At 43.3% G+C, this 144,179-nt stretch overlaps 1 protein-coding gene across 1 annotated transcript; it reads right to left on the reverse strand.

Annotated features, from left to right (window-relative positions):
- Positions 1–2,342: 2,342 nt before the first annotated feature.
- On the reverse strand, positions 2,343–84,368 carry LOC107185732 (zeta-sarcoglycan). Its single transcript, XM_015573488.1, has 6 exons — positions 84,309–84,368; positions 84,207–84,265; positions 26,141–26,417; positions 7,164–7,353; positions 4,927–5,119; positions 2,343–2,694 (listed from the first exon to the last, which is right to left on the reverse strand). The coding sequence occupies exons 1-6, from the start codon at positions 84,366–84,368 to the stop codon at positions 2,343–2,345; spliced, it is 1,131 nt and encodes a 376-aa protein (XP_015428974.1).
- Between the last annotated feature and the right edge of the window lie 59,811 nt (positions 84,369–144,179).

A 144,179-nucleotide genomic window follows, 5' to 3' on the forward strand; every position in this document is an offset into this window, starting at 1 on the left:
GAACTGTATGATGTTGGGAGGTGAAAGCCAGAAATCTCTGATTAAGGGGAAAGTATTCGACGACATGTCGGTTAGGTATATACAGAAGTGCTGAACGTCACAGTAAATGGAACATCTGATCCCCTTTTCCTTCAATTCCCAGAGTGATTAAAAAATTTCAGCCTACTATATATGTTCTCAGGTATTTACACTCCTGTCCATAAGAATTATAGCACTTACCAAATAAAAATTAAATAACAAAGGTATTACAAGATTAATGAAAAATCTGAAATCAACATAGTTTACAAGATATTCAAGTTCCATAAGCAACATTTATGCTAATATAAAATATCAGAAGTGACCCAAAGGGAATTTCAAATTTCTATGATACGTCATGTTTCTTCCATACAGTTGGTCACAAAAATATTTGGACACCTATATAATTTGACTCAAGTGCTTTGTATTCTAAGTCACAGTTCAATAAATAAAATCAATGTATTATGCTACATTATGATCTCTACAGAACAAATACACAAAAATGCTGTACTCATCGTATAAGGTTGTTTGAATAATACAAGAGAAAAGGACGAGTAGCTGATTCTTAAGTCACAAAAATATTCTGACACTTAGTAAACGTAACAGTTTCCCAATTCCCAGAAACACATAGCAAAACGTTAATTGGTATCACTGAATCATTAGTGTCTTAATATTTATGGACAGCAGTGTACACTTCAATGTATCAACTATTAGACAAAAACCGAGATCCATGATACGGTGATGACCTTGAGAAGCCAATAAGTTCCTTTCTGAGTGTAATCAGCCCAGAAGACGTTACGTGGACGCGTGCAGGCTATATCGTTCTCGTTCATCTCTCGATCGTCGCTCGGTAACACGCTTTTGCTTTTGTTCTTCGGGGCCAAAGGAACTGCATATCGTTGCCTATCGACTGGCCACGCGAACATTTACGTAAAGAAACCAGGAGGCGATAGGGGAGGGTTGGGTGCCTAACGGGGGCGAGGACAGACAGGAACGAGATGACAATTCAATGATCAGTCGTTGCCTACCAGTGATCGGTCACTTTTATTGATATACAAGATATACATCACGGAGTAGCGTCGCCGACAATGCTACGTACACACACGGCACGGAGCTCGAGAAATGGCTGCTGATTTTTAACCCTTTAGCTGAGATTCACGTGTCAGCCGTTAAGCAGCTTCGTCAAAATCAAAGACGTGATTTACGCGCTTCTGGTATTCAGTTATGAATAGAGTGCGGATTCTTATGCAAAATCACATTTTCCAAAGTACTTTACACAGACAAGAGCAAATATTTCTTCCATCTTTTAAGTAGCTTAACGGGTTCAGAGTAAAATTAAAAATTCGTTGAATCTGATGAAACTTTGATCTTTCATTGTATGTTACTGAGCCCTGTGCGATTTATGGCAATAAATGCACGAAATCCGCAGTCTAGTTATGAATGAGCTGATGGGAAATAGTATTTGATATTCACATTAAGTGTAATGCAAAAGTAATGGTCGTCATGTTTAAGCTGGGATTATTTTCTTATATATTATTGAACGATAACATTCAAATGTTTTTTCTTTTTCAATCAGTAGAAAGGATACCTACTACACAGACGCGTCAGCCAAGTCCTCTCCAAGTGCACGAGTATCCAATAGATTCTGAAAATCACTCTTCCAAACGAAAAGATTTCATTCTCCACTTTCGACTAATTCCTTCAGAACAGCTCACCTCCTTCTACCCTTTCAGCTGCACCTTGTAAGTACGCCGTTCATACATGTTAATGGACATGTAAGAGCATATACACATGCTTTTAGCAGCCAGAGGGTTAAACACCATAAACCGGGTAAGATAGACCAAGTGGACACGATCATCTTCCACCTAACTTCCCCCCAGACTCCATCACCCGAGCTCCGTATAGTACCATTGGACCCGCACGGATGCTGTATACCCCGTTTCGAGGCTCGAGTGTCCTCCACGGAGGAGCCTACCTATCGGGAACGTAACAATTCCCCCGTGTTCAGGTCCAGCGGTTCGAAAGAGCACAGAAGGGATAGCCACTGCGCCGTTCTAGAACGGAAACACCAGCGAAAAGCGAAAGGCCTCGGGCGATCTCGGGACACCGACTACCGTACACACACGCACACACTGCGTCACCTGCTCGGATCTCTACGACATTCCCGCGTCAGTCTTTGTCCTTGTTACGACAGACTCGTCCCATGTAGGTTCCATACGGGAAAAGGGTTCACGACCCCTGGTCACGCCGGGAGGACCGATATGGGGTCCGCGAGTGGAACCCGTTCAGTTCCGAATTTATTCGCGTCTGGGCCACGTCACGGCGTATTAGCAAATCGATTTGTCCGCCTGACAGGCTCCTTCGGACCTGGCCAGAAACAGTTTACCATTAGCACAGGCGCACAACTGGTATATCGTCGTGTCCCTTTGACTTTGATGGGAAGACGTCCTGGAGGAGTGTTGCTGTTGCTGTTGTTGCTCTCTCGACGAGTGACCTTGACTTGGACTTGCTGTTTTCAGGCCTTTCATGTAGACGGTCTTCGCGTCCAGCCTGATTGCACCGTGAACGCTCTGGAGCTTCAGGTCGGTCAGGCAGGAGGCTGAGATCTCGTTCGCCCAAGACTCGATCACCACACGCTGCGGAGCGCTGATCTTCAGGGACCTGGTCGCTGACTCGAGTCTGTTGACAGGCAGCAGGTTGTTATCGTTAGATTCGGTTCTGGTAGGAAGGTGTTGGGTGAATATTGGAGAAGCTTCAAAGTGTTAGTGGCTTTCTATCTGACAAGATGTTTCATTGATATCTCTGATGACGGAAGGAATCTTTAGGATGTAAGTATTGAGTATGTAGAGATTAATAAGTTTAGAATTGATAACATTAAATGATTTCGATATGTCAGTTCACTCTTATGTTATATTATTTAATATTAGGTGTCCAATGACATATCGCCAGCTACGAAATTACTAACGGAGTAGTACTTAATTGCCATGGAGTCTCAGAATAGCTCACGTTCTTCTCAACGCTGTCAATTATAATAGAAGAACAGAGACGGCAAAGAAATCGGTACGAAAGGGTAGCTGCGCCCGGGGAATGGCACGAATACTGAAAAACGCAACGCAATATCGCGCGACAAAATAATGCACCCACTCGACAGCAAACGACTGACTCGCAATAATCGATCCTCTTTTCCAAGAAGTGGCGAAGCGGCGTCTTCGACCGTGCTTCTCTTCCAATACTATCCCAGCCCCCAACCCTCCACCCGGCCTATTGCATCGAACTCCAGCCATCGTGCTCGGGAATCCCCGGTATTTCATATCTGGCATAAATCCAATCCTATGAATATAATTTTCCGCCCGAGCAAAGTTTTATTGTAATCGTAAATCCGTCTGTAAATTACCCGACACTATCAATAACCGCAGAACCAGCGCCCCGTGGTTACCGGTCGGACCATCTCGTTCTTACGAGCATTCGATTTCTACCGTCGTGATACATCGATTCCGCCGTTCCAAGAATCATGGTGACTGCTTGGTTTCGGTTGGTGGATCGAGGTGGTTGACATTTTCACGGTGGAACGAATCGGTGGATGAAGAAATTCGTTTTTAACCCATTTGCCTTACGATTACTTTTTTACTCCTGTAGTCTCTAGAATTACTTTATTGTTAATAGTTAGCAAGAAACAAATAGAATTCTATATTTAATGAAAGTGTATATTTACTGTAGAAGTTAAATATTTGTACTAGTAAAATGGTCTTACACTTGAAGGAAACGAATAATATTGATTTTTATTAAACCCAGTTTGAAATCGCGATTATAAATATAACTGGCTGCTGTGTGTAAGCTACTATAATTGCATATTACTGTATATATAATTTAATATAATTGTATTTAATCTGATATAATAACTGTATCTAATCTACTATAATTTAATTATGAATAATTGTTACAACATTACGTGAAATAAGTTATATATTTCTATTTTACTGAGGTGTGAATGTAAATATTTTTACAAAACTGTCTTGGAAATTAGGACTCTTTTTTTTAGCTTGACTACAGCGAAACATAAATTTGTGCCTCTGGCCTTAAGGTGTTAAGATATATATGTTAAAAATAATGGAAGTAAGGAACTTACAGAAACTGAAGCTGATCAATTTCGCTTCTTGGTGAATCAAACGTGGAAGATGATTCTACAAATTTGTGTTCGCTTGTACTTATGTAAACAATATTTCTAACGTAACCGTAACGTTTAATTTAAATTATCCTTTGAATATACAATACTACGATAGACGCGAACAAACTTCATTTACGAAAAGAACAAAAGCTACCCCGGAATCTTCAAAACCTCACATGTAAAATCCAAGTATTTTCTACTTTCATTATTCATCATTTTATCCATAATATTAACAGAAAAGTAATTCATTCCCCAAACAATCCTTCGCCAACACCGTCCATCGTGTTTCGATATCCGTAAAACTCACGTTCTAAAATCATCCCGAGCATCGAGCATTATCCCTGAATTCCCGGCCCGATTATTTATAGCAGCGAACAGAAGGTAGGCCGATGAACATCGGAACAGCCCCCGAATCGCCCAGTTATTTGTGCACGTTTGTATCCGTGTCTCTCTCTCCATCAAGAATGATTACCGAACAGATAGAGAAAGCGGGACCGAAAATGTACCGTGAGTTTCTTGAACTAGGTCGAGCCTACTTTTAGACGTTCCGGAAATAAATGCAGGACAAAGACATGCACCGTTCACGGGGAGATCACTGTGTTCACGGGCCATGAGCTGAGCACGCTTCGATATTGATGCACGGTAAAAAATTCAGCGAATCATTTCGGTTTTGTTTCGTGGTGGGGCAGAGAGGGGGAGGTCTGTGGAGGTAGAAAGGAAAAATTCTGCTTTTGTCTTACGATTACCTGAGACCACGGCCCGATTCCCCTCTGACCAGGGGCGTTTGTACGCTGCCCTGGAAAACGGCACCCCCGTCGCCTGTTACCCTCAACATCTCCGCACCCACCACCACTTGCTCCCTGTCCGCCGAGAAGAGAATTCCACCTCGAGGGTCAGTTATCCGGAAGCCTCTCGACACGCAGTCCACGCGATCTTCGCCTGCGAACGAACAAAAGACAAGCCTTTCATTACTTACACGCTATCCTACCAGCTTGACGCGGAAATATGAAATTCTTCCGGGTGGGAAGAAGTGGGATCACGCGTGTTTGAAATGTCCGAACAGCTGTAATGGGGGATGGAGCTTTTGTTGGGATAATAGGGGAATAGTTGATGCGAAAATAGAAGCGATTTGGTGGGATTAGGGATGACAATATCACTATCATTTATATCACTTATCGTAGATTGATATATCATATATGTCACTTATTATTATATCCCTTATTGTAGTTCATATACAGGTTGTCGTATAACTGGTGCTACAACCGGATAGGGAGTGATTCTGCTTGAAAAAAATATGAAATCAAAATTTTTCATCCGTGGCTTAGTTTTCGAGAAAATCGATTTTAAAGATTCATCTGTAACGCGTGTATTCCATTTGAGGGTAACTAGAAACGGACAATGAACAGACGGGCTAGACATGTCCTATTCAATTGCACGCGTATCCAGTAGATTTTCACAGTCGATATTGTCGGAAATGAAAATTTAAATGAAAAAAATTTAATTCTACATTTTGGATTAATTTTTGCATGTACAATCGCATGCTCTCGGGTTGTACCACCAGTTACAAGATCAGCAGCAGATGGCAGTAAGAATGGGAAGAAATAAAGTGTATGATTTAATTTTGGGTTAATAAAGTCAACCCTGACCAATACAGAAATCTCAAATAAATATTTCATCAAATCTTGTAGTCTGAAGTTAAAAGAATGCAGTAAATCCTCTATTAACCATCTTAAACCACGGTCTACATTACTTACATTTTTTCCAGTTCTGTATTTTACCGACTGACTTAATTCGAGCTGTAAAATATTTTAGGGAAAATATTTCCGACGAGGAATGCTTAAACGTCTCCTTTTGGTTGCACAGAGGGATCTCCACTAAGGACAAAACTCGTGTCGTATTTTTTTTTATGTATAAAAAGGACGAATTGAACGAATCCCATTGTTTTCGATGACCGTTTAAAATACCGATTCCCGTCGACGTTAAATACATTGTACCCGCAAGTCTTTAACTCGGAGAGATTGTTGCGGGATTCGATTTTATGGCTGAAAAACGCTCGTATCCATTAACGGGCGCATCTGCCTGTACAGTGTTGCATGTTATCGATATTCGAATTCGTCCTTTTGTTCTATGCGGTACAAGGACACGGAGAAAATAGAGGGTTCCATTTGGGAGGAAAAAAATCCTCGTTTACTGCGAGACGTTTTGTAAATGCTGGAGCCTTGACAAAAATCATTGTTCTCAGATATTTAGGCCTCGTTATCCTTGATGGGACTTTCTCTTTAACACAATCGAGCTTTCTTTGTTTATCTTTCTCAGCCTGTTACGATTAATACTGGAATATCAGCCGGTAATCTTCCACAAAGAAAAAGTACGAAGTATGAGAACATAGCTCAATTTAATAATTCTATACAGGGTGATTAGAATAAAGAGTCCAAGATTTTAGGGGCTTATACTACTTACAGAGAGGAGTAAAAAATATGCAATTAGCTTCAATACTTACGAGCTTACGATATCGTCAGCCCTTTCGCAACATTTTGAATGTAAACCGAATTGGTTTAGAAGTATATTAATACAAGATTGTATGAAAAAAGGCACTAGGAGATACGGAAAAAATACTTCGAAATGTACGTTGATCTACGATTCGCAGATGTGAATTCTGTATTCAAATGGGAGGCAGACATATGGAACATCTACAACAAAGGTAAAAAGAAGCCCATGAAATCTCAGACTCTTCTTTTAATCACCCTGCATAAAATTTCATTTGATGCGCTGTATGGTGGTATTGAACCTGTCAACTTCTCTAATTCAGATAAACCGAAAGGAACGTAATTAGGTCGTTAGTTAGAGACATAGTTCGCTCGACGAGATCAGAGAATCATACGTAGATTAACAAAGATGCAGAATTTAAAGGCTTAAACGAGAATCAAACTGCATAGTCGCTCTCAATTTAAACGTTCAGAAATAAACCAGAACAATTTCTCACCGACTGTCAATCGCGCGAGTAATCTGCCGTCGTGGGACCTGGCCGATGCGGTGAAGTTGCTCCACGACTCCAGGATCAGATTCTTTCCCCGTCTCGATCTCAAACTGGATGCGACAAGGGCGTCGAGAATGGCTGCCTGGCCTCTGAGCTCGATCCCTCCGGGCACCACCTTCAGGGAGCCGATTCCCTCCTGAAAGAAGAGGAAATGACTGTCAGGAAATAAACGGGGGTGAGAGGGGGTGGGATTGGAGGGGAGGGCGGGAGTATTCTGTCGATGCTTCCTGGGTCGGCCAGCCTGATCGTCGATGAGAATAGAACCTTAGGCCTCTCGGTATTAAAATTCGTTTCGCCCGCGTCCCTGACTCCCGCTTCCGTTTCCTGTCCGTCCATTTTCATCCCCTTAACCCCGCGTCCACACCCGTTATCCGTTCGTTCCCCCTGTTTTCACGTGGTCATACCGCGAGAAGAGATATACATTTTGATGTAGTTTCCGCGGTCATGATTCAACAGGACGAAATTAAAGACCGTCGGCCGACATTATTGCCGGTTCAGACGGTTGAATAATAAATGCGACGATGAGGTGCGCGATGCCGAACGGCGCCATCGTCCCGTTCCCCCGAGCCACCGTTGAAATATCTCCCGTATAATATTGGAACGATGGCGTAGGCAGAATTTTATTTCGAGCACCGTTCGTCCTAGCCGAGTCGACGACGGGGACCAGGCTGGTTCGAGTGTATCGAGCGGAACGATGGCGGGCGGTGTCGCGCGGAGACGAACATAGAAACGCACCCATAAAGTAGATACTAGCATAGTGATCTACTTGCTGGTCGTCTCGTAAACTTATACTCCCGGTGCGGTGGAGCTATTTTTGCCTATAGGAACGCAATTTCAGTTTTGTGTTAACATTAATTGCTATACGACGTTGAAAATCGCGTCCCTACCCTCTCTGTTCCCTTATTCTTTCGAGGGAAAATGCTGTTCCCCCGAAGGACCTACCCAGCGTGTTGATCGACCGTTTATTTTTTTTCCTTACGGATAAACGTCGATAACGCGTAGTAATTGCATTTCAAGTATCGACTGGGCTTATCGTCGCGGGGGGCAGGTGAACGTACGAGAAACGGAGGAGAAACGGTGCGGACGACCTTAAAACTCGGGGCTCGAAAAGCTACTTCCTTTCCCTTGGCATCGACGACCGTGCCGCTTCTCCCCACCTGCCCCGTCTACATTGGTTTCCGATGATTAGCCACTCGATTGGAAGCAATCGCCACGCATATACTGTCCCGTCCCGCCGTTTCCACTTATTATCGCGATTGTTCGGGACGAAATGTTGCAGTTGGGTAGACGCCAGTGGACCGCGATGGAATTCGGACTACTGGCTTACCGAAGTCGGCCCGAACAACTGCCTTTACGGTTTTCTGGGTTTAGTGGGAGTGGATGTACCGCACCAGGCATCGCGAGACGCTTACAAACGATCCGGTTAAGTGGTCGATTTCGTTCCTACGGCGTAATACTGGACTTCGGGGTCCGTGGTTTTGATAATGTGACATGTGTCCTGTGTCTGAGCTCGTTAGTTTATTTTTAGTGGATACCGATAATATAATTGTATGTAATTTACCAGAATTTCAGTCTGAACTATAGTAACGAATTCTGGCCTACACAACTATATTGTGCGTAGTGGGTTACATTTGTGTAGTTAAGGATTAAGTATGAACAATGGTTCCAGCTTTCTGTGAAGTGATTATTTCAGTATGGTATAAATATAAATATTTGGACAGATTTGTTACTTTCTGTATCTTAGTACTCTGTTCTTCTGAGATTTCAATTTTTAGCTTTGGACTTATTTTAAGTTTCTAGTAAATAGGATATATGTCTATATGACTTTCATTTTATTATTCTCAACTCTTGAATCCATCTCTGAAGTGGGTTCGACATATTATAAAACATCCCGTATACAAATATCATCGTTCCTATTTTCTTTAAATCATGGTACTGTTTAAAGAAACGGAAGTGAAATTGAGTCAAAAAAACCTTACACGACCAGAATATTTAGATCGTGAACAGTTTACTCTCCCTAAGATACGAGTTTTAAATGTCCCAATTTCTTCAAGCTTCTAGTTATTCGAACAAATGAATCGTCGATCGAAACAGTATCATTGGACTTCTTCTACAGACACTCGAGACCGGTGCGACGTATTCCAGTTCCTACTTCCGGTTCTTCCGGGTCGTCTTCCGACCGTACGACGATCCTAAAAAGCAGCCGTCGCTACGGCCCTCTCGATGCCATTGGGGTTTACGATTACGGTTAAGTACAGGGCAAAAGAGCTCGTATCGTTTTCCGAACGATTTGGCTAATCGAGTGGCGCCACGATGGAAAGCTAACCGCGCGGCCCGGTAGCTACGCGCATCCGGTCCAATGCCACGGGCGGTTCCGGCTGTCGGGAATTTAAACAAGGATCAGGGCGTCGCTGCCGTGGACGCCGGCTTTTTCTGATAATGGCCGCGATTGTTTCAATTTGCGGCACCGTAGAGGAAGCCCATTCGACGCGTTCGGAATTGTGAATCCAGAGACAGAGTTTCGTGCTACTGAGAAATTATCATTTCTCAGATGCTGATCTGAGCTCTTGAAGACACCACGATACCTTAGAGCCAGAGATGGGCAAACTAATTATCTAAATAAAAAGTTTCGAATAACGAATAAAAGATAAAAAAAATATTTCGTCATTTTTAATTATTTAAACGTGGAAATTTCAATTTTTATAATAAAATAATACTTTTTTATGAATGGATCTACATTTGTCGAACAATTATTTAATTTCATTGACTGTTTAAAGCTCAGAACGACACCCTTAGATACTACTGCTTTTCACGGTGTATTATTCGAATAAAATTCTACCCAATTCGGCTTAGAGTTCTCTTTGTAACTATTATTGTAATTATATTTAATTGGATAGTGTCGGAGAAAGTGGGTCTTCACAGGATCCAAACGGATACCCAGATCGCTTTGAAACACGAATGCCCGACATTTGGTATTCTTGTAACTGAAAGCGTCTTTTGGAATTTTCTGCAAATTTTTCCGAACTGTGTCGGCTTGACTAGAGTTTTTTGTTTGATCGAAGTTTGTTAGAGGCAATTCTTAAGGTCTTAAGAGACGATTTCAGAAAAGCTTCTTGTCGAATTTATATAAATTAATTACAAATATCTAGTAACGAATGCTGAGTTACCGTGTATATTTGTTAATTAGAGTATATTGATAAGGGAAATAAGGTCTATTCGTGCCGTTATTACAGAAATAATCGTCAAATTGGGGGTCAATACGGGTCCGTGAGGTGATAGCAGAACGACCGATTGAAATCCAGCAATCGGAGTCGCGAAAATTAACGACCGGATATCCGACAGGCGACCAATTCAGTCGAACTTTCGCTCATCGTCCGACAAAATTAGGTCGGGATCGAATCCAATCGGCGGGATGGCGAACGTCGTTTCGAAACGACGTTATTTTCGGGAAACTTTCCAACGTTATACCGTGTCCTCTGTTCTATGGATTTATTGTTTGTGTCCAGTTAAAGGGAACGTTTGAGAACTCGTACGTGGACGCAATCTTTTCACTCGAAGTCACAGAATATACACATGTGGTCGACAGATCACCTGAAAAAATATTATTCTTCCTTTTCGACTTATTTTTTCTCATAAAATCAGCTGCTGCTCAGTTGTACTACTCGACCTGCGACACCCCATGTAATTTTCCAACCCGTCGTGAAGATCTAATAATAATAATTCCAGGTCACTTTGTACCAAAATGTTCTTGCAACTACGAGTTCCAAGTGGACAGAAACGTGAATAATTTTACCAGCACGTTCAAGAATCGCTTAACGATTCACGAGCGCGAAACGTTTAAGATCGCGCGAGCGGACAACCGGTTCGCCTGATATTTTCCTCAGGGTGCGCTCTCGAGATTCTTCGGATCCCGTTGCCCCATTGGGCGAGAGGAGGTGTTCACGAGAAGCGGAGCTCCGCTCGGAACGTAATGAAATCCAAATAACACCCCTCGCACGCGTATATCATCGTAACGACGCCCTCGGACGACGCTGCTCGGCTGCTCGTCGCCCATAAATTAATACAAAGCGCGTTATTTACAGGGTTCGGAAGAGAAGAAGGGTAGTTTCGCTTTCACGACCTCGCTGCAACCAGGCCAATCGAGGTGGCATCGTTCATTTTCTTCGCATGGATCGATCCTTAATATTTAATGATTTATAGCCAGATCTCCATTGAATTCTTGTTTATATTCCCATACGTTTGTATCATGCACGAACGTGGGTTCTTCTTCTGTTTGTTTGTGTGCTGCAATGGTAAATCAAGGGTGTTTCTGAACTGGTGGTAGAAGTCGGGAGAATGTGATTCTTCATGGAAAAATATGCCGAAAATATAAAATAAAACTTTTTTTAAATCCACTGTCTTCCTACAAAATTGAACGTATATTTCCTCCTCTATCACGTTGTTAAAATGTGAGTTTCCTGAAAATATACAAATCGATAAATTCACGAACTTCTTTAAGGAAACTACTGCAACAAAAATTGCCAAGAATCTCACAAAATGTACTGTTATGACACTACAATAATTTCTGGTAGTTCTAGTATTACCGAATGCTCAGCAATCGGTATTCAATAACCACACTAATCCTAAGAACAACAAGAGACCACTTTTATTTTCTCTCACCCGTTACCCCACCATTTCCCCGACCTAACACCAACAGTAAACGAATCTTCAACAACCACCTTCAAAACATTCCAAACCAGCAGAAAATGACCATCCCTCACCTCTCCCTATTCCACGTTTCCCTCCAGCGTTCAAACGAGAGTCCGATCGGTTAAAATTCTCCTCCCCTCGATCTTTCCCCGTTCCCAATAAAATAACCTCTCCTCCCGAACGCGTTTCCGCATCTAAATTCCATGGTCGTATGCCCGGGCACATGGTAACATCGAGATTACTTCGTAGTCGTCGAAGCGAGGCGCAAACCGAACGCGTTCGACTACACGCCACGCTCGTGTTTCGCGATCGTTCCCCCACGTTCCTATCGGTGGGAGAAGATGCGTGTGATGTGGCGGCACGAGAGCGCTCGCGTACGCCAGAATAAACCGCGCATGGTAATCGTACATATGCAACTGGCACGTATGTATGTACATACGTGCCACGTTAATGCACCTCACGTAATTATCCCGAGCCGGACCAAGAGTCGCCTAACTTCTGCCGCGAATAATCCGGCCTGGTGGCCCTGTCACCGCCTACAGCCCCCACCCCCAAACCCTCTTCCCATCCCTTCGCGACCCGAAATCGACCCCACCCACCCCACCACGTGACATTGCAATTCCGTGTTATTTTATGTCGCGCATCGCGCAAGGATTAAATCGCGGAGCGTACTCACGAGCACCAGATCGTCCTGATATCCAACGAGGATTTAGTAACGTCCGGTACGATTTCCTGGATTTGAAACGGCGGCAATATGGCTCCCAGCCGCCGCAAGAGGGCAACGTCGACGTAGGGGATTAGTTCGTTTCGTCCGTTGGCGCGCGAGGAAAACAGAATAAAAAGGCCTCGAGTTGTCGGACTTTCGTGGAATGCTGTTTACTGGTGGTTCCTGGGGGGAAGGGGGAGTGAGACGATTCGAGCAGGAAGCGAGAATCACGTGATGTTTCGAGCGTGTTTCTCGTAGTTTGGGGAGGAATTGGATTTCGTGTACCGATGAAGCGAGTTTCTGGGGAAGATGTGCGTTAGGCGGGTTCAAATGGTTTTGGAGTAATACCGTTGTCGAAATGGTAAAGTTTCAAAACTGCCATTTTTGCGAATCTGTGCAAAATGAATGATTTGATCCTTTGAATATTTATTTAAATTTGATTCTCAATGTGCATTCAAAATGGGTACAAGGTAAACATGAATGGTATAGTTGGCAGATAAAATCTGTGCTCTATTATAATAGTGATTTTAGTTTAACTGATAAAGTTGTTTCTGCAGTTTTCCAACTTTATTAGGGATGAATGTCAACCCTAGATTAAAAACGTTTATGTAAATGTAGATATTAGATCCACGTGTCATTGTCGATGGGTTTATACCGAGTTCTCTAGTAAGCACTCTACAACATAAACAGTCATTCCAAAAAATTAAGTGCATCGGATAGTTTCAAAACTAATCCGATTAAACTTCTGTGTGGATATGCGTGTACTCATTTGACGCGAAATATTATTCTATTTTACAATGAAAATTCTGAATGTTATTTAATAAAATACGAGCAACTTTTAGATGTGATTTGAATCTCTTCATTGAATTAATGAGTTTGTACATCTCTGTAGTCTGAATCAGTTGTTTCTTATAAAATCTAGAAAATATTGGAGTTTTAAATTTATTTCTACAGTGTGCTATTTTGTAAAAGGACTATTGCTGTAGTAATAATACAAAAATGCAGACTGTGAACTTTATTGTCTTACTAAAAACGTAATTGTGAAGAACCCAATGTCACAGGAATATGTAACCACGAATAAAACAGTTTCTACCTTATGTTACGACGCAACAAACTTTTCCATACTTAATTCAAATTTTTTTCACATTCCGCTTATCTTGAGATGTAGTTTGAAATCCCAAACATGCATAGATATTCAGAACCTATACTAACAACTTTAGTATGCACTGAGCAATTGGATTCTCTCCTATAAACCGTGAATATTACAATTACACTGTTGATTTGATCTATTTATAGCCGCCATACAACTTAAATAAAACACATTAAAATAAAAACATTCGTAAACGGTATCACAGGCACTACCTTTCTTATTACCCAATGAAACCATTCACGGAAGTAGGAATTTCCTACTTGAAACCTATTTCCATAAATTACCCCATCATATTATCAATTTGCATAAATAACCCTAGTTGAATTACAAGTGACCTCAAACTTCTCGGCTACTGTGTACAAAACGTGAAAAGAAAAAGGAAAAATAGGAAACTTTACAGCGTCGATGAATTTCATTTTCATCGAGGAGAGAGGACTAAAAACACGAAACACCTTCGCCACGGCGTCAAAGGCATCGGTCGTTTAAACGGTTCGTCGCGGTTTACGATCGAATTAATTTTCCACGGTCGAACGAGTCGAATTGACGCGATTACCATTACCAGGCAGTGAGAGATGAATTATTAATCTATTAATAAACCAATCGCAGTAGTCGCCCCGCGGTATAAAGTGCGGCGTGTATCGATGCGGCCATTTCTCTCCTTTCATACCTGCGTTACAACGTTCCTAAGCTCACGTGTATGTGTGTGGGTGTGCCGCCGTATCGAAGAATGAAACCTGAAAGATAGCCCGGACAAAAGGGTCGAGCTTTATAATGAGCGGTCCTTGCAGATCATTTTCTTAAGATAACGAGGTGGACGGGTAACCGATACGAAGCTCCAACGGCTGTCTCTCTGTTTTTCGTCCTTATTTATAACGATACACGCAAACAATACAAACACACACCTGTGTATATACATACGTACGTAAATATATATAAAAATATACACAATCCTTTTTTTACACTAATGGGAACAATTCTTTATATAATTTACAAAGAAGATCCCAAGAGACGGGACGCCCTAAGGGCATCATTAATGGCAGTACAGTCTCGGTCCTGGGCGTCCTCCTTTATAATGCCCGAGCCTTTTCCAGGTGTCTCGTTTTCCCCTTCGTCCCTCCCTCCCTCTCACTCACACTCTCTCTCTCTCTCGGCCTTCTCTCCACGGTTTCCGTCACCGACCTTGCCACTTTCTTCTTTCCCTCGATATAATCATTTATTGTATTCTTCGCTCTCTAATTAATCTCTGCCTGGAAGGTACCCCCAGTTGGGATCCTCTTCTCTTCCCACGGCCCGGTTATACCTTGCGAGCACGATGTCCTTTTCCGGAGGATTAAAAACGAGCCCGTAAAAAAAACGAGGGCTCTCGACGTCGTGATCCAGCGGATTCAGAGGTCGGACGTGCAGCATTTCGGGTCGACTTTAAAGGGACTAGGCAGTCAAATTTGGTGAAAATGTAACTTTTGTTTGGGAATTAATTACAAGAAAATTAATAGAAATTATGACTAATATTTTTGGGTAATCTTTATTAATACCATAAAGTGAGAAAAATATTTTTGGGAGAATATATAGGCACACATATATGACGGCGTTACAGTCGTCTGATGTGGAAGTGTTTTTTTCTGTGGTTTTACAGAAATTACAACAAAAAAACGGAGGTTCAAATCGATTCCAAAAAAATTGAGTATATGGAAAACATATATTAAGTTAAGGATCGAACAAACTTACTGGACACAATTTGTATTTATTTCCTTGTAATTAATTCCTCCCAAAAAAGTTACTGTATTACGAAATTTGATTGGCTAGTCCCCTCGAACGAGCGTCAAACAAGACGCGATGAATAAGCTGAAGAGCGTGGAGAGGACACCACTATCGCGCGGTAACGATGGGACAGAGAACTTGGGAACTTTGTTTCGGTATATGCGTTGTCTATAATTTTTAATAACTCGACTTATTTAACCGCGGCATCCTTTGATCCCGTGTCGACCAACGAGGCACCGCTAGTTACTCTATTTCGGACGGGTTAATGAATTTCCCCCCGGTTTATTTGCCTCGTGACGCGAACGGTTTAATGCGTCGCGTAATGACGATATGTCCAACGGCCTTTGAGGGGAAATCATCATATTTTTCGAACAGAAATGCGTGAAACTCGTTAGAGCGTGCAACTGAATTATACATTTAGGACTGGGAATGTTATATAGTGGTTATCGGAAGAATTTTTGTCTAATTTTTAGGTATTCGGTGTAATCGACCTAGTGAACTTTTAAACTACAGTTTCATTTTATTTTTTTTATGACTATGATGGTAATTTGGTATGATATGTTAGTAAATTTTCTGTGAAAAACGGAAGCTACAATTCTATACAGTGTCTTATTACTCCTCGATATGAGTATATAGGTTGACTAAAAAAAGGGTCTAAGATTTCAGCGGCTTATGGTACTCATCGGGAAACGAAAGTTTGTTTTCACATTTCTTACAAATCATCAATACGCTGGTACAAATGTATTCCAAGCAATAGGGACTACTTTGAAAGTGACTAATTAATAGTTTGTGCTTTATCTGACTTGTCCTGTAACATTTTGAACAAGGTAGTGTTTTTTGGATGAAAACCTTCGTGTGTCGAGCCTTCTATTAATCACTTAACAAACCGAAGTTTCGAAACCTCAATTTCCGGGACATCCCAGTGTATCGCTACATATCCTTCACCCCAATATCTTCCAAACAAAAGTCGGATTACCGCCAAAAACCATCAACGTAAAATGATATACAAACTCGGGCGGGATTCGTCCGAAAATCTCCGTAATCGATAAACTCGTGTGCTCGTTGTTTGACCCGGTTCAAACCGGGCAACAACTATGGCACACACCGGTGTGCATGCTCAAAATTCATGGCGGGGTGCCCGGTATATTGCACTTGCACTTGCTAGCCGACCGCTATAATAGATATCCTTTAATACTAACACACACCCGCCCGTTACGGACACGTTACCTATACAGGGGTGGCCCCGCAGCCATTTCTCACGCATTTATTGGCCGGCCAGGCAACTTTTCCCATAAATCAAAATCGACCCAGGCTGGTCCATTGACCTTAGGTCCGAATCGTTCGACGAATTACCCTGCCCGTTCATCGGTTTGTACATTGTTCCCACGACTTCGGTCCGTTTCCGCGATGTCTGGCAACCGGCGCGAGACACCCGAGATTTTCGTGAATATTTCTACCCTTTTTTTGCCATTCTAACTAGCTGTTGCTTGATCGATTAAATCGATAGGTGCACGTAGTGGTAAGTCCATGGACAAATTGTTTCAAAGTGTTTCAAACATGTTAAACCGCCGATCTAAATATCTGACGAGGAATTTAACCCTTCTGTTACTTAAGGTGACTATAGTCACCGAACGTCGATCGCTTTTTGTGTCCTAAAGTTAATTATAGTCAGACGCAAAAATTTCGCATTATTTAGGAATGTACATACATTCAATAAATTTAACGAACTACGTGCATTAATTAAGCAGATGTTTCTCACTATTTGCGACAAACTGTAGTGTCGCGACTCAACCGTCCCGTACAGCGATCACGGCGATGCGTTCAAATTGAAAGTCGCTAGCAAACAATCTGATGACGTTTCAAACTCTAAATTCTCCAACGGCCGTAAACTTTTCAGACAGTTCCATGAAACGTTCCGAACTTGAAGACGCCCAAAAGTCTCCAAGTGATTTTAGTTAATGGAGTATCGTAGGCTGCACAGTCAATTGTTCATCGATACTCTGCATTTATGGCAAAGTTTAACATGCAAAATGAAGTAATTTATTTTTAATATGTACATATTATTTTCAACATTATAAGTACAGGAAATAAATATTTACCTCATGTTCGCACTTATTAATTAATGTATAGATTTGTTAACTTTCCATGAACATCCACAGTCTAGTCATCAGACTATTTGAAAGCGACTTTTAGTTTGAACGTCTCGTCATCATCAAACTTGGCTTGAACTGTTTCGACTCCTTCGACAGATGTTTAAACACGTTTGAACGGTTTGATCACCCCCAGGTGTACGAGATAGTGTAAAAAGGAATTCGGTTTTATCGCACGGTGAACGCCGGATAAAAACTTTTTCCCGGCACTCTCGACGTGCAGATGCCATATTTCTTCGACCATGTAAATTTTAATCATCTGTTTAATCCTCCCGCACGGTGTTCAAATTTTTATGGTCACTCTTTTTCTATTAGCCGGCTTTATTGATTCGACGTGTCGCGGCGGGTTACGAATGATTCCATATTTCCCAGTGAAAAAAATTGTGTAACACTAGCTGGGATAGGTTAATGGTTTTGCGTTATAGATGAATAATGCGTTGCTTTGTACCAGTGGAATATTTCTGGTTTCGAATTTCATTGACAAATCATTCCGTTGGTTTTTTGTGAATTTCGAAACTATTCTGTGCGATTCCACGAGTTGATACAATAGATTGCATGAAACAATTCATTTGGTTTATAAGTTCTATAGATCTTTTACACGATTTAGCATTGTATGACTCGGTGAGGTCTGTTTTAGAAATATTTTTCGCCGAAAAATATTTTCATTGTGTGATTGATGTACCATCAGTTTTCCATGACACCCTGTCTATACCATTTTCAAAACAATGTTTAACCCGTTTCATTTCGTCACATTTGAGTGGATTATAGCCTGTAATATTACAGTATTGCGATCTTCTATAAAAAAAAAAAAGAAATCCGTCTCGAAAGGGTTAACAAACCACTAAAAAATAAACTTCCTCGCGTCCATTACACGTAATAAAGCGCGGAGAAACAGCCTGGTTACAAAAACGAGAAATATTCCGGGGGATGATGTCACTTGGGCTTCACCTTGACATATACGGGGAGTATGTAACAGCGCGCGTGTACTATACGTCCCGGATAACGTACCTATATACAGAGAGGGGGGATGTATACAGGTGAATTTTCCATGGATAGGAGGGTTATAGGGGTCGGTTGTGTGAGCGATATTAGGTAGGTGGGGCATCTGTTCCGTACAGCTGTATACGGTAAGCCGTTAGTGCCAATATAGTACCTGTATACTGTGTGCCGTCCGACATAACGTTTCAGGTTATATTATATATTGTTCGTAATCGAAGATCTCGTAAGACCTTTCGATCCGAGCGAGATATTGGAAATGCTGCTAGTTATGAATTTCGTTCTACCGGAGACCGGTGGGAGGGGGACAAATTTTACGACGGAGTTCGCGCAGTAAATTCTGTTTCGAGCGACGCGAAGATCCGCGATGTAAGGGAGGCGAAATTTTACGACTAAATCGGGGGGCGGAGACGGGGGGAGGGAGGGTGTGGATGCAGAGGGTTGGGACACGGCGTACAGAAAACCGCTGGGTCGGTAAAGTTTAACTATCGAATTATTTGATTACTCTGTTATGGACGGGAAACCGAGTGCTCTAGAAAAAAAAAAATGTTTCATGGGCTTCGATGTCGGGACGTAAATTCTCGTCGTATTTGTGGATTAAGGGATCTCTTGTTATGGGATTGAATCTTAAACACTCGTGAACGAATAATCTATATGGTGAATGGAGAAGATGGATTGAAAACTACTGGCTGCGTGTATTTAACTATTTGATTATTTGTTTATTCTACTAGTAGAACAAAAACGCTGCCAGTTTTAAAAAATGTTTCGTATATTCTATTATCGACTCACGAATCTTCAATACATTCGTTAGTTACTAGATTCCACATCTAATAGTGCTAGGTTCGACTATAGTCATGAACTTTCACTTTACATCTATCTATCAAATCTTATTGCCTGTCAGTCCCTTTCGTACCAACGAACCGGTACAAAATCTCCCGCTTAATAAAATTAAATCGTCGAATTAATAGATCGCACACTAGAAACCGCGTTAAATAAAAAAACTTATCCCAGTTTCTACTACCTATAAATTTTCAATTGGATCCATGAATGAAAAACTCCCTGGGTACTCGTTATTAAGCACGTAATGATTCCGCCAAGTGAAGAGTGGAGGAAGAGGGTCGATCTCACCGTCATGGTCGTTAATAACAAATACACGGCCGTCAATTAATATTACTCACGATAAAAATTCTACCCCGCTGCTGGATCACGGTTAGATGTGCGCGCGTGGCAGTTTCTTAACCGGGGAAAACGATTTAATTTCACGAAGATCTTGCTCGCGGTGGGATCGATCGAAAGAGATGTCGGGATTCATGATACCATGGCGAAGAGAGTTCCGCGAGAGGAGAGGTCGAGACTCTCTCATCAAATATGAATAGGTGGAAAAGAATGGTGGATAAAGGTGTAGGGGGTTGAAGGAGGGGGATGGATGACGTGGAGGGCATAAAATATTTCCCGGCACTCGCGAGTGCAACGCGCTTTTCCTTGGATGAGACGGGAACGGCGAGGGGGACTTCTGAATGGATATCAACCGTACGTCTCGGGATGCTCCGGATAGCGCGTCTACACGCTCGGTTCCTTGGTTCCCACTGTCATTTGTAACGACGCTATCTTTATAAGCTATACCGTTTACCGCACTACCCCCCCTCCCCCCAAGCTCTTTATTTCGGGCCACTGACGTCGATTTGAGAGCTGCTATGGTACAGGCTGTTACAAAATTGTATGCTTGGTCTGTACGAAGTAAAACACCTTTTCTACTGTTTATATGGTAACACGTACTAGTTTGGTGTAGTAACTTGGGATACCAACTTGGGATAGAACTAGTTTCGGATAGAAATTGGTGGGTTAACAGTGGGAAAACAGTGATTCTTCCTGGAACCGTTAAAATCCTCCAGTTTCATACTGCAGAAGATCTCAGACCTCGCGGGGTAACTACGAAACGTTTACAACATACTCTAACGAGTATCCATCCGTGGCCCGAATGGCGGAATCGCTTAGACCAGTCTGTTCCCGCGTACCGTTGGATTTTTCCCTCGAAGATACGCTGATCTCGATCGTTCGTTTTATTTACGACTCGCGGACAGGTGAGCGACAGACATTACTCACGTCCCTTCTGCGGGAATCTTACGAGGAACGGTGTCACAGGGGGGATGGGGGACACGTCCGAGAAACAAGAAGAAGAGGTTGAAGAGGAACACACGAACGACGAGGAAATCGGCACGGGCGAAGGTAGACGATAAGAAGAACGACACCAGGCAGCGAGAAAGAAGTCGTGGAAGGGGAGGGGGACTTGCATTTCCCACGGGGTATCCTTCCCACAGTTCGCAGAGACTCTTTACTCACGGATTGATACTCAATTTCCAGCGAGTTTAGCCCCTATCGGGAGGGATCGTTGCGCCCGATCGCGGGGGCTCCTTTCGATTTCAAATAAATTCGATAATGGTGGATATAGAGCGGGTTCAGTACTCCCGGGGAGGGATATAGAAAGGGATTTCTCTATCGTCTTTACCTTAATCGACAGGGTTAAGGCGGAAGCGCGCGCCCGCGACCGGTGACTGGCTTCTCGATGGATTCCAAGTGCGACTCTGGGTATCGACGGTTTACGGGGAGTGTTGGGCAAAGTTGTCGCGTGGATTTTTTTCTCATTATTTTTCACTCTCTCCTAAATCCTTTGGTGAGTTCTACAATTCTACAGTATTACCTTGGGGAGACTTGGGCTCAGCCAGGGTATGATACTGTTTGGTACAGTATTGTTCTCTACGTTATTTTCGTTAGCTGTTTGCCGAGTGAATCGGAATGCGAGGAAATGTTGTGTAAGTATGACGCTGTTTGGTACAAGAGAGACACTACTGATCTACACGAACAGCTGAAGTGTGTTATTCTACACATAATTTTTGTTAGTTCCTTGATGAATATATTTACATATTGAAAAATGGTTAAGTATGATACTGTTTACTAATTACCACTAACATTTCAAGTGTGTACTATCCTATTCGTATATCGTCTTCGTTGGTTCTTTGGTGGCTGGAACGAAATGTGAGGAAATGTTGCGGAGAGGAAGAAGATAAAAAATGTGAGCATTTCTTCCTGGGCCTGCTAGAGGACTCGTCAGCAAGGATATTTAGCAAACCCTGCTTTTGATACGGAAATGTTTAACACGTTCGCTGCATCATCATGTTCCACTAATTGGATTCTTAATGATATATGCATACACAGACGCCGGCTTCCTGTTCAATTGAGTTACTGAACTTCCATTATTTTAATTATATTTAATGTTCAACTCTGGTGTCGCCCGACCCTTTATGTCGGAGGGAATCGACACGATGAAATCACCCATCGACATACTCTCGACAATGGACAGCGAACGTGTTAAGGATTTTGTACCCCTTTAATGCAACGAGTGTGGGCTACCTATACGGCTTGGTGCATCTACCAGCAACTATGATACACTAATAGTATTATCTGCCTGAAATCAGAAATCAGACCAGACAGTACATGAGTATAAGGAGTGGAAACTTTGAAGAAAACACCCTGAAAACAAGCGCATGAAATTTTCAGAGGGCTTTGTAAATTAGGGCACGCATCTAGATTTTTGAGATTAGCAGTGCAGAACAAACTTTCAAGTATCTATAAGAGTGATGCAAGAAATGAAGTCAGACATCGGACTCGGATATGTTTGGGGATATATTTGTGCAGGTATTGGAAGATAGATAGGATACCGTCAAGGAGGAGTATCTTCTCTGGAGTCCTTTGGTTGTGTATACAAGAGATATTGCCAGAGCTCTATTCGTTTCTACGAAATCTTTGTTATACGGGACGAGTCAGGATGAATTGTCCAACGGATTGAAGGTGATTCTATATGCAAACATAAGTCGAAAATGTAGAATAAAATTGTTTGGGAAGATGCTTCGTTTCCGAGATAATTGAATTCGAAAATCTATTACGTCTAACACGTCTGTTCATCACATTCCGTTTCTACTTATAGTCATTACACGTGCTAGATGAATCTTCAAAATTAACTACCTGGAAAACAAACCATCATACAAACAAATTTTTTTTTACAATTGTGTCTTACCTTTGCATATTCAGTCAAACACAAAGTTCACGGATGGCTGTCACAATTTATTCAATTGAATTACCTTCCAAACTACGAATCTCGTTTCAAAACTACAAAAAATTGATCAGGAAAGCACGAATAAAACTAAAAATCATGTGGATCCATAAATAGAAATTGCATAAAATTCTGTAGAATTAACTATAATTTCGAAAGTATACGAACGAATGCCTGAGTCACCGTAGAATAATCTCAATTCCAATTCCACCATTGGTCCAAGCCTATTCTGAATTTCTTTGCGAACTAGAAGTCTGGTCAGCGAGGATCAAAAGCACGTCGAATCCCCCACGGAGGAATCGGACGCAGGACTTTTCCAGCGACAGCAGCGTCCGCCTCGAAAATCGTTCGATCGCCTGAATAAATTGCACGGTCGCGTTAATTACACTCGCGTCGAATTACGCTCCGCGGCATTCGCGCGCGGCCGCGATAAATCCGCGGGGCGAAGGTGGGTGGGTAACCAGGGCCAAAAAGGTTGCGGGGCCGCGTCCCGTGCGATATTACTCAACCCCGTTAAATATCGCGTTACCCCGCGGCCGGATTTTGGCAATAACGATAATGAAACAACGAGCACCGGGTGGGGCCGGCTTTTTCTAACGACCGTTCGCTCGTTTCGACGCTTGTTATCAACCGCCGCGCGCCGCCATAACGAGCCCTCGCGGCGGCGGCGACGCGCCTCGAAAACGGTTAATTATAACCGAACCACGGAATTAAGCCTGCTGCCCCCGTCCCTTTTCCTATGGAAGAAGCACGAACTGCGAACGACGATTTTCTACCGGGTCGGGGGATGGTTGGGGGCGTACACCACTGGCCGATGTAACGGTTCCGGCAATTACGGCGAATTATATTAACCACTTTGCCACCCGTCGCCTTCACGCGCTATCGTTACCCTCTTTTCTCATTCTCGTCGTACTCCCTTCTGCACGACAACAACCACCTTGAATCTTATCTCACCCCTTTGGTATCTCGCGATCCCGAAACGTCCCGTAGCCTGGGTTTGTTGTTCCACCGTCGCGCGGGGGAACTCGCGCGAAACTAACTCTGAGCCACGGGCGAATTTTAATGACAGTAGTTACACGTGAAGTGGAGGATGGAGAGGGGGAAGACTCGAGTTTACGGCCGCCGATCGGGAACGTTTCGAGTAATATCGACGGAACTTCTGTTAATAAATTCGATTAGGGGATGCGCGTCGCTGGAGGAATAGACGACGTCGGTGCGGTTCAGGCGCAGGGGAATGTTCGAACGGTAGAGTCGGTTTTGGCTTGTGGGACTAGTAGATTCAGACATGACTAGTCGGACATGGTTATCGTTGTTGATTGGTGAGATTGGTAAGTTTTGGTTGGTTTTCTACCAAATGTTGATCGTTTTCCAGTGTAATTGTAGGATAGAAAGGAACATGTGAGGCACTTTTACAGGGTGGATTGTACGTGCGGAACTAAGACGACAATCAAGAATGACTTTCGCAGAACTGTATCCTTGCATTTTTAACAGGTTCCACTACGTATTATCCGAATAACATTGTTCTCGTCTCTAGCACGGCGTTCTCAAGAATGTGACTCTAAATCACTAGGAATTATACAAACCACCTAACTACGAAATCTCGCATGAGTAATCCCAATAAGGCACACGTCTAAACAAAACAAGCATGTACAACGTACCCCGTCCCCACGCTGTCATCGATAACCAACATGGAATCACCGAGCGAACAAGACGATCCCAGCCACGAATGTCGGGGATCGAGCTTCATTACCGAACAAAAGCTCTGCCATGGATTTTCAGTTACGACGGTTGCTTGGCGGTTTGCATATCCAAAGCTTGCCCTGTCCCGTTGTACTCAGTGCTCGCAGTGTGTATACGTGTGCTTATGCGTGTAGACATGGGTATATACATCGCCGTTTCTGCTTACGGATATCAAAGTCAGCGATCGTGGCAGCATCCCAGGGTCGGTTGTTGCGAGCATCGTGCAGGAAATAACGCGGATGGACACGCAGCGCGCGCGGCGATGCACTTGAAAAGCTGGGCCGACCGGGAAAGGGAATACCGAGAACCGGGAAAGCGAGGGAAAATGACCATGGCTGGATTTTACAAAGAACCGGTGCGCTCGCAATTCCCGGAAATAATTTCAGACCGGAGAAGGGGCCCAAGCTTCGTTGACAGAAGGATGTTGTGGGTATTAATTTTTTGGCCGGGACGTGGGAACCAGTGAATTTTAATTTCTGTCCCGCAGACTAGCTTTATAGACTCGCGATGCGGGTAGAAGTTTTTTGTTAAAGCATGCGTGGCTAATGGATTTGTAATTAGAAGTTAATGCTGTTTGACGGTAGTTAAGACGTTTAAAGGATTGTCGATGAAGAACACTATCGCGTGCAGAGAGAAATTTGGGGAATAAATTTGTTCGGAGAATACGGAGACCATTTGAGCTTATCTTTGTATGTTGACAATTTTACTGTACGTGTATTTTACTATAAGTAATTATGCACGGTGATTTAAAAGATAGAGAGGTGATGTTTTATGGAAAAATTCATCGATATTGAGGAGTATAAATTGTTCGTACAAAGTACCGTTTCGAGAAGTTTAAACAGACACGTTCGATTTGTTATTTCAATTTCCTCCAATTTTCAAAGAATTTTCCTTTTTAATTTGAAAGAATCTCCATCTGATCGGTGGTACCAGCTATAATGGACTATTCTGTACTTGCGTTACAACATCTACTGCGTATATTAGTATGATATTAGTATACCGAAAAGGAAAATGCAAACGAAGTAACAAACGAATTTTACCAACAAATTTTCACACAAACACGAGGTAATATTATTTTGCATACATAGATATAAGGTTCTTAGATTCTATCCGAATGAACTATATACCCACCGGCGAAAAATTCAGATGCACCGTATTTGAGAGATGCGAATCGACGTATTTGCTTTTCGAAACGCTATAGACCTGAAATGTCGATTCACTCCTATTATACGTCCCTTTATGGCGTTCTAGTTAGACTATAATTCTATTAATTCCAATAACTTTAACAAAATAATAGGTATTTTACTCTGTCCCACAAAAGATTTTGTTGATATCATCAGGCAGCTTATGGACATCATATACAGTAATATCTCGATGAGTGCGATATACTAGGGTCTGCTCCGGAGCATTCATGGCAAGGCGGAAATGTTTTTAGCCGCTTATAAATTTGTTTTTCGCACGAAGCCGAGTCTCTGTTTATCTTGTTTTGGTTTCACAAGGAGAGCCCCTTAGTGGTGGGAATAACGCAGTTATTCGTGTCGCAATCATCGAGGGATCACCGTATTCCGCAATTTTTTAAAATAGTACATACTGGTCGTAAGGAGCAATGATCGATAATAAACTTACGGAACTGAATCCCATGACCTTCAGCAGCCACACGGTGAGAGCCAGGTTCAAAATCACGATGATCATTAAAGTCAGCACCAGGGAGTATAAACACCTTTTCCTCCAGCCGTAGATGCCTAACCTGAATCCACCTTTGCAGGACGTGGTACCGGATGTCCGATCCTCGAGAATTGGGGGTGTCGTCCTCGAGGATGGCCCGGCCGACTGTCGTGCGACGCTTCGACCACTGGCCGAGGTGCACGGCTCGTCGGACCAGACTCCTTGGCTCCTGGACATCCTGAAACAGTAAATAGGGTAGGTGAAGCACGCTTTCTCCTGCATGGAATTTTAATACGTCGACCGTGTAAAATGTCCTGTGAATATATTTTAACTCAAGGAAACCTCGAAAATGTCTGTCTACTTTTCTAGTTTCTCATTCTGATTTTTATCATTTTTTAAATATATTTCCCCCCGCTTATTTTTTTGGGCGTGTACATACTATTATTACTCATCTACTACCTGCAAAAGATGAGATTTTAATGGATGGAACTTCAATGAAATCCTCTTATTTCGAAGACCCTGATGAAATTCTTTGTGCTGATAAAATTTTCATCGTCTCATGCCTGATGTACATTTTTCGCAAGACGAAAGTAAACGTGACTGTATATTATGAAATGATTTAGAATTCCCTGTATAATTAAATTCATTTTGATATGAATTACATATACTTCTATAATATCTAAGAGTCGGAAAGTGTAGATAGCAATGTGCAAACTTCGCGGTGTTATTTATGGAAATGTAGATTAATTGTTTAAGAATCTATTGTTACTGCTCTCTGTCACATTTCACGGAATATTATTTCGCACAGTCCATATTATCTAAGACTCCACTTTTATTTCGTAACATCGTGTACAGCTTATTCCTATGCGATTCAAAAGTACATGTGGAAAAAAACCTTTTAACCAGATTGTTATTATAAAGGAACTGTCGTTTCCAAAGGATTACCTTTGTAAGTAGTTATAAGTTGTTGGTAGTAAGTAAATGTAAAGTTGTATGTCCTCTCCAATAATGTTCTTCACAAATACAATAGAAGACAAACAATACTTGAATATTAAACTAAATATTATATCCTTAAATATAATTACCAAAACCTGGACGACCCACTATCACGAGCACAATTCCTCCTTGAATAATCCCGCGGACATTAAGGGATAATATACGCACGGAAAATACTGCGAAGTAAAAAGCTACCAGCATTTAATAATCCCGTAATTACGGTAATCGAGTCTGATAATTTCTCAACGATATATACCTAATTCTTGCCCACCGGCTGCACAGAATGGTCCACGTAAGAAAAATACGCCAGGTAAGAGACCGATCTCCACTACTTCTTCTTTTTCTCGCCAGAAGCAACAGCTTCGAGACGGCACTCGCCTGATACGTGCCCAGCGTTCAAAAATCCACTTTCCGAAGTCTATCCCAACCTCCTCTGATTGCTCTCTCTTTTCTTCTCCTCATCCAAACAAAGACGGATTCGTTCTTCCTCCTCGAACGTGAAAAGACAAGCTCGCAGGCAGGATCACGAGAAAAGAAGACTAAGCGAGGAAGGAAACGCGTTCCGGAATTAGCGAGGCAAATAGAGGACGATAAAATGTCCGCGCCTGGAGAATGTTGAAAAAGAGGGGTGGCGAGCCAGAGGATTATCAAATGGCGGATAATTAGCGAGCGTGCGGGGTCGCCGCACACATGAAAAATGAACGAATAAAGGGGGTAGGGGGTGGACGGTGGCGCTAGACGATTAAAGGAAGCGGCTCACAGGGAAAAACGGGCGGGAAGAAATGAGGGAACTTATGTAAATCTGTCCGCTAGATACCAGACGTAACTTTCCGCCCTAATCTCTCTCTCGCTGGTTACTGGGGCCCACGGATCGTCTTCCGCTTGCGTTTCCCCTCGGTCTTTGGCCCTGGCTTCCTTTTTTTTCTTTCTTTCGCCTGGAATGTACAGTCGGGGCGTTTTTATTTTTCTCTCACGGAGACCGGCCCGGGAACGAGGTAAGGAAAACAGAGGGATAGGAGAGACACACAGGCGGGATGGAAGAGTCGAGGGGTTGAGAAAGGGGTGGAACGACGGCTAAAATATTCAATGGCGCCCCTCTGCCTTCTTGCGGATAATTATACCTCTCGCGGATATAAAGAGCTCGGTGGACCGAAATTAAAAGCTCCGAAGATAAGACACCGCGAGGACGGGATCGGCAGAGAGGGAGGGAAGAAGGATGTTGGGTGGTTACGCCGCAGCTGCACGCCTCATCGAAGATTGCGTTTAAGGAAGGTCTGCAGGGCTTTTTCGGATTCCGGTACGATTTTCGATATTAATTTCTGCCGTCTGTTCGACCACCAGGCTGTGGAAACGAAGCGTTACTTGGAATAGGTTCGAGCGGGTATTGTAGCTGCCGAGGTTTCTGGCTTATTGAAGAAATGTTGAGTTTTGTCAAGAGTTGAGTCGCGACAACGTTCACTGGGGAGACAAAGTTTCTTTCGATTCCAGTGTCTGCGAGTCCGACCGCACTAAATCGGCATTTTCCAGAGATAGGTATGTCCACAGTCGAGGTATTAAAAACAGAACAATTTTTCTTCATCGAATTACGGACCCATTAGATAAGCTAAGCGTTGTGCGTTCCATTCTGTGTATTCGTCGAGCGAAACGCCCGCGGACGTTTAGGATTAGATTGAACGCGGCGCTGAATGCGTGGGGCCTTTGCGCGTGATGGACAGGCAAAAGCGGGGGCGGAAACGGAACGGGGAATGCCACGAATTTGGCTTCAAGAGGCAATTACAACGCGGAAATATTTCCCTGGGTCATAAATACTGTCAGACGTATGTTAAACGGTCGCCGGGAACTTTTGACGTAACGCGAAGTTAGCACGGCCACCATAATTTCACAGTTTCAAGCCCAAAGAGCATTACAAGTTGCGAAATTATCACTGTACTAACGTACGACCGCGTTACATGCTTTTTTCTCGTCTCGTCCGCGCGCCGCGACGCAACTTCCGTAATAAATAGTCTTTTGTCCGAAACGAATTAAACGGGCACCGGTGTTTACGCGCGAATTATTATGGAATTGTAGATTTCGAATGCGGGACAGGGCAGGAAAGAATTTTCAACGGAAAGGGACAGTTGTGATATCATCCTGTGGATTGAACAAAAAGGAAATGTACTCTGTGCTTAAAGATATGGACTATATTGAATACTTTTTGTTAGTTTAACCGGGGAACGTATTGGAACTCGAATAGTCCCTTTATTTACATTTTTGATGATTTGACATCATTTGAATATCCCCAATTGAAAGAGGGTGTTTTTATTTCCGTTAAGATCTGCTAAGGTGAAGAAGATAAAGGTAAACTGATACAGAGAAAGTGCCATTTTGTATTTCTAGTCAAATTCGAATTAAATTCTGCTAAACTGAATCTCGGCTTTACACTATTCATTGTATTCGAGTTCTGTATATATATATATATATATATATTTTTTAATCATTTTGAGTATTGTAAGCTACGGAATAAATATCCTGATTTTTTAAATTCCCAATTCATGCAATACTTCGAACTATTGCATCAGTAGAAGATCGATAAATTGGAAAAATTTCCAAATATTACATCGAATATTATAATTTTCCACTATCGATGAATCCGATCTCGATTCCAATATCGCGAGAGGCTCTCCACCCAGAAATTCAGAGTCTTACCGCGAAGTATCTACGTATGTACATATCAAAGAACACCGGCGAAAGATTACCTTCTTCTGAAGCACCATTCATCGAAGGTACACACCACAGAGGGAGGCATCTTAAAAGTTTTCCGGGATTAACATGCGCCCTCGAGAAATCTGAATACGGGCGGAGGGTGGCTGCGGAATAATTTCTGCTCGTCGATGGGCGAAAATTCGAAAGTCTACTTAACTCGATCCGAAAGGTCAATCTACGTCGAGGGAACTCGACGGAACAATGGAAGGCGAGCCTCTATTCGGCCGATTACGATCGACAAGATGCCTCCGGACGGCTGCTGGAGTGGTTCGAATAGAACCGGCGACGAATTCACCGAGAGAGTTTCGGCCCGCGCGAAGTCTGGAAACTAGTTGCCAGGTGATTGTCGCGAGCCACGCGGAAGAAACTCCGCGAAATACGTGGAGTCATTTGAAAAGTTCTCGGAGTGGAGTGGAAAGACAACTTATATCGTTTCTAAAATATGTTCCACTTTTCAATGTGAACCCATTTACTACTTGGACCAATGATATTCCAATTTTATAGACCAATGTTATAAACTCTCTTCAGGCACTTAAATTCGAATACGTTTGTGATGGTTTGTTAGGTAACGCGATACACGGCATAAAAGCACTTTTGTTTAAACAACTTTATACATAATACTATGTAGTATACTGACTTAACAAATTGACTGCCACGTGACACAATTATTTAAATACAGTTATAAAATTTTGCGGAAAATAAATATCACAGAATAAGCGTGCTAAAACTGAATACGAATGTAGGTCTTACTAATGGTGCGTGCACGCTGTTTCGATAGAACGTGCATTCGTAAAAATGAGCAGAAAGTATCGGATTGCCACCCGTGGAGTCTCAGACCGCGGGAATACACTTAACGAGTCTGGATCCTTCGACGATGATCGACCGATTGTGAGTTAAATCGGACTTTGTGCTGGACAATCGCTTTCAAACGAGGTTCACTAGGGGGAGAATCAATTAATCGACTCGCTTGCCCGTTTGACCCGCATACACGCAATTATTTTTCCGCCGCGCTTGATTACATTACTATGGATCGCTTCTCGCTTGAGAACTGTTTAAATGTAACGGCGAGAGATAATACGCTTGTACCTAATAGACTTTCTGGGAAACTTTTGCCGGATTTCTGTGTGAACAAATTCAAAAACAACAGTTGTCGATTCTGTAACTGTGACATTGAACATTGTACATGAATAAGCATAGATGCAACACTTCTCAACCAAAAGCATCAACAGTAAGAACTAAATTGCGGATTTTATGAACTTATCGCATACCTAATTGTCTAAAATTCAGTATATTAAGAAGTTCAATAAACTTTACTACGGTTTCCATTTTATATGGAATCTGATAGAACCTTACAGCACAGAAATTTCTGTTCATTTCTAATTTGTGTAACGAAATCATTAATGATTGATAGTTGTATAGAGATCTATATGATGTCGAACTGTAAATGCCTAAAAACTCTAACACCATATATTTTAGAGTAAAGTCGTGACGAAATTAATAACTACGATGTTAGTTAGAATAACAATAAACAATAGAAAACACCTGGGATTGTACTAAAGTCCAACGTACCTATACCACGTTCAAATTAAATCTTCCACTGCACTTTACTATCCAGTAAATCACAATGTACAAAAAAACGATGCTCCTATTCACGGAAGGAAGACGAATCACTTGTACGAGGTGTAACAATAAAGTTTCGAGAATAATTTTGTTTGCGTCAAAGTGTATAGAACTTCAAACTACTTTAAAAACGATGGCCTCACGTTGTTTAATTGTCAGAATAGTAATTTTAAATAACTGATTCTTGAAATATGACTGTCACCTTATGAACTACGTTTCATTTTTCCACGTAACACGAAACTCAAACGCGTCTTTACGCGAACCGACATGCACAATGACTAAAACGATGGCCCACGTTTACCTGCCGCATACAAATAGAGGGGACGTCATATTGCACAGCGGGAGGTATGTAATTGTTTATATTGTTACCACTTCAACGGAAATAAAATTATTCCTGAAACATTATTGTCATACCTCGTAAACTGCGTTCCATTTTTCAGATAACAGGGAACTCAAACGCATCTGCACGTAAACCAGCTTGCACAATAACTGAAACGATTGACATTCACCTTTCTGCCTACAGGTAGAGGAGGGATGAAGCTACACAGTCGCGGACGGTAACTGTTTACACTGTTGCCACTTTGACGAAAACAAACTTATTTTCGAAATTTCACAGTCGACTCCTTTTTATCCGGTCCCGCTTTAATAGGCTACATATCCGTTGAAAAACTTAAGGGAATCCAACATTCGTCGGATTTAACTTTGAAATACATACTTTACTATTATTCGTTTAACGAGACGAGTCACTAAACATAAACAAAACATTCGCGTGTTAAGCTATATTTAATGGCAACTATGTTCCTGCTCCATCTAAATGATCATCACCACCCCCTGTTCAACTAAACGTACTAAATGTACTTCGTAACATATTGGACATTTTTTAAAGATTATTAATTTCATATTTCATTATATTATAATATAAATGATATTTGACATATACTTTCGGATTAACAAACCAATCGTTTATGCAACCAGAGGAGGCTGGACACACGGACTGTTAAAAAGGCAGTCTACTCTATTGTCACACCACGAAACTCTTGGTCACTAAAAAACTCTCTCTTCGTATGAACACTGCCAGGCGACAAGTTAATCCATGACAGGCCCCTTCTAGAAGGACACACAGAATTTTACAGACTTTCCCGCGTCGCTCGACACGTTACCCCGATACGGTGTCGCTAGAGGGAAAGGACAACAAATTAGGTTGGGCCGCGAGCATACAGGTTAATTATTTTCCAGCCGTTGTTGTTGGAAAGCTTACGGCTTATCGGGTGGTTAGTCGAAGACCACAGCTCTGCGGCGCCCCGGCAAGGACGGAAAGGGCGGCAAAGAGGAGGGGGACGATTTCGAAGGTCGCTTAGAGACGGTCGTGGCAAAGTCGATGAAGGTCCAACTCGTTGGTGCGGTCGTGTCGAGCTTGCTTCTGGCCGGGCGCGGCAATTGCCCCAAACCAAACATAGTTTAACTCGAATTCCCGCTAATAGACTCGTTCGTCATCGCATTGAGAAGCACTCGACGGTGGTACGAGCCCCTTTCCCCACCCGCCTACGCCTTTCCTTTTCCTCTACTTTCCTCGCCCAGGCTATTCTTCCCCCGGCAGGACAGCGCGGAAATTGCTCGGCAATTTCCATGAAAAATGCCAGAGGTTTACAGTACGACCGCCTCGAAGCGCGCGGCCCCCGTCCTCTGGTCTAGTTTGCCGCGGAAATTACGCTCCCACCCCCAACGCGCCCTTTTCAATTTTACCGCATCGGGGCCACTTCATTCAAATAAAATTGCGCCGGTTGATATTCGTCCGTGTCCCGGTCCCGACAGTGGATTATCATCGCCGTGGTAATCGGGATGATCGTGCCTCCACGATGTATACATATGTGTCCTTGAATGTCCCTTCGGCTAATTTTCCGAACATCTGCGCGTTGTTTTGTGTAGGACATTGTTGCGAGGAGAATTGAGAGGATAAATATCTCTATGAAAGGTCTATTGAAGGTTACATTTCTTATGCTTCGAACAGCGTAATCAGCACAATGTCCATCTGCTATTATTACACGTAACACTACTTATAATAACTTTCTTGTATTTTTTATACTTCGGTGAAAATTTAAACTGCTTCTTCATACTAACACAGTCAAGGTTTACATGGCAATTTTACTTCCTAATTATCTATTTTAGTACACTGTAATGCAGTTAAATGAAACTGATTACAGAAAACATAATGAGACTGGCACCGATCTGTTAAATAGAATAAGATCCTACAGGCAGAAAATATGCAACTCATGTTATAAGGGTAGGTTTTCACGATCATGTTAGCAATTTGATATCCTTTTAGGACCCTGCTCACGAACCACGGGAAGAACATCCCCGAATCAAGACATCGCTGGTCCGATATTTCTCGAGGGTCTCGCAAAACCCCTCAAGGGCGGTCAGTTATTGGTCGTGCGATTCAATCATGACATCAAACATCGACCGTTTTCGCGTCCTCTACAAGAGAATCAGGGGACCGTGATAACCCCTCGATCCCGAGATTATTCGGAAAATATGTTTTGTCAGGTTGTACGAGGGCTGCGGACAAATTACATTTCCTTCTGGAAATCGTTTTCTTGCCCGTGCGAGGTGGAAACACGGCTCTTTTTCCTTCATTGTTTTCATAGCCACCATTATCATTGTCATTCATAAGTTCATAAAATGTAAAAGTAGAATATTTACATGCTAAACTCCGATCATCATAAAATCTCTAGCGAAATTACGAACTTAATCGTAAATCACTCGAAACATTGGCACGCAATAATCTTGAGGTCATCCCTGTCCAACAAATTTTCTATTCATCCTCACTAGGCTGCGGAAGTTTATACAAATTCAAAATTAGTATTTTTCGTTAATATCTCGATAACAAAGCCTAGGATAACATTCTTGCTTAGGAAAAACTTGTTCCAAATTACCTCACGATTGTCCTATTTCAGGGACTTGCCACATTTGTGTTAGACCCTGTATATGCCTTTCGCAGTCAAAAGGTCAACCATGGACGTCCGTCCTCGCGAAAAACCCCCAAAAAAACCCGTTCCGTCGATTCCCAACGAACCGTACCACGTGATGGATTGTCCTCTCGCGACGAGGATCCGCGTGAAATACGCGTGCTCGCGCGCGCGTGCGAGCTTTCCAGTCGGGTCGTCGGTTCAGCCCCCAAAACGATTTCGTAAAACGGTCGATCCGTTGGTGATTTACGCTTATCCATTAAGGCTCGCGTCGGGATCGACCGCGAAAATAAACACTTCATCGCGATCCATGGTCCCCGTTGTTTCTCGCGTGGCCCGTTGTATCGTGCTCGATGCGGGCTTTTAGGTTACGTTCAACCCGAGGGAGGTCATAGATAAGCGTTCGCGCCAGGCCTGATCGTTCGGACGCGTCGTCGACCAGGATGGTGAAACGGCGGGCACGAAGTGAATTAAAAAACAAAAAGGCAGGTGCGTCGATTATTAACGCCCGCATGTACACGACCGTGGAGGCCCGTTCCTCTCTTCCCGGCCTGAAGAGCGTGGTGAGCCCGCGTCATTAATATCAATCATCGTCGCCTGCATTCCGCTGTTGGCCTCCCCCTGCAAACCCTCGCGATAGTCTCCGATGATCGATCGCGGGCTGATACTGTGTCTTCGATCAGCTCCGAATGAACGTCGATTACCGAGCCGGTTGAAACGTTCTATTTGAAAACTACCCTTCCCCGACATACACCGAATAATCCTCGACACAGGTTTATTAAACCACCGCCGCCTCCCAGCTTGATGTTGGTTCTTTTTGCCATGGGACGGAAGAAAATGGAAATTATAATATCGGCCAGGGGAATGGATCGTTGAATGAAATCGGCGGAACTCGAGTGCGATTGAATGAAATTATTTGTTGACGCTTTGTGTGCCTCGTCGATATTAATAATCGAGGATTTACTGGATTTAATGGCACTCCGATGACGTGTTCGCGGAGTTATGAATTCTATAACAATATCGTTTTTTAGGACGAGAGGAGGAATCGGTTTGCAGAAGAGGATTCTAGATTGGTGTTTGCTTGCCGGATGTATTGTGCGCTGATTCAGTTGTCCACGATTTTATGAATACTTTTGTAAATTTAATATTGTCGTTGGCTGATTGTTATGGATTTAGCAGTAGACTCTTTAGGTTTCATTCGAGCGTAGTCAAGTAGGCGGAGGGATGACGTAGCGTAAAGTTAATTCTCTACGGTACCGAACGATAAAAATTTGTCGCGGTTCTTTTTGTCTGCTTTTATTTTGTTTTCGTGTTTCAGGAAGAAAATGCGGAAATTAGATTGAGCGAACTGAAATTTTAATGAATTGCGTGACAGCTCGGGTAACGTGTAAGATACGAGGGTTGATTGAAAAGTGGCGCACACTCGCGTATAACTCGAGAACAAAATAACATACAGAGCAGCATGGGTCATCAGATTACAGTTAATCCACTAGAAATGTAAACAGCGTCGTTTTGCTTTTTTTACGCGGTAGCCAAGTCCTATTCAATTGCACGAGTATCCAGTCGATATTCAACCATGATTTTCTCGAAAACAAAGTCACAAATGCAAAAATTTTCATCTATATTTTCGACATATTCTTATTATGATTTTCTCGAAAACAAAGTCACAAATGCAAAAATTTTCATCTATATTTTCGACATATTCTTCCCCGTAGAATCACTTCTTATCCTGTTGTACCATCAGTTATATGACACCCTGTATAATAAAATAGAACGTAACCTAATGGTTCCAAATTTATGCACGGTAGTACGAATATTTGTTCTTACCACATTCAAAACTAAATTTGGACTAATTGTAAGAAGAAGCATTACTTCACGGTTATTAATTCTCGGTGAGTGATTCACACCGGTACCGTACAGGAAAAACGTCATCTGTCTACGGTCTCTATTACGACTTCACTTTGGCTGCCTACCAGAATCTCGGTTCCGAGCGTTTTCTCGAGTTATTGCGGTTCGTCAGATTTAACGACCATGGAACAGCTCTCTTTTTTTTTTCCATCGTCGAAGGATCCTGGCAAGCACGAACAAAAGCACGGCCGGAAGTTGCGGCGTGAGAGCAATTTCGCTCGTCGAGTAGATCAAAGGACAGCGAAGTTTTCAAATTTAGAACCGACCGACCGCACGTAAAATAAAGAGGATATCAGCGGAGCCACGTGTTGAACGTTGAAGACCTTATACTTATTTTGAGGGACGATTGTTCGGATAACTATGACATTTAGCGACTGGTGCATGGGCGTAGCCATATTATCAGTCGGGGAGAGGGGGGGGGGGCAATGTAATTTGTTTCCTCCTGGAGAGGGGGGTGGGGCAAAATCGAAATTGTTTTTTCTAGAGTAGTGCAAAAGCTACATTTTTCTGTCCAGGGGAGGAGGTACGATCAAGCCTCCACCCTCCTGGCTACGCCTATGGACTGGTGTTTGATATACATATTCCTACTCTTCACTGCTTCGTCTTCACAAATGAAGACTAAAAAAGATGAATAACCATTATTTTCCTATTATGGTACATGATTCGTATGGTACTTTGTAATATAATTATGGAAATATAAATTTCTCGAAATTATATACGCATCAGTTATATTTTCCTATAACCCCGTTCATGCTATACGTGGAATCTACGCTCTCGATAATCACGCGAGAACCGTGAATGCATGGGAACTTCTAGCGCCTCTTTGCTTTTCTTAATCTTTTCTACCCCTCTGACTGTTGTTGAACGTCGAACTGGTTTTATTGAGCGGCAGATTCCCAAGGAAACTCTTCGAGCGAGCTCAGAAACATTCTACGGTGACATTTAAATCAGGTTACCCGAAGCGAAAATAAACAAAGTGACGGTCTGGCGTCAACTTAAAGTGATGTTTAAAATATGAACAGCGTTTTCACCAGCGAATCTTTTTGACATTTTTAACTTACTGTGTCTAGCTGCTATCTCTTTTCCCTTTATTTATACGTATTTGTGGAAGGTTGTTTGTGGTAAATCGTTCTGACGAACTGCTTAAAATAAATGAGTACCGTCGGCAGGTTAGGAGACAGGTGAGAGATTTGTGGAAGACGTATTACCATTTAACCGTGATCGATCGCAACCAAAATATTCCTAGAATGTCAATACTTTCTAATTCTATTGGATTATCGGTCTCAATAAATTTAGGTTGATAAGGAATGGAGATATATAATGATTATTACGGAGTTATTAATTTACAATGAATTTCATTACGAAGACTTTAAGAGAAAAGGTAAATAGGCCAATCAATCGGGTACCATAAATTCCGACAAAAGCATCATAATTGTTGCAGTAATTGTAAAACAAAAAATTTGAAACCCTCCGTTTTGTTGGGTTTGGGTGTCCTAGTGTTAATTACTAATTATAAGCTACCATGATCGTCGGTAACTCCTCTTCTCTCAATTCATATAATGTAATGTACTTTTCCAGCGATTGCGTGAAACAGTTACATTCTGATCCGATTATATGTAATTACCAGCTCCCTTTTACAAATACCAATCTACAATTCCTTCAATTACGCCACTCAACAGCTCAGCACCTCGTTTCACGCAATAAGCCCAGAAAGTAATGAACAGATCACGAACGATTGAGGAACATTGTATCACGAGCGAATGTCATCGCAAAAATTGGTCTGACAGGCTTAATTAACAATCGGATGGCCGATATGTAAAGTAACGATTACGTATCAATTTCAACGTGTTCAACAATAACAGCGTTCCATTTATAATAATAATAAAACTGCAATGTAATATAGCTTACTCGACAGGATTTCGATTACAAGACAATTATCGATAAACGCAACGAAACGAGATAGACCCCACTCCCTATCTACCCCCATTTAGATTTATAGAAACGTTCGTCGCCGCGGTTGAAATTTAAAACATTGTTATCTTTATTCTCTTACGTATATCACGGCCGTGGAGATAGTAAAGTAATTGATATCAAGCCGTGGGGTGTTAGTTGATCCAAAGAGGAAAAAGGAAAGACTGTTGCAGGGCCGAGGGGGTTGAAAAGAGCTCGCGGAGAAAGGTAGTTTCGAGGTCGAGAGAAGGAAAATCCATCGACCCACGTGGCCGACGGAGGGGTTTTCTACGAATCCAAGGAAATCGGTTTAGAGACCGGAAGGGAGCCGCTTTGATCGCGTTACCGGCTCGATCTCGCGGATTAGGGACGATCCTTTTCCTCTCTTCTTTACTCTTTCTCCTCGCTCGGCCCCTATTTTGTTCTTATCCCACCCGACCGCCTTTTTCTCACCAAACTCGATATTTCGACTTTGACCGTAACCTACCCCAACGAGATCCTCGTTTCCCGCTCGCAACGACCGCCCACGGAATACGGGAAGTAAAAAATATACTTCACCGGCTTGTTCAATTGGTCCCCTGCATTAGCCGCGTTACACGAAGCGATTCTTAATGAGCTCTCCATCGGGAGATTGTTTGGGGGCTGACAATTAGGGGATCAAAGTGATTTTTAATTCACTGAAACTCCGAACGTGAGAACGAGTTTACACGTATTTCGAAGCGTTACCCAACATAGCCCCATTCAGATTAACCCTCAGACGCCACATTAATGCGAATTTGCATCAGCGAAACATTGTTTCGTCTATTTTGAAATTTATCATTTCTTCATAAAAGTTGAATTTTATCCGTTTCCTGTAAAGAGAAATATATACATCTTCTTATGTGTGGTCTATAATGTACGTTACAGTAAATTCTCTAATTATAAAACATTGTAAATAGATTCGTTAAGTTGTATAAATTCTAAAAAAAGGAAAATAGACCTTATCTCATTTTTCCTAATTCTACGTTATCTGTACTACTAACTTGTTTATCTTCACATGATCTATCATCAAATACATTTCGAAATTATGTTTACGTTCTGTAGAATATAATGAAAACGAAATGTTTAACAGAAGTCTATTCAACAAAATTATAATTAGTAATAGATGATGTATTTCACGATACTGAAAACGAGAACCTATGGAATTGAACTACTGATAATATGGTAACACTGAAAATAATTTCAGTTTCATAACTGTCTCTTAGATACACCAACGAATAATACAGTACATTTTTAATAACTCTAGAATATCCTAAAATATAAACTATTTTCGACCGTTCCCCAGCAAGATTGCGTTGATATAAATGAAACACGTAAAATCATTTACCGCTTTTCACACGAGGAATCGTCCACACCGAAAATATTCGTTCTCTCGAAAATTGTACGGTGATATATACGCTCAGAGGGTGCTTCGTACGAGACCAAATACCCGTAAGCCCGTTTTAATTTATACATCATCCACCGCGGGAACGTTTCAGGGAAAACCAACGGCGAAGGGCAATTTCAATCTTCGTCGCCGAGCCAGATGTACCATGAATAATAAAGTACAAAAACCCTACCAAGGGTGCCGTGCCGCCCCCGGACGTATCCGTCAGACGAAGTAATAATTTTTGAGTCACCGCCGAGACAGACCCTCCCGTCCGTTTCTCGTGAAAACACCCATCGCGTGCCCCTCACGTTCCCTAGTATTCGAGAAACGAAAGTCGACGTTCCACGCTGCGAAAGACGACCCGGCTACTCGTTGACTTTTGCCTTCGGCCCCGTTGACATTTCTCATTGGGTAGGCGGAGCCCTGCATTTTCCATCCAAGACCGCAAAACTCGCGCGTACTTCACACAGCCATGACTACCTGTAATATTCACCCGTTGCGAAAAGTGACCTGTTATCTCACCGACATTTCGTTCCGAATACTCGAACGAACGTCACATTTAGATTCCTTGTTCACCCGTCAACGCCCAGTGTTGCAACGGTGCAACACTCACTTTAAAAGTGCATCAAATTCTGTCGCCCTTTAATATCTGACTTTTGTCAGAAAAAATTCTTCACACATAGAAAAGTCGAAGAACAAGAATAACATTTTTTCATTTAATGCTTCGTTTTCGAGACAACCAAATTTGAAAATTTACCGCATACGTGTGAAATTGAATAGAATTTGGCTGGCACGTCCGTTCATTGCATTCTGTTTCTACTTACTACCATGCCGAATACAAGCGTTTCAGATTCATTTTCAAATTGGATTTTCTCGAAAATGAAGCCTCAAACGAAAAAATTTTATTGTTTTCCTTCGACTTATTTTCTCTTATAGATTCACCACCAGGCTGGCTTTACCACGATTTTGGGGATACCTTGTATAGACCTCTGGATGATGGCAGATCTCATTAGTCTAGAATAATCCTACTCTTAGGATTAATTAATAAATATTTTTGTCACTGAACTATCCCAGAGATCTAGTATTAGCAACGATCTCCGTCAACAATAAATCTGTTCTTATTTACAGTTCCCGCAATTCCTCAAAAAAAAAAAAAATAAGCTTTATTGCGAGTTACATTAACCCGGCCGGACAGATAAAATAGAATTTACCAGGAATAACAGTCTGCGATTGCTGTCATCGTTATTCCGTATCGTAAACGTTATCTGAAACGGCCCGAACGCATGTTACCCGCAGTACGTGTTCACACATAAGGCTAAATACGTGTACGGAATTTATACAGACCGATCCGAAAGTAGTTTCAAGGGATTTACAACGCTCCGCGCCTGAACTGCGGAAAATGTCTCGACAAACATATGCGTCGTAAACCTTTACCCCTCTGTGTAAATGAAAATTTTAAATACGAAATAGAAAAAAAAATCAATTTCTATACGTTACTCGATAAAGAAAGGCGGTAATATTTCAGTGTGGCACATTGGGGTCAGCGATCGCGAGGAGAAAAATCACAAGGGTCACGAAGAGCACCAACCCATAATGGGCGTAAAAACAATTCCCCGAATCAAGAACAGCGTTGAACGGCGAAAGCGTGAAATTTTCATAGACACGGACTCCGAGCTATTTTTACTGTGCGCACGGAGAGAAGAAATGCGATAGCCGGGAAACAGATGAGTACGTTTATACGGACGACTCGGCGCATTTCGTAGGGTGGAAATTTCTGCAGCCTTCAGACTCCCCTTGTCGAGTCACCGGTCGAAAAAGTGCCGTTTTATTCACGACGTACAGAATGCACGCCGCTTGCTCAAGTCACCGAATTCACGGCGGCGTGATCGATGACAGGTGTGCCACGTGATCGATGGAACCGTCATTTTCACTTGGAAAAAACTTTGCGATAATTTGATTCGCTGGGGATATAAGGGATGGTTGTTATATAGTTTTGTAGATACCATATAGTGAACTCGTAAAATTAGATCCCTGGGAAATAGCACCTTTCATGAGATGAGACCCAATGAGGTCGTATATTGGACCAGGACAGCGCTGACGTTCGTAGATTACAGTTTAAGGTTTAGCGTAATGAGAAGAGAAATATATGTATATTGTAGAATGGGTGTAATGAAGACTATGTTAGAATTATGATGCTTCCTACGGTCTTGAGCGGGCTTTAAGACCTATTCGTTTCAAATTTCCATGATGAGTCATCCTGAAGTGTGAAAATAGTCCTTCTGTGAGCTTTTGCTCAATAATTTACCGACTAATAGTATTAATCAAATTGCAAGTTGAAGTTCTAATTTGTGGACTTCTGTTGCACAAACAGTTCTTACAATTTCACAAGTTATAAATCACATCACCAATATTATTAGCAAATTTTGCAAGTATTCATAGGATAATAATGCGATTTTACAAATTGTAGAAAATTTGTGAAATCTTTACAAGCCTTAAAAGTCTGACAGTTTTATTTACAGGTTAAGGTTTCTAACTATTGATTAGTGAATTTTTATTGACTATGTTAATTTTACAAATTTTATTCATGCTTGATAATTTCCTTGTTTTTATTCTTTATTCACATTAATGAGCAATTCCCTTCTATCGAGGTGTAAAGAACTTCAAAACGTGAGATAGGATAATCAGCTGACTTGTAATTTGTATAATGTACTTCCAGAACTCTACTTACTCATTAAGAAACTTGTTACTATTTTGCAACACAATTCATTAGTTCACAGGTAACTCGTAGCTTGTGCCTTGTAATAGTTCAGTAACAATATTAATTCAATTGTGGAAGGAAGACCTGATCTCCACAGAAAGTTTTACGAGTTCGCTGTACCTTGTGCACAAACTGTATACAGTACAATGTTCCCTCTCTATAAGCACGTCTTATCGACCTTCTTATAATAGCATTGTTAACCCTACCATATCATAGGGCTACTTTGTCTACAGTGAGAGAGTGTTATAGTAAAAGAAAGTAAGAAACAGTCGCTAGATCGTGTCCTTTGTTCTCTACAATTGCGTTACCAGCCCTGAGTGATTTGACTATGGTGTATATTTGCACATAGAGAAATCACTACATCGTCTACCAACCATAGCCGTTCCTATCTTCACATTAGACCACTGTGTACTGCGAAAGAAGATTTGTATTTTGATGGATCAATAAAAATCACCTGAGTACAAATTCCAAAATGTCATCTATAAATTCCAGTTTCTCTGTCCGGCAACATTAATGAAGACGCTATCATAATCGCCCGATAAATGAAACTGTACGGTCGAAAGACGTTACGTATCAGAAACACGGAGCTTGCTGAAAATAAAACAGGGAACATGGACTGTCAGCGAAAGTATTCTTGACAGCAACGCCAGGCGTACCGCGTCATTTGCACGTTAATTGAAATTTTAAGGGCGGCGTACCGGTGACACGTAGCTTACCTACAAACTCGCTTTAACTAGCTATCACACTTACAGTTTACGGCTCGCCATGCGGTTGCCTCTCTCGTGATACCAGACTGATGCCTTCCTACGATTCGAGTTACATTACGTGGCGAACTTAGGGAAGCATTAAAGTATAGATCGTCGCTGTTACGTTCACTTTGTGTTTGTACTCGGTAGTTTAAGCGTGCCGCTTGAAATTTTCCAAGCGAGTTTCGCGTGTCGAGAATAAGGAAGCAATAAGGACTCGCTGATTAAATGATTAGTTCGCTCTTAATCAGTTTTATTAGGCGTATAAAAAATAATGGCCGCCATGCTCAAGTTGTTATTGTGATTTTATCTTGTTTTGCGGAGAAAGAATTCGAAATGATTGAAACTAAGGGCAATTATTTCAAATAAAAGATGCTGCAACAATTGTTCTGTAATAATGGCTTTAAGGCAAAAACGACTATGACTGTTGTCTACATTTGATAGTTACTCGACAAATTACACTACATTTTACAATTATACAGTGTTCCATTTAAATCGACCTACTCGAATATCTTGGAACATTGAAATATCTCCCATACTAATTTTTTTCTGTCATAAGTGGTTTACGAGAATGGCAAACTGTATCGATTGATGTAATATTAATGGATAAATGTTGCATAACAAAAATACTCACTTTTGCGTCTAATCAACATCTTCTGACGATCCTAAAATAGTACTCGCTAACTAGTTCGTGTGATCAAGCTAGCACTAAATCCCCTATACAAGACAAATTGTTCTATTCCTTCTGCCTCTAAATACCCGAATTATTCATTCTGATTCGCCAACCATAGCTAATACTCATCTCTAACAGAAAACACCGACAAAAACGACACACGTGTACAAAAACTTCTTCCATTATTCGTATCAGTTCAATTCACCCGCGAAACTACACGCGTTCCGATGCACCACGTGTCTTACAATAAAAACGACAGCAACCTCTTGCTCAAACACATCACCGAACACGCATTTTTCCCCAGTACCACGGCTAATTCCTCATTAAATACCGTCGGTCCAGCGGTAATTACAGACTTTCCCGTCAAAAGCGCATTTCTCCGCTTTCCTACCCCCCACCCAATGGTACTGACCAGCCGAGGGACCACGTTGCTCTTTACAGCCCCGATAACGGTCCGGTGCCCGATCATACACGCGGATCCACAGGGTCGAGGACGCGTCGTGGTCCTTGTCGGTGCCAGGACCCGTGCACCAGTACGATGCTCGTGTCCGACGAGGGTTGAATTTATAACGAGCCGCGGCGAATTTATGAGACGGTCTTTCGAAACCCCCGTGAAACCCGGTGGTGCGATGGGGACAGGTGTGTACGTGTGTATACGTGTGCGCGGGCGCGTGTGTTCGTATCGGTTTGTTCGAGAAAGGTGGAGGTGAGGGCGACGGAAAAGGGCCGCGCCCGGTGGGGGCCAGAGTAGGTGCAAATGTAGACTCTAATCCGAGCGGTGGTGAGCCATCGACAGGAAGATTTATCTCGACGAGGCCAGCACCAGCCCCTCCTTCCTCCCACGAAACCCTCCTCCCCCAGGGCGATCCCACTGCTCCTCTTCGACGTTCTCTCCCCCGAGTTCAGCCCGGGGAATTAAATTCGGTCGCGAGGCGGTTAGCAATATTTTATGTTCCGATTCACCTGCCCACACCACCCCACCCCGTCCATCCGCCCACCCATCCCTTTTTCCCATACCACGGACGGCCCACGTCCTCCGTTGCCCTTCGGCCTGGCCCCTGTGTCACCGCGTCGCGGCGAAGTTTACGCGTTAAATCCCGGCCGATTGAACGAGCGCGATCCTTCGGGGAGTTAAATGACCGGGGAGAATCCGTGTCGAGGGGAAAATCACGGGCCGATTGAATGACATCGTTCGTTCGATCTTCTCGGTTTGGCCCCTGGTGACTAACGAGGATTCTAGTGCGTTTGCTGAGGTTCTGGGTAGAGGTGAGTGGTATTGAATACTTTTTGGCCACGTTGTATGTTACGTCGTTAACTGGATTCGGTGGATTTTTTTATCTTGAAATATTTATGAACGTAAAGCTTTCAGAATTTTCAAAATGTCACAATTTTAATCTTCCCTAAAATTTATTCTAAATGGTCGCATACCAGAGGCTTGTTTTCCGTATCGTTCTTTAGAAACATATAGTTTGATGTCTTAACAATTTAAGAAAACGTATGTGCATCTGGTTATCGTCACACAAGAACCTATGATTGTCATTTCTGACGTGGATTCTCACTCGTACATTTCGCGAAACCTAGATCATAGCAAATACAATTACTCACAGTAAAATTCACTAAGTACTCTAATATCGTATGTAAATTGTTTATTTGTCTTCACGATCCTCCGATATTATATTATAGCGAAACAGTAGATCAGAAAGATATTCTGAATTCAAACTCCATTTTCGCTATATCAAAACCATAGCAAAGCAACTAACAAAATTTGATCGTAACACTATCACTCATTCAGCGATAACACATTACAATTACTTTAAAAACACAACAACCACGCAGTCCAGCCTCATCCGCTAAAGTTAACAACAGAATCGAGTGCAAACCTCCGAAAGCCATCTCCTCAAATTGAGCCCCGCAGGTTATTAATTGTATTCCAAGGCTTCGAAAATGGTGTTGCCTTCTCGGTTTCCGCGTGTATACGTGCCAGCGGGTCCCACATGGACACAAACAAACACACACACATAGGCCGACACACACGGAAAATCCCAACGTCGTGCCTTTCCTCGCCGGCGAAACTAATCGAATGAATAAAACAGCGGGTGTTAACGAACAGGTCGGTCCCTCTAGGCGGTGGTTCCTGGTTCCCTCGAAACTTTGCTAATGGAATCGTGTCCGCTCGTAAAGGAAATATTAAATGCTCGTCCTGCGTGGGTCCCGCCTTCGATCCTTTAGTAGTTCGCCGCAGGAGCCAGCAACCGTGAGAGAGAGCGTCCCTTTCCGTCGTCGCACGGCTCGAACGTGAGACCGGAAGTCCGACGTACCGACGAGTAAATATGTATTTTCGTTTCGCGGCCAACGTTTCACGGATCGTGTAAGGCCGCCCAGTTGTCCGAGTTTCGCGCGGCGATCGGACACGGATTGCCTTCTGGATTGGCTAACTCGATAACAAGAATGTTTCCGAGTTCGGACGTATACCTATACTCGGTCTGTTGTCATGCGGTGCGAACACATCCACGACGTCTTCGATCGTGTTATAAAATGGAACTCGAACCGAAAAGATTGGTTTTTGAAGGAATTTGGATTTATTGGTTTATTGGGTCAGTGCAATAGCTTTAATGGTTCTGGTTTTAAAAGAGTAGACTGATAGTAAGATTAATTGTAACTTAACGATAATGTAATGAAATGCATTATAATGTATATGTATTTTCAATGGAGATTTTTAGTCTAATAAAGAAATTTTTACTTTCACTAAGTCTTAGAGATATTATATATTAACATGATTGTTACATAACAAAACTTTTACGCTGACCCAATATTCGTGGTCTCATTTTTATCTACACTGCAGGGCATTAGATTGAGATTTTTTCATCCATCAGAAGCGATTTCATACTCTTGTCTGCGAATATTAGAGCGTTTTTCACACAATAATACACTTGCTTCGATCAAAGAAAGTGTCCCCAACCAACTGAACAAGAAAAAGCTACGAATGGATATTAGACTGCCTATACGTGACATTATGGAAACCTAAACACCGTTTAATTCAACAAGACCCACGAAAACCTCAATAAACATGTCTCTGAACACCGTTCAATTAACCCCAAGAAGACCAGAAAGAGCAACAGCCGGAAAAAGCCAAGTTAAAGCTCTCTGGTTCCTAGGCAGAAGATTTAGAGCCATCCGCCGAAGGAAGAAATCAGGCCGTCGCGTTTCCCACCGATGCGATTATAATTACAAATTTCGAGGGACGCTTGTTCCCAGTGGAGGGAAGGGGTGGAAGAAATTAACTGCCAGACGATTGTAATTATAATTCGAACGAAAGAAAAGACTTTGAAAGTAGTCGAGCTCGATGGGAGAAAGTTCAACACGGCAGAAGTTTCGCGGAAGCGGAAAGGCGTGCAGTCTTGAAGGAGAATGCAACACATCTAGCCAGGGGGTAGGCGTTTGATTAATTTGCCGGTGAGTTTACGTTTGCATCCGACGGAATTAGACTAACCGGATTGTCGTCCGGTTGGCGAGGCGTCGGTGGCGGCGGCTGATGCACAATGCGAGTACAATTCCGGAGCGTTAATGCGTTGCTGGTCGACGGGTAACGTGATTCCGGTTGCTGTGAGTTCGGGGTCAGCTGTTCGCTAACTCGAGGCGTCTCGCTCGACTAGCCCACTTCTGGGCTCTTGCATTACGCGCGACACGGTACAGCCAAGTCGAATTTGGAACTGCTATGCCCACCTTTTTAGACAGCGACCGACTGTCCCGGTCGCCGCATCGCCTTGGACTAATGGTAAGTCAATACACTCAGCAAAAATAGCCGAGGAAATTTTAATCCTACTAATTATCGGCTCCGAGCAATCTGATCGCCGTCGCTGCTAAGCGATCCGATCGATCCACTTAGTTCCAATCCTCGACTCGATTCGAGGGAGGACTGATCCGGCTAAAAAATCTCGAATGGACATCTCAGCGTTGAGAATGTGTTCATGCAGCACGATGTGGGCACAAAATGTGACTTGGAACGACGCTGCGATCTATTAGATGTCCGGGAAAATTGAGCTGTCTTCGATGCAAAAATTTAAAGCCATTAGAATCTTTGGCTAGAATAATAGGTTAGGTCGTTTAAGAAGTTTCTTTAACAAATATACCGAACCCTCGTCTTTCTATAATCATGTCATTGGTGGTGATTCATTATTTTACACAATGAACGAACTGTTTATGCGGTTTGTTTATGAGATCTTCAATGTCTATGAGAAGTTCAATTTTCTGGTTCTTTATATTCTAATGAGACGTCTTCACACGTGTCGCATATTTGTAGGTGCCTGAGGAACATCTGACGGAATTCGATCCGTTATTATTTGAATGTGACCTACTCCACACCTCAAGTTACGATCATCTCTAAACTTCAACCGCCATCGAACGAATGGCAAGAAGTTTCGCTCAATTATCGGAAAACTCATTCATTCAAATAGTGTATTAATGCGAGTCTAGGAGTAACCGGAGGACTCTTGCTCAATGACCAAGTAGAATTCTCGCCAATTTCGTCCCCAGTAGAGTAGGAATCGAGGTTACCCCGCGGAATCTCTCCTTCTATTATATTCCGAATTCTCTCGGTTATTCAATAGAACCTAGTATTCCTACACCGCCATCTAGAATAGGTAGACACCGGCTGTGTGCCTGGAAGATCCTCTTTTCTTGCATCCGCAGCTCCATCAGCCGGCTCCTCGGAGTGTCGTCCAAAAGACACGTTCGGGTTCGAGATGATCAACGAGGAGAGAATTCAATCCTGGTTCATCCAATCAAATAAAAGGGCACCACTTTGGAAACCAAGACTTTCTTTCTCAGTATTTGACGCCAATCAGCGAGGTCGGGGGAAACTGGCGGAGTCTCTTGCAAGTATGAAAGATAACGCTCTTCTCCTTTCTATATCTTCAATATAGACAAAATTACAATTTACCAATCGGTTTGTACAATATCGCTAATCCTCTTTTTCCTCATTACCAATACATAACAATTAACAATAACATATACATTCAATTTTAACTCTTCCTAATTCTATCAGTCGCTACTAGGAACACTTGAAACAGAAAACCTTGGGTACAACTACCACCTTTATTCGACGACAGTGTCCGATACTAATAAATCAGCTAAGAAAATAGAGTCAGACAGCAAGGACTCTACCCTCGGAGCAACTGTCCAAGTCCGATTCATCCCTGAAAGAAACGATCGAGGACTGTCAGGACTAAACTTTCCCGAGCAAGATCAGCAGTCAAGACGGTCAGACGGCTACAGTGAAACGAGCAGCGCGAGCTAGCCAGATGAAACAGAGAAGCGTAGTGGGACAGAAAGACACCGCGACAGAGGACCGAGCAAAGCGGTAGTCGAGACGGAACTCAAACATTGGTGTAGCCTCTCCGACTCCTACCCTCCTCTTCTCGGTTTACCCGTCGCCCGGCTGCCGCGTGTATACACATACTTGGGCACACATTTGCGCGGGCCACCAAAGTCAAACTGCGCCGCCTGTCTCTGTGTCCCGGTAGCTTATATTATCCAGTTACCCATGAGGCTTACAAGCCAAACAAACGAACAGATAGCAGTTGGATTTTATGATTACGAGGGTATCCTCCTTTTTCTTCCGGCTCTACGGCTTCCTACATTTGCGGATCCGCCTCTTTCGGATGATCTTTGATCTGTCACTGTTAGTGGAAATTATTTCACTTTAACACGGAGGTTGTGGTCGAAATGTTTTGGACTTTTATACAATAAATATTATGTACGTATTCTACGAGGCATCAAGTCACCCAGAAAATCCTTTGGGTGATCAAAAAACGGTCTAAGACTTTAGGGGCTTATAGTACTCACCGAGAGGAGTGCAAAATGTCTTAGTCACCATAAGTCCAGAGTTATTCCTTTTGGTGTAACATTAAGTTTGAGTCTCTTTGTAACATATTGAATGTAAACAGAAAAATGGGTTACACAATATATGACAACAGGTAATATGAGGTACGGGAAGAATATTTCAAAATGTACGTCCATCTATGGTCGACAGATGTGAATTTTGTATTGAAACGGAAGGAAGACAAATGGAACATCTGCGATAAATGTGCAAAACAAACTTTTCTGTTTTTCTTTGAAAGGATTGATTTTAGGACGTACGTTGATTATACATCTTTTAGACCCTTTTCTAGAAGAATGTTGAGCTTCAACGAAGTTAGAATATTTTAAGGTATATTTATATCCTTTTAGTTCTACACTTTGTTCACAGAAATGAAATATTATGATCCTTCATTTTATAAAACAGGGTGTAAAACGAACCCTTTCAACTAAGAAAATAATTTTATTAAATATCCTGAAAATGGTAACTTGACGTCCTTTCAGTCTCAGGTTCCAATTTCCATGATATTCCTTCTATAAAGTGTACCAGTCAGTAATCCACTGTGTTTTTAATTCTGAAACGATATATCTGAAATTGAGAATGTCTCTCCGCCGAGCAAAAATCTCAATATAGGATGCTGGAAAATCATTAGGAATACAAGTAAAATGTTATAGATCCTTGACTCCCATAGCAGCGAATACAGTTTTCGTGAAGAAATAATGGATTACTTATTGGTACACCTAATATTAAAAAAAAAACAACGCGTTTGTCCGTTCATAGGATAATTTTCCAACGCTATTTCGAAATTGCAGGTTTTTGGATGGCGTACATTTACTATTCCGGTGTACGACGAAAACTTTCTTTGTTAAAAATTAAGAGGATCCTCCGAGGGTGGACCGTCTCCATGCGAAATGCACGACACCGAGAATTCGTCGTGACTTTGAGGAAAACTATTCGCGCTCGGTTCTAACTCGGCTCGCCTTACCTCAGGCGTCATTATCTCTCTACCGCAACCGCCCAGTCCCGAGGGTGTCCGGGACCGCGCGCCGTCCGTTGCCATCTTCATGCATTGAACCTTCAAACGGGAGATTAGTTTGGAGTCCGGAGCCTAACTCCGTCGCCCGGCTCGTCACCGTGTACACCGACCCTCCAACCGGCTTATCTTAATTCAAGATCGACTTGCAAACCTGGTCTCTCTCGCCGAGCAAAAATCATTCTGAATGGAACAGCTTCCTTCGGACTGGAATTTCCAACAAGGCGTTAAACTTTTGGGAATAAATCTGATAAAATGACTTACACTTCTGAGAATCTCGTTATACATTCATTATTACATATATCACTTTCTATACATGTGGATTAAAACTATCTTAGTTTTTCTCACAAGAGAAGGCACGGAAATGTCCCCCTCCGATTTTCATGAAACTTCGTATGTCCGTTAAGCGGTCAAAAATAAGGAATACGTATTTCTTTTTATCGCCTGAGACGCGACTTTAAGGGACGAAACCACCCCTTGAAGTTTTGGTTCCGAAATTTGTTTCTTATAAACAAATTATATTCATGTGTCTCCTGTGGTTTTCGAGATAGTACTTTCGAGTCGAAACTTCGAAAGGTAGTTTCACCCCTTAAGGTCGCGTATCAACCGATAAAAAAAAATACGTATCCCTTATTTTTGACTGCTTAACAGACACACGAAGTTTCATAAAAATCGGAGGGGGACACTTCCGTGCCTTCCCCTGTCAGACGTATAGTTTATCTCAGACCGTTCAAAGTCACGTGATTCATTACATTCCTTGAATCTCTGCGTAAGTTAATTTATTGTTGTTAAGCACATTGTATTATTAATATACAATTGGTATGTTGGTTTATCAACTGGGTATCCAATAGACCTTCCTTTATAAATGGTGTTCGCTCCTTTTCTTGTCTTTATTTTTATGTTAGGAATTCAAATCGTCCATCAGGTCTGCCTCCTCGTCACACGGCCCAGGCAATCCTACCGTAAATACCAATCTCGACGAGCTTCTGAAGCGTTCAATCCTCCTCGGCGCCTGTCGCCGGTCGAAGAATCTTCCAATCCTGGTCTCGAAGTCCTCGATGGCTGGCGTGGCTCGAATTACGATCGTCGCCGGTAAGGCAGTTAAAGCAGATGGGTAAGTGGCGCGCGACGATCCCGGATATCGTGGTAGCTCGTCAGGAATCTCGGGATTCGGCTCGCGTACGCGCGTATCCCCGTTTCGGATGGCCGTGGACGGTTCCAAGGACGCCGAATAACCTCACACCGGTTGGGGACGGCTATCCAGGCTTATAGGTCGGGACGGGCTCTCGCGGAACTTCCGTAATGCGTTAATCCGACAGACACGTATCTACGCTTGGAGATAAGGTCGTCGTCGTGCCGACTCGCTCGTAACCGAGACGATCTCTCTGGACGGACTTCGTCCTGGATGGACTTCTGTCTCCGCGGCGGCGACGACGGCGGTAGCTTCTGTCCCTTCTACGTGACGTCGAGTTTGCTCGATTTACCTTTAATCGAGTCTTTCGGCCTGTCCCGCCAACGGATTATACGGGTCGGGTATACGCGCCTAGACCCGCCGCCTAACAAGCCTCCAGGGCTGCGGATCCTTCTTATCTAGATGGGCAGTCTTTTGCGCGGGAGTGAACATCATTAACGGCGTTGCTTGGATCCATATGGACACCCAGTTTCTAAAAGCTTCATCTAACTCATCAATCTATGAATCGTATTTAAGCTAGAAGTTGTTAATGTTCAGTCATATAAAAAAAAACAGAACATCCCAAGTGATTGCGTTCGAAAGTAATGTTTAAAACATAGAAAGTATTATGGGTCCAGACGGACCTAACCACTGTACGAACATTACAAACTTCAGCCTTCCGAGGGTTAACAGCCGACCGCCATCCAGAATGCGAATTATTGGACAGGAAAGTTAACTTGTCGGGGATAGAATTAATTAGGCGCGGAAATTTTCGCCGGGAACCTTTCGCGACCGATAGGTGACGAGTTTTTGAGTTGTGCTGCTCGCTGGAGTTATACAGTTTTTTAGACGGAGAGTTATGTTTCTATGCGATTTATGCCTTTATAGGCTAGAGGACTCTGTAAAATACAATAAAGAACAAAACTTTCATCCTATGTAATGAAATCTATTTTATTCTTAACCTAATAAGATACTTAGGGGAAGGACGAAATTCCTATTGCTGTTGTCTTCACGAATCATTTTATAAAATGTTATTTTGCGCAAAAATCCGCATTATGGTGATAAAAGTTTTCGATGTACAATTAGACGATGGTGATGTTATTGATTATAAGCAACTTTTTGAATTTTAATTCAGACATCACCACAAATAATAACGAGTGAACACAAACTGATGCATTTCGCTCTGCAATAAATGCGAATAAGTGTTAATTAGATGTGGCTTATACAAGTAATTCGATATTATTGAATGAGACATTCAATAAGTAAATTAAAATAATAATGAAAAATTATTAGAAGGTCAGTCGGGCAAAAATTATAAGTTAACCTGTCTTTCTTGGCTAATAGGTTAATGGTCAATGTATGGTATATGATATTTAAATATTACTGTTTGAAAGTTCGAAATACTCTAACTGTTCAGACTGAAGTCAACTTCAAGAGATCAATCTCTTCGTTGATCTATTTGAACATTATTGATCCATCTTACAGAATAGTCATGGTTATCGAGCCCGGTGAACTAACATATTAAAACAGACATTTTCGATATCCTTGAAGCAGGTTGATTTCAAAACGCTTCTCTCTAGAACCTTTGAAACAATACATTATTCAGCCGCGACAACGCAACGACCGCCAAGAATTGTTCCGTATCCTTCTTTCCCCGGTATTTCATGTTTATTTCTTTTTTGCAAGCGGACATACGTCTTCGGGGACGGACATATAACAGTGTAAAACTAATTGAGCAAAATTAAAGGGAACCGGTAGGAGATTCAATGGATCTGCGGTCGCAATTTCGCGAAAAGAGTGTCACCAGTGTTGTTAAATTGCAGAGGTCCGTCCCTGAATCTTCTTTTTAACGCCGGAAAACTTTCCACGACTTTCAAGGATCCTGTGACGCGGAAGCTAACCCACTAAATACTTATACACAATTCTCGTAACCGTGGATCCAAAGTATCTTTCGAAATGGGCAGCCATTACGCTCAGTACTCTTGCTAGTTAAAAAATTTATCCTTATACTCTTTCGTTCTTTTTACGAATAAGGGTTTTTGCTGCTCAAGGGAATTTTCCTTTCGAAATCGTGTCCATTGTTCTCTATAATCGCGTTGACAGTCCCAAACAATTTGACCCTGGTCGTATTCTTAATATCACCCATCGTCATATATATAGAGAAATCACCTTTCCATTTAACTAATACATTTTAATATTACCTTCTCAAGCATCCTGACGAATAAGCAACCTTTCTCCAACGTATGGCCCCTATATTCCCCTACAAACTCTGTCAGGTTAAACTTGACAATACACTCTCAGACAATCCGTATCCTTGCGAACACCTCAGAAGAAATTCATAAAACGTCCATGGAGCGCGTGGCTTTGAAGTTTACCGAACAAATTAAGAAGGCCCGACGTGTGTTTAACGACCAATATTCTCCTCTCTTTAGTCAAGCGAGCACAGTCTTCCGCCTCCCGTATTATGGGGCCCAACGGGAAGAAGCAATAAGTTTCGCGAAGCATACGTAACTCGTGCGCGCGCTGTTCTCTCGTAAATTAACGGTGATGGTGGAACGCTTCAGGGGGGCGGGGAGGGAGGAAAACGATTTCGGGCGGCGGTGATAGGAAAAAAACGGAAGGGTGGATGAAGATACACGGAAAAAGGAGACCGTTTAACCGGCGAGGCGGGTTAACTCGGCGAGATGAGCGTCTCGGTTCGGTTTCAGCCGGGATTTCGAGCTAAACTTTGTTTGTCACCGACGACGCGCCGTCCCGTTGCCTCTTTACTTTATCTTCCCTCCTCTATCTGCCCCGTTTCGTCGTTCGCCTCTTTGCTGTTCGCCCCCTCTGTCAACCGGGCCGCCGTTCATTCTTTACCCTGGTAGACCTCCATCGTCGACCGCCCGCGCGCACACGGTGATTCTATTATCGCGGAGACAACGTCCCGGCAAGGCCCCGTGGAATACACCCTTTTCGACGAGAGTTCCGAGACAACTGACGGGCTTACGTATATCACGGTGAATCTTTGTTACTTAAAGGACTCCCTTTGCGGGCGTAAGTGGCCCTAAACGGGGCCTCCGCGATACGATCGTGTTTATTCCGCTCGTACGCGCAGTCAAATCGCGCTGAGCTCTTTATATCTTTCGCAGCCTGACCCCTTATTGCCAGAGTATGGTATCGGAATATTTGCGATTTTTTTTAAGGGAAATAGTTTTTATTAGCAGAAGCTTCTACAGGGTGTTAATGATGTGGCACATTGTAACAGGGTTATTTGAAAGACTAGAAAGGATTTCGAACATATTATACATGTAAAACTAGATGTACCACATTTTTATTAACATCCTGTATAAAGACGCGAAGACGGACAAGTATCGATTATTTGATTCGGCATTTTTTACTCCTCTGGGCGAATACTCTAAGCCCCTAAAGTCTTAGGTCTTCTTTTAAATCATCGTCTATTTATAAGAAAGAGCTTGGGTGTGTCAATACTATTTCATATACATTGTTCACGATTCTAACTTTTATTAATTATTGCAAAACTCTAGTAGAACTCATAACTGAATAATAACTTCTTGAATACTGTGTAGTAATTAATCCCAAGAGAGATACAGTATTTACATTCATTTATGTTGGAACAATAACTTGACTGTACATCTGCATTCGAAAAAAGCGATAGTACAGTCTGATCGAACGCGAATGACTCTACTGCCCATAAAGAGGAAAGAAGCAGGAGAATAGGAAGCCCATGGACTGTCACATTTCGATTTACAGGCCCCTCTTTCTCTACACAAAGCACCGTTAAAATGGTGGTAGAAGCGGGAAGGTGAATCGTTACGAAAAAGTAAGTCGAAAATGTTGAATACAATTTTGAATACAAGAAAAATCCAAACGCGTACTATTTTCAGGTTCCTTGGAAGTCAACATTGCACAATAATATAATAACTTGTGGACAGAGAAACTTCCATGAACGTACTATTGTCCTAAAATCGGACCCACAGCGTTACAGTGATAACAATCTTTGCCACCTACGTCACTATCCCAAAGTTAATTAAACTTTACTCACCACCATTAATCGAATTATATCAACTGGTCATTATATCCTTCCTGACCCTCGATACGCGAGGACTCTCTTTCAGACTTTTCTCCCGTAATTTTCGGAATCTCCCAAAGACTTTTATCGTTTGCCCGCCTCGCAGGTTGTCGACCGAGGAACCTGCAGATCTGCCGATACCGAGCGCGAGAAGGGCCGGCTGATAGCTGGAGAAAAGAAGAGTGGCGGTTCGTGATAGGGCTAAAACTACTCCCGGCAACAAAATACTCGTCCTTTTTCCACCCGCTCCGCCGTCAGGATGGAAAGAAACCACGGTGGTCGGTGTAGAGGGACGGGTGAGGCGAGAGAGGATACAAAGCGTGGCTCCTTTCACTCCCGTGGATCCCTCTAACGGACGCGAGAAGGAAAGCCCAGAAGAGCCGCTATACGACGTTTCAATTTTCGCTCCTCGTCCAGCGCGCACAGTTCGATCCTCGCCCGTCTTCCCGGCTTCGGCTTCTCTCACACGACGAACTAATATTCCCGCCTTTGGAAACTTTCTAAAGCCTCCCCCACCCTTCCCTCTTAGCCTGTTCCTCGATGACACCGAGCCAGGATGAAGGGTGACGACTAAACGCCGTGTGTACACCGCCTGGCCGCTGTCAGATCGAGGAAATCGAGCCCATTAAATCTGTTATCGTCCGCGCGCGGCGTTTACAAGACGGGTTAAACTTTCCAAGAGGAAGTATCGGATTGGCGGCGAGCCTCGAAGCGTCGGGGGACCACTTTTAGGGGTTCCGGTGTGCCGTGGACAGTAAAAATAATCCTGTTTTCTCGGACACTTCTTCAGAGACGTTGAGAGCATCGAGCAACGGTTTCACTCTGGACTTAGAAACGTTGGGTGGACCAGTGAATGGAAAAAAGTGATTGTGTTTGGAGGGATTATTACCAGACTATGGATGTTTATGTATTTATGCGTGAAATGATGAAACGAAAATTATGCGTCGATATGTTATGCATTTGAAGAACAGAGTTTAATAAAGTTACATACTATTTAAATGTTATAGGACGTAAAGTTCAGTATAATTTCAATTTTGAAGTATTGGGGTTTAACCCTCAGACACCACATCCCACCACAGTATACATGAAAACACCATATTAGTGCGAGTTGGGGTTTTGAATGGGGGTGGGCGCAAAAATTTTAACACATCGACTGCTACAGTGAAAAAGGCTGTAGGTAGCCAGACACATTTTATTTTGTTTTTAAAGTCATAAATCGTTGAAACACTTACCATAGTGTACACTATCGTGTTCACTTCAATGTAAACAAAACTATTCTCGAAACTCTATTCTCACACCTTCTAGAAAACAAACTTACCCCCCAACCCGTTCGAAACACCAAAGGATCGGACACTCCTTCGATCTCATTATCCCGAACGTCCGTAATCCGTTCTCGCTACCCGTTTCAGCTACCTGGTTAATTACCATCCACGGCAACGTTCACGGTCCCCGTCCATTCCGGCGTGTTATCCGCGCCGGCATATCCGGCGGAGAAGCCTCGTGGGTACCGACGTCTCGTGACTTCCCGTGATGGTTCGTCCCCATCAAGACCGGGTATAGAAAAAAAAAGAAGGGCCGCGTTGGGGGATGGAAAAAGGGTGAACGGTCGTGGTACGTTCGGAACCCGCAGGAAGGCTCCTATTTAGCCTGGGTCCCTTGGCAGGTTGCTCCGGGCGGAGGACAGTTTCCGGTCGACCAATTCGTTAGAAAGTACCACCCACTCGGACAGTCTGCCCCCCCCCTTTACTCCTGCTCTCTTCTTCGCCACTGGCGGCACACAATGAAAATCTCGACAATGGCCGAGTACAGCATCCAGGCCAGGGACGAACGCGGACGACGGGTCGGATGGGGCAGGATAGCAGCTGTGAAGGGAGAAGTTCGTTGTCTCGTATCGACGACGCCAGAAACGGGTTTCGGTGGCTCCGAGGAAAGTCAGGGAGAGCCCGGCCGCGAATAGTGGGGAAATGGGGTAGGGAATAGTCGGTCCCTGGGGGAACTTCATTTCGCAATAAATGCAATATAACTTTCGTTGGTACGACCGGCGATGGGGGTGAAGGAGCAGGGTGGCTCTTTTCTGTTCCACGGTCTCGCCGAAAATATCTCGTGGTAAATGAAACGGACAAATTCCAGCGTCGTCCAGCGAGCCGCGGCGCCTTTTCATGACCGGGAAACGCGAACTCTCTCTTTCCACGACTCTAAAGCTGGGGGGCCAAGTCGTTGTTCGTCCGCGGATAAAAGCGGAGTCACAAGCGTTTCGGCCAGGAAGAACGTTCGAGATACTAGTTTTTCACCATGGACGCGATCTTTTCCGTCTTCGGTTAACTTCTTTCGCCTTTTATCGGGCCAATGGAACCTACGCCGCGATTAAATGATTGCCGGTTTCTTTCAGGTCCGGCAGATTCTCGTCTTTGAATACGATGTGTAGGAGAGAGTTCGCGGTTTTTGGTGAACTTTGTCGTACAGGGATGTATACAGGGTGATTCGTTTAAGGAGGTACAGGATTATTGAAGCTTAAAAGGTCGGTTTTTTTATTATCGATTCTGAAAGCCTCATCAAGTTATAGCGGCGAACGTAACCGAATGCACAGTTGGGCGACGGCCTCGCGGAACGGTGGAAGCCGAAACAATATTTTTTAGACACTGTATTACGTCATAACTATTAAACGACTGAATATTTATACCTGAAATTTTAATTGGTAGTGTAGATTTCCTTCCTTTATAACGTGAAACTTTCGCAGCAACACTGGATGGCTGTAAAATTTTTTCAAAAATATTTAAGACGATGTCTTCCCGTGAAGATGTGAAAAAAAGATTGATTCGTATATAACTTCCAGAATTTTTGTTCCCATTCGCCAGGACAGTTCTACGCTATAAACCATCGATTTTGCCTGTCTAATAATCCTGTACCGGTTCAAATCAACTCCGTCGAATAGATTCGCAAGGGTTGATGATAACGAAAAATGTTTTAGATAAAAGCTGAAATGTTTCGGAGGGGGGGGGTGATAACTTGATTTGAGTAGTTATTTTTGTAGCTGGAGGGGTAAAGTATCATATGACCGAAACAGAAATAACGAAAGAATAACAATTCATGTCGATACATGGAACATCCCCCAATATTTAATAAAAAGATTTACAATAAAGCACGTGTCAGCCGCAAAATGCGAAACAATGCCCTCGGAATTTTATTACGCGATCGTCTCATTGATACAATTTTCGATACTATGTAATGAGTCTAAACGAAAAATAATAAAGGGATCATGTTCCACACGGTAAATTCGAATCGGTTTGCCAATCATGGACAGGATCGGGGAATGGGGTCATTTTCTCTCGTGATTACAGTTACGTTACGGGTCGATTTACATGCCGGGGCAAATATTTCAGCGATATTTCAATAAGCATACAGTCGATACGCATTATTACGAAGGGCGGAATGACCGTCGAGTGCTGTTGATACATCGCAAAATGGATTTATGATGTTTGCAGGGAAGATGGACGCTAATACTAACGCATAGCGAAAGCGCGCAGCTGTTCCACGGCGAGGTGATGTGTGCATTAGATATTTAGAGATTGTTTATAAGCTGTCCCCGTGGCCCAAATTTACAATATGAAACTTAATTAAAACTTCATTATAAAAGGCAGCTATTAAACCAGTAAAGCATGTCTCTCCACTTTCTACTTTAAAAGAAAATAATCATTCGATCCGCTGAATGACTCAATTGATTGGGTAACAGTTCCAGAAATAACATATCAGGACTTACACTACTGTAGACGTTTTATAGAAATCAACATTGATCTGCTGTTACATAAGATCAATAAACACGCTTCTGTTCGAATGTTCGTAATTAATTTCCAAAGTTTGTCAGAATGGTTAATCTTCCATGATTTATTTCACAGTTAATACGTATCGGCTGCAATCAATAATGGAAATTAATTATTATTCAGCTTCCCGATACATGTCAGAATAAATTGCTTCGAGTAAAATACACTCAGGGTATACATATACGTGCATGTCTTTCCTCTTAAGATCTTGAAAACCGGGAGCTAATTTATGTGACCAACACCTGCAGATCCATATAAACCATTTCTAAATCAATGTTATTGCTCACACATTTATGGATATATATTACTAAAAGTTGCACCAAAATCTCATGTTTCATAAAATTAACATGATTTTGAAACAGACACTCTATCTCTGTCAATTGACAGAATCGAGTTGTCCCAAAATTGCCCAAGTGTATACACAAAAGTTTGGAAGCTGCCAAGACATGGACAATCGGCACGTGAGTCTGTTGCGTTTCATTGACTCGTGGGCTGTTTACGATCACAGACGTCACACGCCGACCTTCGACCGAGTTTTCACGGGTGCCGGGGATCGAGACTGTCACCGTGAAAGGGAAACAACAAGGGCAGAGTTAATACGTCCCGCGTATCGAGGCGCGCGTGGTACGCCGCGGGCGGCGTTGTATCGTTGATCGTGGCCGTTGTTTTTCCCCTCCCACCCCTTCCCTTATTTCGACAACGCGCGATTGGATGGTTTGCCGGGGCTGATACCTCAAAGCGGAACAGCTCATCGCGTTTTCTCTTTGCGACGACGTCGAGCGAAAGAGCACTTTTCTATTAGCGTACCTCCGACGTGGACGGCTCAGGTATTTATTTAATAAAACGCGTCCAGGAAAGGCTGAACGCGGCCGAGGGGTTACGGGTGGTCGGTAGCGGAGGGGTAGATTTTCCAGATAAAGGGAAGCGAAAAGGCGATGCCGGACAGCCCGTGGAACCAACACCAAAGAAGTTCTCTCTGTGCCTTGTAAATTCTCTGCCTAACTTCCTCCTCCCAAACCCTCCTTCGATCTCTTGGTCGACCTGCTTCGTATTTTTCGACGCGAGGGAAACTTCGGAACGCGTGCCATTAAGGGGACAACCTTTTACGCCCGAAATTGCTGGCCTTTTTTGCCGTGCATTTTTTTTCCGTCGCTCGTTATCAGAGAAGAGATTAATGTTTATCCCTCGATGTAACACGTTGCAGGATAGTTAATAACCTTGAGAGATTTGTTTTAAGGATTTACGTGAGTAGCGAATGGGAATCTAATTAGTTTCCAAATTACGTGCCCTTTTTGTACCAGATACTCTGGCTGGGAGATACTTATTTTCAGACATACACAAAGATCTAGTATATAGTTCAGTTTTTCTGTATGTTAACCCTCTAATGGTAAGCTGCGGGCCATGTCCAACTCAAGTTATAGTTCTTCTTGTACTGTCCTCATTTTATTTTTTATTGTTTGATTATTAGTCTCGTTTATAAATATTTTTCATTACTTGGAAAATGTATAATACTAAGGTATATTATTACATGGTATATAAATTAATTGTTATTCCTTATTATATAAATAACCAAGAATACAAGGGTCAAGGTAATAACTTTTTTTTAACCCGTCTGAAAATAGTAAAAAAGAGTTTGCGTTGGTTCCGGCTCCACTTTACCAAGTACGACATTAAAACCCTCCTTCACATTCCAGGGTTGATACGATCCGTGCCGCGTAGGCCACCGCTGACTCACTGGAACTTTCGTTCAGGATATTTGATATTCTGTTTTTAATAAAAGCCAAAATCAATAATAACATTTGTAACTTTGCGACCTTTGGGGAACACAATTTATTTAAAAAATATAGTGAACATACTTGCTTGGCACGGAATGCGTTTAGAAATGTTTAAAAATTCTCTTGGAATTAAAAGTGTGCTACTGAACTACGGTTTGAAGGTATTCTTACTTTTGAAGCGAATCGAATTCCGTAAACCCTAAAACAAATGTATTCATTTACCATGCGATTGTATATATTCGATTTTGTATTCACATCACCCACAGCTGTCGCCAATATGAATCTCTCAGAAGCCAAACTGACCAACCAAATAAAAGAAGGGAAAATCAATAACGCTATAGACATTACTGGTTTGAACTCAGCTGGAATTATACTAACGACCACATTTTGTATGGTAAATTATATAACATACAAATTCGAATTCAGGGGATATAAAATGTGTATAAAAGAATATATGAAACATTATTGAAATGCAGTAATTTGTAGAGAATCGAGTTTACAGACTTGACTTTTGAATGGTTCAAGAGTCAATGTAATAGTAGTCAATCTGTTAATACACGATAAATAATTCTGCAGTAGAAATAAAATTCACTGAAATACTCCATGATAATGCGACGTCAAGAAGGAGAGAAAATTCTCGGAATAGAATCATACTTGCGAAAACTCGGAGTCGTGTGTCTTAAAGACTTATAATTAGGAGACTGCAACTCCCAGAGAACGGTCCTACAGAAGTATGGAACGACTCCGGGGTCTATTGGTAACCGTTGTGTGTCCCTGACGCACTCAATCTTGTTCCCTGGTCTCTAAATAATTCGGGAGGGAAATGAAACGGAACCACGGAAGGTGGTTCTTTGGCGGCGCCGCGTGGACCAGTAACCTTTTAATGAGTTAACGAATTTATATACGCCACCTAATTACTGGTCTGTGCTGCGCTAGGGAGGAAAATAAAACGTGGCTTCCGGTAATTGAAAGGTCGACAGGGGAACGCAAAAAAAGCACTGGAAACGTTCTCTAATCTGGATTACGAGGCACGACCGAATACTTTTTCCTGTCCCGTTTATATCAGCATGCGCTCCCTTTTAACCACGACCGCCGACTGAAAATAATATTCACCGCTGAATATTAGCGTTCGAAGGAGGAGGATTAACTTTCATGTCTTTTTCGACCGCGTCTGATCAAGCTGCAAGTGTAATCGGGCAATAAAAATTGATCATCCAAAATTATTTTATTCCTGATTGTTGGAAGACATATGTAAAAATTTTGTTCCACCTCCTACCATGTCAAAGATATAGCTTCGCCCAGTTGTGCGAAACACCCTGTAAACCGCGTTAATATGTATATAAATAATTAGTGTAGTAATAATGTTCCTTCGTCCGTTAGAATACTGTCTACCGCTGCTACCATTCCTCGAAAATCCAATCACAGTTCACCGAGTTACACTCCACTGTCGTCCACCGAGCAACCACCGGCAATCTTTCAGAATCATTTCCCGGCGGATCGCCCGATCAATCATATACCCCCGTCGAGCTTTCAGCGTCCCAGACAATGCACAGGGCGTCGTTAAGTCCAACGTTGTCGACGCGTATAAACATCGTCCCGAAGTTGCGCAGCACGCGGCCAGGGGGCCTGAAGTATCGCGAAAGAAAAAGAAGAAGTCACGCGACCACCGTACGGGACAAAGGGCCGTACAATGGGGCGCCTCTAATTTCCGGCCGTGCGGCAAGAAACAAGAAAAACTGAAATCTCGGGGGACCGTGTCCGGCAGTCTGATCGGGCGCTGCATTATTAAAGGGTCGCCGGTGCGACGACGGGCCACGGGGTTTCGAAGCTGTTGTTTATTTAGTTGAAAAGTTCACCACGAGGCGGATCGAGCTGGGAGCAGAAGAGGAGTAAGAGAGGGTGGAAGGGGATGAGGAGGAGGATGAGGCATGGGATGAGATGAAGGTGGAGGAGGAGGAGGAAACGAGGAGACAGAGGAGGGAAGAACAAGAAAGAAGATGAAACGGTGAATTGAGGGGCGGGAGGACGCGGAACAGCGTGAGGGCACGTGCACGTGCTGTGCGAACGTCTGGCGTATCAGCATACCGCGAACTTTATCTTTCCCTCCCGGTTGAATCTGCCAGGCATCGACATCGGCGCCAAACATGACGCCGCGTCGTGTCTTCTTTCGTAACCACATTATGGAGTTGGGAGGAAAACGGAAGAGGCAGGGACGAAAACAGGGGATGTTTGGCCTCGTCCAAGATGAGACGGAGGAAGATACTCCCTATAGGGAATACGGGGTTCGTAGATTATCCTCGAAGCCCTCCTACTAGAGATTCTAAAAGATTTATATCTGGATGTTAGTCTGTTCCAGCTTTACATGGACATGGTGCCTACGTACGTGGGCTATGTAATGAACATAATCCTAATAACACGACGATTCAAACAGAAGACCTGTATAAAAACTCTTTTCAGCCTAGGCGTTACAATTTAGGGAACGGTGGAATCAATATCTCAGATCATGTGCCAGACATGAGATTCACCTATTTCTCACGTTCCTCTCATTTCCGTCGTGAAATCTCGCTCGTCAGAGAACGTCAGAAATCTCGATCGAATTCTAGCGTTTGTGGTTTACGTGATCTTATAAAAATGTTAATGACAGAGCGAGTACGTGTCGTAAATTTGGCGAGATCGTACGTATCGTAGCAACGAAGACCGGGAATACCTTTGCTGTCGATCATTAGACGATCCCCAGGTTCCTTTGAGTCTTTCGCAGGCTCGGCTCTTTGACTCCTGGATCAGTTTCATATATCTTCCTCGCCGGAATTTCCTCGGTAACGTCGTCGCTTCTCCCCATCACCGGAAGCGATAAACTCTTAAATGCCATTTGTCTCGAGTTTATGGGGCCACCGTAAGACCGCCGATATCAACACCGCTGTTTGATATGGGTCTCGTACAACTTACTTATTTATTACCCTCGCGGAGAACCCTGTTCGCGGTTCCTGCGGGTACTCGGGGAATCAGGTTCGTAGGACATAACTCGAAACGTAATTGGAACACGTGGGGAAAACGGCTCGTCTACGTGTACGCTTCGACTTGACGGCTCACTGGTCTATCAACTGCATACGGGTCATGGTAGTGCTTTGATTCAGAAACACGTGAAGTACTCTGAGAACCAAGGAAGGAACAGTTTTGAAACAGGTTCTGGAACTATTGTTAGAATCGGTCTCTAAGATACAGGTTACGAAACTATTAGTAGAGTCGAGGAGAAACTGAATCTGAATTCGCGTTGTTTGAATCCTTGGTCCGGTCAATAACGGAGAGTACGGGGGGACAAGGAGAAATAGTAATTAAAGGTTCATAAGTTCTTGACTTTCTTAGAAATAAGTACTTAATGTTAAAAAGGGTTACCAACTAGTAGGTACACAAAGGTAATATAGAAGATAAATTTGTCGTTGAAGCGTATTCAAAATATTTTTAAAAAGTTATTACCGAAAACTGAAGATCAGGAGATATAGTTTTGGACTGAATTTGTTTTTTGTTTTTTTGAACCAACGATATTTTTAGGGGTTTATATATCGAGCAAGATGAAATAATAAAATCTGCACTTCGAAAACATACTTCGAAGCAGCAACTCGACTCCTCGATGTCCCAGTTCGACCGGAGGTAATCAAGGGTGGTCCTACAGTTACGAGATTGCTTCCAAGTACATCGTCGTAGAAACGGGACGAGGGCAACAGTCAGCCGACGATTCCGAAGATGGCACCCGTTCGAATAATTGCACCCGTTCGAATGTTCCTACCCGCCGTGGTGCGTTCGAGAAGTTTCGTCGGAACGTTAATGGCGCAGCGAAGAAATGGAAACGAAATCGAAGCGTAAGGCAATGATACACGCCGCCTCCCGCTACTGTCGGCCGTGTGTGTGTACGTTTACCAGGGAATTCCCAGCTGTGTGTAATCCTGCTTATTTCGCCGACTGCCCGAGTACTTTGCAAGCATAATGAGCAGCATTAGCCCGGAACGCGTTTCAGCCGGGACGGCAACAAAGTTCCGTCTTGTCACGATTCGTCTAGGCGGACCCCCCAATCCGTTAAACGTTCTGGAAACGTTCGCGAGTTCTGCCGAGCGATTGTTATATCCGAAATGACGTTTAATGCCCAACAGGAAAATTCATAAGATCTTTCGCCCTGAACGATAAGCGTCTATTCTCGTTATAGCTTGTAATGAAAGGTACAGACCTCTCTCGATTATCGTCCCAAACTCGGGACCGCGCTGGGACAATAATCATATAGGGAGAAATCCTTCAGACCCTCGTAAATTCATTTTTTTCCCGAAGCTTCGGCAACAAAAGCAGAGGGGCAATAAAGTATGCGCTTGACAAGTTTCACGGCCTCGCCCTCCAGTATTGGAGATAACATCTGGACAATAATCGAAAATAGCCAAAAATTTTCAATTTTCATTGTATTGGGTATAATATTTTCTAATACGAAGATACACCATCCAGAAAAATGTCATAAGATGATGTCCAATACTTCAAGCACTAGTGTCACTTTAACCCTCGAAAGACGGACGTTCTTAATGTTCGTCCAGACAGTGGTGCCTGGGTCAGTTTCGACCCGTACACTTTGTACTCTTTAACCATATTTTTGAACGTGGTCATTGAAGAAGACTTTAGAATTATTTTTAGAGTTAGATGTATGTTATAAATGGGCCGAGGCACCGTTCTCCGAGGATTAATCAGTGTCTCACCCTCGAAGAAATGCTTATTTATTTATATGTTTCCTCACACGGAAGTACTTATTAAAGTAAACACGCGATGTTCCATAGCCAAACCGGAAGTGTCAACAAAACCTCTACGCTCTGAGCCCGTCAAACACATCTCGGAGAATCGAATAACTATCGAACATAAGGCAACCGACCCCAAACAACGGTATTCGAAACCCAACCCAAACCCGAGCAATTGGCGTTGAGTGTCCATTGTTCGCTCCGTTCAACAGCCTACCCTAATGGCACCGTGTCGCGTAAAGTCTGCTCGTGTCCCACGTGGATTTAATCGGATGTCGGGGTAGGAGATCTGCGGTGACAGTTTCCCCGGAAAATGATTGGTCCGCGGACACCGGGGGAACGTTTGGTGTTGCGAGCGTTTGCGAGTACGCAAATGCTTCGCGACGGAATGGACAAAGAGGACGGAGACATCGAGGAGGTGGGGACGAAAACTGGGTTGGTACGTAGTAGGTGGGGGCATCTAGGGTTATCTTACGGGATGCAAACCCAGACCGGTTGGCCGCATTCCCATAGAAATCACACGTAATGCAGCTGATGTACACGTGTACACGGGTGAATGCTGGTACGCGGTACACACCAAGGACCTCCCCCAGACTCGAACAAGCTACCTAATGCCGAGGGATGATAATGCGACCCCCATGGGAGCCTTTTCGTCTCGCGCTGCCGTGACCGCCGTTCCTCTGCATCTCCTATCCGTCCTTGCGCGGCAAATGCGTCTTCGCGGGAAACACGGGACCACGACCAAGAAATAAGGGATTCGCTACGTTCTGCGATTCTGCTGGCTATTCTAACATCGCTTCGTTGAAACTGTCGGATAATAGACCTGACTTGCGCAACGTTCAGGTCATCCCATTCGCGACAGGTTGGACATCAAAAGCTGTGGAAATTTCGAAATAATATTGGGGCATGAAAGATCTTCTAAGACATATACAAGTTCTTTTACTATGGCGAACGGACATTGTAAAATATTTATACAAAGTTTTGTTGGATATTTCTTATCTTACCAAGCTAATAATCTTAAGAGCTGATGCCTACTCGTAAATCAATTAATCATTGCATTGTAAACACTTTATTTCATTCTTCTTCGACCTTCCCGGCTTCAAATAAACAATGATTGGTCCGAGGTGCTCAATTAGAGGAGAGTATTTCTAACGTCAGGTTCGACGGATCTCTGTGTTTTCAATGTTCGTTCCTGTCGACGCTCTCCGTCAAAGTGATCGGTTTCCACGGAGCGCAACGAATCGCCAGTGCGTGAAGATCAGACATCAGGAACATGCCCGTCGTACGTTTCCTGGTACGTCGATCCGAAAGATCATGCCATAAGGCGGGCGCAAACGTTTGAGCGACGCGACTCGAGGCCGGATAGAAGCCGGATTTCTATTTCCGGGAATATAAACGATCGTGTCTCAATAGAGACGGAGAATAAATCTAACGGAAGCTGCTCTTCCTGGCAATGATCCTGAGCGTGCAGTCTTTCCTTTCTCGTTTCCCCTGGCATGACGGTACAGCGACCCCCGATCCTCCGTCATTTATTTTACTCGTGTTTGCCGCGGTATAGTACCACTGATACGGAATTCTTCTTTCCCTTGGTACAGAGGTAGGGAAACAGATCTTGCAATTTGTAACTTATACATTTATACATTCCTTTTTTTTTGAATGTTTGTTACATTAAAGTGAAATCTTAATGTTCTTTCGATCAGTAATAGATCTTTAAATGTGGATTTTTTAAAGACTAATTTATGGCAAGTGAATTTGAAGAAAAATTTGTTTAGTCTTTGATAGGCTTAATCGAGTCCCGAACAGAGAGAAGAGCTCTTGAAACTTTAATGAGGGACTTATTGTATTATGTTGGGTTTTAGATGATCGTTGACGGTGTTAATGCATAAAATCCGCTGTCCAATATTCACACAGTACTGTTAATCCTCGAGTACTGTTCAAGTAACCGCATTACTATCCTCTGAATTAAATTTGATGGAACGTATTGACAGAAATGTATTTACCTATAATCGGACCTAATTACCTAAAGTAATTTATAAATTTAGTAGTTTGCACAATCTACAATGAGATTAAAAATGTACGATCTGGCTTTTCCTGATATCCTAATGTTTTTCTGATGTTGGTTTAATTAGGTCAAATTTCTTTAAACTGTTTATTGAAGTATATATATCTACGTATTCTAATGCATACCTATCATCTAATAAAGGACAATTAATACTAATTATAATAAAAATGCAGTTAAACGTAACACACCTGGAAGTGCCTAGGAAAATACAAAAAGGTTTATCCCGCTACAATAGTCGTCACCTCAAAACCACTATCGACACCAACGGCAACTCATATCAACCATCTCCGAATCCGACCTGAATTACTCAAATAAATGACGTTCATAGAATCTATCACTTCTTCCTACGGCCGTAACCTCTTATCACCTCACCGCCACACGTAAGACAGACAATATTCAAATTTCCAACTTATAGTCGCGCACAGAACGGAGGTGCAGTAAGCTTCCCGGGGTTTCGAAGGAAAACGGTGTGGTTTTACCTCGAGGTAAAAAGGTACGATCCTTTATCCGATCCAATTTGTACAATTACGCCCGAAGATCGAGGAACGCAAATATCGGCGGGACTTAACGGAGGAGAGAGCTCTACGGGCTCGATGGTAAGAGATCAAGAGGTGGATACGGCCAGGGAGATGGGAGGAGGGGGGGTTACGTTAATTCGAGATTCCTCGCGAGGACGTCTGCCGAGGATTTCGTCGAGATCCTCGGTCCTGGCACGATATCGAAGGTACACGCGGAGAAGTAGGGCCGCAGCCCGCGCGAGGCTGTCGCCGAATCCCAGGGGCTAACCGATTTCCAATTCCACGATATTCATGACGTACCCGACAGTGTGTTTGCTGATTGAGGCTTTCCTGTCTCGCGACTACTTTTATTTTCGCCCCGTCGTCGTCTGCGCGACGACAGGGACGGCGACACACGCGGAGACGAGTGACGACGGCAGTGCGCGGAAGAGGCTTCCTTTGTACCCCTTTATTCGTAGATCAGAGAAGAGGAGAGAGAAAAGAGAGAAACGTCGACGATGATCAAACGGGCACGGTACAAGGAACACGTCTCGTACGTTGACAAGGAAACGACGGAACTTGGTGCCTTTCGTTTTCAAGATCGAACCCCGAGTTGTGACATTGAAACGGGGGTGGAAAGGGGAGGGGCACATCTGGTGCAACGTGCTACAGACGTTTTCCGATGGAGCGTCGCCGTTATGGAGAACGCGAGGTGATTCCGTCGATGTTCCGAGAGCGTTTAGGAATACACTGTTTCTGAATTTGGAACGAGCTGTTTCGCTTACATGAAGTAACGTTGCAGGTTCATATTTGTGAAGCTGTTTTATATATGAAAACGAAGCGAAAATGTAACCTAATGTTCGTTGAAGGAGTCCAGTCAGTGTAAAGGAAACAAAATAGCTACCCTGCTAAGCCCAGAGATCATTCCAAACATGCGAAAGTTCTTCTAGGACTGATATTTTTGACTTTTCCTAACACAAGTCACTTATTATCGAAAACATTCAACGGAATAAATATTCGAAGGAGTCTGGTCTGGACAAAATCGTTCGAGTGCAACGAATCCGCTCGTGAAATGTCGATTCTACCGGCGAAAGGTCGCGAAGACATGCAGTGGGCCCATGAAAAAAAGACAGCCCTCCGCGAGGAAAATGGAAACGCCGCTTTATTCGCGGAGTCGACGGACGCATTGTAACGCAGTTCGCGTAACTCGAAAGTACAGAAATATTGCATATTCATAGGGTCGTGAAGCCCTCTAACGCCCTGCCGCCTGGATACCGAAATAGCGATCGCGTATTGTGGTTTATCAAAGCGTCACCAGTAAAATGTCGCTTGAATAAACGCCAGGGTTCTGAATGTCCATGCGTCGCACGGAATGAAAAACTTCTCACCACCGACCCTTTCACACGGTACCCATAAAACTGTGGAAACTTTTCTTTCCGCGATTTCGTTATTCCAGGCACGATTCGGGGAACATTAACGATCATTACGAAGCGAAAGGTAACTTGTAATCAGCGTTCCATGACGTCTGTGACGATCGAATATTAATCTTTGCTGATGTTTCCAGCGGAGTCTACTATGGCATTTGATTACAAAACGATTCCTATATTTTTCTTTGCTACTGTTCCTACACTACAAGATTCGAATTATATTATATAATGAGGACGTATTGAAGTAGATAATCAACGTTAGTACATACAGATCACACGATAGTAATCCTTCTTCCTTTGTCAGGCGAAACGTTCGGAAACACTGGGTTGCCAGTCATCGATTTCAGGTCTGGTCGCAAATTTTCTTGACGTATCGGTAACAGGCGCGGGGGCGAGACTCCTCCTACTCCTCTCCCAAGTTTCTCGACACGTGTATTTGTTCCTAGGCGCGTAGCACGTCCTTACCTTCCGCACTCGTGACTTTTTTCATTTTCGCACAAAGCGCCCATCCGAGTCCATCTACCCGCTCCCCTTGCCTCTTCCGGTCTTCCTTTTTCAGTCTTCCAGTTTAGCCACGGCCACCCCCAGCCCGGCCGTCCCGTTTTCTGCACCAATATTTTCCGACGAGGCACGCGAGACGACAAAAAAAAAAAGTAGAAATATGGAGGAATCATACGACGGACGAACGTCGTTCGACAGGGGAAACAACGGGACCGCGAGAGATGAGCTACGGGAACGTTGCTCGTTCACGGAGGAACTTTGGTCCCGCCTTGCTTCAGATCCGTTTTACGACAAAGCGGAAACTTTGATGGGTTCCACGGGCGACGCGGTATGTCGTAAACATCTTGGTTCTGGTCTGGGTAAACGATTTCTGTTTTCTGCTGAATTATAGATGCTTTTGAAGATTGTTATGGAGGGTCATGTATGATAATTAAGGGATGATTAGTGATTTTAAAGGTTTGGAATAGAAGATTTGCGGTTTACTGTTGGAGTGACTCGAAAAACATTAGATTGGTATGTTGTAAGATCAATGTTAGATAAGGTCAAAAATATTTTCTACGTTTTATTGTGTGATTTCTGTAACCCATATGTGTTTGTATAGTATCCAGAACGAATAAAAGGTATTAATGTGACTGAAGCTGGGCTATATTTTCCGATGGACACTAATATTTTGTTAATTTGTTTGCTATTGTATGCTACAAAATGTAGATCTGTCGTTAACCTTCTGGGAGGTATTAATTTAAATCATCCGGTACTAATGTTGAGTCAGTGTGCTAAATAGGTAGAAATATCGAAAATGGTATTCTGAAAACAATATTCTCAAAACATCTCCCGAAGTAATATTTTCCAACAAGCAGCCCATGAAAATCAAATTTTTGTGCCCAGTGCTCAAGAGGTATTAGTCGAATTAATCACAGGACTTTTAAGGGGGATTAAACTGGCCATTTTAATTAGTTCCGCAAAAAGTAGAAAATTGGACGGTACCGGGGAATGTTAACTACAATTTTTCCCCGGTCGAGCCGGTTCTGAACCGCAACAATATCATGGACAGGCACGCGCAACGTGAAATTAATTGAGATACACTGGCGGTGGCATAAATCTACTTGAACTTCGCGGTAACCACGATATGCGCGCTACTTCAACAGCATGCTTTGGCCACGAAACGAATGGTTGTGAAATTTAACGGGGCACACCCATTGCATTAAACGGTAGCCCATCGTTAACGACACCGAACAATCCACTGTGGTCCATTAATATATTCGACGTCGCCGCCGCACAGTCCGAATGCCCACCCAAAATCTGGATCCTTTAACTTCAAAATTAAAAGCAATTAAATATTCGGGATCGAGTAATAAATAAGAACGCTTCTCGTTAATTCACATTTATCAGGATTACACGCATTCAGTCACGATCGCTTGACGATCGCGTGCTGTCCGTACGTTGATCACTAGACTGCGGATTTTATGCACTTATAACATACACTATCATCTACAAATCAAAATAATAGATTTTTTTACTAACATTTAATGAAAGGTTTTATGTTTTTTTTTTTAAAGTTTCATAACGAACAGTAAAAACGTCCACCTTCCGAGGGTTAATTCGCGAGACTGTATTCAACCTTCTCGCGCAAAATCCAAGCGGTTAATCCTGCAGTCTGGCCGATTATTCGAGGCGGTCACGACACGGCGACCCCGGGGGACAAGGAATAAAATAATGAACCGTGACACGACACGCGAACCGGGCGTTGAATTGATAAAGGGCAGTCGACGGCAGCGTTAATCGTCGGAATATCGAAAAACATCTGTCGAGGCGGGCGCTGGAAATCGTTCGCGCAAATCGTTTCGGAAAACAACGGGGTCGCGAGCACCCCGTCCGCGAGGCGAGTAATGCCATCGCGCGTGATCGGTACGACCGGCTTGTCGCTAGCAATAACGATTAGTTCTCTCGCGGCTGCCACTTCGCAGAAACCGGGCGCCGAGGATATAAATTGCGGGACGTCAATCGATGCCGATCGCGGACCACCACGCCTCGATAATAATAATATCGTGGACGTTCGATCGCGGGAAACAACGCGAAACATCGGCCCGTCATCGATTAACGATCTCGCCGTGACCATCGACAATGTTGGCCAGAGAGAGTAGGAGAGAGTGAGAAAGAAAGAGAGGGAGAGAACGTTCGGTGATTTTCGTCGGGACGTAAAATGCGGCCGTGGTACGAATCGATTAACATCGCCCGGGAAAGTAATTAACATCGATGAATCCTGGGCTCTGCCAGCTAGCCCCAATGTTCAATGCCCGAAGGAATCTAATTATCCGCGCGCGGGTGCTCTCCAGCTCGCCGCTGAAAAGATCCCGGTCGTGGGGCCCGGAGCTTTCGAGTATTAGGGAGAAGAAAGTTGTTTTCGAGAGGGAGAGAGAGAGAGAGGAAGGGAGAACGGATTTTTTATTTCCCCCCGGAATCGAGCGAAGGGAGGGAAAACTGGTGTAGCTTTCGCGTCAATTGCCGATGAATTGGCAAACGATTCGATAATTACCACGAAACTTTCGCGACAGGTTCTCTCTCTCCCTTTCTCTTCGGAGCCCAGCCACGGGACCGATGGTGGAAGGGGAAATAGAGGATTCGGGTGTAGGGTCTCTCTTTCCACGTTCAAGGGAGTTCGGCGGCTTATTTTCCGAATGCAAATGCCCGGAATAATCCATATTTTACGTCAAGATGACACCGCGTCCGTCGACCAGGTGGACGATAGCTTCTTCTTTCGTTCTCTCTATCGTTCTTCACGCTGTCGGCCTTTCGTCTGCCGCGCGCCCCCCTCTCCATCGTCGGTTCCTCGAGGATTGAAAGTTACTTCGGAAAGTTTCCGTCGAGGATTCGTCGCCTTCGCCGGCGGAGAAAGGACCCCCGATTCCCCCGACGTCACGGTTGACCCTAGACTGGCCAATGTTTGACGAATTTCCCATCCGAGATATGCATCGACTACGGATTCTTGTTACAGTTTCGTATCGCGATGAAAGAACTAGATGCACTGGTTCTTTCGTTTGGATTTAGACGGTGAAATACGATAGATAAAATGATACGTTGCGGTGAAGTCGTTGAATAGAAAAGCCCATAAAATAAAGAAAGCTTTGAAAGATCGAGGATTACTTCTTACAAGGAATGGCACAGAAGTGTCCCCCTCCGATTTTAATGAAACTTCGTACGTCTGTTAAGCAGTCAAAAATAAAGGATACGTATTTTTTTTTATCGGCTGAGACGCGACTTTAAGGGATGAAACCACCCCTCGAAGTTTCGATCCGAAATTTTTTTATTACAAACAAATCATATTTTGAACAATTTGTTAGCACCACATTATTCTACATAAAAAAAAACCGCAAACCTCGTCCGTTAGAAGTTTTCATGTATCTCCTCTGGTTTTCGAGATAGTACTTTCGGGTCGAAACTTCGAGGGGTGGTTTTACCTCATAAAGTCGCGTCTCAGCCGATAAAAAAAATAGGTATCCCTTATTTTTGACTGCTTAACAGATATACGAAGCCTTCCCTTGTTAGTTGCGACGATTAAACTGCAGATTTTCTGTATACAGTTATGCAATGTTTGATTACAGACGTAATGGAGACTACTAATTTTAATTTTAATCTTTCACTCCTGATAGACATCGCGAGTTTCTCGTTAACTCCCGTTACAGAAGATTAATTTACAGTAATTCGAATTTACATAAATCCGTTAACACATAAAAACTGTACAATTCGCAAAGCTGCGCCGCAGTTCCGCGACTAATCGTTTGAAACCCTCAGAGTGTCAGTATCACGGCGTGTAAGAGACCAACTCGTTTTAAGCGTATTTCGCGATCGCAACTACGCTAACTAAGGTTCCATAAAACCGAGTTTTAAACTTCTGCGTTCCCCAAGAATGCAAAACTTCGGGAAGTTCCACGCGATTCATCACGCACTCTTGGAACCGGGCAGCCCTCTTTCAACGATAAACTGGGGCTTTGACCCAGGGGCCCTCTCTCGCTCCCTCTGCGTGAAACGCAAAACCGAAAACACACAAGCTTTCGCGGCGGTGCCGTACAGTTCTAGATTGTTGTCGGGAAACTTTTGCGGGCATATTCTACTTATCCAAACAAGAACCGAATCTCGTAAACACGGGCAGCCCAGGCTACAATTTTTGCGGGGCGAAAGTTCTTTCATTTATAGTAAGCTGTTTAGAGATATGCCATTATACAATTAGGAAAAACAAGATGCGTCTAGCAATAGAATTTCTCGTAGAGCACTACAATTTTTATTCCCTGACTTCTTGATCTCCTCAAGCATTTTTTTAGTTTCTATATGTTACGTGTTATCAATCCTTAATTCTGAGTGATTGTTATCTTGAATTAGAAAATAATATTTATTAGGCCATTGCATATAGAATGTCTTTAGATTTCTTATTAGAATGTCTTTATTTTCAATCTTTATACTATGTTCTTCTGGCAAACGAATCTCGTGAAAATTACAGATCCAGCTCTAACTTAACATAAAAGTGTAACCATATATAACAATGAATAGAAACGACAATCTATATGCAACAGCCTATTATTTTAAGTGAAAATAGTGTATTCATTTTCAGGCTTCCTGTTCTTGTATGTCAGCAGAGTATAATATACTCGTCGATGGTCAAACATCAATTTCATTTTCTGAAGAAAGTAGAAAACTGTGTTTCCCAGCTGCCTCAGTTTTCTCCAGATTGAACTTTTGATGATGTTCCTTCGTAACCTACTAACAGGAAGATGCCAGTCATTTTATTACTTCACATACACCACCGCTTATACGTAAAATCGACCTCCCATCGAAGAAACGTGTACTCTTTTTCATTTTACATTTCAGTTTAAAAATTTTCATGAACGATCATGAATTTTTATTGATTCAGAATCCTCAGTATGGAAGAAGCTAGTCCCTTTGAAGGACTTCGTACATTTTTTAGTAAAGCGGATCCAATATGGATGGGCAAATATTTACAAGCGTCAGTGTGCGAAAATATTCCTGCATTCATTAGTTCCTAAACGCTGCTTTTGGTATTATTTACATTCTCTTCGCATTCTCAACACGGGCCAAGATGCACTGAATAGTTTTTAGTCTCTACGATTCCCTGTACACGAGCGATAAGGTTCATCAAGTCACCTAGTTATCAGATTGACCCCATGTTGATGCTTTTTCTTTCCTTTCCAATTATTCTATTTGCATGAGTCAGAATAAAAAACGGGCCTCAAACAAAATACAACGACTCGGTTTGTTTGCGGAAATTTGCATGCACAAGTCAGTTTGCGCAAATTATATGAACACGTAAGCTCCCGTTTGGACGCAAGGATTCGCTTGCGTGAATGTGAATGCACAAGTCAGTTTGCGAAAATTATTCGTACGTGTAAACGTGCCTTAACGGAGCCCACCAAGTTCAATCGAAATACTCGAGCAACGTGACCGCACGGTTGGATATCGCAGCGAGGAATATGGGAGATGCGGCCTAAATTTACGTTTTGTTTATCCCCGGTATCTGTATTTCCACGTCGTTTGTAACGCGTCTGTGCTCGCCTAGAGAGAGAGAACGTCTCCAAGTTTAACTTGGAAACAAGCCCACGGCACTCGTATCGAGGGAGGGGAGTTAAATCCGTGTTCCTCCGTGTCTCATTGTTCGCCGGACGTGCACGGAAGTAGGTACACGAGAGCACGTGGCCCGCGCTCTCAATGTGCCCTAATACCAAATTATGGAGTGCCGTTTCGCGGGCTAATTGCCATTTTAATAATACACCGGGAGAAAGGGAAAAAAGGAACTACCAGGCCCGAAACGGAGACCGTTTGAATGGCGGCGAAAGTCGCCCGTATTTTCGGCTGGCAGCGCGCCATCGAACGGTCAAATGCATTTCGTGGCAATATGGCTGGGACCCTGCACGCCAGGAGACTGTGTTTGTTTGATAGTTTCGCTGGCTGGATGGGATTGAAATCGAAAAGTTAGGAGTAGCTTATCTTACAATTTTGTATTTCGAACGCGCGGAGCCTACGCACGGGGAACATTACGAAGCAGGAGTCTTATTCGTTTAGCCAGGGTGAAATGAGAATTAACTCTTGGATGACTATGGTTGGGTTATCTTGACTGAATTTTGAATAACATTATAACAAGCCTTCCGAGAATTACAGAATTATGAATAATGAATGATAGGTAAGACATAAAGTGTGTAGAATCTTTTTCACTGTTTTTATAGGGTAAGAAAGACCCAAGTTTGAGAATTTAAATTATATAAAGCGTTTGTATGTACCAATTAGACAGAATTCAAGCGCTATCGTTTATTTCTCACCATCGTACAATGGTAGTTACCATTTCTCTGTCGAGTAATCATAAGAATTTTAGTTATAGTACTTTATATAATTTCTTTCAATTATAATATTTCAGTTGTATATTCTGATAATTCTTTCAGGCTCATATCGAAGCAATTGTTTAATTAGGTTGATTGTTTTAACGTCAGAATAATAGTTACAGGCACTATCTATTGTCCTTATCTATTTGATGTTTTTCCCCATTCCAGAATATAATGCTTAATAGTAACCGCAAGAAAGGGATCTAACTGCACCTAATCCATCAGACAAGATTGCGTTCTTCCCCCGTAACGCGATATTCTGGCGAACCGAGCGAAGGATGCAGTAATCAGAGTTCCTCCACGGGATCAATGAAGTATAATTGAAATAACATCGTGGTATTTTCTTTCAATCCAACGGGGATAAGGACCGCCGCGCCGTCGCGCTCGGACTGTATCCGTGGATCAAGAAAATCGTTTTTCATCCGGTCGGAAGACGACCACGGCGAAATTCGTTAATCCCGCGAGGGACGGTTTCTTATCCAGCGAAAAAATATTGCTTTCTTAACTACATCGAACGACACGATAACAACTAAAAATTCCAGTGCTCACTAACGCGTGTCCGGTCTGCGTCACATAACCATCCAGACAGAATCGATAAAACGCGAAATAATAGTCCGGTTCCGTTCGTGAGATGTCCCAATAATAATCCTACGAACCTCGTCAAATATTATTCGCAAATTTTCCGTGCATTATATTCCATCGCATTGTTATCGATAATTCCGTGCTAATTATATACCAGTTACCGACATAATTGCTGCGGCCAGGAGAGTAAACCGCGGTTACGAGAAGCGCCGATAACGCTTCGCGAGCCCCACACAGATCCCCTCTTTCCGGTGGTCTGTGATTGCACGATTTCGCGACACGGTCCCCCACGTTCGCTTATTATTTTTTACGCCGATTTCCGGCGGGCCGAACGGAAAATGAAAAATCATCGGAGCGTAGCGGGCACGAGCGCGAGAGGCGGCGGCGGCCCGTCCCTGGTGAAACCTACGGCTGGAACCAATTAAAAGTTCGCGGCTGCCAGAGCCAATTACCTACATCGACGCGCCACTAGAGAAACTCTCGATTCGAATGTACGCGCGCGCGCAAACGTCCACGTCTTTTCGGGGCGATTTCGCTCGCGCGCAAACGACAAGCTTCGCTAGAAACCAACGGCTAATCGCACGTTCATAATTAATCGGTTGTCGGATATACCGGGGCTTAAACGCGGCGAACGCGCGCGCCTGCATTCTGCCCCCGCGTTTTGGCCCCGTGTACACGAAGATGGAGTGCCTGCCAGTCATTTGGCATCGTTCAGTCATTCAGCCGAGGTGGGCCCACTGAACGACGGGAATTTGAAAAGAAAACGTTTTGGCTGGGGTCGGTTGTGCTATTGTTAAGCGAATATTCACCTGTGGGATGATTTTGTTGTACTGTAAAGCCTCGATGAATGTTCGAAAGCTTCTTGGCACTGGCAAGGACAGATCACCAGGTGTAACGATGACTTTTTAATGAGCTTTAACCACTGATCTGTATATGTATATGGATACGGGATGGAATACGAAAATATAGAAGTCTTTCTTGTAGCATAGATTATCGTGACTGTAAATTGTTGGATTTTGTTAATTAACGCTATTTTACTATGAACAAACATCAATGATCATCATTATTCGCACGTTAAATCGGAATATGTACTTCAATCTTTTTGAAATATTATTCGTTTTCATAATACAATGAGTTCAAATGCGTACAAAATGATATAAAACGGACATGTGAAAATTCATCACAGGAAAACTAATTTAAAATAATAACATTACTGCTGCTTAAATTTTCATATGATTATTAACCGTAGGAACAATATGAATAATAAGAGAACATTGTACTACTAGATAGCAATACTTGTGCTTCAGTATATACTGTTATTTTCATTGAATAAATATCCAATTAACGATACATGCATTAGAAACATATAGAATAAACACAGTCCTAAAATATATAATTTGCGGTTTATCTGATGAACGGATATCTACGTGTATTTAATGTTGTCCGACCAGTATTTGATGTTTCTCCTTCAAACCTGTACTGTACTCTCTCCTCTAAAATCGCGCTCTATCGACCTTTTCATAATCGTGTTGCTATCTCTATAATATCACACGATTAGCTGATGGTAAGAGGGCCTTAGTTCTGCTTTACTGGTAGTGATGGAGAGAAACAAACCATCAGCTGAAGAAACAATGGCAAAAAATCATCCCGAGCATTTATCGAGAATTTACTGTACTTTGTCAACGCAACTTCCATAACTTTGACTTATATTCATCGTGTAGGTTCGTATATAACATTATTTATATTTTTAAAATTACCCAGCGTCTAAACCCAATATTTCACATATACAATATGATTAGGAATCTGTATCCTATTGTCTTATATAACTCCATTAAAATCATCAAAACATTACATCCAACTGTTATGCCTAAAGATTGTATTGTTTCCCTATTATTTCCTTTCAACATTTTCATGCTCACTCGTGCATCTCGAAATCCGTTTCTGAAAAAATCGTCGTTAGCGAGGCGCAACGTATCGTTCGAATAAAGATTCGAGTTCGAGAAGGGGTGAGGGTCGAATGGGCATCAAGCACGGGGTAAAACATCGCGGTTCAACGACTCGCCGTTGTCTCGCTACGCCGTCTATTACGTCGTCGTCCGCGTGATAAATGGTCGAATGAAAAAATTGTAACGGGGACTGCGCGATTCTTTCTCTCGCGGCTTTTTCTCTCTTAACGCTTCTTCCACGAGGTGGCCGACGTATAATTTTTCCCGCCGCTCGCAAATAAATATCGCGTCTGTCACCATTATCCCCGGCGACCAGATACGTCTTCCTTCGAATCGTTAATGTTTACAGAACTCCGTCCCATATATACCGCGGATTAATTACATTCGTATCGCGTCGAGTGAACCATGGTTTTCGCAACGCGGCGATGATAAAATGAAAAAAGAGAAGGGTGAAATGGTTAGTTCGCGGTCGATAGAGTTTCCGTGAGCTGTGAATGTCTTCCTTTGGGGGAATCGTCGCGATGTTTCGCGCTGCAACTAACGGTTATCGTCTGATTAAGGTGACGCGGTAGATAATGAAGCTTCAAACAGTATCAATTACAGTGCTCTTAGAGTAATATTGTTATCCGTGTTGTGGTTGTTCCTCGAGTGGATGCTTGCTTTAGAGGCTCTGATTCTAATAATAACGTATTTTAGACGCTAATAAATCTTTGGTATATTTATACTGTTGATATGAAAGTGCGAATTTTGGGAAATTATGATGCACTGCATTATAGTGAACCGTGAAACTTTAAAGGGGTATACTATTTTGTAGACCTAAAAAGAATAGGAAAACTAAATTTCTTTTTCTAAAGTAATAATTGAACAAAAGACAGATATTTTTAATGGATGTTGCGCAACATTAGAACTTTATTTTCATACATTATTTACTATTTAAAACTGTAGAATGATGGAGTTATGCATCGGACTCTCGTCTTTTTGCTAAGTATTAAGTGCAAACCATAAGTAATCAAACATTTAGTTTCAATATAATCGTAACACAATTTCATATCTTCACCTTTTTTTTTTAAATATAATGGTGAACCAGGATGAATATTTCTCAAGAATTACTGCTTACCACAGCTGTTTGATTTCCAAAGAGATAAATATAGTGGGTTATTTATTAATACACCTGACAGTGTGTCAAGCCGAAAGTCAAATGACGTTGAATGTCTAATGTAAACTTGAAATACTCTCCATTAACAGATCTACCCTAAGACGTATTTCACCTGATATACTGTTCACGCTAATACGATTATTATATATCAAAATAACGATGATCCACAGCCGACAAGACGTAAATGGAATACTCACTGTCTAATACCGGTAACCGTCACGGTAGTGACCGCGTTAAATACACTTCAAAAAGCCGCCTGAATCTGATCGATGCATTTCCATCCATCCTAAAACGCTCAACCAAATTAAATTACACAAAAACCTTTTCTAAAGCAAGATTCCATCGTTAATTTACCACACAGTGACTTTCGGTAATAGTCAGCATTCACAAAACCACGGAGCAATATTTCGCTCGCAGAAATCCAGCCGGTTCAATAAAATAGTTAAAAATCTCATCGGGACCGATCTAAACCAACAATTCACCAGCGCCTACCCGACACTTTCACCGAAATCATCGCACCACGACACAGATTTTGCCGTGTATTATTTACGAGAGGGTGGAAATTTCAGCTCGCTGGTACAGGGGGTTGCGCGTTGAAATAATTTTCTAACCCCGGTGTTTGGAAGCGGCGAGGTAACACGCGACAGCACGTGACGAGCCGTAGCCATGCCAAAAATATTATTATCGGTCGGCGAAACTCGACGCCGGAATTCTATACGCGTTTCGCCAGAAGAGAGGCGGGTGAGGGCACACATGTTTCACTTTTAGTCCCTCGGAATCGAGGCCCCCGTTACGTTCCCCGGTCCCCCGTTTAACTTCCGGCGTCTCGTGCCACGCCTGACCCCGCCGTCTCGCCCACGTCCCCTGCATGACCCCGCCGACTTGAATCGCCTCGTTGCGATTAATTGGAACACATTGCACCTGGGAATCGCAGGTGTAATGAAAGATAATCGTTCCCGTCTGCTCGCCCTTTCGCCGCAGTTACATTCGCCACAGACACGAAAGCTCCCCCACCGATTCCCTATTAAAAGTATTGCAATCGGCCAACTAATGGCGCCGGGAATAGGGACGCGTGGGAGTCGAGTTTTAAGGACACCTTTGCGGATTGGAATCGGGTAACTCGGTTGGAAAATTTGGGGGATCGTTCTTTGGATGAGCTATCGACACGGAGTTTCTCTTATAACTGCGCAAAAGGACGATTTTCCTATTTGCAGTCGCTTTGGAATATGCATATATGTATACATAAGTTAACCACCAAGTGTATTTAATATTTCGTCGAAATGTCGCCAAAATAGATCCTGAACACGTTAGTCAATAAATACCGAAGAAACGGAAAAACGTCTTGTCAGCAATACGATGTTTTTGAATTAAAGAAATTAGAATCGTTCCATCGTTATCACGTTCCTCGCAATAAACTGGCTTTTTCCAGATTCTGTCGCCTTAATTTGTAAGAAGCTGATTAATTTGAAATTTGTTAAAAAATTACAAAGAGAATTTTAGAACGCAATGACACTTTGCGAGAAGAATTAATTTACGGGACTATGGACTTTTCCAATTTGAAATTTAGTATTTTCACACAACGACGGGTATCCAGTATTTCCGAAGTCTGATTCATGCAGTACTCTGGCCATGTTACGCACGAGCCAATAATTTCGAAAAATGACAGGCCCATCGATTGACTCGGAAGTTTCGTTTCCCGCGACTCCGACCGAACTAAGTATTCGTGGAGTTCGAGGGTCGATTTAAAGCAGTGTCGGGCTAGCGATATTGCAAAATGGTGGAGCTGGTACTGTATTTTGAAAACGGCCCTGGAAATGGATATCACGGTTACGAGACGAGAATATACTCGGCCATCAGCTGGAACCGATATTGAACGTACAGTGGATGAGATTTCCTTACTCCAGCCAAATCCTTCCACTATTCACATGAAATGCGAAAGCGATGATATTTTTTCCATCCGCTCATTTTTATGGGACACCACTCGGGTTCAGCTACCATTTTAAATGACACCGCCGCGTTCTATACCTTTATTGGCCAACTCGACTCCCTCTGCTTGTCTTTCGATATTGAAACCAAGAAGGGAAATATCAACGTTCCTCGATACATTGATTGAGAATAGAAATAAGATAAAAAAACATTTGTATTGCACATTGACTAAATTAAAGGTATTCTCTTTTGGTAGTTAAATAAAAGAATCATTTCTTTCTTAGATCCTTAGAAAGTTAACGACCAATGTGCAGCATGCAACTTGGTCGTCTGCCTTGGTTTGTTTATTGAGTCTGGAATTTAACAGTTCCACACAGGAAGCGATATCTAGTAGTTCCAGGTCTTGAAATTTCAATCATAACACATTTTTGAAGGTGCATTGTTATGGGAACCGGACTCTGCCATAGTTTGTAAAGTGAAAACTCTAGTAAATGCATGGCAGAAGACAGAGAAAAATAATAATATGTTTGCTTCTTGAGGCAGTAGAATATTATTGACTAAAGTATCGTACGTAATATGTTAAGTTCATTTCCCTACCAAGTATACAATTTAATATTTTCACAAATCTAGTACTCTCGATGTTTCACTGACAGAATACAAATAAAAAAGCATTGAAAAATTCTTGACTACGTCGAAGTACCGACAAATAAACTTCACTTGTTCCTCCTCGATGCTTGTTTAATTTTTCACATAGCAAATGGAAAATAAAATGTTCTATCAATAAAAGGATCACCGAAACAATCGAAAAATCCGAGTTTACATTCCGGTCCGCTAAATCTTCTCCATTCTACGGGCCGGACAACGGAAACTGACTTTCGTTTTCTAAAATTCATTGGCTTTTAACGTGAACAGCCGTTGTTGCGAGCCGAACACGGGGGACGAATACTCGTAGATTCTTTTCCGGAAAGAGAAACGATGTAACGAATTTTCCGTGGGACAAAGCCTGATTTCCCGGATCGACGGTGATTCCCTTCCCATATTGTTGGCCAGGTAATTGCCACGAGAAACAGATTCACGAGCCTCACAATTTCTCCAGAATTTGTCGCGAGTACCGACTTCACCGCGGCTCGAAAGCAACGCTTAACCGTGGATTATTTGAGGATCCCGGGGCCCGGTGATGTTTAACGTGAAATTTCCCCACGCGTTCTCGACGGATTCTCTTTGAACCGCGATGTCGTCAAACGTAATTAAACTTCGGCAAGTGCGTCCGTAAAAAGCTGGAACTCACCTCAATCTGGTGTGCTCCGAATGCGGCGACTCCTCGGGCGATTTGTAACTGTTGCCGGTCTGAAAAACGAAAAACCACATTTTAGAAGCTTCCCAGACTCACCCCTACTTTCTGTCTAACTGAGTGAACGAACGCGATATTACCATTGAATGTTTTATTCATTTCTATTCATTTTTATTTGAGTTACTACTATTTTATTAATGCTATTATTATTTAATATTAATATTAATGAAGGTATCAAGTATGATTGGAGGAAGACAGATGTAGAATAATGTGAAATCTGTCACATATGTATATTATACACACAGTTTAAAGTTTAAATAATTTTGGTCAGTATCATACTTGTTTTTCCATACCCTAAAAGAATACATTTAGTAAAATTGATTAGAATAATTACATACACAAATGATAAAATAAAATGCAGTGTTCAAGCATATACGTCTGAATTTGTAATTCCTTGTTCCCCACATTTCAATGATTCATACACAGATTATACTAATGAAAGTACAAAGTATTCTATAATTTTTATACAAGCAAATTTGCATTACCGTCGTTTTTTGGCAATCAAAAAATTGAGCATCTCTTATTTGAGTTATTCGAGTAATTGATGTTTTTTTCCAGCTCCAATTTGGTACAGTATAACTCCAATTATCCGCATGCTATTTACTGCAACGAAATTTAACTCTGTACCCGTTTTGCAGAACTCCTATAGAACTTTTCTATCGTCCAAATTACTGTCGAGCCTCACTTCAAGTATACACACGGCAACTTTAAGAAACCAACGCAATGAATAAAGTATATTCAACATCAATCATCCAAACGTGACCTCGAGTTACTTTAACCGGTAACTATAACTATTAGGGGAAATTAATCAGTTGCAACCTGTTTCGAAGAAATGGTGGCTCACTGTACAACAAATATTACCAGCTCATATACTAGTCCGAACTAACTGTCATCGTTCCAAATCCAATTCAAATTTCACCACGTTCTACATTCAATTCAACAAACACGTCGTCAAAAATAACGTTTGCCCCCTCTTTAACACTGATTTCCTTTACACGAAGAATATTTGATTGTCGCACAGCAAACAGCTTGTGAATAATTACACGGGTGTTCGGTGTAATTGAATTAATTGCAACTCAGTCTGCTCTGCACTTTACGGTGATCTACGTCGGAATGCAATAATCCCAGGGAACATAACGCTTAATTCGACCAAAACGACGGTCCGACCGGTCGCGAACGTCGCGAAATAACCTTCTCAGAACCAATATAGTTGTTCCACGACGGGCGAGCCCGGCCACCGGAAATCGCGCGATAAATCGCTTTCCGGGACCGTTGACGGCATCGGCTAGCAATAAGGCCACTAAAGAAAACCGAGGATATAAATTTCCTCCCGTATTTCCGCGGCAATATTCCGGCGAATATCGAATTTGTAGTTAACCGATTCCTAGTGTAACCGTGGCCGGGCGGAAGGCAACAAATGAAATCTAGGAATGCCCGGTTAGAATATATCATGTGGCATGGTAACAAGAATTTATGTCGATTAAAAGAATGAAAGGAAGCGACTGGTTCTGGTTATTGGAACTGGTTACAAGAGGGATGTTCCGAGAACATAGAGATGTCAAGAATTTCTATATCCTAACATTGGTCTTACACAGCAATTTAATAAGTATTAAATTCCAAATGTTTATTTGTATAATACTTTCTTTGACCTTTGCATTCAGAGAACGATCACACAGCATACATTTTAGCAAACTATTATCTGTCGCAAATGGGTTAAAGGCTAAGGCGAGTTTTTCAACGTCGTTGAAAAGAAACAAAAAATCTACGCGAAACGAACTTTAATAAAATTGCTCATTTCGCGCCAAACAAATCGCGGTGCAGATGTCTTCGTTAATGTCATCCGGTTGGCCGATTCGCGGGGGTGGGAGGGAGGGGCGCGAAACCAAACAGAGAAGCCCGCGTTATCGACGATGTAATTACATTTCCGATCGACGGTGCCGCCGATGCGCGCCAGTTATTAGCGGAATGATACAATTATCTCCGGAAGCGATTAGTGGGCTCCGATGAGCGCGTCGTCCGATTCTCTCGTTCGCTTTGTTTAAATGAAATTTACGTCACGCAGGAGTCGCGTCCTATCGAAACGAGCCATCCCTTCGCAACCCACCCCCTCCTCGCAACCAATGCTTACACCAACGAAATTAGACCGGGCGAGTTTTCTAAATCGCGCTAAACGACGCCGACGTCGCTGTAACGCTCGCCCCGTATTAATCGTTATGGAAATTTCTCCGATCCGCGGGGGACAATAGGCGGTTGGTGGACGGTGGTCGAGCTCCTGTCCTCAGTTCGCGTCGCGTCGCGGACAATAATGATTGTTTCGATTCACACGGAAATTGTATAGCGGCCGCGGGTATTATTAAAGGATTGTTCGCGACTCTGGTTGCGCGTCGTTATTGCAAGTTTCAATCTTTTCGCTAATTGGCAAACGTACAAGGGCGCGCGCGCGTATTAACTTTCCGGGGAGGAACGTCAGCCATTATTCAACGAACTCGCGGTTACACGGTAGGTAAAAGAAAACTGGGAACGTCAGCCAACGACGACGAGCTAGCGAGCTAGTATTGACAATTCTGAACGGAGTCGAGCCGATTCCTACCTATTATCCTTCATTCTCGTAACTTGTGCCACCTGCAGCGCAAACATTTACCTTGTAATCCGACCCGAGCGCGTAGTAACTTTCATCCCCCGGATAGGATCACCACTCAGTCACCGTAAATTCACCCCCTGTACCACCCAGCCCCACAGTCACCCACACCCTCGTGCACCGAAACGCGAACGAGCGTTTTTTCAACGAGACGACCCACCCCCTCTTCGCCTCCTCACTCAATTTGTCCTTATTTTCTTCCCAGTCGACTTTCACTCGACTCGAGTTAAGCGTTTCCACCCCCGGTCGACTTTCACTCGATTGTGCCCGAGCCAAGTTGCGTTTGGCCCGGACCGAGTAGCTCTTGGCACGAGAATCGCTGTCGCCCGTCCTCCTCTTGCTCCTCCTCGTCCTCCTTCTCGACGCCCGCAGCCTCGCCGCGGGAATGAGGAAGAACAAGGGACTGGGAGCTTTAGGAGACGAGACGGAGAAAGACGGTGAACGAAGAGGGAAACGACGACGACGAGTCTCGTGCACGGCACTGAAATACGCGGCGGGGCTAAATGACGGGACACGTTCGAAGTTCGCAAGACTTTGCGTTTCGCGGAGCGAAGCTATGCAAGATGCTTGGGAACAGGAACAGTGATTTTCTGCTTGATGATAGTATTGAGGATACAATAATCTTGTCGTCAGTAGGATACTGTGTTATCCGTTTTCACTTCTCGTCTATGGGATCCTTGTTGGACCATTTTTTATCATTGCAGGGATCAGTGGGACACTCTACAAGTTTGACAAGATAAATTCTGAAGTTTGACACTAGAACTACTAAACCAGCCAAAATTATTGGTTAATAATGTTATGTCAGTGCACTCTCTCAGAACATTGACAAGGTTTATTGCAGCATGAAAATGAAGAATGATGTTTTCAGACGTCTCTTACTCGAAACAGTTCGCCTAATTTCTATAACCTTTGATCGTTTTTCTGGCAAAAGCTAAATTGCCCTGTCATTGAAATGAAATACATTTGTAACCCTAACTTCGATCGTTGGGTAAATCCTGACTTATAACAGGATCGGATATGTATACATGTAGAACAATATTTGCTTTGCCACTGCAAAAGCAGTTCAATGACCATGTCCATCATGGAGTCATAGCTGATTCATCCATAGGAACGGGAGAGTTAAAATGACCGCAGGGTATCGCAACGAACCCAAACATGACAGTTTTCTACCTGCCGCGTCAGAGTCGTCTATTTTCCGTGACACATTCGCGATGCGTGCCTACGGCATTTCTATCTTTGTTTATAAAAAATAAATCGTTTTTAATTATCCGCTGGCTACTCGAACTGTGCGATTACTAGCCACAACACTTGTCTAGTAGATAATTTTCATTCAATGTAGTTTATTTTATAATTATTATCTTTTTTTTTATAATTCTTTACATAAAACCTCTTATTTGTACCAATTCTTTACGTCGAATATTTAATCCATTAACCGGTAAAGAAGAGTTAACTCGTCATTTGGAAATGATTGTTCATTCGACAAGGCGAGTTAAGTAGCCATTAATGTTAAAAACTGCACCTGTTGCAAAAGAATTTATATACCATCTTTGTGACTTATTACAATTCCAGAGGCATATCTGTTGATATTTCTTTACTTTTCCCTTGTTAGACTCACGAATTCTCTATTATTAGTTATATTATTCGTATTTATATTAAAAACTACGCTAACCCCCTGTAACGCCATGTAACTTTGTAGTCACGTACAAGTTTAAGCATTATTAAGCTAGTGAGAATGTTTTTCCCGCAGTCAACCAATGCAATTTAAAAAATTATTACAGGTTTATTAGAAGTAAGGAAATAGACACCGTATCACCAGGTAAACGGTCAAAGAAGAGAAGTCACTATGAAGTGGCGTCGCGTTTACGGCCGAACCAGGAACAGACGAAATTCTAAAGAATTCTGTAGATTCACGGGATGGGGCTAAACAGGCAAAAACACCGGACGTCTACCCGGGCCTGCCTATCTGTCGGGCGTGCAGGTATTTTCACTCGGGACATATCCGACCGTATCCCCTTTTCCTGGAAGACAATTGTCCGGCGTGCGTCAACCGGTCTGAAATTTCGTGGATGCCCCGTGGGGGTTGGGAGAAATTGAATTTGCCCGGGTATCACGGCAGCAGTGTCGACGATTTATCGACCGTTTTGAATAAATTCCGACACGAACGAGTGACCGGCTTACGGGCTACAAGGACGGCATTGGTGACGCCTAGTGAAAATTAACGTCGCCTGATACAAACTCTACTTTTCTTATTTTTCTTGTTTTTATCAGAAATCTTTTCAGAATATTAATCAACTTATCATAGAAGCTCTGAAGCTTCTAATGAGAAGTAATAAAATGATATTGCGACACACTTTGTCTACGTCTGTACACAGTAGTATAAATTCATCGTAGAATAAAAATATACAATATTAACCTTTTGAGATCAACATTGTTTTGATTCTTTTTTTCAGATGTAATGATTAATATCTTATAGTTAGCCTACATTGTCGAAATTCATATTAGTATTCTATTGAGTAATAAAGAACAGAAATTCCATTCGTATGCAGAGAATTGAAACAAAATTTTTATTGTCTTTTGTTAATAAATAAACAAGACACGATTTGAAAAATCGTTTCGAGAAGTACTAGATTTTAGGAATATTCATGCTAAATTTTATTCAAATCGGTCCAGTAGGCTCGAATATATTTTTGTTCCCGCAAAGGGGGTAAGTATGAAGACGCCTAGGGGGAAAAGGGCTGTTACGGGATCATTTCTTCATACATCAAATTTCTTTTAATAAGACAATACAACTTAATTTATACACAAAGAAATATACGTAATGTTTTTTAAATAAAACGTTTTTTTATGTGAGAAAAAATTTCTTGATATAACCCCATTTTCTGACCTGTCAAGAGCATGTAACCCCGTACAGAACGACATAAACTGCGTCTGGTTACATACGGTCTCTTTCACTGGGACAACTAACGTCTTAAACTGACATTTATTATGCCACAACACAATTGAATTATCATATAACAGTTAGCATATAACGATTGAATTATCATATCCAATGAATATGCATAAATTGCTGCAATTTAGTTCTGACAATTGTATATTATACTACTACCTTCTTCAAGATGTTGCTAATTCTACACCCGACGGAACTGTTAAAGAGAAAGAGAACGACAAAGAAGAGAAATTCCACAGGAAAGTGGATTGAAAACAGACGGAGAGCCGGCAGCGTAATGCGAATTGTACGGGATGAAGGTTTGCTAGTCCATCGAACGGCAGCGTTGTAAGCGCGGGCTTAGAGTAGATGCGGAATCAGCCTAATCACCCGGAAGTGTCGCCACTGTTCACTGCTAATCCGATCGCAGATGTTTCTCTCTCCGTTCAACCCCTCCGCTGATTCCCTTTGCCCTTTCCCCACCCTCGCTGCCCCCGTGCTGTCCGTTCCCGTGCGCTACACTCCGTCCCTGTCGCTCCCTGTCCAGATCCCCACCCACGCGTCCCTCTTCTGTCCACCATCGTTCCGACCGCAGTGTTTGTTTGCGGCTGCGTTAGCGAATCCTAATCGTGGTCGGCCCGTTTTCACCCTAAATCTGCCGCAGCGTGAGACCGGACCGTTTGAATCGAATAAAACGCATCCCGCCCGACGAAATGCTTCATTTTCTCACTTCGTTATCGCGCGTGTATCGCTGCGAAAGAGGTATCTGAAGATGTCAAGGTAACTTCGATTTGCATAGATGTTATCATACTGTTAGTTATAAACAGTGTTACCAGACGAATTCCTATACGAGGGAAAAACATGATGTCATATAACCCCCATTGTCAGGGTACACTACATCATTAAATATATTATTTTCCCCCACTATCATCAACTGAGTTTTCCTTTTTTCCTCCAATCTGGTAACGCTGGTTAGAAAGCTATTTGCAATTGCGATGATTTTACAACTGGTCAGAGTAACGTTGTGACGTTGCTGATCATCTCTTTCTGATTGTCTCATACCCTGATTGAGAACAGTGTTTAACACGTTAGCGCCCGTTGTCGCAGATCTACGTTAAAGTGATTCCTATTGGAGGAGTGGGAAAAGGCTAAATCGGGATCTTGAGGAGAGCCATCTTGGCGACATTCGGAATTTTAATGAGAATTTTCCAGCGAAGGGGGTGGTTTTCTTGACACTTTCTTTTGGGAGACTTTCTGAGATTAGGGTTTGATATTCTTATCTTGCATACAGAAAGTTCCACTTACTTCTTATACACAGATTATTTCTTCTAGCTTTATCACTGAAATAATGATTCTGATTTTATGCTTCAAGTGTCTCTATTCACTCCAATTATCCTCTAGACAAGAAGATGTCAGCAATCTTATTCTCCTCTGAAGCTTCCATCAACGGTAACTACGCTTCAATAAAAAAAGTTACCACAGAATATTCGTAGACGACAAAAATTTCAACAATTTACCACGGAACGTCGGTAGACGAACGACAAATACTCTTCAACGTTGACGTCGCGGCGAAATTATCCCCAGACTCAGGGGGTAATCATTCCGGAAAAAAGGGACTTCCGTCAGACGTCTGCTCGCGCATGATGAATTTTCGAACGCTCCCGAGAGGAAACCCCGGAAAAGAAAGGGGAAAAAATACACAAGAGGGACCAACTAAAAAAGGAAAAATAGAAAATTGAAGGAAAATCCAGCGGCACGCGGTGGCGGCGTGGGGGGAGAGGGAAAGGATTGCTCTCGCGCGCGAAGAAGCAAGAGGAAAATATTTTTGATGCGAAGAACGCCCGCGCGCTGTTAAGAGAGCCACTCTAATTAGCTTGGTATACGGGGTGGCTTTTTGTTTAATTAACACGCTCGTAGTAAACTACCCTTGTACAGTGCAACGAGTACCTCCCGCAGTCTCGCCCCCGGCTCTTCCCCACCTTTTTCCTCTCTCTGTGTACGAGCACTTTATGAGTTTTTTTTTTTGCTCCGCCCTCTTTGCGCGTCCCGCACAGACAGTTTTCCCTTCGTTTACCCGTGATACATTCGATAGGTGTTTGTTTGCTTAAAATCCGCGCCCAAGGGTGTCGGATTTAAAAGGCGATGCGTGCTGGGGAGGGGATAGGGACGGAGGGCGTGCGAGACGCGCGTCTTTGTGCCGCATTTTTTCAGCTCAGTCACCGTTCGCGCGGGAACTCGCTTTTAATATCGTCGCACAATGAATATCGGTCTCGTTTTTATTTTCCACGGTCTCTCCTGCTCTCTTTCTCTCGTTGGCTCGCTCTTCTTTTTTTTTTTTTTTTTTTGTTATTTCACGGTCCTTTCACCAGAACCAGACGATATCGCGTGTTCCATGGCTTTGCCATGGCGAGCATTGAGTAACCTTATATCCCGAGCGATGTCTGCCTCACAATTCTCTGTGTACGGATGTTCCATCAATGAATAAAATAAACCTTGATCCGGTGTCACGTTGTTTGGCCGCTACGCGAGGCAGAGAATCCTCCCACCTCCCCCACGCCGGGCCAGACGTTACCACGACGAGACACTGGTAATTACGGGGGTCGACGATGGGGAAAGTTCCGGGGGATAGCGTGATGACAAGTTCCGGTGGGGATGTAGACAGCGATCGATGCTAGTATAAATCAGGAGTGGCTCGTTGTTTATTTATGTTGCATTGCATGGGAAGTGTGGCTACATATACAGGAGGCTGTTGCTCGACTTTAAAGACAGGTAATATTGTATTGTGTATAGTATACGATCTTTGATATAGAAACTGTTTGATGAAATACTTGATTTGCTTATCTGTCACAACCGACAGCTCTTTACAACATACCTTTCGAGGAAAAGATCTGTCGTTTTTCCAAATAGAAGTTTTCTTTAGGTATTCTCAAACTGTTGATAAGGTGGAATATTGTCATAAGGAACAATAAAACTGTCACTCAGACCTAATGGTCAACTAGTCTTTTTCAAAACACGACCAATAGAATTTTATTTACAGAGAAAATGAAATGTTTTTATGCTTGGTGAACTGAAGCTTTTCCTCAGACTTTATTGTCGAAGCACAACAATACTTCCTGGTAGTTGCTTCAACAATATAAGTTTAGTAGTTTTTGTCTACAATTGATTTACACAAAAGGTCCTGTACTTCTACAGTTAACATCTTCTCTCCTATCGATCACCATGTATTTTTCCCAAACGAAACAATACCTTCAAACTCCTAGTAATATGTACCATTAATCATACCTCAGCTCAATATCGAATAAACGAACTCCAAACAACAGCCTACAAACGATTCCTTCCTAAACATCCTGAAGTGAAATCCTATTTTACCTGCCTCATATCATATTAAGATTCTTCAAGTATCTCCATTTCACCGATATTTTCTTCGAAACAATCGCTTTTCCACGCGGTCCCAATCCGACTGGAGTCTTACGAACGTTTTCCGATGCGTCACGGGGCGGAAGAAAAACAGTTTCATGCATTAATTCGAGCAAGAACTGGGCCGAGGAGCCGGACTAAGCGAGAAGAGGCGCCGTTCCGTTTCGTGCCAGTCCGACCGGTCGAGGCAGCACGATTCGGTTCTGTCTGGCCCGTACGTAGGTGGACGTTAGGTGCAGGTGGCGCAGCGTATTTATAGCCGCTTCGTGACTCCTCTTCCTCTTCGCCAACAACACTCCTGGTCCTCTGAGTTTTCGTGCAACTTCTCGCTTCCACCTGCACTCACCCTGTTGGTCCCTCTCTCCCTCGCTCGCGGAGTCGTTTACTCGGGAGTCTGGCCGGTGACTTCAAGCCGGTCGGCTTGAACAACGACTTCCGCGAGACTGCTAAGGCCAACTACAGGTGAATGAATTTCCCTGAGCGAAAAAAAGCGGGTTTTCACCAGTCACTGGCAAAACGAAGATGGAGCAGTCCAAGTCTTTGGGGCTAAAAGTTAGAGAATGTAACTGATAGACCTCTCATGGAAGATCAGATTGAATCCTCTTAGAGGGTGTGTTAAGATGTGACCTCATTGTCGTGGCTTCAGCCGTAATAACTTTGTGTGAGTTAACTCAGGTTGCGACGGAAATAATGTGTGATATTGAATTAAGTAAGTTGTACGGGTGACTTCAGCAATCTAAACAATATCAAAAAGTTCACTCAAACCAATGCCCTACTTGATTTTGTTTAGAAGTCATTTCCTAAGCCCAAGACCCTAGACCTTACAGATTCATCCACACTTCTAATACAATTCCTGTTTGAAAATATCGACAATTGATCGATAAGGTTACAATTCGAGGTACAAGGTTCAAAAGGAACCTTATCTCTATCCCATAATACAAGTATCTTTCGCACGAATTCCTCATCAACCCCGCCCAAGAAGTCCACACCACTCGGGGGTGGCGGGACGCGCCACAAAAGAACTTTGACGTTATCGGCACGGCTCCAGTAGTCGCGCGCTAACCCCAGCGTGCAATAAGTGGCGCGGCGCGGTTCCCTTAACGAGCACTAGGTATTTACCCCTTTTCGAAGAGGTCTCTGGTGCGCTTCGCGGGGTTAAAAGCAAGTCGTTCGAGCAACACTTTTACACCGGGCCGGTGGCCCCGGCATCAGATAACGCCCGGTGGAAGAGCCGGCGTTCTCGCGGCGCCAGTCACTTTCAGCCATGGTTCAGACCCGACCCCCCAGCTGCACCACCGCCGCTAAACGGTTAAAGTGTTGTCCAGACTCGGCGAAACTCGTTTGCTCGCCGCCCCGCTGCTATCTACTAGTCAGGATCTTCTCTTCTGTCCCGTCGCCCAGTGCCCTCTTTGTCCCTTTTGTCGAACGACCCAGGATCTTTCTTTCTCTCCTGACAGAGCAACACTGGGCATCCGTTCATTTCTTTTCGATGTTGCCCTGCCTGTGTTCGGATACAAGAGGCTCTACTGTACTTACAGGAAACTAAATTATGATTTAATTACATATCAACAATATTCATTATGTATAATCATTTCATTCGAGCCTAGGAACTGAACTCTAGAGAATATCGGACACGATTCCGCGATTAAAATATAAAATGAATGTCAAATCGCTGAATGTGAAGTTACCGGACCGAAATTCGATTTTCCTCGTTTAAACCGTCAGTTCCACCGGCTGCGTTCAATTCGAAACAAGCCAGCTAGAAATTACAATTGACATGCAAAAGAAACTCAGAAAAATCAAGTAACGATAACGTTAATTCCTTTTTTACCACGGCAACGAATAATAGGTTACCGATAAAATAATCGCATACACGTGGTATACAAGACGGAAAGAAATTACTTTTATATATTACATGTATATAAAATTCATAATTCCCTTCAGCCGGCTGAAAGTGGGACGGCGTAGCTATAATTACACGCCGGAGGAGTATAACAAGGTATTTGTAAACTCCGTGCATAGAAAGCGTACTATAATGCAGCGTCTTACACGCGACGGTACAACCCGGCGAGCTGCTCGAATGGGCTAAAGGCGTACTTGACTCTAAGCTGGCAGTGACGACGATTTATCTTAGACGTATGTCCTCTATAGAGTGTCGCGATCCCTTTTAAGTAGCGCATACGTTCAGCCATTAAAAGGCAATGATCGATGATTCCCGTCCGTGGTAGTGTTACATGTACGCGATCCATTATACCCGTTCTGGTAGTATATCCTATCCCCACCGTCTCGTTTCGAGTCGCATATTCCGTCGAAATGGCCGCGACAACCGCGTTCGAATCACCGTTCGAATCGTTTTTGAAATAATGCTCGTCGTAAATTTGAAACGTCGAATACGCACGTGGTTATTTCGCACCGTGTCTCTTGCGATTTTTAAACCCGTGAAAACGTTTCCTCCTTGCTTTTTCGGTCCCCTTTCATCGCGTCGATCGTGCTCCGCGTCGTCGCTGAAAGGGTAAAGAGGTGAAAAGTGACGACTGGCGGAAAAAAGAGAAGCCAGACGAAAGAAGCGCCGAGCCATTACGACACGGTGCATCGCGCGCAAAAGGTACACCACATCGACTATTAAAATCGCCCTCATGAATAAATTCCACCTGTGTCTACGCGTGTGTACAACACGTAATAGCCATCGGTCCCTTTCTGAGCGGTACATCCGGTCGGGTTGTTAAAGGGCAATGATCGACGATTCACCGCAACGGTATCGGTCCCGCGAGGCCAGTTCGCGCTGAATTCACAATCAATGCACTTTCACGTGGTATATCGAAGCCAGAAAACGTATTGCCGGCCCGGGGAGTCAGCCGGCACGCGTGCGATTCGCGACTTCGTAGGTAATTGAATGAGATCACTCGGATTCCTTTTCTCATTCCCCTGTTGGCCTGATACTGCGAATTCTTTTTGGTTCCTTTTTTGGAGGCAAGTGCACGAAACAAGTACCGGTCGAGAATTTAAGAAACTAGTGAAAGAAAGAAACTGTTGAATTATGGAATGAATCTACAGGAAAGAGCAGAACATGAAAAATGGAATCAACAAAGTCTACTTGTGTCTTTAAGTCTTTACCTCGGTAGCAGAAGGTTAATGGAAGGTCAACTTAGGTTATAGAAAACTGGTAAAGTAGGTCATACAGAGCTTCGTTTTCGAGAAAATCAACTTTGCAAATCAGTTGGGTACGCGTGCAATTCGAGTCATATTACCAGCTAACATTTTCATTATTGCAAAAATCAATTTCTCATCGCTTGCAACAAACTCGACGTTTATATACCCACATGCACAACGCAATATTTAACATTCTATAATCACCCCAACACTAAACGTCAAACATAACATATGTAAACAACGAACACGTAAGTAATTATAAAATTTCATTACATCAAACGTAATCTTGTTCAGTCGAACATTACAGTAAACACGCAACAACCGACAGATCCGACAACACTAGCCCTACATCTGCGCAATGCCAAACTTATCAACCGCAACAAAGGAATCATTCTTAAGACAGGATTGCGAATTAGGAAACGCTATCTCGACCATCCACGAAGCTACGGAATTCCGGCGGTGAGCCATAGAACCTCGTAGATTTTAAAGGACCGCGATTCAGTTTCGATAATGGCGCCGCAAACTTCCGGCCGGGCGCCCGTAAACGCGTCCATTTCCTAAGACCAATGGGTATCGAGTCCTTTGTTGTCGCCGGTGTAATGATCAAGATAATATCCCCTCGGTGATATCCCGGCGAGCACCACCCATATACCGGTACTCGCGAGCGTACGATCCCTCGTGGAGGCGCGTCGTAGACTCGAACGATGGAAATGGGGGTGGTTTTGCGGCGAGAAGGGGGCAAGCGACGAGCTATCGGCGCGAGGGGATGGGTGGGGATGTGCGAGGGGCGGCGGGCACGAGCTACGAGCCTCATAATCAAGCCACGTCACAATGGTATTCCTCTAATACATTCGGGGGTGTTCCTCTGTATTGGGGAGGGTCGCGTCGCCGCTGAATGGGACTATCCGCGCGCGTCGTACACCGCAATATAGGACGCGGTAATATCAATGCTGAGCCCTCAGCTGATTATTGCGCCACCCGGCGCAAAGAGAGTCGGGATTATGCCCTTTAACGCCGCGCATTTATACGCGGTCCGTATATGTATACGCGCGCGCGGTCATGGAAATTGCTTCGCACCGTGCCGACGGTGTGCTTGATCATATGCAACCGCTCTCCTCTTTATCCACCACGTTGGAAAAAATGGGTGAGAAGATTAGTCGGTTGGATGTGTTCTTTTTTTTTATGGACGTAGAGTGGGGTGATTTATGGACGGAACAGTGTTATCTTATTTCGCTTTCTTACGAAAGGGAGGTGTGAAACAGAATTGGGCAGAATTTTAGTCGGATAATATATAGTGAAACGTAGTAGTATCTAAAAATGTCATTCTCATCTTCGAAGCGTTTTTTAGCGAAATAAAAACAAACACGTGTTCAATAGTTTTTAATACTGTACAAATTGGTGACAGTGTGAACGGAAAGAATTGTGTGGTCTGAGGATGTTCCCACCTCAGTAAGAAATAGAAATAAAATTCATATTTTCATGAGGATTTTGAGGAACTATTACTGAATGATGAGGATGTCGACAATTGATAAGTATTGCCAAATTTTGCATTACTTGCAAATCCTAGTTTCTTATTACTTGGGCTAAATAAGCGTGTGAGCCGCTTAATGTTGATTCTGGGCCACTGTGCAGACTATGTATATGTACATGAATTTACGTTTTGTGAATTAGTTTGTGAAAACACGAATGACAGAAACATGTATCAACCCACTATTTTTTGTTTGAGTGCAGAAGATTCGAATCACAAAGAAGAAAACATAATGTAAACCCTAACGTAGCTCCCATTCCACAGGACCAGTTAAGGAACCCAATCAATTTTCTATATGACACAAATCTTTACTCTAAAAACTAATTACCTTAAAACATTGTAATGCAGACTGAATTTCGTCGTTAATGATCTATATAGTAGTCGATCTGTTGTAAAACAAAGAGACAAAAAAGAATTACACAGAAATTATTTCTGTTAGTAGTTCCTTAATGTTAAATATTAGGTAAGAAAATGTATTGAACACTGTAAAAGACGGTAACTTATTGTAATTTTCATATTGAAATATGCTATGAATGCACACATCCGAGATCGAGTTCATATCAACCACCGAAAATAACAATAATTTCGATCAACACCTTGTAACTGATTCCCCTAAGTAGATAAGGACAGTCTACGGCCAGAAACATAGAATACAACTATCTTTAAGTGCACATTTTACTGAATCGAGCAGATGAAACTTTCTTTCCGTACTTACGGGACCCACATTAGTTCCTTCTGAATGGAAACGTTCCCGTGTTTCGCGCGATGGTAGGTATCAAGAAAGACTATAATTTCATCCGTCTCAGGGCCGCTGCGTAAGTGGGCTTGAGAGACGGGTTTCAACCTCCAGAGGCGGTGTACCTCGCCATGAAAGAATTAGAGGAAACAGGCGAGAAGCAGAATGAAACAAGGAAAAAAGACCGGAGGAGAATAGACAAATAATGAAAGAAAAAAGGAAAGGGAGAAAGAAAGAAAGGAAAAAAGGGAATACGAAACGCAAGAGGGGGTGGAGAAGAGACCTAGGGCCGACTGGAAAAGCAACAGGTGCCGACGTCTAGATAGCGAGCAACCCCTGCCTCTTTCACCCCTCCTTTCCACCGTCGCTTATACCGTTCTTCTCTCTTTCCACCCTCCCTTCCTCTCTCCGTCTCCTTTCACCGTCGTTGCGTCTACCCTCGAACAGATCCCGGCGAGATAGCAAAAATGTTTAATGGGGTGAACTCGCCGGAAAATACCGGACGACCCGGCGTCTTCTTGTAACGCCGCCCCTGAAAATGTCGTTTCCCTCGATCAGTTTCGCATTAACAGCTCGAGCCTCCTTATCGACGGCCTTTCCGTGTTTAGCGGCGCTTCTCTTAGGGGGTGGAGAGACGATGGCGGAGAGTGCCGCTCGAGCTCCGTCAATTCCATCTGCAGGACGGAAATTCCCCCCTATCCGACGTGTGCGCGCTGGGACGCCCCAGGTAATTCTAGTCGTGGTGACTGCCGCGTGGCAAACGAGGAACGAGTAGACCGGTCTCCCCCTTGATCCCCAAACGGGAAATGAGACTGCAACGCTGGTAGTCGTAGGGGAAATTATTCTGTACGCACGGATCCTGGCCGCGAGTCGATGCGGAAAATTGACTTCTTCAAAGGAGATACACACCACCGGCCTTATTTCGCCACTTCCTGTGGGATCCCTTATCGGTAACGACGAGATTTTCATTTCGAGAGCTGGGTTGCCTCCTACGGACCATTTATTGGAATGGTTTTTCTTTTCATTATTCGTGTGGAAACGAATGTCGTGGTGTTCTGTTAATCTTCGAACAGAGAATGCTGGTGCATTTTCAGGTGAAAATGTACTATAGAAGTACTATTCTATTTTACTGTAAAACGTACTATTCGAAATGCTACACTCCTAGTAGATTTCATTGAACCAATCCCAATACATTATTATCTCAAAACAAATCGAAACTCTTGGAAGCATTTGCAAGTGTCTTTGTCGGAGGAGCTCTATGAGATATCTCCAAAGATTCGAACATTCTTTTTATACAATTAGAAAACCAGTCAATTATATCTTTCCACAATATTCTAAATACATCGTTAATACCAACTATTAATATAATTTAATACCACGTTGTCCCAGTTCGGAAGGACCTTCGTATCAGTTCCATCCAAAGTCGATGTTTCTCCGTCTACATGCTCCGGATGTAACTTAATAGGACACATTAACAAGGCCGCAGATATTTAATTCGGATCTGCCATTAATTAAATTTATACGAGATTAAGAGGAAGAAAAAATAATCACGGCCCCGGAAGCTGTCGAGTGGCCCGCGGTCTTTTTCATTAACGCGCAGAGGTATGGCCAGGAACCCCGCCGAACAAGCCTTAATGCGAACAGTTGAAAAGCAATTACATGCCTCTCCCTTCCACCCTCCTTTTTCCCGCTTGCCGAATCAGATGCTCCACCGTTCACTGACACGGGTATTATATGGAAAATACATCCGCGGCAAGCGAGTAATAAATTTTAATTAAAACAACCGCGATTTCGAAATTTATGTTCGACGTCGACGGTTCCGCGACTTAATGACTACGTTTGCTTCGGTCCGCGGAAAAACCGACGGGTACCCTGTTTGCCCGACGAATTGAAAGGCCGGGCAGTGCGCGTAAAATTTACATCTATAATTAACAATTCCGTACTGACGACCTCGCCGTATTCGAACCGCGTACGTAATTATTTTTCCCTTCGTTCCTCGGAAATCCCGCAACTAGTTGCACCCCAGGGGCGCGGGGGGGGGGGGGGTTAAGTAAATATATGAACAAAACATTTTGTGTGTATAAATCTCGTATTATCGTATGAAATCGAGCTGGAACCAGGCACAATCGGATAACGACTATTTCGACTACGCAATGCTGCGACGGCTGTGATTGATGTACCGGAAGCTTTAGAAATTTGATGGAGTTTTAAATCGTGTTTACAGTAATCATAAATGAAGTATCGAATGAAATTAATTGTATTTGAATTACCGACAGAGGGACGATTGAATGAATATTCAAAACAGACTGTTATGTATGCAAATCGGAGTAATAACAAGACTTAGGGCGGTATACCGAATGTGAAGAGTGCTGTAGATATGCGTTGCATGATTTGAACTAGATCGATTGGAAGATGTATCTATTGTTACTAAGGAGAGTGGATTTGACAGTTACGTAACAGTTGCTTTTGTACGATTGATTGGTTTTATGGAATAAAGGTGATGTCTTCTGTGATTGGCAGCATTTGTTTCGTAGATGCTGCTACTTTAGAGGTTCTGATGAAGGAGTCGAAAGAAAATGTTTGCTTTATGCTAAAATTCTGGAAAGTAATCCTGCCATTTATCAAAATTTCAGTTTCATTTTCTAGTTTTGTCAACCTGATAGGAAAGTACATGTACATTGTATGTCGGTCAATTTGAATCATTGATGGCATTTTTAGGATGTTTCAACATTTCCATATTTTTAATTAACCAATTAAGGAATCTGCGGTTGATGCACGATGCTTTACGAATACGGTATCTTGATCATAGAACTACTAATATAAATTCCAGAACGGTATCAGCACGTCGACAGACTCTGATGAAGCTAGTTTTAATGCTGGTGAAATTTCCAACGAGACGCAGTTTACGCTCGGAAGCTTCAACTGCAGCAAACTGAGTCGTAAAAGCCACAAATACCTCGCATATAGAATTACATCTACTATTTCGTAATTTTCGGAACTAGTTACTAAATACATACAATTGCTTTATTCATCTTTGTCCACGCACGCATTAAATGTCCATGATGTTATGTAGTAAATTAAAAGTCCTCAGCGAGAATAAATATCGGATTTTTGAATAATGAATATCCCTTTGAATATGTTAAGTCTGCCACTATCAAAATAAAATTTCATGAGTTATGACACTAAAGATTAGATTTTGCAGAATGAAAATATAAAAATAAAAAATATCAGAAAAATGGTAAGTTTTTTATCCAGCACTGTATATCTTGTCTATCTACTATCTCTACTGTTTCTTGATACTTTATTCTTGGCTTTATCATTCGGTTAGAATCGCGGGAATCGTTTTTGTAAGCGAACCTGGCCGCCAATACCAGAGACTTATATTTTAAACAACCGACAGGAACGCGGTTTACTAGCCCACGGCATTCCGTATTAATACGATCTCGCGTGCCGAGCGTTACGACTTCTTGAGCGCGATTAAACCCTCTTTCTAGCTCCGTCTCGTCTCGACCGTAAATACTCCGCTTGTAATTCAACAGGTACGTTACCGCGATTAATCATTAAAAGCTGGAGTGCTTGCTTGTAAGATTCTATCCGCTCACCCTATAACTTTGCGCCGTGGACAATTTATACTGAAATAATTCCATCAATTTTGTGAAACTTTGCGTTTTAGATTAAATCGGAGAATGTAACAAAACCTGATGTGTTCTGTAATTGACGATTCGAATATAAGAAAAGTTTGCAAACCCGTGACCTTGACTGCTTTGGTAAGTTTTGTTGGACACAGGAATAAATAGTAAACTATTCAAGTCTATTCAATATTTCAAAGGTAGCGATTGTTTCTCGTTGAACTCTTTCCGAAAGCTTCCAAACTTACAATGTCTTTGCACCCATGCCTTGCTCTCCCCCAAAGTTTCAAAACTGTAACTTAACCCTTTTAGTGCCGGAGGCCGATATATCGGCTCTTGCTGCACTGGCGAGAAGTGCCAGAGCCGATATATCGGCCCGCGACTTATAGCGCTTTACTATTCGCATTGCGGGAGAACTCTATCTCAAAACAAATTTATAATACGTTATAAATGGTCTAATTTCATTACGAGAGAATTAAAAAAAATAAAAAATTAAAAAATTTTGAATCATGTAAATATTGTTTCTTGTTTGGTTTTTATGACCATTTTCCCAAACCCTAGTAAAACCGTGAAATTCGGCCGGTTATTCTCGCATAGGCACCTCTTTTTCGCCTGGCACTAAAAGGGTTAATACACCATGACTCTGGGATCCCTATACTTGAAATGATCCACAATTGTTGGCCCTCGAATATCAACTCACAACACCAATCGAAACAATCAACGAATCGATTAACCCGCAGCTCCATCGATTCGTTCGCGCCGAAAATTGATCCCATCTCAGGTGGCGTTCATTCCTCGTCGTCGTGGACCGTCGTCCAGGCAGAGAGAGGAGCCGGCTGGCTAATTTCGTTCCCGTCGGGAATCTCGACGCAGAAAAAGAGATCATCCCGAGGTCGTCGTAGCTGCGATGGGAGCGAACGACGCGCCTCTCTCACTTCCTATGCTAATGCCAGAGGCTCGACCGCTTTCATAAAGGCGTCGGTGCCTCTCGCCCCCTGCCCCCAACCGTTCGCGAAATAAGATCGTGAGTTTACGAAGAAAACGGGGTTGGGGGTGGCTGTAACGGGGACGGCCGCGGGAGGGTGGTTGGAGCGTTCTTCTGTGTTATGCTCGCGGCATCTGCCACCACCGTATCCGATATACGATACTTTGTTCGCCCGGTCTGACAGTCTTGTGCAAGCCAGACGACGCCTATATACCGGCTGGATGCGTGCAGGAGGAGCCGGGCGAGTTCACCGAATAAATCAGAATACAGGGGAGCCGCATCAGCACCGCGGACTTCGATATTTTCCGGGCTTGTAGACCTGACGTTTCTGGCCGCGAAAGTCTCTCGTAGAACGCGGCTGAACCGTTACGCGTGCACCCTGCTACGATTTCTTTGAAGGGAATCACCTGGTCGAGACACTTTGAGTCGCTTCGAGGATTCGTGAGGACCAGGAATGAGTGGAATTCGCCTTGTCCATGACATTATACCGCTCGAAAGAATTAGAGGATCGCTAATGTGGGTGGTCTTGTTGCGCCCATTCAACGGAATAAGTGCTATAGGTTTGACGAATTGATACCTTTTTGGTAGAATAGTGACACTATTAACACCTGGTTATATGTGTATGAAAAATGTTTCGGAGATTATATGTCGTATAGAATTGAACGACTATACGCATGATCCTCTGACTGCGTTGAGCAGTGCATGTTTCTGAGTTATTTCTAGCGATTTGTTAACAGTACGGGGAAATTCGTAGACTAGTGACTCCCCCTCTAAAATAGTTATACACCTCTCTCTATGTATAGTACTTATTGTGGATGAAGTTGAAGTAGTGGGACTCTCTGCGCGGTATTTATCGAGGATGATGTAGGAGAAATAGTGGAGAATTATTATGTCGGAACTAACGGAGAAAGAATGTATCGAAGTTATCGTGAACAAAGTGAAAGAAAAAGGACAACATAAGCTCCAGAGTGTATACTTCTACAATCTCAGTACTGTCCGAAACAGTCACAGGATTTTTACTGAACTTGATCAGCGGAACTTAAAGAACTAATAATGTGTGAAATATCGAGTGATCGTGATTCTAATGTAGACATTTAACAGTTTGTTAACTGAGTGAAAAACAGAATAATCAGTAAAGGTAAAGCAATATAGGAGAGAACAACGGTATGATTACCTAACAGATCCATGTCTGATTGTTAGACACGGAGTACTTGATAACAGGGTAGGCAATCTATTTGAATGGGTCGATGGTTGGACACGGAACTAGAGGGAAATAGGAATTCCATAATAGACGTCCTTTAGTGTAAGGTGAGAGCCACTACCACAGGTGAACAATTTCTCCCTATATCTAATATTCTAAACGGGTGGTATCTACAGCTTGTCCCTCTTGATTAATAGTCCTGAGATAGCGTAAGGATCTAACCTATTGTAAAAAGAACAGGAGAAATAATATAATTACTATGACACAAAAGTCTGACTCTGAAAATTTTGAACAAGAAAAGAATAAGTGTCTATCCAAATTCAGATTTCTTCTTCCTTAATGTGTTAATAAAATCAAGAATTATTAATCTCTTCACAACTGATATAATGCACCATGTCACAAACTTAACTTATGATGCCCTTAAACTTGAACAGTGTCTAACAACGAAAGTCTAAAGTTTTCTCTGAAGCAAGCGTAAAAATGAACACTTTCTCCTCAAATATCGCACTATCGAATACTTGAGAAGAATATTGTTATAAAATCTATATTACAACAATTACAGGAACCGTTGAGAAATATTGTAGTTCCACGTTATCGTCTTCTAATTATACATTTGAGAGGACGTAGTATTCTTTCGACATTTACCACTTTTACATTCGAAAGGAATAATCAGTACATCGTCGGACACAAACACTACTAACATCACAGTTAACGTCCTTGCTTCCGCCACTAACAAATTAATGGCACGTTTCGAACCCTTTTGATATGCGTTCTCACGGGTTTCGGTTGACCACCGCGGCACGGTTTCCGGTACCGAGGCGAGCGGCTCTAAATCAGGGGATCGTAGGCGACGCCGTTGAATAAGAGAAAGCACGATCGGGCAAATTGAAACGCGCATTTCAGATTGATCCGTAAATACATTGGTCCGCGGAATATGCTACGGGGGAAACATTGGCGTATTTACGAGCTAAAGGAAAAACAATACGAACTTCGTGAGCGGCTGGGACACAGGAGAGTCCGCACGCTGCGAATTACTATTGGACCCGCGTTGAAACTCTCCAAATTCAGGTCGCGGATAATAATTAAATTTGCTGGCTGCGAGTCCCTACAGCTGAACTTGTAGCCAATGTTACATTCGTTTATAATGTTCCATGGGAGACGAACAAGCCTGGCAGAGTACCCATAAGTCTCAAAGTATCCTGTTTCGCGGTGCTAAATCCGAAGGAATTCCCGTAGGACGCGGCACTCCTGTACGAATAATTGCAAAGCAAGCTGATCACGTTCTGGCACATATTGGTGCCTTGTAGTATCGTTTTACGCGTAGTATACTTTAGTTAGCCTAGAGTTATCTACGAATGATAGTGGTGGTTGTAGAAGTGCGTATGCATTTCATAAAATACTACATTTTTAATTAGTACAGGAAGATGTGGGCTCTTACTTCACCTATATTATTTGAAATAATCATGAAATAAGTTGAATTGGAGGAAAGAAATTTGGAGCACTAAATGGACAAACAAAATAGACTGATACATTATGAATCAATATTTATGAACTACCCTAGTACGTAATCATCATCTCGAAACATAAGATCATCGAATGAACCCTTATTTTCAGTAGAAAACACGCATGTCCAATCATGACAGTAGACCTTCCCCAATCCAGACCTTTAATTACACAATCCCCGTCCCTCTCGCCTAAACCGGAAGCACCGTTACGGTTCACCTTCTCGCGCTCATCAGCCGTGAGAAATGATGCCGACAACGGAACGTCCGAAGCAGACGATAGTACGGCGCTAATACAAATCGCTCATTGTTATCCAACGAGGGCGAGGACGGTCGCCGGTCGGCTTAAAAATCCTCGTCACGTTACTCGATACCTTTGGGCATTTCCTTCAGACAGGGCGCGGTGTGGAAAACAAGGGGACAGCGGAGAGGAAGGGGAGGGCGATAAAAGATACCCCGAGCGAGACCGAGGCGATCGGAGAAAGAGGGTGAGATCGAGGAAGAGATAGAGAGAAATGGATAGAGTTGGGGGAAAAGGTGCCGTGCCGAAGAGCATCATGCGCAATCTTGTATGCAAATCGTGGACACGAATGGAGGAGGAGGAGAAAGTAAAGAGCCGCGGAGGGAACCACGGTGAAGATGGAAGGTTGTGTTCCAAGAAAAATTTGTTCTCCTAAGATTTCTATATGCAAATCCCAGCCCAGTTTACCGGGCTCCATCGGTACGGATTAGATTTGCATTCCGCATCTGCATTCATACGCCGGACGGCGGCGCGAGCTGTGTGTAGTGTCTCTAGTTTTATTAATGATACGTAAGTGTCGGCGGAAACGTTATCGAGGGAGAGTGAGGAGGGAACTGAGGTGTATGATGGCGAGAAGGAGGCGATGGTCGTAGGCGAGAAGGCTCCGAGGCGCGAGCGAGAGGCATGACTGCGCTAGGAGCGCAATTACCATTAGTCCATTAGGATCCATAATTTGCTTAATCGGACTTCTCTATGCATTACACTGTTTACTTCGAGCCGTGCACGCGATGCACGCGTACGTCTTATGACGGGTTGGTTCCCCTTCGTCTCGTAGGAATGGATGGAGACGAAGTGACGATAATTTCCGACCTGGGTGCTCGTACACGAGGTGATAGAAGGGATGACGATTGCGTGGAGCGGTTGGCGAATACGGAATGCTTCAATTTTTCTTTTGTGTTGGAATGGTATGATGCGGAAGTTATCTACTTTCCAAGGATGAAATTGTTGAATGTAATTTTATATCCCGAAAACATTTTTTCTGCGAAGGTGGCGTCGAATTCAGAAATTTAAAGACGAAGGAAGATACTTTCAATATGTACGCTGATTTTCTTTGAGGTGAATAAAGTGTTCAAAACGATGTCCTTAATGAGCAACAGGATTATTAAAATTGAAGCTCTTCTCTTGAAAAACTTATAAGATAATGTGTAAGTCTGTAAAATGATTTTTAATTAGGGACTCGAAATTTCTAAGTTTATCTACTGTACACTTTACCACAAACATAACAGTGTCTAAAAACCTGTTTCATTCAAATACAAAGCTTTTTATGAAAACTGTGTGATACCGTTTCGACCATTTTTCGCTAACACAAACGAATCATCTGGATTCTAGGAATCGTTACTCGTTTCGGAACACCCTTTATACTTCTCCAAACCGCTACAAGTATTGCAAGAGGTCTTTTAAACGAAACAACACGTATAATTCCCGGAAACGGACCGACAACAAATTCTCCCATCCCGTTTCTTGTAGCTCTTTCTTTCTGATTTTCCCCTCGCGACGGCTGACGCGGTAAAAAAGCGTTCAACAGTGAACGAGCGTCCGCGAGTGCGCGGTGTCACGGTTTTCGAGAATGTCGGGGAAATACAGCGTCGCCGGGGAATTATCCGTTACCGAGTCCGATCTGTATCGACTAGGAACCGAAGGCTCACGGGTCGTGAATTACGAGCGGGGCGTCAAGAAAGAGAGGCTGGGCTGAGGGACGGTCGAACGAATGGAAGGGGTGGACGAAGGGGATAGTAACGGGCGGACAAGAGGGAAAAGGAACGAAACGTACGAGGGATAATGCGATTCCGCTTCCGCGGATAGAATCACGTGAAAAAGTTTGGCCCCGTCGTAGCTAACTTTCGTTTCCTCTTAGTCCCTCCCACCCCCTTCCGCCACCCCTTTCTACATCATTCCCTCCAATTTTGTTCGTTTTCGCGAGAGAGGGGTCAACTGTGGCAACAACTCCGCTCGTTGTTCGCCAAGCACGTTCTTCTTGACTGCACAATTGCACGGTTAAAATCGTCGGGGCTCGGTGCGGTAAATTGATTTTACTCGTTGCGCAAGATCTTTGGAGCTAGGGTCTGGTGCACCAACGATGGCTTTCCCTTTTCTGGGGCATTTACGAGGGTAATTTGCGAAATATGTCACTACTATTAGGTGGAGGGTTAGATGGCGCGTGGTAGTCCGTACTTAGGATTCAATTTGGTTGACAGGTCAGAATTCGTTCTGTAAGAGTTTGTTTATTTATTTTTTTCTTATAGTCGAGATAACAGAGAGCAAGGCAATACTGTCCGAATGGAAGTTTTGGAATTTGTAAGACTTTGGGCGATACGTTCCGATATCGTAAGTCAATATACATGGATAAATATATTGTATATGAACGATTGGATAGGTTTTTGAACTACTATTGCACCTGAACCAACCAAACCTTAATTATCTTTCTAATTTCCAACAATTTCTCCTTAATCAGTAGAGTAGTTATTCCAACAGACGGATGATACCACAGACGAGGTATATTAATAGACCTAACTTCTTAAGGGACTTCGTGGCCCTAAGAATCTGTGAAAACGGTACCTAAAAAATCCCATAGTTTTACCCGTTTCCACAGTATGCAAACGGTGGATTCGCGAATTCAACGGAGACTCGAGCTCAGCTAGCAAGAGTACGATATAAAATATCATAAAATCATACTTCCTCATACCCTTAAAACGAACAGTAAATTATATTCGTAAAACTAGGCTGGCGTCACGTTTCTGCACGACATCGCTGTGCAGCGCCTGCAGACCATCGGTTTTATGGATGGCCCTCCCACAAATTAACGAATCTTAAAGAATAGGCGGTTGAAATATGCCTGAACTGTACATTTCCTGCATTTCCACAAATTTGAACCGTCTATCCAATCTTGTGCCTAATGCAATAAAATCAATGAATTCATACCGCCTGCTTGAAGCAGATCAAGAATACCCGGTGACCAGAACACGAATTCACGCGATTACCCCTAGTAACTTCCACATTACGCGCCGTTAATCCGACGTGAACTCCGCGTAATTTATCAGTCTTTTGCCAGTTCCTTCCTTTCACGCGTCACACGGAGAACAGTCGATTCCTCGCTGCAGCATTACGCTCGAAACCGTGTCGGCAAAAACGAGGACTGGTTCCATTAGAAGCATTTATTCTCAACCTCTGCACTTAAGGTGTAACCAGGAGCCCTAGCATTACAGGTGATTCTAACCTGGTCCAGATTTCCAGCAGATCTCAAAAATGAAAAGAAATCCGCGCGATCGATGGGCGGTTCTCGTCCGGCCGGAAATGAAAAAAATTGAACGTGCAACTTCACTGGCAGCAGAGGAGAAGATTGATTTAGCAATTAAACGGTACACCGGGATGATAATGCAGTCTGGAAAGCTATCATCGGCCCCCGGCAATATCTCGAGTAGTTCGCGCCAGGGAAAAACTTCGCGCAAGACCAATGGGGACGGAGGGGCGAGGCGGAAGTGAAATCGCCTCGGGAGGGTGGAAGGTAAGCCGCTTAAAGTAAGAAATCCTCGTTAATGCTTGTTTTACGTACGCGTCAGAGGGGTAGGGTCGCTGCTCTGGGTTGCGCGTGGCAACACTTCGGCCCTCTTTTCGAGCTTCTTGGTGGTCGTGTAATTTCAGTGTACACGCCGGAATCGTGGAATGGTGGGGCACGGAACTGGGGGGTTGGGCAGGTTGGGCGGTTGTGCAGGACAAGGGTGGCGGAAGCGAGTTTAATTACGAGTAAAAATCGAGTTTGCTCGATCGGCGACGAGATTGTCGCCTTGCGAAACGAAGTCTCACGATTATTAGATTTCCAGGTGGAGGGGGCCTCTGGGGCTGCATCTTCTCCGTGGGGGAGGTCGACGGAACGGACGGGCCGGCGTGGGAGGGTTGGCTAAACAGTCCACGGTACGATCCGAGAAATGGCTGGTACTCGAAGGAGAGTGTGGGTAGAGAGGGTGAAACTATTTCTCTTGCTTCTCCGGTACGCCGGTTGTGATTTGAATACATCCAGTTAGCGGCGCGTGCCTCGAATTCCGGATCCTCCACGGAAATGGTTAAAGGAGCCACTCGTTACTTCGTTTCGCCGATATTATGCTTCGTACCCGTCGCGTCCTGTCCCGCGATCGGTACTTCGCCGGTTCTATGAGATTGTGAAGGATATTTGACCCCCTTTTTGGATCCCGTACACCTGTAGACCCGGAATTAGCTTCGTCCTTCGGGGGATAATTCCGGACCGACGAGTTTTGTGGCTCGCTTTGCCCGTGCTAGTCCACGCTCCTACGATTGATGTATCCAATTTGAAACTTGTTCCTTGCGGCTTGGCGCGTTGTATTTAAATTAGTCGACAGGCTCGTTATTCGCGGGATTACGTGCAACAACCTCTCCCCCAGTGAACACGCGTCTTCTGGGCCGAGACACGCGCGATAATTTGACCCCCCTTCTCTGACCAAACATAATTTGATATTTAAATGAGGTTGAAATAGTTCAGAATAGCAATTTGTCTTGCCGTGGTTCAGAGAAACCGGCCTCTACCACCCATACTTCTCGAGCGCTCTTATGGCGAGTCGCCATTTTTAGGAATCAATGATTGTGATAGAGCTGAAGCTTGCTCGGACCACTTTAAATGGAGGGCTGAATTATTTTGGCATATACTACTTAATCTTTTCTATGTATGGCGTGTAGTGATGTTAGTTTCTCTTTGTTGCGCGGAAAAGCTTATCCGATGGAAAGAATTAGCCCAAACTGATGGGATTGCTAATTTTGCCATTCACATTATATGAATTAAAACAAAAAATATGAAAATTGCAATCTACATAATTTAAATCGCTACAAACGATACACAGTACTTTCGCTGGCAAATCACTCACAAGTGTCGAAGAGATAGTTTTCGCAACGAAAGACGAAATATCCTTCTTTTCATAGCCAATCATTCAAACGTGCTTCTTTTCGTCGCTGCAAACGGTACACGCTACTTTACGTGACAAATCATTCGAACGTGATAGTATTCGTAGCGAAAGACGAACCATGTTCCTTTTCCTAGCCGATCATTCAAATAAGCCACTTTGTCCGACGAAAAACAAATCCTAATATTTTCCGTGACACGAAAGACAAGCCGTGCTGTTTTTCGTAAGAAAAATGAAACCTGCTAAATTTCCTAATGCACGTCGTCACAAAAGAATCGGCTCAGGACCCAAGATACTCCAACAAAGAATTTAACAAATAAAAAATACATCAAGCACTTCGTAAAAACCCAACTGTAAAACTGGTAACATAATTAAAGTACTCCAGCGAGGAGAGCTTCCTAACGGCCGATTCCGTACGTTCGATCCTCGTTCACCGCGATATCGAAGGAGTGATTAAAATTTACTCGCTAGACGAGACTTTCATTTATCTAGCTGCGTTAATCCCGTTTCCACCGCGGACGTGGAAACAAGTTGATCGCCTTAATATCCCCCCGCGAACAGGCGCTCGAAGAAACTCGGCAATCGTCTAGATTAACGACGACGTCCGTAAGATTACTCGGAAGGAAAAGCAAAGAGACGTGTAGACGATCGGCTCGGGGTAACAGGTTGCGATAATTGTCTCGAAATAGTTACCCCTGGCGTGCCGTTTGCGTAATAACGACCATTGTTACTTACCCCGCAATCACGTAATTGCCAGGAGCGAAAGCGTGACACACGCCTCCGGGAAATGCGGCCGACGCCGTCGCGTTACGGTTTCGGGATAGATGGGGCGAAAGAGGGGGAGTAGGAGGATGACGGTGGATCCTCGCGAAAAGACGGAAGTAAGCGAATTTCAACCGGGGTAGTACGCTCGACTTTCCGGAATTAGCTACTAAGTCCCCGAGACTGCGGCTACGCTTCCCCGTCAATTCCTTCCGCAACTAATCAAAACTTCCTTCCGTTTTCGGGGGATGTCACGCCGGGATCGCTTTCCAATCTGTGGACGCCTGACGGAGATGTAACTCTCGCGTCGTCGGTGTCGTCGTCAGCTCGTGAATGTGATTCACGAAACCGAATGTTTTGTCGAATTCATTGAAAACAAGCTGTAGACGATTACGGTATGTTTGCCACCTGTGCTTGATTGTTTCCTCCTTTTGCATTTTTCGTTGCTGAACAGAGAGGTTACAGGTTTCGTGTAAGGTCAGCGTTGAGAAGTTTGGTCTCAGTTTTAGAGCGATGTATTGGATTGTTCAAATTTTCATATTACCACAGGCTAGTTACGCGATATAATTTTTTTAAATTAACATACATTTGTTAACACTCATCCGTCCCCTGTGTCAAATTTACACACGTTTCTTCTAAGAAATGATGTTATTCCGTCATGTGCAGGTAAATTTAACTAAGGCTCTGTGACTTTTATTTAAAAGAATTTGTAAATTTAACTATTTCTCTTTCCATTATATTAATTCTTCACCACTGTGTCAATTTGATATCGAGGGACAAGTCAGGTTGTGAAAATGAAGGACGGATCAAGGTTAAATTATTGAAATATTTGGAATAATATGAAATAATTTATAAAGGAATTTGACACTTCCAAGGAAGCGATTCCTACCACATTACGAAACCACATGAACACACCACTTCTCTAATTGTAAGACAATTCGTCCCAGTATTAATGCACCAAAGGAGACAATTTCAGTTCTAATCAAACAGCCACGTTACCCGCGTGATCAGGCAATCGCGCTCGGTGTTTACGCGACGCGCGTAAAATTGATTCACGCGCTGGAAACAAACATTAGCGGCCGGTTTCCCGAGCCATTATTAGTTAATAGTATTGACTGCCGGCGCGCGAGCACGATCAATAATTAATATGCTCCGTGTTACACTTTGTTAATGGGAGCTGACCCCTGTCTGTAATTCCGTCGTAATTTGTTAAAATAATACGGAACGGAAACGGCAGTAATTTGACGGGCATCAAATTAATAAGTAATATCAAATGCCAGGTGAAATATTAATTGCGACCGATTGGAAATTGTTACGGGTGTACCGGTGGGCCGGTCACGACCACGATACACCGTGAATTATGAGGATTTATTCGCCCGCGCGTTTCTCACCGGGTTTCGAATGAAGTTGGGTAAAATATTCCACCGTTGCTGTGACTGGATACTTTCGAAAATCTCGATATGCTTTAACAGAGGCCACGGCTGTCGAATTATTAAGCGGGTACGTGGTATCGACAGCGCATTAAAAGGAACACTGGCCACAATGAACCTGAACGCGACCGGTTACGCTGAGCAACGGATCGGTAATTTCAGTTTTTTTTTTTTACCCCGGGAGCGCTGTCTTTGACGACACGTACGAGTTTTCAATTAAATGCGATGGGAAAAACGTCGTCCCTGATTTTGGACATTGTGTATGTATATTGGATTGGTGCATATAAAATCTCGGATCACAGGTGTGTAATATTTCGTTTGGTTATGGTTGGAATATATTAACTCTATGAAAGCTGACGTTTTTTATGGTTTAGCGAGAGTCTGCGACTTGTAAAACAATAGGAATATGTATACTTTGGTATTGTTCTCACAACAATACTTATTTCGACCTGTACAGATCATTCCTTTGGTAATACAACAAAACAATAAATATATAAACAAAACATAAATAAATACTATTTATTCACGACAAAGTAACGTATACGAGTAAAAATTACGAATGACAATAATTGCGTGAAAAGGTTACCAGTCTGAGCTTTCTCGTTCGAAACAACAGTTTCATGTGCGCCAAACCAATCATTTATTTTCCAATTCAACGCTGAACCCCCCTTTTTCGCATTACAATTTCGCGAATGCACACGGAGGTAATCTGGATGTGCAAGAGCTTATCTGAAATATTCATCGTCGTGAATGAAATTTCAGGGATTCGTGAACACTGGTGACCACTGAGAGAGGAGAGCAGAGATATGCCCTTTGTCGGTCACAAGTGCTCGCGGTGGACCGGTAATATGTTAAAGCTCGATTAATTAATGAATGCGTTGCTATTCTCCAGACCCTCGAATGTTATTTCCCAATATTATTCTTGCACTCGAATTTCCCATGGCGCTGTACAAACAGAATTTTCAAAAAACATTTCCATGATATTATTTATATCGTGGATAATACTCTTCGAATACAATACATACATTTCTGGTTCATATACGTTATTATCCTGCGAAAGGTATGTTGAATTTCACAATGTTACTACGTTTCGAACAATGATGCATAGCTTTTGGAATTACAATTTGTATTAATTATACGTAAAACAATCATATTCAGTCTCTATAAAAGCAACAGTAAAAAAATCTTTTCCACTTTCGAATATTTCAATCCTTCTCTCAAGAATAACGAATTCATTCCAAAAATCCACTATCGTAGAAACATGAAAGAATACCCTCGCAAAATTCAGTATCCCAGAAGTGCGAAAAAATAGCTTTACAAGATCCAGTCTAGCACCAACGTAAAGGCTCAAACAACTCCGATTAAAAGCACCCCTCAGGTAAATCGTTTCGCGAAGCATATAATTCTTCGAAACTTCCCGCCCTTTTTTGCGATTAATATTCACACCGGGACAAGGCAACGTATGACGTATGCCGCGATCGCAAGAACTTCCGGCGCCAGTCGAGCCGGAATAAAACAGCGGGCGTTTTCTTGCGGCGTCTTGGGTAGGGGTGCGGGGCGAGAAAGACGAAAGAAGCTGCGAAAGTACCGGGAGTGGCGGACGGGTGGGACCAGTAGTCGAGTTCCGAGAACAAAGTCGATATTAAAATCAATCCAACTGTCGGGCAACGAGTTCGACTGTGAGTTTGTAACCTTAAAAGTTCCGTCTTCCCCGGCCCTCCAACCCCGCCCCTTCGTTCGCCCGTGCATCCGCATATTGAACTTTAGTCAAGTTCACTCTCCCATTTGCGTTCCGCGTTGGCGCAGCACGCGGAGGGTTAAGAAAGCACGACCAGAGAAAACGAGGGAGAGAGAAAAAAAAAGCCCGTCCCTGAACGGGAGAAGTAGACTGGTGAAAGAACCGGTAAATAGAAGAAAGACGGAAAAACAAAGAGGGCGAAGGAGGTCGGAGGGTAACAGCAGGGATGGAAGAATAGAAGAATAGAAGAATGAAAGAAACGGTCGGAACTTGAGGCACTGATCTTCCGCAGCATCCGCTAAGTAGCACTCCCGAGGACGACATTGAAAGACTCGTATTTTATGCGGTGTTCGTATATTTTTCTCACCGCGTAGGGCATCGCGAAGGGGGGTTGGTGGAGGGTTGGCGGCGAGGAGAAGGAATTTGCACGCGACACGTCTGCATTATGCATCGATACAGCGGCCTTTATCTACGTTTTCAATTATGTAGCGGACAGTTTCGACAGAAGTAACGAAAAGGGAGAAAGTTTTATCGGCGGACGTGCGCGCCTGTAAAACTCGACGAATTACTCGTAAACTTTTTGATTAAACGGTCGCTCGTCGTTGTCGACGTCTTAACAATTTTTCGCCCCCCCCCCCCCCCCCTTCACAACCACTTTTTCACCTGTGTTTTCCGGTTGTCTTTCTTCTCATTTTGTCGTTGCCTCGTCACGCCGGAACTCGGCAAAAACGGGTTGCATTATGTAAGCTACGGAGAGTAACGGGCAACTACGTTAATTAAAAATAAAGTACTGGCCCTACCCCGTGACTGGGTTCTCGGTCGTTCGATCGAGGGAAGCGAACGCTCTGTCGCGCCAAGGGGCGGGTAACTGAAGGGCGAGCACGAAGGGAGGAACGACGGGCCGTCATTAAGGTTATACAAATCGCCGATTACGTTTGGCTGTTTAACGAGCGCCGAGTTTCGCGAATATTCACGACTCGGAACGGGGAAGCAGCTCGAGACTACGGGGCAGTAAGGCGGGTAAATTAAACATTTCGCTCGCGTTTTAAGCGCCGCGCCGCTCGGAATTCGCTGCTGAAAAGCTTCTCGCTTCTTATCCCTCTCCCCCATTCCCCTCTGCCATCATCAACCTTGGTACTCGTAGGCCTGTGCCGGTTGTACGACTGTGACCTCGTAATTATGACGCGATGGTCGACGACCGTTCACGAATCGACTACACCGAAGCGTAGGTGATAAATTTAATCCGACGAGGGGATGTGTCGCGGAAGTACCTACATTCGCTTTTTTTTTTACGTCGAGTTCAGTTTCATCGAGGAATTTTTTCAGGTCTGCCCTTTGAAGCCTCTCTCGGTTAGATTTACTGTAAAGGGGTCGGAAAATGAAGGGTGATTCTTTTTATGTGAGCAGATTGGATGATATCATCCGTCGGTTTTGCGTAGACTTAAGATTTGAAGATGTACCACTGTGAAGCAATAGGATGGGTTTGGAATCAATGCCTTTCTTTGCTATTCTCTTATTCTATTTAAATGAATAGAGTCTGCAGGATTGAGCAAGAAATTAATAAGTTGTGATTTCCCAATAAAAATGTATAAATGGTTACAATTGAAATTAAATTCAACTTTAATTTGCGTTGAATTAATAGGACATAGATTTTACAGCGACGTATGTCGCTATAGCATTACCAGCGGAGTGCAAAGGGTTAATATGAGTTCATAGTCGTGCAATTAAATTGTACCTAATTAAAATTAGCTCCATCTTTCCAAAAATAAACTACTTCCAAATAAAGAAACAGGATTTCCGACCACTACAATATCTGACTTTTACAGAGTTAATGATAAAAGTTATTATGGAAAATGATGAAAGAAATTACTAAAGCTTTTTTAGAGATACTTCGAAACTTACGTATGATTGTGACTTTACAGAAGAAAAATACTTCGATCCAACAATTTTGTTTTTATTGAATTGTGTTCGTTTGTATTCTTAAATAGCACCGAGACGTAAAACGGTCTCGGTAAGCTGCATTAACCGACCCGTAGAAAGGAAAGAGGTAACATTTTTTTATGCGGTGCCCGGAAAGTGTCCACGTTTACGGAATTCTACGGGACCAGAGACTGGCTCTCGGTGTCTGTGGCCCCGCCAGTGGTCCATACATTGTGCAATTTATGGAGCACTAGGTGTGCCCGGACTCGGAAGAAAGCAGGTATCAAAGATGAACAAAAGGGGGAAAGGAACGAGGGTTAAGGGGCGGAAAGCAGGACTGGGCCGGGCATAAAACCTTTATTCTCGAAAGTCTCCTCCAGTTTCAACCGCGGCGACTCGACGCGATGCCGTTTAATTACGGATTCTAAAGCTACCTTCGCCCGCCACCGAAACACAGCGCCGCGTTTTGTTTGACCCCAGGTCTTATTGCCACTTTTACGGTCCACCTTCCGATTTTCCCCGGCAATGAAATCGGTTCACTCGTCCAACCCTCTAAAGATGGTATCGTTTGTCGATGATTCGTCGAGACAGCGGAACCAACGACGTGGAATGATTTCGGGAATGACTTTCCTAATTGTTCCACAGTTTTCCTTTAATCGAGCTGGTAATTCCGCGAGATCGCAAGAACTGTCGAAGCTCAGTGGTTTAAAATTTTTATGCTGAAATTTATGTAGACAGAAGAAGTGTAATTGCAAAAATTCTCTGTAATAGAGTGGTTTATATTGTACAGTTTGATGGTGAATTTGAAAGTGGATCTATCACACAATTCGATATACACACCCACTCATAAGTATCGGTACAATTATCGAATATGCAGCAAATGTTACAAGGCATTAAGATATTACTGAAAGTCAGAAATAAATATTATTAACTACTAAACGTTACGTAAAATGTGTAATTTTTACGAAACTTCACGTTCCTTTTATCCGGACAAAGTGTACTAATATTTATGATCGATAGTGTACGTAAAGTTTTGGAGTTACAAATGTTTGAACAGAATACTTTTAGTTACACAATAACATTACGTAAAATATTCACTGTATTAGGATGATTTCATTCACAACCCGCCAGTACAACTTTACACAAAATCATCACTCTTATATCCTTACTCAATCGAACCTCACCAACTGATCCACTATGTTCCACAATTCACAATCGTCACAATTTAACCGCCACGAACTCACTGAACACCGAGTCCCGATTTCACCCCGATACACCTGCGAGGAGCTTGCTCGTCGTCCAATTTTCGATGGTTGACATAAGAGAAATACATAAATTATCCGTGGGTTGGGTGGAGGGGTCACGGCAACGTGACTGCGAGTTGCTTCGTATTAAAGTTATGAATATAAATCACAGGCCACGCTCGTTCTCCGTCCTTTCGTAGCCCCGACGATCTCTTTCCCCCTTTTCTTCCTGTCCCGCTTGCGTTCTGCACAACCCCCCAGGTTGTGCATCGTCGCTCCTTTCTCGACCCGATACGTCTCCCGGGTTCGCCCACCACCACCGCCACCTTCGCAGCCGAGTCAAGCCAACAGCTCGGTGGTGTCAAAGTCCCGGCCCATTATTCACCCTGCCGTCAGAGTTCATGTCTCTCTGGCACGCACCCCCCGCTCCACAACTAACGCCCAACAAGGATAGGGCAGCCGTTTATCAGGAGGTTCGGCCAACCGAGGAGCGTCTTCGAGCAAGAATCCTCCGAAGACACCCTCGAGGAACCACGAAGCTCTGTTATGTTCCACGAAAAGCAGAAAGGAAGGTGGAGAACAGCACTTTGCGGGCCGATTTCATCGGGGCGATAGGCGAAATTAATTATTTCCGTCGATGCGAATCGCTGACGGGCTTTACGATGGCTTTTTATTTGCCAGTTAACGTCCGTCCGATAGCGGCTGGCTATCTTTTCCTTGTAGGGGCGCGAAATGGGAATTGGATCTGTTGAGAAATTCGCCCCCGATCGGGTTTGATTTAACTCGCGCAAGTATTAGAATCGTTGGTTATTGAAAATTGTAGTGTAACTGAACGGTGGATAGTGGGGAAACTATTCCCCACTATCCACCGTTCAGTTACACTACAATTTTCAATAACCAACGATAACATATTAACACTAGTTAAGAGTCGAGAAGATTTTCATACTCTTGTAAGACTGATTTTTACAAATGCACTCGCTGCATTTGATATGCAGGTAGACCTTGCGTGGACTGCAACTTCCTATTCATAATGCAACACGTGACCTTACCATATTCCACCAGGAAATTTTACGTAAATTCTAAGTCTACCAGTAAAATTTAGCATTCTGGGAGGAGCATCGTGCATGTGCGTTTAGTCATGACAATTATTTCGGAGTCTACACCTTGTTAATTGAATAGAAATTGTTCAGTAAATACCGTAGGCAAAGTATTGCACTCTCAAACATTGCAGAGTACTCCTTAAACGTTCCAATTAATAAGAATCCCCACGGCAGTTACTCCCAAGCTTTGCCCAAAGAAGGCACGCGGCGCACAAAAGCGTCTCATGGTTTCGGAAGCCTCCCGGTCGGGCCTGGGTGTCGTATACATCAGCGTGAAAAACTAGAATACTTCTTACTAACATTTCTTTGGAAACGAAGATTAACGTTCCTCTTTGCTCTAGATTCGCCGTGTTTGCCCCGTGCTGAGTGCCGGCGACGTTCTAGAAACTCCGGAAAATATGAAGACAACTATAGTTTACGGGCAGCTTTTTATCCGTGGGGATACAAATCATGGCGGAAATTGCGCGTGTATAGGGGTCGGAGGTTCCCGTTGAGGGTTCACGGCTGTCGGTCACATGCGGATCGACGTTTCGCGTTCCACGATACATAAATCGGTTTCGAGGGGGAGAGTAACCTGTTCGCGTGTGAAATCTATGTAATTCGAAGAATCTAAGTCCTGTAGATCCAGCAAATTTGTATGTGTGTGGGAGGGCCGAAAGGGGCAAAAGCTTATCAGGGGGCGATCGACGATCTGCTGCACACGCGCGAAGCGCATTCCATTTGTGAGATAGGAAATAGAGGGTTATAATTATTCTTTCGTGCAACGGTAGGAAAGAATGCGGTCAACCGTTAAGGAAAGCAACGTATGTATGGGGCTGTTTAGAGAGTTTTCAGCGTTTGCAAAGGTAGAGTTACAATTTGTATTATGTAACTTATATTGTGTTTCCATTTACCGCATGTTTTACAATTTCATTCTATTTTTCAACTATTGTGCTCGTTATATAAAACTTCGATTGTGTTGGCTAAAAACAGGTCTTCAGTCTGCTTCTGTATGGATTTTGTTCTCGAAGTTTTTACTGATACAGAATATTTAAACGATATAAAGGAATAATCGGCTGATAGAACAAAGTGTAATTAATTGAGTAGATGGTATAAAATTTGTCCGTTCAAGTAACGTAAAGTTTGATGGGATGTAATTGAAGTGGACTTTATGTTTGTTCATATGCATCGTCAGTATTTCTCATAGAAAACAAAAAATAATTACGAATAATTTGTACAGTAACTATATTCGATCTACATCTAGGAAATAGTACCGGTTCATCAGATAAAACGATTTTTCATTTATCTTATAAACTTTCCTACTAACTTCCTATAAACGTCCTACGAACTTTCCGAACGATCAATCCAAATTTAGTACTTAAATGAAGTTCTCTGTTGGCTTATTCTAGTAACTTAATATTTAAAAGCTTCGGTTGAAAGGATCTTAGAGATGACTGAAATTCCGCTTAAAATACTGCTAACAGTATTACTACACAGAATCTCAATATAGATCAATTCCAACTTCAAATCGTATTATTCTTAGTCTTGTCAACGGTCGCCTTAATATTGACACAAATCTTCCAATTCAGGTCAAATGGTCGCACTGTTTCTAAAATCCCCGTACTATAAATAATTCAATCTGCCTAGTGATTTCTAAAAAAGCTTATCCAATACAAATCTTCATTTCGAACAATCATGTATCGTCCAAAAGTATGGGACCAGGTCTAATAACTTCAGGAAGGAGTAAATCTTATACTCGCGTTAAAATTATCAAAAACACACAAACTTCAGAAAGAGCATCGATTCCCACTCGTAAATCGCATTTGGCCCTCCAATAATCACCCAACTGGCGTATACTAAAAAAACACCCACCAGCCCTGGAAGCACAAGTGAGCGAGTAAGAGAGAGGGAGAGGGAGGAGAGTGGCTCTCAACGATAACACCCGAGGTCGGAGTGCATTCAGTGTCGTAGGTGGGTACACATGCATATCAAGGAAAGCCCCAGGGATTCTGGCGATCACGCACGGATGCTTCTCTCAATCCGATACATCGCCGATCCGAATCCGAAACGTATCGGTAGCGCGACGTCATACATATCCGATGCCAGAAGCCGCGGGCTCGCATCGTCTGCGGAGAATTTTCCCTTGGATTTTGCAGTTACCCTTGCCCTCGCCCACTTCGTCCCTACCTGCCCCCTACCCCGGGGAACCGCCAACCCTCTGTTGCGTGATCTTCCACCCATCGGCCCAGATTGGTCCTGGTACCGGCCGTCCCCTCTGGAAAAAAACGTCCACCCTCTTCGACGTTCTGAACCTCACAAAAATACGAGGCAAGCCGCTGGCCGAGATTGGAAGCGGAGCCACGTTTACCTGCTGGGAGTGAGACTTCTCCCCGCGGTAATTTCGCTATCGGCGAAAGACTTCCCGACGACGACGTTGGGGGGGGGGCCGAGGTGTTTACCGTAGTGCATCGCTTCGACGGGAACGTCGACTCTGATTCCCGATCGTGAACCACGCGACAACGTGCACAGGACCCTGAGTCCAATGGGCTCGCCGTGACTCGGATGACAATCAGGGACTGGTAAATATTGGGACGTGGGGGGACAATCTTTGTAAGTACGTCACTGGGTTGATCTGATTGTAGTTACTTTATGAAGAACTAAGCAAGAAAATCCCAAATCGAATTGAGGTGCATTTCGTTGCATCCAAGCCTTAATTATTAGAAGTCTAGTGTATGGATTTCTCAAAACTCTCTACGGACACGGCTAATATATTAATTGTTTCACACAAGCTAGACATAGAATTAATAAACACTATCTATTAAAATATCTGTATATACCTTAACAAATAAGATTCTAAACAAATCCGTACAGGTAACTTACCGAAGTAGGAAGCGTCACAAACTTTAAACGTCAACTAGACATTACAAGTCAAAGACGGAACGTCTCGGATATCCATAGTAATTAAAATGTCTCGCAGAATTATAGAAAACAGAAATTGCAATCAGAGTAACTTCGTAGCCATTAACTTTACAAGTATAACAACCCCGTACTAAAACGAACTCGTCCTGTTTTGTTAGAAATCCTTTTGATTAAAGCATTAAACTCGTTGCAAAGTTACGCTTTCCTGTCCCTCTTATTAACTCTGACACGACCAGACGCTGGTAGATCGAGAACAGTGAAAAATTATTTCATTCCTACCCGATAAATAATTGTTTCTTAAACGATGAATGCGATGGGCATCGCGAAATTCCCACGTGGTAAACATTTTCTTTCCGTTTAATTAACGAATGGATAATAGACGATAAATTCTCGCGATCGATCTCATTCCGAGCGGGAAGCTGTACACCGTTTACACCGTCGCAAGTTCCTCCGGTTAGAGTACCGGGATCGGGTGAGTGGATAAGAGGACAGCACACGGCGGGGTTGGGGAGTGGGGAGGGACAGGAAAACCGGCGGGCGAAGCGTTTCCCGATTTTCCACTCCGTCGAGCGTGACCTTCCCACGGATTAAATTCGAATCGATATTTTTATCGATCAGTTTCGTTACACCCAGGGTTACAATAATGCTGGTGCCGGTCACGTGGACGTTGTGGAACGGGCGAACGCAACCGCCGCCAGCCAGCCTATTCTCACCCTCTGGTGTCCAACGTTAATACCTGGTTTATTACGCTCCACTCACGCGCGAAACTTCATTGCCTACTTACTACCGGGCCTGCGCGCCAAAAGAGACATTCATTTTTAATGTGTGGCACCATTGCACCTCGAATAGAGAACGTCGCGTGTTTCCCGCTTAATAGACGAAAGGTGGGATGGGTGGGGGCGGGAGAGAAAAAAACAGCTGCAACGGAATCGTAAAAGCTGTCGTTGCAAAGAAATTGCTCGAGGAATGAATCTTCTGGACGCGCTCGAACGGAACGACGCGAGAATTCGAAACGTGGAGGATACTCATGAAATATAGAATAATACACAATGACTAGTGGGAATTCTTTTCGAAGAAAGTGGTTTGATCTTTCTTTGAGCAGAATGAGAAGTAGATTGATCGTTTCAGGATAGGAAGTATTCTGTTCTGATGCATTTCAGATGTGATTAATACTATAATTATACTTAATTATAATATTAATCTTATATTAATAATATATTAATACTATACATATATTACATGAATGACTGACCATGTTATGCGTTGGGTTCTAGAATAAAATACGTTAACACTCTGACTGCCACGTCACCAAAATATGGGTGACACGTACATTGCAAAGAGGCTGGATTATTTAACCCTCCGTGACCCCCGTTATTTTTACTGCTTCCGTAATCCCGTGACAATTTTATATCTAGACCTATGTTTTTTAATTTGTAGGATTCCAAAAAATCTGAATCAACTCAACGATGCTTCCCAGAATCTCTAATATATGATCCAATCATTTTTAAAATTGTATGTGAAAAGGTTTGTTTAATAATAATCCTCTCTCCATTATCTCTTCCACCGAAACTAAGACATCTTCCTGTTGCTGCATTCCATACGACCACGCATCCACCCTAAACATCCCGCAGTCCTTTAGCATCGGCACACCGGTAAAGTTTCACCTTCATTTCCCCAGCAGCCAACCCCCGTCTCGAAGCGTCCCTCTCACGATTTTATCGTCGACGTCGCGCGCGCCCATCGCTTCCCCTTTCTCGCCAAAGTTTTTACGGGTCTGTCGTCGTGGTGGTGTGCTGGTGTTGTGTATCACGACCACGTGTGTGTTCACGTGAGTTCTGTATACGCGTCGAACGGTCGCGTGCTGTCGCGAGTGTGCACGTAAATACGCGGGACGCGCAAGCTCACATTGAAGCCGAGCGGGCGAACGCCATGAAACCGACGCGATTTCGGCTCGGGTATTTATTAAACATACCTTTATTATGCGGTCACCGTACATATTTTAGTAGGCTTCGCGCGCAGTCGTTCGACACGCGATAGCCCCGCCCCCTCTCGCGATTGTATCGTTAATTATTGAGGAAAAAAGGTTAAGCGGTTCAATTAATAGAGTCACTGGTCGACCATACACGTATGTGTGTGTGTTTGCATGTAGATCCACGATACACGCGGTAGACTGACGGACGCGTAGCCCGAGCGCGCGTATTTGCGAGGGCAAATAAATCCGGTGGACTCGTTAACACCCCTCGCTACTCGATTATTTGAGGACAGGTATAAGCAACTGTATCGCCGACGATAAAAACAACGCGATCCAATGTTTTTCCTCCCGTACCCCACCCCGTTGTTTTTTCTTTCGTTTCTGTTGCTGTTTTTTAGAGGACAAGTTGTTTGTCGACGAAATACCGCCCGACGCGATCCATGTTCCCCCCCGTCCTGTCGATCAGCTTGTTTACCCGAGGTAACCAGCCGCCTAACGAAGATAAAATTTTTCGCGAAACCTTTTATTCGTCCTAACTGTCAGCCCCCCCCCCCCATCCCTCCTTCCTCAGGTGTCACACGCTGACTTCTTTCGAGTAAATAAGAAGAATACGAACACACCGATATATCGATCGTTTCGATACCAATAACAGATACGTATCACTGGGCGTCCTTCTGACGCATTTCCGGCTCGATCGAAATCCATTACGCACGGGCGCGCACATACACACAAATGCAGCGACACCACACGCGTGTTACTGCATCGTGAGGGAGGATGGGCAGGTACGTGAGAACTGCACTGAAACGCAACACGGCTGACTGTAGATGTAGGAAGGTTTGATAATACAGTAGCATAATGCACGACGATATAGCATAACGGGGTTGACACGTTGACACTGTCACGTGCCATCGGTGCGCGGCGTCCTAGAGGCTATTGACTACGTGACACGGAGCCGCTTTCTATGAAGAGGTCTCTCTCGCCTCTCTTCTCTACCGCGCACTCGTTAAACACCACGGATTACCGTCGGACGCATCTCGCTCTCGGATTTTGTAACAAATTCCGCTTAAAGCGAGGAGGTCCAACCCCTCGTTGCAATTTTCAACTTTGTTGACGGTTGACTTCCTGGCTGAATGGAATATTTGGCGGCGCTGAGCTACGGGCGAAATTTCAGACTTGGAGGTGCAGACATTCAAAGGATAGCGGATGTCGTGCAGAAAGATTTCGTTGCAATTTGAAATTGTTGCGAATTGTGAAATTGTTCTTTGATTTGTTCTTAATATTGTTTAGAAAATTTAGGCAGAAATGGTACAATTCGAAATTTTATAGGTACGTTCATGTACCTAGTTCTGTTTGAATAATCTATACAAGTTTCAAAATTATTGCTTCAATAAGCGTATGAGCTACTTAAGTTTTGATTCTGTACCATTGTCCCACCCCCGAAATTCGGATCAAGAACTGCGATGTTCGGGACGTAACAAAACTAATATCGAACCTCGAACATCGCTATACCCTACCGGGATAACGAGTGAATACACCTTCACCTAATGAATACAAACCCAGAACCCCTTCAATATTCCATTTTTCGCTCCCCTTTCCCTTCAACATACAGATCACGCGGAAGCAGTCCGCAGTTTTGAAATCCGGGGATTGACGATGTGATACGCGATTGATGGATGATCCACGTCGAGCCGACTAGTGGTCTCTTTCCATGGTCGATGGAACGTGTACCCTTCCCTGGTTACGCGGGGGGGAAGAGCGCGGAAACGTGGAATGATTATATCGCGACAGGGGCCACGTAGCATCGGATCAGGTCGCCGAGCCGCCGGTACGCGGTTAATTTCCACCCTTCTAATCAAGCCCGCTCGGTTACAAATTAATTTATCCCTGATATCCACAGCGCGGACTCTGCCTCCCCACGAATCGACAGGAAACGGGGCTCTTCTTACGTGTTGATAAACATCTAATGAAATTCCCCAGGGATGGACCACCGCGCGGAATACAAAACGATCCCCCGATCTAATCCCGTACGGAATACGAATGATCGGTAATTTTTCTGAAAATTCCTCCTGGCGGATAATTCGAGAGGGTTGACGAAAGATCGTAATATTTTATCGCCTGGTGGATCTATCCGTGGAATTTTACCAACCGTGAACGTGCACTCCGGCGTGGAACGTCTTTAAACCGCCGCCATCACCGCGAATGTATATTTTGCGCGGAATGGAAGGGGGCGAAGATACGAATGAATTATGGCCGACAATGTGCTCGCGGTACAGCCTGATGAATTACGACGTCGAAGCGCCGCTGAATATACATGTGGGGCTAATGACGACGAAATTTACACAGTCGGCGATGATCGACTCCATTATGAATGCGCCCGAACCGCGAGCGCGACGATAACCTGATAGCCTCTCCCATCCCTTCGTACTGCGGAATTTCTTGCACGTATACGCGAATTATCTAGCTCTCGTAACGAAATGATACTCCTTGTCACGATCACCGTAAGACGCGACACTCTCCATGACACGCGCACAAGTAATTCTTCGGTATAGGAGATGACGTACGGTATTCCACGAATTAATGTAAACACGAGGATTGATTGAGATTTTTACACGTGGACACTTGATGTGACAATTGTCATGGTTGCTTCGTAGAATCCTCCACGCGATTGTCTTGGACCTTCGCGGTCTTGAACGATGAATTCACCTTGTGTGAGTAGTTAGGATTGTACAGCAAATACTTCGTGACAACAAATAACGAATTATTACGATCTGTGCACAGAAGTTCACTGTTCGATGATTGAAATTCGACTGACGATTCTGGCTGGATGTTGTGGGGAGAAAACAGCGAAGAAGGGAGACTGTTTTCTATTGGCTAAATTCTAACGAAAGTATGGGTGTTTCCTCTAATTGGTGAAGTCGACGTTGTAGGTGTGTCACATCCAAGCGAGAGAGAAAATGGACAAAGGAAGATTCTTTCCTTGTCCTTGCGCATTGTTCCTGTATTCCTGGAATCAGCCTTTGTTAATCTGCCATTTTGGGCACCACTTTTTATATCTAGTGATTTCTTCTCAGTTGTATATGCTGCTTAGGAAAAAAAGCAATTGCACTTCATTAAGTTGAAATTTCTCGTTATTACATTTAGAAATAATCTATTTATAATTGTTTTACTTAAACACAGCGATACCTATACGAGAAGCTTAAAATGCTCTGTCTTCAATAGTTAAGAATACTCTAGTGCTTCCGATTGTGGATGTCACGAGTAATCTGTCATGAGTCTGAGGTCGGTAAATAAAATTTTGAAAGAAAAAAAAACTGTATCAGTTGAAGTGAAGCAAAGCAAAAAATATGAAAAAAAAAAGGAAAATTTATCTGTCATAATTCAGCTGCTTTAATAAGAACAGATGAAAATACCCCTCAGGAAATCTAGTTTCGACCTACAACACGATTTAGCCAAGACCACAGTCGCAATTCCTACCTTCAGTATATTTCTCGGAGTGAAACCAGTGTTCCCATTAATTCGCACGATACCGAGTGTACGCATCTCCGTACAATGAAGTTCGACCGCGACAAAATGGCCAAACGGTGTCCAGGTTGTCCGATGTCCAGGCGGATGAAAAAGAATCGTTGAACTTTCTCCATGCATCAATTCGCGCGGGGAAAAAAACCGGGTCTCATCGAGCGCGAAAAACACCTGGATGCCCTTCGTTATTCCCAAGAAGACCGGTGGTGGTCGGTTCTCGATATATACGACAAAAGTTAAAAGCGAACGGAGACCACCGGCGGAACTCCTCGGAGACTCTAAATCCCAATTACTTCGGTTCGAGGATGTTCATTGCATTCTCGATTTTTGTCAGTCGGATCCCCTGGACGTATTCTCGAGTACTCTGTACCTCGCGAGTCCCCTGACTCTAATTTTCGTCCAAAGGAATCCCAGCTAGCAAGGACACTCGTGGAATGTTTCTCGGTGAGGATCTTTACGATCGTTCAGGATCGTTCGATGGACAATCTATACATCTAAGTACACCACGAGATAACCTCGATACTGTGAAATACAAGCGTCTCTATCGGGATTTGATTAGCGCGCACAATCGTCGAGAAAACGACGAGACCGACCAAGAGCTGGATACAGAGTACACGTTCGCATTGATGCACGATTCGGTCGCGGGAGTGTGTATATAACTTAGATATTTAGAGGAGGGCGAATCCATTACCAGCAAGCCGCGTCATACTCGATTCTGGTTTATCGGGAATTTTGTAAAGGCGCCATCCGCGCGCGCTCCTATACGTGAACGCATTTGGCGGCCGGGTGAACGGAAAGCGATACGTCTGGCGAAAGGGTGCGGTGGTGCGGTTAATTGCCTTCAATGTATACCTATTGCTACGCGCTCTTGCAGGATTTATTTCCGGAATTTCTTCGTTTACCGGTTTCTGGTGGTTATATCATCTCGAGGGGAAAATTCGTGCGATGCAACGGGCCGCTCGCGTGTGTGTTAGGGGTGAGTAGAATGTTGAATATGGAACACGTGCCACTTGGGTTTGGTGTTATAGGTTTTTTACGATATTTCGTGTTTCTTGATGGATTGAGTGACGTGTACGTATGTTGTGTGTATTATATTACAGAAGAACTTTTTTAGATACTATTAGTTGGGGTAATTTTGATTCAGTTAAGGGTAAATTTGTCCCAATGTCAGAAAATTATCATTTTCGATTTTGCAGCCCTTTTGCAGGCATTTTTCTTACAGTAGTATATAAAGAACTTTTCAAATTTAATGTTTATAATGACCAATTTCAAATTTATATCAATTTCTATACTAAAGATAAAATGTATACAATACTTTAAGACATTATAGACCAGTGCAACGAAAATAAATTAGTCGCAAATGTGGTAATTACTTTCTTTAGACTCACCACATCGGTTGCAACACTGCATCAGCTACTTCCCTCTTGAAGGCCCGCTCTAAAACTCTCTCCACGTTTTCTCAACCTGCTTTAGCTCGCAGCACTCTGTTCTCACGAAGCACTGACCGTCCTTAAGAACATTTTCACCCCTCCCCCCCCCCCCAAACACACACACGTACAAATACGCCCACTAGCCCCCGACGCTCTGCCATTCGGAAGCACGCACGCATTCCTTGAAGCCTTATCTTCTATACATTTCACACATCTGTCGGACTCTTTCGCAACAGATATTCCATTCAGGATCACTGTACTGTGAATACTGTATTACAACGTATTATAATAATATCTACGTGGAGCAAATCGTGTGAGGTAGGAATTTAAAGAAAAATAATCCAATATTGCCATCTTTAGAACATAGCGTGTTTGATAAAAAGATTCAAATGATCAAGAGCCTCCAGTACTTATCGATAGGATCGTAAAATCAATCTTTTCGATGCTACATGCAATTTTATATTTAAAATTATTTAAGCAGCCAACTCAATGTATATAGCATGGTACAGTAATGTCTCGATGAGTGCGACGAACTCGGGCCTGCTTCGGAGCATTCGTGGCAAGGCGGAAAGGTTTTCAGCCCCTCGTACATTAGTTTTTTTTGCCGAAGCCAAACTTCTGCTTAGATTCTGTTTGCTCTGTCTTGACTGGTTCCAGTCGAAAATACTAACACTTACTTAAAATCAAGAATCAACATCGCGGAACTTCCATTTTCCAATACTTTTCCTTCCATTTGCAAGCCCAGCAGGTAGATTGACTCGTAAAGAGATTAAGTCACATCGAACAGGATACCAGCAATCTAATTGTATCCTTAATCTAGGACACCGTTCCGTGTTCTTTTGTGCCGGCATCACGTTCGACGCGCAAAACTACCAGCCAGACGGACAGAAGACAAAAGCGACAGGCGAAAGGGACAGAAAAGCCGGGTGCGAACAAAAACAAAGCCAAACAAGAGCCGAGAAACACGATTACAGGCAGGGCAACGGGGGTTTGGCGCGTCGTGGAATGGCGGATGGTAAATCAAAAAGTCAGAGACCGCGTGTTCCTCCCCAACCCCTTCTGTGGAGTCAGAATCTTCTTTGAGTTCGAGCACTCCACCGATTCCCGCGATGAATTTCGTTTCAGACCCACTTAAAGTCTCGGCTTCATGCAGATTTCCGTTTCACTTTAACTCTCGGCATGGTTTCTTCCGCTTTTTAACTTGCGCCACCCACCCACCTCTTCCGTCTCTCGTTCCTCTTTTCGTATGCACGTGCGCGTGTTTCAGTCGAAGGCGTGCGCCCCGATAGAAACCAGGGAGAGAAGGAGTCCGCAATAAAAAAAGAGAAAATAGAAGAAACGTTAAATCGGATTCGACGCTCGGAATCTCGACATTTGGGGGGGGGGGGGGGAAAAGCGCACTGGTTTAAATGCGGCTGGTGACCGTAATGAACCCGCTCTCGAACTTAGAACTCGGCTAATCCTTTATCCGCCGTAACGAGACTAAATAACGATCGCGTGAACGATGGAAGAGGAAAGCGGCTGGCCGGTAAGGCTAATCGTGAGAAAATAAGGACGCAAACAGCAGGGTTGAAATTGAAATGAGAAAACCAGGGAAGAGTCTTCGAGCTCATTAATTTGCATAATAATCCCCCACACCGGATACAAGGACTGTATTCCGCATATGAATGGTTGAATGTTTTGTCGCTCGTTGAAATTACGATACATTAACGAAAATATTCAAGTACATTTGAAACTTTATTCAGTCGCTCCTTTTCATGGATTTGTTTTTGTGGTATTAATGGGGTGCTCTGGAGCTCAAAAGGCATGTCCAGTGATTGGATATTGATTAATCAACAAATATATTTTCCTTTTGCGTGTTTCAAATGAAATTGGACGATACTGAATAACGTGTTAATTTGAAGTATTTCAGCCCTATGTTATTTAACAGTTTCGGATAAAACAATTTTATCAAATTTTTATCGTTTGCTTCCATTTGGCAATAGTATTTTACACGTATTTGGCCTGTATTTTCAACAATTCATAACATGAAAACCAAGCCTCGAACGTAATTCTGTCATTCTTCATTTTCGTCTTAGTTCTGAGTGTCCCAGATTTTTGATAACACTTTGTATAATTAAATTTTCATAAAACAAACAATCCGTATATACTTGTATTTCGTCGAACTTCCAGAACAAAGTTACATGTGTCACGCTGTAACTGACAGCAGAGCAAACGACAGGGTCATTAACAAACTGCGAATAATTCACGGAAATAAAAGCCTGCGAGGGAACATTTCAACGGCAGGCTCGTAGAACGATCATCGAAGGAGCTCGTTATCGAGTCAGACTCGAGCCATTACATGCAAATAAGTCACCGATCCGCTGTACGGATCGTCTTCCCGGTCCCATCATCTTCCCTTCCACACCCGTGTTTTCACCCTTTGCGCCCCCTTCTCGTCAGCTAACCGCCATCTATCCGTCCTCCATCGAACGGCCGCTAAGATCTCAAAGCCCGAGGTTCGTCTTAATTACAGTTGTCTCGAGTCAATCTCGATGGTAATTAAGCTGGTCCCGTGAACGACCAAGGGTACCTTCGATCGGGTGAACGGTTGGATATGATTTCGCGTGGAAACCGTTGACCGGCGGTTTACGACCGCGCAGAAATCGCCAACGATCGCGAGGAAACGAAGGGAAAAATCCTAAACTGCTTACGATCACTCGATGAATAATTGACGCAACGGTCGCGGCAGCGACGGTTAATTTGCATCCCGGACGCGTTAATTTGAAATTGAAATCAGCCGGAGAAATTGCTTAACATTTCGCGTTTCGATCCCACGCGTTAGGGATCCACGGTCGTTCGACGTTGCGCCGCCTCGTATCCATTGTTCCGTCTCCGCGTCACCGGGTATTACATTGTAATACGACGCGAGAATAGAATATAGAATGTATTCCACCCTTTTTCGCGGCGTGGTCGTTTCCTCCGTTTTCCAGCTGGATCGATCGTGGCTGGGTGTTAATGGATCTGCGAATTCACGGACGAGATAGAGGGTGGGAAGTTTGTACGTCTCTTGGTGAAGATTGTAATTAAATTTCTGTCCTTTAGTGTCTCCATATTACACAATGGAAGTTAGTGTATCTTGGAGTTGTTATTGTTGATAGTTTAGTGTGAATTGGTGTCGGATGAGTTTGGAGAACAGTGGAAGGAGTTGAAGGTAGCATAATTAAATGGAAGGAGTAAGGGGTATGATTGAATGTTTAAAGCACGGGAAAGATTCATGGTTGCGCGATATATTGACAAAATTGTATATACTTGTATGTAGATCTCGATTGTTATTATTACAAGGACTTCGTTAGATGAAGTTATATATTTATCATCGCATTGCATGGAGTTATTTGCCTGATGAACTTGATGGTATCATTTGTCGAATATTAATAACTAACAAATGAACAGTAGGAATTTCACGATAATTTTCCCTCTTCTTTTTACCAGAGTCAATGCACTTCAGATATGATCTGTCGGGTCTGGGCAGAAATATTTTGATATCAACTGCTCTGTGAGTTGTTAAGACAGGAAAGCGAGTTCACTCGTTGTCTGTAATTTCAACAATTTCGGTATCAAAATGTATTATAATACTTGTATTAATATAAATTACGTCATATGGGTGATAATTATCAAACTGGTTGCGTCAGATCACATTTATTCATGTTTCGTTACGGCCCACTGGGCGTTTAAAATTGGAAAATGGCCCGGTTAACAGGATAAACTAATAATAATTCTCCACTGTACGTGGTGATAACACGAATCATTCAGGCATATCGTATTATCCACTGAAAATTTTTATTTGGTCATTTCATAGATTCAATTATAAATAATGAGAATTATAACTTTTCATACTTGTTTCCAATCTTTTAAAACATGTACATATTTCCATGCCCCGAAAAAAGGTTACGACTAACGAAATTGAGTGCGATTTACAATAAACGGGCCCCGCAACTTGTTACCTTATCCCAGAATCATTTCACAGTCTCCTATAAAGCGAAATCAAAACCCCGGAGATAATTGCCAATTAGTCGGCCGAATTCCGTGGTAAATAAACGTGTTTACCAAACAAATCGTCCGGAAATGTAACATCCAGAACTGTTTCCCCGTTCCCCTGTTATCCTACATATCCTGGTCGTGTATCCAGTGCACCTCGTTCCAGCGGCCGCGTAAAGATTCGTTTTTAATTTCTCCCGGCGTGGCGGTGAGAAAGAAAAAAAAACAAGAACGAGGCTCGGCCGCCTCTGCGTAAAGAAAAGAGAAGAAAGAAAAAAGGAAGCAGAGGCCGGTTAAATCATGGAAATTACGTATTTGCGCCGGGATTCGTTTAAATTAAAAACTCGTTTTAAGGCTTGCACGCAACGGGGCCCAGTTTGATTTATTTAATCGTACTTAGCTGAAAGTCCTCCGAGCGTTGCTCAACCCCTTACAAGAATTCATCCCCCGATACCCGAGGAATTCCTCGTCGGAATCGCGCGCGCGATATCCCACCTGCCAGACGCGCGGAAAGGCGACAGTTTCGCGTGTACGTAGAAACAAGAACCACGCCGAAAAGAAGGGAAACGAACGCGACAGAGTGTGTGAAACATGGGGGAGAACGGAAGGAAAAAAAACGAGCGATTAACTCCAGGCTTTTCCTTGTTTCTAGCCGACTGAATTTCACGCGGCACAGGTAACCGTTGAAAGAACGTGAACTTGCATTCAATTGCAGCGAATTCACGTTTGAAAATGAACTGAATGTGTTTGCAGTGTGAAATTCACAATACTGGGAAGGTATTTGAACATCACGCTAATTTTTTTCGAATAATTAAAAACAGAGATGTGTTTTACACGATATTAGGTGCTGGTATTTATCTGTGGTGTTCCTGGTATCAGTGACTCCTTTTCATCGAGAAATAAATTGAAATAATACTTTCAAAGCGTGACTTTTTATAAAACCTTAGGCTTTTGAATATTTAAAGACTGCCACGATATCGTTGTTTAGTTTTATTACAGATGATAAGATTAATTTGATAAAGTAGAAGAAGTGATTTGACGATGAAAAGGTCGCTGGAATACGTGAAGATATAATGCATGTTCAACTCTTGAGTATTTCTCAATAATCAGTATACTATAAATTAGTAATACAAACTGATAAACGTAATGATCAAAATGAAACGAGTTTCACCTGATATTGGCATATTTACGATGCACTGTTAGCTCGGTATGTTTACGGTCAAATTTATCATCCGCGTTGAATGAACATAAGTGTACGCGAGAATATACTCTTATACGATGAATTTTTCGTATAAAATGAAGCCGTGCCAAAATCGTACATCAAAATTCTAAAGTATTCAATTTTTACCGCGTAGTTATGTTTATAAAACTTACTGTATACACATTTAACGCATAAGTATCCAAATTTCTAATATCAACAATTTCTACGAGGACTACCTCCCATATAAGATTTTCGTTATAATTGGCGTGTGAGAGTTCGGTACATTCCCACATTAGGTCACAACACGCTATTTCATATTTCACACCGGTCGCGCAATATTGAAATATTTATTAATTTGGCGTTCGACGCTCGTTCGATTATTACAATCGACGCAACAATTGTAAAAAAAAGTGTACAGTAAACACTTCGAACACAGTGGAAGGGTTACAGAAAACAAGAAGAGTAGTTGAGCGCAAAGAAGATCGTGTGCCGAGTCATCAAAAGATCAGACCGATCGAAGTCACCGGTAGAGGTCGCGGGCTCGAGTTCACGTCGTGGAATTGCCCGTCGTTCGGTACCTACGTGGCGAGGTGGTGCTCGCGTGCCGAAGTACAGGTGCCGGTTCCATAGGCCCATACATAATGCATAATATCAAGACTTCTCTAGTCGTTTCACGGCGAGCTTTCAATCGCGTAAGTCCGCCTTCCGTTCTCGTCCCTAGCAGCAGGGAATGCCTGGCTCCCTCGGCTCGCAGGTCAATAAAATTTTATTCTCGCGTCACTTTCCTCCATCCTGTGGGATTTCCACCGGCACGAGGGTTGAGGCAGAAGAAGAAAAAAAAAAGGAACGCAGCGATCGCGTCGGGACAATGAGAGGAAAGAAAAAACGAAGGCCGCGCAGATGCGAAGAAAATTCCGGTTTTCTTGGGAAGACAGATTGCTCCTCTTGTGCGCTGTGGGGGAAAAAGAAATTGAAACGATTCGTAGAAACTTTTGTCGTTCGCGGAACCCTTCTTTGTCCAACCGGATCATGCCTCGATCAATTTCCCCCTTGTATCTGTTGACTTTATGGAATTTGTAAAGCTGAACGTTTCGTGGGAACAGGGTGGCCTTATCGATTCGACGCGGACATATTTTTTAGATCAATTAATTCGGCACGAGAGTACCGAGTACTTCTTCTACTGTACAAAATTTTACCAGAAGTCCTCGTTGAATTTAATGAAGAAAGCTGATCTTCGCAGAGGCGGAATCAAAGAAAAATAGAAATTCTGCGAGTTACAAGTTACTGTAGGAAACGTTCAATTCGTCGGACATCCGCGAGAAGTAGTTACAGGTAAACATTGAGCTCCGCCTTGATTAGACCGTAAGTTTTCGTGGGACTTAATGAAGCGGGACGAATTTCGTGGCTTCTAGCCGCGCGAGTTATTAGACAAACCGTATTCAAGATTCTGATTACTTCCGACAGCCTTCAAAGGAACCGGCTGCAGTTCCACGGGGGAAGGAAACTGCGAAATAATTACGCGATATCGCGTTTCTATCAGAGTTGCCCCCGGTAATCCCTTCCCTTTTCGCGGTCCAAGGTTCTCCAGCTCACGGACCTGGGAAAGTTTCGAATGACTACGGCGCCGTGATTCCACAAAATAGCCGCAATAATAAAAGAGGCGTTTCGCAGCACGATTTTATGGCCCGTTCCTTCACCCGGCCGAGAAATATTTCAAAGGGATGCCTGGATGACTCGTACGTTCCGTCTTATTCTACTTTCATGGGGGCTTGAGATACGCTGCGGTCGAAGAAGCCATCGGTTATAGCTACTTTTGAAATGTTAATCGGATTCTGGCGATTACACTGATGGCGTAATACATTTCATGGTATTACCTTCTGATCTGATTTTATATATGAATAAATAAATGAGTAAATAAAGATAACTTCGTAATAAGTATAATCGAATCGTCGAGTAAAAGGTAATAAAAGAATTGGAGATTTCTATTGCTACTTATACTTGAAGAATTATTTGTTGAAAAGAAAGAGTGCATTGTACTGTAAAAACAGGTCTCCAAATTGTCTCTCCAATGCTAGAACAGTTCTCCCACGGTCCCGTCCCGGTCGTCTGTTTGTTAAATTAACAAACCCCGCGCCGAATGAACCACCACCCACACCCGTCCAATTCACGGACGCGAATCCAATTTCTTTACCCACGGCATCTCAATCGGGGGCCACAGTTTTCCGCGTCACGAGGTATATTCACCGCGGCGCGGCACGGTAAATAAGCCGTGAGAGCCAGGAGGGGCTACCTTTATTAGGTAAAATTCATTGTGAAATGATAGACGTGAGCGTGGCGGCGTCGTCTCAATATTTGCATGTTTTCCCGCGCATCAAAATTTACGACTCGAGGGGAAGGGGGGCAAACGACACTGGAGCGACATCGGCCGCGTGGGAGGAGGAAGGGGCGAACGAGAAGAGGAAAAGTACAATTCGTTCCGACGAAACGCTTCACGACTCGTTTCTCCGCCATGGCTGAACGTCCAACCAGCATTTTACTTAAGCGCCATTAAGAGGGATATTATTTTATTTCACCCTTTTTTCGTCATCAACCTCGTCGACCCCCGTTCAAGCGTCAGGACACGACGAGACTCGTTAATGGCCACCACCCCCTCTTCCCAGAACTGGAAAAGATAAGCCTCCCTTTCTATTAACACGTACCGAGTTGTTGCAGGAAATTTAATGACCGGGAATATTTGCTAAAATAATTCCACTCGCCTCCCTCCCTGGTCTTGGGGCGCCTTTCCGTAACGCATGGCGAATTTATAAGCGGAACCATTGATAACATTTACATGATAACAGCTTCTTCGTTCCGAGCCGAATTACACGCCGACCCCTCTCCGTTGTTCCGGCGAGGTGTTCCTTTCACGGAAAATTCGGCGAGCAAAACCCTCGCAGAGGAACAGAAACCGGCTTTGTATCCACTCTATCTAAGAAAAAGATGCACCCGGCTATTGTCCTGGGTATTCTTCTCGCTCGTGGCATTTATATTTATTCGGGACAAGAAACCGGGTTAACCCCGTAACGAGTTAATTTCGAGGATATTAAGTTAATTATGTAATGTATAATATTAAATTTCAGAATAGAGTTTCGAACGAAAAAAATTCTCGTTCCACTTCCCTGAAAGTTTTCATTCTCCCACCTTTGTTCAGTTTTTGATGACCTAGCTGCATGCAAATTACCACATTCTATAAATGTATACATGTAGCAAGTAATAAATCGAAATAATTTATATAGAAACAGAAAACGTTGAAATCGTTCTCGAAGCTTTCCCAAACAATGTTTCATGACTTATGGCAAGCCGTACGCGTGCCAAAACTTAGTCCATAGATGAAAGAATCTACGACTAAAATAACATACAATACATCGAAAAATTTGAATTTAGTTCGCAATTTTACATTTCCTCCTCAATTTCTCCCTCGTTCGCCCCGTCATCGATTTAGCAACGGGGGAAGGCAGGGACGGGACAGAGGGCGAATGGAAACACAGAATTTCCTAGGAACTCGATGAACGAGATCGTCACGGTTCGGCCACGGGGATTGCGCGCTCGCGGAAGGGTCGCCGAGCACGACCCTCCTGGCGCCCCCTCGGAGGCGCGAACGCCCGAGATTTAGCGCGCCGCTTAAGGGCCAGACCGTTCCCCACCCGCGATACCTTCAAATTAGTTACATCCACGCGAGAAGATAGATTAAATATTCATTTATTGCGGCCTCGCCGAGCCCCCGTGGTCGCGCTTCCTACCGCCGGTTTTCCACCCTCGTATCTTGCCTGCCCCCCCCTCCAAACCACCCTTTTTCTCTCCCGCAAGCTCGACCCGTTATATTCGCGTGCGTAGTTTATTGGCCATAACTCCGGCGTAGCTACAAATCGCCCCTCTTTCCCCCAGGTTCAGCTTTAATGCCCGCTGCAAGCACACGAGCGTGGTAGCCGCGCGCGTGCCCGCGTTCAACACACGAGAGGGGTTGGATGGCTTTGTGCGCTACGTTGCGCGCGGGTGCAAGCTCTGGGGGTGTGTGTCGAAAGGCCGTACGAGGCGACGATCGTGGAAACAGTAATGCGGGAAGCCACGCGGCCGCCCCCACTGTTCTCCTATAATCATATCGTTTTTACAGTAATTACGAGCGGGGCCCTTTAGCCGGCACTTACGGCCCGACATTATTTTCCCATTTCGCCCCGCTCGATGCCAAGATTACGCGGCGGCCCGTAATGCGTCCCTATCTGCACGACACCCGGATCGCAATACTTTCACGAGATTACCACGACCCGTTGTCGTCGTCCCGATTCTAACTAATCGTTTCGTGTGGTATGTCGTTCGATGACGTTGAGAGTAGCGGAGGTTCTAATTCTTTTTGAGGTTTACCGACTGATTTATCGATCGGTACCGGATTGAAAATCGGAACCTAAGTATTTCACTTAGCCCTGATGTAGACGCGGCTGATTTGACTGAAAATATGTATAGGCGTGTCCAACCCGGGGTCGTGGACAGCTAGTAATGCTATCTTTATCATCCAAATTTCCTAGTGTACTTGGATGTGTAATTTTTAAATCTTGAAAAGTTAGATTGAAAGTGAAAGAAATAAAATAACTAGGACGCCTCCAGATCATCTCGACACCTACGTGGGGAAACTATGCATTAGAGGATCATGTATAATCTTCAAATACGACATATAATCTTCGAAAAGTTTTTTATACCAACACAAGCAGATATTAATAGTATTAGTATGGTACGGAGAAAATATTAATTTACCAAATCTATAGCACTAGATTTATTTCTGTCGCCTAGTTATTACAACACCGCCCGCCTTGGCGATCCTCTAATTTTTTCGAGCAGTGAACCCATATACGCGAAACAAAGTGCATACCCGTGACTCCAGTCACTACGAATCCACTCGTTGATTAGGTCTACCGTAGCTAAAGGGTTAATAAAGTTCACGATCGCCCGAAATCTGTCGATGATTCCGATCTCCCGTCTACTCATCGATTTCCTCCCTTAACGAGTTCCAGTTCGCTGAAAAGAGCAATTAGAGACGTAACGGGGATAATTGGTAACTGGCGATATGACGAGTTTATAAAACGAGGGTCGGCGACGGTTTAATCGGCGTCACGACCGGTGGTGGGGGTGGTTCAGGTGTGTTTAGAAAAGTCACGAGACGGTAAGCTCGAGCGGATATAACCGCGTTACGCCCGTAGCCGCTTTACTCGCAATTCAGTTAAACCGCTGGGGAAACTGTCTCCCTTCTCGCTTACTCTCGTCAAGGCGCGCGCGAACACAGCGTATTTCATCCACGTACACTCGAAACTACGCCCGCTTTCATTCAATTCCGTGACGTTCCGAGCAATAATTTCGGCGGGGATACGAGAAAGTATCAAGCAACCCCCGTGGCAATCCCCGTGTATTCGTTATCAAGATTCGTCGGTTTACTGCGAACTGACGATTAACTCCAACGATAACCGCCGACCCTTTGAAAAATCTGTACCCTCTTGATGGGACTTTCTGGTTTAACTGCGCTAGATATTCCAACGATGAAAGTCATACCTTCCCCTTTTAATCGGCTATGTCGTATACAGGGTGTCCCAAAGAGGTGTAAGTCCTTGAACTGCGTGATGCCTGGGGTGATTTTAAACAACTTTTTCCTTAGCGTAAAAGTTCTCCCTGGCTTTGTTTACGAGATATTAATGAAAAACCCCGACCAATCAGAGAGCGAGTTTGCTGGCTGAGCGCCCGCGGTAGCGTTGGCTACGCGTTGCGCTTGTACTACGAACATGCAAATCGGCATACATCGAAGGAAACTGGGTGGTCAGCCGGCAGACTCGCGCTCTGATTGGTCGGGGTTTTTCGTTAATATCTCGTTAACCAAGCCTCGAAGAACTTTCTCGCTAAAGAAAAAGTTGTTTGATATCACCCCAGGAATCACCCTTTCAAGGACTTGCATCTATTTTGGGACACCTTGTATATGCTGCAATAATGACAGGAAGAATAATTTTCCGAATATTGATTTACGATTTGAGATCTCATTGTGATATCGTGTATATATTTTTCCGAAGTGGAATTGTTCGAAAATTCTAAAGAATCATTTTACAAATGTTGCTCTATAATTTCCGATCACACTATTATGCCACGTATGTACGTATTTTTCTGAGCTGGAAGCATTTGAAGCACCACTTTCAGACATCTAATTACCTCCAAAATAATCCACTACCTTGATTGATGTACAAACTCAAAGAAATATTTTTCGAACAACGGTCTGCAATTTAAGATCGGACCGTGATACCATGTACGTGTTTTTCCGACGCGGAAGCATTTGAAGTACCGTATAAACCTCCGACGAGAAACAAAAAAAAAACGGCCGAAACGTTTCCCGTGAACTCGCGGGAACATCGGTGCGTTACAAAAAACGCATTTCCGCGAGACGATCAGTGGGGCTGTTGCGTGTCGTTTTAGCATGCGTTCCGACGATCCGGCAGCCACCACAGGCGATCCGGTTGAAAGTTGCGAGCGTGGCCACGGGGACGTGACGCCGAAATTCTCTACCGCGCCGACGTGACGTTTATGAACCTGCGACCGAGGAATATCGCGGAACATGGACGGTTTGGTATTCATTAACGACGCGGTAGCAGTAGCGGCTGCGTGTCGAGGAAAAGCTGTACGCAGGAGAAAATTCTGTTTTTTCCGTCTTCTATTTTTCTTTTCCTATTTTTTTCCTGTCGGTGCTAACTCGACTCGAGCCGCCACCGCAGCTCCTCGGGGTGGAAAGTCGAACGAGCACGTTGATACAGAAAAAACATTCCGCCCTGAAAATTTCAGAAGGAGTTATAATTACCGCATTATTCTTCGACCTCGTGAACTCTTCATCTCCGTGAGCTTGTACTTTTCAACCAGAAGCCGCGAATTTCTTTCGTCGGTGTTAATTAAAACAATAATTGGCGGCTGTCCGAAACTCCGACTGAAAATTGTTTAACACGCGGCAGACTTTGGTGTGGGTAGCACGAACGGGTTATTCTACGTGTAATGAATAAGAAATATTATAGTAAAATGGTTAGGTAATTCTTTGTTTTTAATGAAGTGAGATTTGAAAAACTTTGAAGACAATTCGTTGCTTGTTGATGGGTTTTTTTTTACTGGTATTGGTATTCATAGTACTTATTCTAGTATTATCTGTCTCTCGTTAATCGTCATCGTTTAAACAGATTCGCTGGTAGACACCGTAGGTTTTCTAGTAAATTCTTTTAGGTTAACGCATTTATGTTCAATATCGACAGAAATTCTTACAGCTTTTACATTTGCTTAGATAAGAATAATAATATGACTCATGACACAAAACTTTATATGCTACATTCGTCTTCATTAAAAATTTAAAGTAACTTTTGAAATCTACAATAATTCCCTCTTACTTTTAATAGTTCAACGAGATTTAATTCATTTAGTAATTAAACCCCAGCATTGGTTTCGGTGAATAACGTACCTGGATCGTCGCAATTCTTTTTTCAGTACTTCACCCAACCTAAATATAAGATGACTGTCACGAGTTTCAGCAATTACAAATTTGCAACTAACTGTGGCACTCGGTGAAATTGCTACTAAAAGTTCGCGGTACTTAAAGGATGAATATTTAATAAAACGTTAAAAGCCAGTTCTGTCAAATGATAAAAATGGACGAAGATATCCTTTTAACAGATATTAAGTCTTCGAAGTAACGTCGCTCACACAAGTAAAAATACAAAAAGAACCATCTACATATGTTCCCTATCGCTATGATTTAATCATCCATGTCTGAATGTAATTTGTAATATAAATAGAATATAATAAGACCGTACCATTATCTAACTTCATTACGAGTAGAAACAGTACGCAGCACACAGACACAATAAACGTTCCACACGAGCAAACTTTAAATCCAGATCTTCATTTTTTATTTCGCCGCTTGAACAGATCCCATAGAAGCGGTTATACCACGGAGTACGCGGCAGGTAGACAGCCTCAAAGACTGTCACAGATTCCTCGTCAGGCGGCGCGGGGTGAGGCGGTGGGATAGTTACCCGGTGGCAGAAAGATACAGGCTTCAATTATGAAAATTAATTATCCCCGTCACCGGCTGCGTCAGCGTCAAGTGAAATCTTCCACCAAGGGAATTGCAGGTAGCTCCGTGAGTGGTGAAGGAAAATGTTTTTCTCTGCCCACACCCCTCCCGGTTCGAAGAAGGAGGTAACGCGCCCCTTTCGCCGCGCAGTTGACGTTTATGCTCACGGCGCAACGCAAATGTCCTGCGAAAATCACCGGGACGATAGAAGAAGAACGTGCGAGACGCGAAAGAGAAAACGGTCTACGTTGGGGGCGAGGGGTGGGGCCTGGGAAGTAACAGGAAGAGAGAGTTAATTGGGTTACGCGACTCTCGTCTCTTCAACTCGATTAAAGCGCCTTCTCTAGCCGCGTAAACATCTTTTGAGAAGAGGGCTTCGTGTCAGAGACCGAAGGGTACTCGGAGCTGGTTAATTAGCACCCTCCTAGTCATTTTCCGTGTTGCTCGAGTAAGCGACGATAATGTTTCTCTTCGGCGCCGCCGCCCGTGTTCTTGAGAACCGCCCTTAGTCCCACCTCCGTTGAGACTCCACGCTCCCCGATTTAGCCCCCCGGTAATTATCATCCGCGTATCGAGGGAAAGTTATCGCATTAACAGGACCATGAACCGAACATTTTTTCCATCCGTGCAACGGTAACACGCGAATTGATTCTGTCGTTCGTACACGGACATAACGACGATTTGAACTTCTTCCATTAGGTACATCCTCGTAATGAGCGCAAGTACACCGTCATTGACTACATAGGGAGAGGGCGGGTGGTTGGCGGCGAGCTGGCAAGTGCCCGGAATTTCACCCTCCGCAGCCGGATGGCCGTAACGATCATGACTGAAGCTGGCGGACCAGCTCTAACCGCCGTCAGTGGCCCGCACCATAGTAATTAGTTGGCTGGCGCATGGTTTTGCCAAGTAGCCCCCGCGCTGCCGTCCCAACCATCCCCTCCTACTCCTCCACCACCCTCTCGGCTAGCTGCTAGATTTCCTCCGTGCAGCTAATCCATGATCACTTAGAGCGCGGCCCGCCGCGCTGTGGCCACTGTTAAACCTTCCCTAATTTCTCACTCGCCCGCCAAGAACCAACGGTAACTGCCGTCACAACGTCGCAGGACTCTGCGGAGCCGTTGAGGACCATGGGCGACGAGAATCGCTGGTCAACGAGGCTATCGATTATCGAGGGTACGACCGTGAGAATGGATTAGAACGCGTTTGTCATCTTGTTGGTAGGATGGGTAGGGCTGTTAGCATTCGATAGACCAGACGCGAGGATTACTTTGATTTCTATTGATTGCGGTATCGTGTTGCTTTCTGTGGATACTTGTGTGGTAGAGGGTTAATGATAGAGTGAGGCAACGAATTTTGCGGGGTCGGTTCATTTTCTCTCCCGTACGTAAGTAGTATGACAATTGTCGAATATTGAGCAAATGTAACAAGGCAAATTACAAAATTGTTAAGAGTCTGAAATAAACATTGTTTAGGAGATACGAATGTCCATTGAAAATACTTATACTAATTGAAAGTAGTTAAAGTGACTCAGGGTATATATTATTTTTGTGAAACATCACATATTCATGGTACAGGAGAGGTGTCTCAATACTTAGGAAGTGTAGAGTAGGTTTCTTGGGCCTAACACTGTTTTCAGTATTAAC

This window comes from Dufourea novaeangliae, unplaced genomic scaffold, assembly GCF_001272555.1.
Source record: "Dufourea novaeangliae isolate 0120121106 unplaced genomic scaffold, ASM127255v1 scaffold56, whole genome shotgun sequence".
Taxonomy (NCBI): domain Eukaryota; kingdom Metazoa; phylum Arthropoda; class Insecta; order Hymenoptera; family Halictidae; genus Dufourea; species Dufourea novaeangliae.

Excerpts from the sequence above, each read along its gene's own strand:
- LOC107185732 (XM_015573488.1), bottom strand. The coding sequence starts at position 84,368 with ATGAATAAAACATTCAATGGTAATATCGCGTTCGTTCACTCAGTTAGA. Across the intron at positions 26,418-84,206 it reads TCGGAGCACACCAGATTGAG|GATGTCCAGGAGCCAAGGAG; the intron begins GTGAGTTCCAGC and ends TTACTGTTTCAG. Across the intron at positions 7,354-26,140 it reads AGGTCATGGGATTCAGTTCC|GAGGGAATCGGCTCCCTGAA; the intron begins GTAAGTTTATTA and ends CTCTTCTTTCAG.